Genomic DNA, 144179 nt, shown 5'->3' with positions numbered 1-144179 from the left:
AATCTCTAAATTCTTTGAAACTAAGCAATACATTTCTAAATAATCCATGGATCAAAGAGGAAGTTTCAAGGGAAGTTAAAAAAAAAAACAACAAAAAACATGTGGATCTCAAAATGGATTATAAACTTAACTATAAAATGTAAAACTATAAAACTTTTAAACATGAGTAAAAATCTTTGCAATGTGGGACTAGACAAAAAGTTATTAGAATTGATGCTAAAAGCACAACCCCTCACAGAGAAATTTCATAAACTGGACCTCATCACAATTTAAAAGTTTTGTTATGTGAAACAGTCTGTTAAAAGTATGAAAAGATGAGCTAGCAACTTGGAGAACATATTTGCAGACCACGTATATGACAAAGGACTAGTATCTAAAAAAATATAAAGAATTCTCAAAACTCAACAGTAAAAAAAAACAATCCAGTTAGAAAATAGGCAAAGATATGAAGACACATTTCACCAAATGATATATACAGATGGCGAATTAGCACATAAAAAGATGTTAAACATTATTAACCATCAGGGGAATGCAAATTAAAACCCAATGCGATACTACGACACACCTATCTGAATGACTAAACAAAACAACAAAAAATAGTGACAACACTAAATGCTGATGAAGATGTTAAAAAGGTGAATCACTTATACATTGCTGGTGGAAATGTAATGGCCAGTCTGGAAAACGGTTTGGCAATTTCTTTTAAAAAAATAAATAAGAAAGTACCATATGACCTAGACGTTGCCTTCCAGGCATTTATTCCAGAGAAATGAAAACATATATTCATACAAAAACCTGTTTACAAATGTTTATAGCAGTTTTATTTATAATAGTCCTGAACTGGAAAAAATGCAAATATCTTTTATTTTTTAATTTTTAATTAATTTTTATTGGAGTACAGTTGCCTTACAAGGTTGTGCTAGCTTCTACTGCACAGCAAAATGAATCAGCCATACATATACATATACATCTATCCCCTCCATTTAGGACACCACAGTGCATTAAGTAGAGTTCCCTGTGCTATACAGTATGTTTTCATCAGTTGTCTATTTTATACATAGTATCAATAATATATGTGTCAATCACAATCTCCCAATTCCTCCCACTGCACCCCTTTCCCCCTTGGTATCCATACTTTTGCTCTCTACGTCTGTGTCTCTGTTTCTGCTTGGCAATTAAGGTCATCTATACCATTTTTCTAGATTCCACATATATGCTTTAATATACGATATTTGTTTTTTTCTTTCTGACTTACTTCACTCTGTCTGACACTCTCTAGGTCCATCCACATCTCTACAAATGACCCAATTTCATTCCTTTGTATGGCTGAGTGATATTCCATTATATATATGTACCACATCTTCTTTATCCATTCCTCTGTAATGGGCAAATGTTTAAAACTGTAGTACACCTATACCATAGAATACTAATAAGCAATAAAAAGCAGCAAGCTATTGATAGTCAACTACCTAACTCAGTCTCCAGAGAATTATGCTGAGTGAAAAAATTCAATGCAAAAAGTTTACATACTGTATGATTTCATGTATGTACCATCCTTGAAATGACAAAATTATAGAAATTAAGAACTGATTAGTGATGGACAGGGATTAAAGAAGGTGTGGAAGTAAGAGGGAAATGAATGTGGCTATAAAAGTGCAACACGAGGGGTCCTGACTCCTTGAAAATGTTCCGCATCTTGACTGTATCAATATCAATATCCTGGTTGTGATAGAGTGCTATGTTTTGCAAGACATTATCATTGAGAGAAACTGATTAGAGTACATGGGGTTACTCTATATTATTTCTTACTACTACATGAGAATCTATAATTATCTCAAAAAATTTTTTAAAGTTTAATTTAAAAAAACTATGAGATGGGTATAATCATTATTCCCATTTTTAAATAAGGCAATCGAGGCAGAATGAGTTTAAGTAACTTGCTCATTGTGAGAGGATTATTAAGTGATAGAGCTGGGATTTGAACCACCTGGATTTTGAGACCAGCATCCTCACTTTTAACCATGAAGCTTTATTGCTTTTACTTTTTTCTGGCTGTATGTGGCCCACAACTAAGCAGGAATTTGCCTATGATTAAACAAATTATATTTCACAATATAATCCTGTAACATTCCAAGATAACCAAAATTGAACACAAAAAGCAAGCTTTCTTATCCATACTTCACTGTAAATTATTTTACATAACATAGTAAAGCCCAGTATTCAAAGGCTCATAAATAATGATTATGACCATAACAAATATACATGACCTAATATACACGTGCAAAAGTAAATTGTTTTATAAACTAAATTAAGGAGCTATTCTAATTTAAATTGTGTGTAATATCTTATAATGATTAATCACTTATTTATGAATGATTCAGGAAAAGCCCATGTTTTTCAAAGAACTGCTTAGAAATCAATAAAGTTCATACAGTTCTTATTAATTCGTGAAAGAAACTTTCTTAATTAAAAATTGTCACCATATGAAATCTATCTTAATTCTTAGATCTTTAACAGGATTTTTATGTTATTGTTTTAAGATAGCAGCCCTACATTAGAACTATTGTGACCTAACATGGTAAAAGACTGTGTAACTTTTCTGTGAGTTAAGATTTAAAGATATTCTGAATCTCTTCATTTTAATCTAATATAAATGATCATAATTATTTGAAGTTATTTTCTTCTCAACTGTTTCCCATTTTATTCTCATAGCCCTATGAGAAGAGAGAATATGATCAACTATACGTGAAAGATGCAGAAACTGAGGCAGAGGGAGGAAATTTAATTTGTCCATGCCCTTCTAATTAATAATCCAAGTGATTCTAACAATTTCATATGAAAGTAGTATTGCCAAAGAACAGTGACAAAATAATGATTCGATGATAAAATAATACTATAATCTAAGTAGAAAGTTATCAGTGTAAAAATCTGGTCCAGAACTTGTTTATTGAAGTATACCAAAAATCAGAAGTTTTGATCAGTGATAAACTGTGTATTTGTGGATTTAGGAAACAGATAATGTAGAGGGTAGACACACACCAGTCTTCTGTATCAGATTGTTACTCTGAATTCCAACATGATTATTTTCAGTAGGCAAGTTACGTAATCTTTCTCTGCCTCATTTTCCTAGAATATTGAGTGGAGAAAATGCTAGCAACCACCTATGGTTATTGTAAAAATGAAATAAGGTACTTTACATAAAACATCTAGTGGAATTCCTGGCTCAGTGCAAGTGCTCAAGCAGTGGTAGAGCAGTGAATGACGGATTCATGACCATCACTGAGCAAGAAGAGTTTTATTAATGAAAAGAGGGGAGGGAAACTATTATCAGTTGGAAACTCAATTGTGACAGGTGTTTATACTCATTATGTCATTAACGCCAGACAAGGACACACCTCAAGTTTACAAATGAAGAATGGGCATTTTGCCCAATTTTAGCAAGACATTGAATGAGTTAAAGCATGTAGAAGGTGTTTCCAGGAGCTCCTGACTTGCAGTAACTGCTCAGTAAGTGTTAGCTGTTGTTAACATCACTGTTATTATAAAGTAGTGAAGAAAGATTAGAACGTGTTCTGTCAGACACAAGAGCATCTTATACATCATAGGGTCATTATAAATCAGCAGTGCTTTTGTATTTAGGTTATAAACTATCTCCGAAGAATAATAAACATCTATACACAAGTGGAAGCTTCTGAGTAAAATGTAAGGCTCTTTAAGCTTTTTAAGTTTTCTTTAGTAAGTAGGATGAAAAAGACAGCATGAAAGACGTGCCTGCTGCTCAGTGGAAAGCAGCCCTGATGTGGCATTACTGGGGCACATTGCCAGCATGTGATGGATAAATGACCTGCTCTCCATGTGAGAGTGTGACTTTCTAGGTGACTGGAAAACAGGCATCCTTCAAGGAGACTGAGGGAAAAAGATTAAGTCTATACCACTAGTCTTAAATTTACCATCATTAAAAGAAGTCCAATTAACTTTACTAAGTTAAGGGCTGATGGAAGACATTTTCATATATTGAAGTATGGGGAAGTCACTCTACCTTATACATGATTTAACTTAAACTTTATGCTAACTAGGACAGCCTGTTTTGTGGCCTATTAAACATACATTGTACATCTGCTTTAAACTATTAAAGAAAAGCATACATTGCCCAGAAGTAAAAAATGTTCATTTTGAAGATAGAGATAAATGTCTCCCTTCCTGGGATGTAAGTGCTAGTATTCCTTTGAAGATGAGGCTCCCTTCCCAGGTGCCCAAGTGGGAGGCCATACTAACTCTCTTTGTACATGCTGATCTGCCTTTTTTGAAACCTTAAGGGAATATACCCGTCATGTTTGATGTTCTTTGTTCTGACAAGATATAAAACAGTGCTGAAAACCATGCTTCTTTGGAACAGTTCCTCAGAGCTATATGAGGGGCTGTCTCCCAGGCCATAGTCCTCAGTTTAGCTAGAATAAAATTCTCTTCTATTCTTATTATAGACTGGTTATTGGTCATTTCCATCAACAGGGCCACACCACAAATGGGTATGGAGATTCAGAGATTAATGTCTGCTCCCTCAAGAAGCTCATGGGTCCATAGGGGAAACCATCATATAAACAATCTAAAGCAATGCAGCAATTACATTAAAATAGGTATAAAGGATGACGAGATAGTATATAATTGATTAATTTTTCCAGAAATCAAAGAAGAAAAACTGCAAGGAAAATATTATAGTGAAAGGCATTTCCTTGCTTCTTTATTTATTCATTTTAAGTGTACTTGCAAGTCAGGCCATCACATTGTTAAGTAAAATAATTATTATGTATTATGTATATTATAAATATTTTATATTTTATATTATGTACATATAATACATAATATACATTATAAAATATATGTAGTAATTACTTTACTTGACCCAGGTGTTTATTTAGAAATCAAACCAAGTGAAATTTGATACAACCCAGAAATTAATCTCGGTCTTTCATATTGGGGTCATCTCTGACATATTTGTTACACTTAGAAAGATGAATAATATTCTTTAAGGTTAAAACACTGAATTTAACTGCAAAGCTTATATTAGAAAATTATCCATCATTCATCTTATCTCTATACAGTATTATTAATAAGAATTAGTCCATGAAAGCAGAAATGTCATTGTCTTAAGTTTCTTAAAGTTGACTCGTTACCTAGAATTAGACATAGTATAGTAATAAATGTATGAGAACATTTTCTACTGAGTGCTTTTAGTAGCATTATGTTTGAGATGTTTATATTTGTCTCTATAAAGTTTAATTTCTGAATATGTCAAAGAACTTTATTACAAGGCATTCTCATCCATAAAGTTGTACCATGGAAATTACTCCATTCCTTACAATGAAAGGAATGCCTTTTTTCAATCACTGTTACACTGAGTAGGTTTTAATATTTTTTCTCTTTACCTTCACACATCAAGTGCCATTGTAACAACTATGTGGTGTAATAATTTAAATAACTATATGGAAAAATTATGGGGCTTGAGATGGTAGAGTCTTCTAAGGCAATAGTTTTATCTGTGGAAGAAAAAATTTTAAATTGGACCTGACTCAGTGCATGAAAAAAATGAACATATTGTTCAACTCAATAAACAGAGACAAGGCAAAACATATATATATACTTTTAAATAATAACCAGTCAACTGAAAAAGATAAAGATGCAAAGTAAAGAGAGAGATAGAAGCTCTGTGCCCTTTCCCCATACTTTACCCTCTGCTTCTCTTCCATCTGACTGTTCTTGAGTTATATCCTTTAATAATAAACTGGTGATCTATTTAAAAAAAGATGCAAAGTAAATTCAAATGTTTGTTTACTGCTCCTTCACCACCACCATTTACCAAATTAAGGTGCATTCCATTGGCCCTCTAGTGGTGATATATTAGGGTTATAGATTCTTACACTCAAAAGGGTAAAAATGCTCTCTTCTTCCAGAACTACAAAAGTGAAACATGTTCCTGTAAATGCCAAATTCTAGGAATATATTTTTAAATCTCCGTGTGGGATGTAAGTAGAAAAATTTTCCTCAGCCAATGTGGGGTTTCTTCTTGTACCCCTCAATAAAAGATATGTCAAGTGAAGATGACAAATCAGGATACCACATGGTACATCATAATAATGCAGTACTTTTGCCACATCAAATTTTGCAAAATGTTGCAGATGAGTCATAGAACAAAGTTCTGCAAGAGCTGCCGCATCTCTGTCTATTGCACCTTAATTCTTTTCAGCAAGCCTCCTCTGACTGGAGCCCTGGCATTTTCTTCAAGAGGACTGACAATTGTTTTAATGTTTCTAAAATGTACAGAAATGACTCTGAAGTTTCAGACCGAAAAGCAAGTGCAGTCACCTCCTGCATTGCCTTCCTCCTAGCAAAGCTTCCTGATTTTTCCTACAGAATTGCTCCTGAAAAAGTCCTTCCTCCCAAAGCTGAATGTATTACAAAGAATACATTTTATATTATCTGACATTATTTGGTTCTTTTCCATAACAAACTGTGGTCCTTAAGGGGGAGGATGCTGCAGCCCCTTTGGCACAATGAGAGACTTGATGAACTTAGTTTTACAAGTTAATGCCCAAATGTCCAAAAATGAATCATCAGCATTTAGAAGCTTTACCATCCTTTGTCTTAAAAATCAAAAACAAAATCAAACAAACAAAAATCTTTGCTACAGCAGAAGAAATCTATGATCAGTATTTAATCAATTCAGCTTCCAGCTAAAAGATGGTCCCAGAGCTCTGGAATCAATGGTACTGAGAAGGAGTGAGAAGTTAGACATCGTGTGTGCTTATTCACTCCACAACTTCCTGCTGCACAAACCATGGCGGTTACTGTGGACAGTGTTGGTTCACAATAAACAAGTTAGTATTATTGAAAAGAAGGAAGAATGAGGGGATGAATGGAGAGAGGGTGAGAGGGAGGAAAGAGTCAATTGGTCCTGTTTACATGAAAACCTTATAGAGCACAATACTTCTTCAAGGCAAACAAGAAAAAACAAGTCACTTTCCTGTAATTTACTCTGAGGTGCTAAGATCTTTTCTTTTTTCTTCTTTTCTTTTTTAAGGTAAAAATCCAGATTGATAATCAAGGTTAAAACGCCATGAGATTGTAAAAGTCAAATATAAAATCAGATGATTTTTTTACAACTAAAATTTCCTTTACTGTATACAATTAAGAGAGTTGTGATAATTATTCTGCTTCACTGTAAAAACAATAAATATCACTCGATATCAGCAGTTAGGGACAAATTATGTTCACTTTAAATTCATGGTTCTAGCATCTTTCTTTCAATTTTGTTTTTTAGAATTTATTTTACTCTATTTTAACACCTAGGACTGTACTAAAGAATATTGATTTTCTAATTTTTATTTTTATAATATTTAATGCTTTTTTGCATTTAAAAAAATGTTCCTTAAAGAAAATATAATACTACATATATGCAATAGGTAGGTTTGTAAATGTGTATATACATTATTTATATGCATGCAATATGTATGTGTGAAAATATATGTACACATACTCATACACACACACATATGAATCTTGAGATATTTAAGTTTTTTCTCAGTATAAACTTTATTATATATTTTAGAAACGTGATGAAGTTTGAAGAGAGAAACTTGAAAGAGAGAAAATGCACATATCCCAAAGCTAACTAATAAAGATTTTTCTTGCTATCTAATGTAATATAATTGTACAATAAGATTATTTTTGTACTTAAAAATTTTAGTAAAATCATCAATGTCATGCATACAAATGGGGCTACAGTTAACCACACTCAGACTGATACAAAAAAATGCTTTGAATAGAAGAAAACTATGCATTCTTATAGGGTGTGAAATTTTAAGTTGGATATTTTGTCTAATTTTTTAGGTCCTTTGAGTCCTGAGTCTTCAGAGATGCCTTTTAGATTGGTGGTTAACCCCATGGAAGATGAAACAGACAGACCTACCTAAGCAGAATCCTAGCTCTGCTATTTAGTACATGTGCTTTTAATTCAGATATTTCAGTTTCTCTGAAACTCTTTTCCTAATTGTAAAATACTACCTAACTTCAGGGTTATTCAAAGGATTAGAAGAGACAAAATATGCCGAGTGCTTTATTTTGTAAGTTGAAGTACAGTTGATTTACAATGTTTCAGGTGTACAGCAATGTGATTCAGTTACACATACATATATATATATAATCTTTTTCAGATCCTTTTCCATTATAGGTTATTACAAGATATTGAATATAGTTTGAATATAGTTCCCTGTGCTATACAGTAGTTCCTTGTTGTTCATCTGTTTTATATATACTAGTGTGTATATGTTAATCCCAAATTCCCAATTTATCCCTCCCCGCCCTTTTCTCCTGTGGTAACCATAAGTTTGTTTTCTATGTCTGTGAGTCTATTTCTGTTTTGTAAATAAGTTTATTTGTATCATTTTTTTAGATTCCACATATAAGTTATATCATATGATGTTTGTCCTTCTCTGTCTGATTTACTTCACTTAGTATGGTAATCTCTAGGTCTGTCCATGTTGGTGCAAATGGCATTAGTTCATTCTTTTCATAGTATTCCATTATTGTGTATATATATATATATATATATATATATATGACACCTCCTTTATCCATTCATCTGTCAGTGGAAACATAGGTTGTTTCCATGTCTTGGTTCTTGTAAATAGTGCTGCTATAAACATTGGGGTGTATGTATCTTTTCAAAGTAATGTTTTTATCTTTTCCAAATATATGCCCAAGAGTGGGATTGCTTGATCATATGGTAACTCTTGTTTCAGTTTTTTAAGGACCCTCCTTACTGTTCTTCATAGTGGCTGCACCAATTTACATTCCCACCAACAGTGCAAGACGTTTCCCTTTTCTCCACACCCTCTCCAGTATTTATTATTTGTAGACTTTATGATGACGGCCATTCTGACCAGTGTGAGATGATACCTCATTGTAGTTTTGATTTGCATTTCTCTAATAATCAGCGATGTTGAGCATCTTTTCATGTGCCTGTTGGCTATCTGTATGTCTTCTTTGGAGAAACTTCTATTTAGGCCTTCTGCCCATTTTTTGATTGGGTTGTTTGCTTTTTTGCTATTGAGCTGTATGAGCTATTTTTATGTTTTGGAGATCAACCCCTTGTCGGTCTCATCTTTTGCAAAATGCCAAGTGCTTTTGCACAGAAGATTTTATATAATACGAGCTTGGTAGATGGTGATACATCATCATCATCATCATTACATCAGAAGAGTGAGTATGGCAACAAGATAATTTGGTGCAAAGATGGGGGAGGGAGACAGAAGGTCAGGGGAAAAGAGGGCAGGATGACTATCTGCTTTGTGAAGAAATGGTATATTTGGAGGGATTGAATTCATTGAATAATTTCTCAACTCCCCACTTCACTTTGTTATTTTTGGTCACAGCCTCTATGAGTTTTGTTTTGTTCATGGTCTGTTTAGTCTCAAAAGATTCTATGGTGAGGGAGGTATAAATGTAGGTAAAATGATTGAAAGGGCATTCAAAAATTGTTTGCAGTCTTATGCACTCGAACAAGAGAGATGTGGAATCTGATTTGAAAAGTAATGTACTATATTCATTAGCAAATTCAAGTGGTAAGTGTATGCATGCAAAATGAATTATAGTTATCAGCTTCTGGAATGAAGCAAACATTTGGTTCTAGAATGATTCTGCCAAAATGATACAAAAGATGAAAAGGCTCAGTTATCTCCCTGCTACTGCATCCCTTTAGCAATATCAACCTGCTTTTCAGTACACAAAGTAGAATTGATTTCTAAATATCTTTAAATTTCTCCACTTCATAGATCAAGCAGCTTCCAAAAATGAGCAGTATTGCAAGCTGATTTCATCAAACATAGGAAACCAGCTAAACAGCAACTTGGAATCCTGCAACCCAGGAATTGTCCACAATTCCCCCTCCCTGCTTCTATAGCATTTTGGCAATCAATTGAACTTCAAAAATTAAATTAAGATAGACGACTCCAGTCTAAACTGAGAAATAAAATATGCAATAATCATAAAATGATTTCCAAGGTGATAATGTTTTACCTTGAGAGTGTTAAATATATACTGAAAGCAAAACCTTAACTTTAGGATCACCATCAAGTTTGGGGGAAAGAAATAAATTCCAAGGCTTGATTGAGTCCACAACCTAAAGGTCAAAAGTGACATGAAGTGAATGTTTGCAACACTGCCTTCACTGAAATAATTATGCAGAGATTAACCTGCTAGTGATTTTCTAAAGATAAAATTATATTCAAATGCATTATTTCAGTAATAGTGCTAATTGATGGCTTATTCATGAGTTCTGTAGAAACTAGCTGTGTTACAAGATGAAATTTTGCAAGTGAATGTTGCTTTTAAGGGTTTAGTAAGGTTTTTTTCTTCTAATTTTTTGAGTTTCTGTGAAACTGTTATTTTCTGTCATTTCCTCTAACCTTAATTTACATTCATCTTATACTTTAATAATAACTTTTTTGCTCAGGTGCAATGAAGGACTATGTCAGAATAAGAAAAACATAAATTACATCATCTGTAGACAGAAATTTCGCTCTATTTGTTTTATTATCTGCATATGGACAAACAAAAACTGGGAAGAGAAAAATAGTAAAAGTTGTGTTACAACTACTGCCAATGGAAGAATTTCAGTGATCACATTAGAAAGGTCATAAATCATGCAAATCAATTAGAGATATTGGTAATCTCTAGCAACTGTACAAAATTGCCTTACACACAGCAGGAAATATGTAACAGATTAATTTCTTGGAAGATGGTAGTGGAGAATAGAGTTTAGGCTTGAACAGTTGGAGAACTGATATCCTAAGTGTCTTGCTTATCTTTACTACACTTTCCCCTATAATCAGTCACCAAGGCCTGACAATTCTACCTCCTAAACATGGCTTAAATTAATTTCCTTCTGTCTGTTCTCACTGACACTGCTCTGGTTCAGGCCATTATCTCCTTTTCCTTGCAATATTCATTCATTCACTCTTTCTTTCAGTCATTTATGTATTCAAGTATTCGAAAATACCACAGACCATTACTGAATACACATCATATGCTCTAGATAAGTGAGTGGAAATAAAATCAAAACACAGTTGTTACTCTCAATGAATCTTCAGTATAATGGAAAGAAAAAAATAGATACTGGAAATTACAATTCTAAAGTTGCCCCTAATGACAAATATAGGTATGCACAGGCAACTAGGGAAGCACCTCAGAGCACCAAAAGCCAACTTAGAGTCAGTGAGGGTATCTGGAAGAGGCGATGTCTGAAATGAAACCTATAGAACCAGTAGGCAAGGCAGGGAGTGATGTACTGTAGATAGCATTACTGGCCGCAGCACTCCTCCCTATATTCACACCTTTTGCCATATGACTTTGCCATTCCTTCCACAAAAGAGACAGAGTATATTTACCCTCCTCTTGACTCTGGATACCTACATGTAATTTGCTTTGGCCAATTATTAGGCAGAATTTATGGTAGTCCAGTTCTGAGACTGTGCTATAAGGGGTCTTACATGCTTCCACATTCCCTCTTGCACCTCTCCCATCACCATGGAAAGAACGTGCCCACAGGATAGCCCACAAGCCCCAAGAGGAGGAAGAGAGACACAGAGGAAAAAGCCCAGCCTAAATAAGCTAAATCCTAGCTGAATCCTAGATGTGTAAATAAATACCACTCAGATTTTGTGGTTGTCCAATAAATAGCGAAGCAAACTGATGCAGGAAGTTTGGTGGTAGAAATGGCATTTCAGATGCATAGAAGAATATGTGTAAAGGATTGAATGGCACTTGGAGAACTATAAGTTCTTTAAATTTATTGGCGCTTAACTAAAGTTGGAAGCTTAATTAAAATGATGGAAACATTAATACGGAGTAGATTATTAAGGGCACTATACACCACATAAAAGATGTAAGTATCCATCCTCAAGGACATAGGTGAACAAAAAAAGCTCTTTAAGTTAAGAGAGTGACAAGCTGAGATGTTCATTTCAAAAAAGTCATGCAGACTGCAGTACGGGGAACGGATTGGAGAAAGTGATTGATTAGACTAAGGATGACAAGTTAGGAGCTGATGATGTTGGTAAACACTGCATAAACAAACAAATAAACAAAAAATACTTAAATTAAGGAAATGGTAATGGCAATGGATCTGGAGAGGAGGGAAGAAATCCAAAAGATGCTAAGTATGTATATATATATATATATATATATATATATATATATATATATATATATATATATATATCTGTATGCTCTAGGGAAAAGACAAATATGGGTGAGAAAAATGTCAGAAATTATTTCTACACTTTTGACTTGGGCACCTGAGTATATATACCTTCAGTGGTACCATTCACTGTGTTTTGTTTTGTGTTTGTTTTTGAGGGGAAGGAGGAGGAGAAATTAATCCATATTAAGCTATGTTGAGTTTCAGTGCCTATGGACATTAAATGTAGGTATTCAGCAGAGAGTTGAAAATATGGATCTGCTACTTAGAAGGCTGGATTTAAACTAAACACATTTGTCAGATGGTTTAGAGAAAGATAAGAAAGTCAAAGAAAGATAGCATCAAGATTTAAGGTGGTGATTGGGACACAAAGAAAAAGGGACAGGGCTTAGAAGGAGCTGTCAGAGAGGAAGAAGGAGAAACAGATAAAATGGTATAACAGGATACAAATAGAAGACAGATATATAGTGATAATTATGTGACAGGCACTATTCTAAACATCTGATCTTTACAACAACCTTATGAAGTAGATACAATGATTATCACCATTTTACAGACTGGAAACCGAGGCACAGAGAGACTAAGTGAAGTGCCTGAGGTCTCGCAGTTCATCAGTAATAGAGATGGGACTTGAGTCTGAGTTCATTATCCACCACCCTGGCAAGGGAAGATACAGTTCTGAGAACAGGAATGGTCAGCAGGTTAAATACAGGGCTGAAAGAATCTCATTAGTTTCAGCAACAAGGATATCATTAATAACTTTTATCAGAACAGTGTCAATGAGGAGATGAAGACAGAAAAGCAGGCTTTGGTGTTGCCCATTGACATCCTCTGTGGCAAATTTTCTGACTTCAGATCCCCCAGTCCTTCTACACAGGTAGGGATTTTCCAGAATCAAACACTGAGACCATATTTAGGATGTAAGCTGTATATCACAGATCTGCTGTGCAAGAAAGAGGGAAGAAGCAATATAGGAAAAAATAAAAGAAGTCAAATTGTGATGCAGACCTGAAACAGTTTTAGCCAATCTGATAGGGAGATCTAGAGGAATTGTTGAGTATTAAAGTTGTTCTACATTAGGTTAAAATAGTTCAGCTTTATAACCACTCTTTTTAAAAAAAATTTAATTTTATATTGGAGCACAGTTGATTAACAATGTTGTGTTAGTTTCAGGTGTATAGCAAAGTGATTCAGTTATACATATACATGTATCTATTTTTTTCAAATTGTTTTCCTGTGTAGGTATAACCATTCTTGGCTCCGTCATCAGAGATGGCTGTTCCAGGAATAGCATGACCTTGGATGGGGGTGTGGGTCGTGCTCGAAACTGAAACAGCCCTTAAAATGACAGCCCGAAGCTGTTTGCCAACCCAAATATCTGCAGAACTTCTTTGAAGGAGAATGTCTACCACTCCTCCCAATAACTTTCTAAGCTTCTATTTCCTTATATTAAGTGTTCGTATTTGGGTAATTAAAAGTGGCTTTTTCCACTGACTGATACATAAACCTCAAGCAATTTTTGCATAATATTTTAATTATTTCCTTGATATCTGTCTCTTTAATAGAACAGTAGCATCTTAAGGTCAAGGAACTTATCTTTTCATCTTACTTTTTTCAACATCTAACACAGCAATATGACTCATAATAAAATGTGTTGACAGTTGAATAGGAGGGGCATTTGAGATGGGTCTTAAAGGATGACTAAGAGTTTGTTAGAGCACAGGACCAAAGGCTAGACAGCTTGCGTGCCAATTAAACTTGCAGTCACTATTCTATTTTTCTTTGTGTGTTTTTTAAATATATAAATGAATAGTTTCCATTTATTCACTTCATTGTAAAAGCTTACACACTTCCCTAAGCAGAAGTGTCTCCAAAAACAATTGGAAGAAAAAGTAAAACACACTTATTTTCAGTAATTTATTTAAATGTAATTGTTTCAGTGTGTGAACCATTCAGTGAATTTTTGAAATGTTTAAATTGCATTTGTAAATTTTATAGGTTTAAATTCAATATAAGATGAAAAAATTAAGGTGATTTTTTCAAAGACTTTTAAAAAATACAAAACCATTTTTCTGTTTGTATTATATAAGATGTACATTATTTTCTGCCTAATTTTGTGTGAGTTTTACTCTATGCTAGGTACTGTTTCAGTTCTTCTCCTATAAATAGGATAATAATTTATAGATTTTTATGAGAATTAAATTAAATAAGATCTAAGGTATCTTGGGTATAATAGATCATAAAAGATGCCTTATTTTTTGTACCTTAATTATCTCCTTATTTGGGGAAGCAATTGCCTTTCAGCTCCATATTTTCAGTATCTAGTACAATGTTTGATCTAGAGTATGTGCTAAATATTTCCTGAATCAATAGAAAACCAATGAAAGCAGGATCAAAATTATGAATAAGAATTTTAAACAATTATAAATCCAAGAAAAAACTAGTCTGAAGAATATAAAGTAAGCATTTAGAATTTATATTGCATTGTTCTTTCTTCAACTATTAGCTTACAAATAATGTTTCTGCATCACCCAAACAAATTTTCATTCATGAAGTCTGAATGATGACTCAGAAAGGAAATCTGAGATTACCTACCCCTCCTTTTCAGATGATAATATTAAGGTTGTACAACTGCATTTGTGGTAGACTGAGGGATGGAAATTCAGTCTCCAAACATACAATTCACAATCATTCTTTCTCAGTCAAAAATATTGATGGTAAGGCTATTAATGTTTCTGTCATCTACTCTTATAGGTTTGTAAAGGATAAAAGCACAAAGTAGGTTTCTTTGCATGGTCAAATTATCTTCATGTTGTAATCCAGCAAATATTTATTTGGTGGCTCTGCAATGTGTTAAAGTTCTTTTTTGCATCAGTAAAACTTTAAATCGGTAAAACTACTTGCATAATAGATCCATTGATGCAATACAATATAGTCAGTCCATAAAACACTTCTATTGACAGTTTACCCCACCGCTTACCTAAAATACTCATTCCTCTTGTCATCTAAAGCCTGCCCATCCTTCACTACCAAGATCAGTTTTGTTAGGTGCCTAGGATATTGAAAATTACGGTTCTCGTTCTGAGTCACTTCTAACTTAAGCTGCATTATGAGCTTGAACTCTCTTTGTGTATAAAACAAGGGTTTATGTAGATGATTTCTAAGTTCCTTTCCTGTTTAGAAATTGTGTGGGTCACAGAGCTCTTTGCCTTATCTTACCCTTTCTTTTCTGATTTCCTACAACATTCTAGACCTACTATCATATAACTTGGTGCTTGGAAGTTATATGTATGTATGTTTGTGTTTTTTTTAAAAAAAAGATTGCAAATTCTTCAAGAAGATGCTGTACTTAATCTCCTTTAGTCTCTCTCTCACTTACTGATTAGTAATACCAAGAACACACTTGATACTTTCTGGTTCCTTTAATAAAGCCAATGTTTAAACACTAAAGCTTGGGAAACAATTAGGTGATGATTATTACTATTATTGTATAAAAGGAACCCATTGCTTTACTTCATTCATTGCAAAGTTCATTGCAATATGATCCATTGCAAAGAATTGACATTTGAGAGATGTATGGAACTGTCAGAACTTTCCATAGCTTTTTCCAGGTAGGCAGACTTGACCAGAGAAGGTTCCTAAATATGTCCATCATGCTTCTCTGCCTTCTGTCTTTAAGAACTACATTTACCCACACCTACCCTCCAGGAAATGAATAAACAAAGTTTGGACTACCAGTGCCAACTCCTGCCAGAGGAAGAAAGAAGAAACCAGTTGGGAAAATGGCACTTTGATGACAAATGGTGTGTAAGAGTTCTTTTCTTTATACCATCTCTCCTTCCCGCACCGATTAATCTGGAACAGTCTCCTTGTTCTGAATATGTCTTTCTCTCCTATCTCTTCCTCCACCTGAGCATAAGGCTCAAGAAATGATTTTTCATGTGCAGTCTGAATGGCACTTCAGAGTTACGGTCTCATTTGATCTGCCTAAGAACCTTGTGAAGGTTCTATAGAATTCAGCATCTAAATGGTGCAGAGTGAAGAAATTGAGCATTGAGGTGAATGAAAATGATGGAGATGGGTTCAGAATCTAGACTTTCTGAAGCAAATTCCTTCGAGTAACTATATAAAACTAGGAGGCAAATAATAGTAACATATCCTATTTCTCTACTTTTTGTATCCTAATTTTCTTTCTTTTTAATTTTAGTCCTTAAATTTCCTTTCTACTACACTGAGGTTGTTTAAATATTAAGTAATAAACAAAAGACACTAAACACTCTGAAGATAAAAGCTGAGGCATAGAGCAGTTTTCTTTTTAAAAAAATCATTATGTCCTTCATTATGTGAATAAAATGAATAGACAGATTATATACTGTAATGTGAACAATATCTTAATATAAGATATATGTGAATTACATTAATTCAAACAGTTCTTAGATGGGTAAAATTCAGAGGGAGGGAGCTTATTTTTGAAATGTTAGGGCCAATTTTCTCTCTTACCTCTGTCTTGGTAAGTGGTTTTCATGGGGATTATCCAGGAACTAGTAGGAGAGTATGGTGAACTCTCATTTCTTCCATATTCTTGACTTTGGCTTCTTGGAGTATCAGATTTTCTTTTTAAGCACTCTGCAATAAATCAAGTATCACCAATTTAAATTTAAAGAATATATGCCAAATGTTTCCCATAAAAAATTTTGTGATGTTATTACTGTGATCTGCAAACTGATCAACTTTGCCCTTTTCTTTTTCTTGTGAAAGCCTGCAGGTAGGTACCAATCCATTCCAATTAATATCTAATGATGATGATAAACTAAAGACAAAATCCCAGCTAACAGCTTCCATCTGTGGTTATGCATAAAATATCTGCTTCTGGCAAGTGACGCTATATGCAAATTTAAAAATTTCAGTGCTGCAGTAGTTACATAATGTATTCATATACACCTAAAATAGAGATTTTCCCGCTTTTCACCACCTTTCCTTTCTTTAATGTTCAGGAACTCTATAAACACAGTTAGAAATACATTTTCATCTTTATTTCTTTTTGTTAGTATGTTTCTTTTAAAATATTCTCTTGTCATGGTTGCCAATACCAATGAATGCATAATATTTTGGCTCTCACATTAAAAAAATATTTTGTAAAATATGTTCAATTTAACTGGTATTAATATTAAAAAATTGGCATTGCTTTTGGCATCACTGTAACATTCTTAAGGCTGGTGGCCATATGTAACTAGTACTATGTTCCCCTAGGACCTAATATTTAGCATATACTTGCTGCCTTAAGGCCTCTCTGTATTTGCTACCAGCAAAATTGTCCATCCTTATGAGTTACCGTACTCAGACTTAAAAATGGATGTAAGCAATATATTCCATATGCAGCTATACAGAGTTTTAACTCCTGTAGTTCAGAAAGGAAATTGTCTAGTCCCCCTCATCTCTCTCCCTTTCTCTCTCTCTCTCTCTCTTTCTGTAGGAAGTTCCTGGTTGGTTTTAAGTTGTTCCAGTTTTGATGACCATATATTTATGTATTAGTCTAATATTAATTTCAAGACAGAATCAGCCTTAGGGAAACCTGTCCCTAAGAATAATTGTAAAATTAATAAATTAACGTGACATTAAATGGATGATTCTTGATGGTATCCGAGGGCTCAGAAGGAATGTTAGCAACTTGGGAAGTCTCAAGGACAAAACCTTTTAAAGCCTATGTGCTCTTTATGAATGTATTACTATGACTGTATGCCTGATATCAAGAAGCATGTGTGATTTAACAGTACAGCTCTGTTGTCTGCTAATAAGTATGCCATCTTACATGACTTGGAACCAGGTAAACTCTAGAAATTAAAGAAAGAATAGATGTAAAAAGTGAGGAGATCTCTTTTTAGGCGTATAAGAACACATTATATAACCTCTACAGCACTTGATTTTTTTTTTAAGTCAAGTGGGAGATAGGAAGATAAGATTCCAGTATCTTTTGATGGGCCAGAACAACGTAGTTTTGGTTTTTTTAAAATCTTCCTGTGGAAAAGTATGTGTTCCTCACATTTCATTAACTCCTGAAGTGGGTACTTTAACTTATAAACCATGCAGGCTAATTCTTCTCTCACATGCAGGATTCAATCACAAAACATAGTGAGAAAAGGAATTCTTAAGGTGTCTTTACATAGGTATTGTGCAGTGTTTGTGTTGACTTTTATTTTGTTCTTTTTAGATACTCACTGAGTTTAGCTGGGCTCTCTCCAAGGTATTAGAATGATGGCAATTTCATGATCAGTAAATGGTCTAGGAGTAGAACATCTTGAGTTTTGAGAAGCATGGAAAGGCAGGGATGTGTATCCTTTGGGATAAGACACATAATGAGGAATCACACCGAGCAATTTTTTTTAGTCTATGAGAACTCTGAGAGGAACAATTCTCACAGCCAGATAGATGCTTGGGAGTAGTGATTCTCTGAATGTGGAGAGGGTGGCCCTGGATATGACTAATCAAGAATGAATGAATATAATGTTACAGGGATTAAACAAAAAGATATTGGAAAAAATAACATACCAGAGAAATGGTTTAGGCAATATACCTACTAACCTTCAGAAGGTAGAAATCAACCAATCATTTTGACACAGGCAGAAGTGCTACTTTATTGGTGAACAGAACTCCATGTTCAATGTCTTATTAAGCTTTGTAGCAGTTGCTTTTGGAAATACCGCCCAGTTACAACCATAATTTCTTCATCCTGTTTCCTCCACAATGACCAACCTTGGCACCCATTTAGATCAGTACATCCCTTCTGCTTATAGTCTTGATTGATTAAAACAGAAGCCACTGAGAGTCTGACTGAGAATATATACATAGAAGAGACTGTTGTTTTGGGTAACTAACACAGTAAAGTACAAGTACAGGAAGCATAGAATGACCATATTTTATCAGACATATGAACTAGAGAAGCCAAGAGGGAAAAATAAAGAAGGTACACAGAGAAGAACAGAGATGTGAAACCAAAGTCAAGATGGCATGGCAGTCCCTTATTTCAGCATGTTTCTTCCTCCCTTGAGTTCCCATGAGACAGCCCTTATCCAAACCACTTCTGCCTTTATTTCCCCATGAGCTAGTTTATATAGGTCACTAATAGCTAAATCCTAAAGCTTAACTCAAGTATTTCTTCTGTTAGGCAGTGAACTACTCACATTTTTACATTTCCTAATGAATTACATTATTTCTATTAATAAGTAGAGTCTGCAGAAGCAGACAATATCACCTAATTACATTCAAAGTGAGAAGCCTATTACCTGTTATTAACAAACAGAGATGAAATGCAGCAAGCAAAGAACTTATTGTGGTTGTTGCTATGACTATTTACTTCCCTTTTATTACTGATTAATTTCAAAATTAAAGCTAATATAAATTACATTTAATTTTAATGCTTAGTATTAAATATTTAAAATACAAAAAAATCAAAATTATGATCCTTTTCAGAAGACATATTTTTAATCTTATAAAGGAAGAAAAAAGTCTGTATAATTAGATTCAGAAATTATTTATTCAATGTGGTTAACCCATCATCACTTTGATGTGTAGAAGCACTGGAAAAGCTTGCTAAAAAAATGTAGAGTGTGGGAGTACAGGTTAACAATTCTGATACTGCTATAAATGAATACTGGAGTTGAACAATTAAATAAATGGATGGTGGATGGTAGGATTCAGGTTTCTCACTGTTGAAGTGAGAATTTACAGGTAAGCAAGGAGAAAAAGAATGATTCATGTAGTGATGGAATCGAGTTGAAGACATCGGGAAAAGCTCATGTTTAGTTTGATATAGTTAGCTTAATAGCTTAAACACAGATGGTTACATACTGAAATACTTATAGATATGTGTATGTACACAGCTTAGTATAAACATATATATTTTCTTATTCTGTCAGCTGAGAGTACCTATAAAAAATGAGACCCCAGATGTAATGAGCACGCCTAGCACAGAGATCTTGGTGTCTAATGCCATTCTGCAATAAAATAAAACATGGCACCTCAGAGAAACGGCTGATTCTACACTTGGGACAGGAAACGTGAGCCCAGAGCATCTCATACTGCCAGAAAGTAAGAAAGTGCTAAAACCGAACCCATCTTAATAGAGACTATCAAAGGGGCTTAGAAGACAACTGAAAGAGCTCCCAATGGCCAATTCTGGAATAATTTGATCAAACAGAATAAAGTCATATAAGATTATAGCCCAAAGTATAAAATAAATATTCATGAATACATAGTGATATAAATAAATGGTTGAATAAGGTATTAAAATCGGAGAGAACAGACAAATCTCCCGTGTATAACAATTCCAGATAATTTATGTAGATACTCTGCCCTAAAAGGAGTTGTGGGCTTAAGTGTGGTGTGAGTATAGAAACTTCCTTCCAAAGAGTACAGTATGAAAAAGGGAAAAAAGAGTAACGTAACAGTGAAGAAACCTGATAAACACTGCCTCAGCCAGGTGATCAAGGTCAATATCAACAATCATAAAGCACGTTGATAGTACGTACCCTTGATCTGCGACGTAAATGGAAATTTATCTCTTCCATTTTCTTCCCCCAAACCCATAACCTTAATCTACTTATGGGAACAACATCAAATAAATCCCCAAACTGCCAATGTTGGTACACTGTACATAATACTTTACCAGTATGCCTTAAAATTGTGAAGGTCATCAAAAATAAAGAAAGTCTAAGAAACATTCAATGACAAGAGGAGCCTAAGGAGATGTGACTATTAAATGTAATAGGATCCTGGAACAGATGAAGGACATGAGGTTTGAAAAACTAAAGAAATCTGAATAAAGTATGGACTTAATAACAATGCATCAACATTGGTTCATTAGTAGTAACAAACATATCATACTAATGTAAGATGTTAATAATAGGGGAAAAATATGTGAGGTGTATACAGAGACTTTCTGTACTATCTTCCCAATTTTTCTGTATACCTGAATCAATTGTTAAAAGATAAAGTCCATTTTTAGGGGAAAAAAGTAGATTCTGAGACCTCCCCAAAAGATTCTTATGTAAGAGGGCTGAAGTGGATTACTGATGATTCTGATTCCTCATAACCACATTTGAAGGAACATTGCCCTAATGTGTGGTGTTTTTTCATGGTAGGAACAGTCTTGTTCATTGTTGTAGCTCCAGGCATCAGATGTAAGTATGTATTAGGCAACCAGTAAATATAGTGTCTGCCGACTGTTGATTTAACTTGTCATTAGTAAATATATTTCAGTTACATCTCTGTTTAAGACAAAAACAGATAACTACCTTCCTGTGATCATCACTGTTTTGCAAGCTTTATAGTTTTCTTATTGTTTTCTTTTCCTATATGGCCGTTCATTTCAGGTACATGTCTATAATGCTCATGTATATTAAATTTTAATTTCTTCCCATAAACATTCATGGAACTATTGATAACAGATTGATACAATTTGTCACATTTATAGTATATACATTAATATAAAAATAAGAATATTTAATAGAGATCTAAATATAAAAATTGCTATTCAAGGAATCTATATTCTCAGATTACTTCCCTTTCTTTTGAGGATACGTGTGGTCCAACATGTAATACAGGATAACTTCTCCATCTTGAGATGCTTAACTTAATTCTATCTGCAAAGTCATTTTTGCCTTATTAGGTAACATTCACAGGTTCCAGAGATTAGGACATGGATATATTTTGTAATGCTATTATTCAGCCGCAATCAGTTATGAATCTGAAATTCCCTCCATAGTCTTTCTCGCTGATATCATGACATTATATCCTATCTCTTAACTTCAGATATCGTATCTTGGTTGAGAGCACCAACATCTTCATATTTCCCCCTTTTCTCTCTTCCAAATTCTGCTCTCTGTACTCCAACTGCCTACTAATACATTGCTACAAAACTTATTTTACATCTTGTAAAATTCAACTAGCTGAAATCAAAGTCATCAATCATCCTTCAAATGTGCCCACCTACATAATTCAATGTTTTTCTTACTTTTATTATAATCAAAACCTACTTATGCTTCAAACCTTACCCATTTTTGGAATCACAATATATCCAATAAGGCATCCGTCAAGTATATCATTTCTGTAAATTCTATAATGTTCAATTTACATTATGTCCAGTCTCCTGGCTTTAAATACCATCTGTATGCAAATGACTGTGAAATGTACACTTTCATCTCTCATGTTTCTCCTGAACTCCAAACTAGTAATCTAACTGCCTAGGCAATATCTCCATTTGAATATCCAAGAAATGTGATGAGAAAACAGCTGTTCTGAGTTGCTGCCTAGGCATTTTACAGTATGACAACCCTGTTTTACCCAGAGTTTGGACAGTTAAATAAGGACCTGAGCTTAGGATTCCCACCACAAGTTCCTTTTTGTTTTTCCTGAGGCACCTTTTAAAATAACCTCTTAGAGGTGAGTCCACAAAAAGTGACCTCCACCCAAACATCTTATAAGTAATAGGTACTTGTTACCCTGCTCCCTCTCTCCTGCTTGATCGTGACCTGGGATGGAAGACTGCCCTCCACTAGCTCGTTGGATACCCCCAGCCCGTTTTCTGGAATCTCTAAGTAACAAATCTGGTGACTTGACTTCTTTTGTGTGGGTGTATTGAAACTGCACCTTCAATCAAAATGACCAAGGCGTTTTTACTTCCCAAAAGTGGGAGCTCAGAAGCTGAGGGAGCTGTCTGCCAGCCCTATGTGAGGGGCTTATGCCTCCTCATTTAAAAGGTATAATCTGCATAGTCTTAATTTAATACACAAGTTATGCCCTCTCCCCCTGCCCAACACACCAACTCAAAAGGAATTAAGATCTCACCACATTTTCATAAATGCTCTTCATCAGGTTAAGAAAGTTCAGGTTAAGGAAATCCTTTTTATTCCTAATTTGTTGAGTGTTTTTATCACGTGTTTTATCAAATACTCTTTTTGAATCTATTGAGTTAATCATGAAGTTTTTGTCCTTTATTATATTAATATTGTAACATTGAGTGATTTTAGGGTGTTAAATCAACTTTGTATTCCTCAGAAAAATCCCACTTGGTCATGGTATAAAAACATTGTTATATGCTAATGGATTTGGTTTGCTAGTATTTTGTTGAGGATATTGGTATCGATATTAATAAAGAATATTGGTCTATAACTTTCTTTTCTCTTGTATTTGTCCAGTTTTAGTGTCAGATTAATACTGGCCTCATAGAATGAGCTGAGATATCTTCTCTTTTCTTCCGTGCTTTAAAGGAGTTTGGGAAGGATTGATATTAATTCCTCTTTAAGGTTTTGGTAGAATTCACTGGTTAAACCATCAGGTCCCGAACTTTTCTTTGTGGGAAAATTTTTAAATTACTAACTCAACATTTTAAATTATTATTGGCCCATTTAGACATTCTATGTATTCTCGAGTCAGTTATGTTAGTTTGTGTCCTTCTAAAAATTTGCTCATTTCATCTACATCAACTAATTTCTCAGTTGTTCACAGTATTCCTTTATAAGTCCTTTTATTTCTATAAGATCAGTAGTAATGGATCCCTTTCCTTCTCATTTTAACTTATTTGAGTCTTCTCTTTTTTAATTGGTCAGTATTGCTTCAAATCTGTCAACTCTATTGTTTATTTTTTCAAAGAAATACATTTGATTTGATAGATTTTCTCTTCTGCATTCTCTTTATCTCCACTCTAAATTTTAGTATTTTCTTCTGTCTTCTTCTTTCAGGTTTAGTTTGTTCTTTACAATGAATTTTAAAATTCCAAACCCAGCAACATTTGACACTGCATAACACTCCATCCTTTTTACTATACTCTCTTTCTTAGCATCTCCCACCCAACGTATCATTTATCTTTTTAATTATCTGGCCTCCCCTCCCCTTCTAATTCTATTTTCCTGGCTTATCTTCACATCCTGGAACTTTAAAAGTTAGAGGTGTTCAAGGGTTGGTCGTAGCATCTTTTCTTTCACTTGTGGTGGATGCTTCTCAAATTCAGCATGGTAGGGCCCATTCTCTGGGAATATCTGTCAGAGAGCCCTTGTCTGTTAGAAGAGGATTCGTTCAATGACTGGTCAACAGGGGACTATAAAGGCCTGAAACCTTCCCTTAACTTTGGACAATTCTGAAATTCTGTTCTGGTTTCAGGTTCTCTGAGGCCTTTTATATTGCCTCATAGTGCAACTTCTCTCACTGCCCTATCCTGACTCTTTTTTTTTTTTCATATTTTTTTGATCCTAAGAATACTCTCTAATAAATGGCCTACATGCTAATTCACATCACAGAGTTTGTTTCCTGTGAAACTCAAAGTGCAACATTATTGTATACTCTCTCCACTGGTGACTTCATCTATATCAATAGTTTCCTTTCCTATCTAGAGGTCTCTATCCCAGACCTCCTCTAAAAGCCAGACAATATATCTCACAGATGTCTCAAAATATTCACTTTAATACCTCAGAGTCAGCTAAAAATAAACACACCACAAATGGAAGTCATGATTTCTGTTCTGAAACTTTATCCTCCTGCAGCCCTGCTTAGTTTAGCTGGAATATATTCTAAGAAAATCTTTGATTTAGACTTTTCCAAGATCTGGTGGCATGTATAGGACTCAATACAGTCACCACAACACTGAAAAGATAAGTAGAGACCAGTAATTCTAATGTAAGGCATTTTCCTAAGCACTTTACGTGTATTAACTCATTTACTTCTCACAACACCTCTATGAAATAAGTTTTGTTATATTTTTCTATTTTTATAGAAAAGTACCATACAAAGGGTATATAAATTATTCAAGGTCCTAATATCAAAACAAGGATTTGTATATCAATAATATGTGTCCTAAAATTCCCATGCTAATTATTTTCTTACACTGCCTCATTGATGCAACTGTTGGTTTGAGCTTTGAATGTATTTGGTTGAGATGGATGGGTAAAAGACACAGCTGTTCATATACATATGTGTTTGGTAAGAACCACAATGGGCAGCAACATGTGATTTGACAGTGCTATCATTTTTTACATCTTTTGGGATTGTTGAAAAGAATATCAGCTTCCCATGACCAGAAGGGAAGATTCCTGATCCCAGGGTGCCCAAAGTCTTCCTGAATAAGCTCATATTATGTTCCTTTCTGTTAGTATGTTTGGAGTAATACTACACAAAATATAAAGCCTATCTAACTATCTAGCGTTTATCTGTATATCCTCATGTGTGTATACCAGAGTCAAAGCTTTATCCACACATCAGCTGAGCAAGCTAGAAGCCAAAACTTGATGTTAACTGAAATCTCTATATCTCTCTCACTCCTCCAATGTAATCAATGGTCGAGTCATATTATATTATAAATGCTTCTAAGAGTTACTTGCTTCTCTGCATCCAAGGCATGACTCTTACCACTACCCCTACAAATGCCCTTAGGACAACCTTTACCTCTACCCTTGAAGTTCGCTTCTTACTCATGGGCCCTGCAAGGACTCCATCCCTCATCTCCCTCTATCTACTTTTGCCTTTCTAATCGCAGTAGCTTAGAGTAGTATTTTTTTTTTAATACAAGTCTGATCATGTCAATTTCCTGCTTAAAACCTTTCAGTAACTTTCTTTGCTCTTAAGAGAAAAACCAAAATCTATGATAAGACTTGCAAGGCTGCGTATGCTGGTGCTTCTTGCCTATCTTTCCAGTATCAACACTCAGTTATTACTCTTCTGCCCAACTTCTTTCAGGTCATGCGGTATGCACTATGCCTTTTCCCACACCAGGACCATGTACGTAATGCTTTTTCCCTGTAGGAAGTTCCCAACTCTGTGTCTGAGTTAACTCATATTTCAGATTTCCATTCAATCAACAATTCCTTGAGAAGGCTTGTGTAACTTCCAAAAGTAGATCAGTGATCCCTATTACAAACTCTCATAGCACTGTGCTTTTTTTCCTTCATAGCTAAGTTGTCCAGTAGTTGACCATTAAATACTTTTAAAATTATGGCCTAACCACATACAAGAACAACATGAGAAGCCACCCTTAAATATATTTTGGACATCTTTATGTATTATATTCACAAACAACTAAACCCTTTTTAAACTTTTATTTGATTTAATGACTTCCACTGGTTAAAACATTTTATTTCAACTACATTTGGCTGGGTTCAAGGGAAAAAGCTAGCATCTCAATCAGTTTACAAAGACACCTCTGGATCCAAGCTTCCTCTCCATAAAATCAGCCTTGTTAAAAATAAAGCATTAAGCATGTGAGAAATGTATTTCAGGCTTTAAAAATCTAAGAAAAAAACCCAACCAATGCATACATTGCCAAGATTCTGTTTGTTGATAGAATTGTTGGACATTTGATTTGTAAAGTATTTTATTTGTAACCAGCATACCTCCCTTACCTATGGAGGCGACTGTGGACTGAGACAGATGTATAAAATAATTATTAAAACCGAGGGAAAGGGACAAAGTGTTCATGGATCTGGGAACAGGAAAAGTCATTTAGCTGATATCCTAGATGAGGAGCATGAAAGTCAGGGAATCAGAAAGTAAGTGGGACAGGAGTGTAAAAAAAAAAAAATTGGTGAGACTGGCCTTTAAAAATGCCTGAGTCAGGACCTTTGTCCTAAATTGGCTATCCCATATTTCCTTCTGGGGACACATAAGAACCAGGTCATGACGCTAATGCCTGGGAGTAGGTTCTTTTTAAAGTGTCAGTCATATCATTCCCACCTGCCGTTTCCCGCATTGCTGTAGCGTGGCATATCTTGAGCAAAATGTGAAGATTTTAAGGTGTGATTACATCTTATTCTTCTCTACTTTCTAAACCATTTGTCTCCTCTTGAGAATAAAATATTCCTCAAATCCAGGAAAGAAAAAAGAAGTATTTTTCATTGAGCACCTGGAGTGCCCCAGGACAATATTGTCACATTTAATCCATGCGGCAACCCTGATGCTGGCGATAACAGTCTTCATTTCATAGGTTGGGAAACTGAGGGTCCAAAAGAATCAATGTCTCTTCTACATCATAAGATTTCAGAGTTGAATCCATGTCTCATCCTCATGTCCACTTTGTCCCCATTATATCACGTTGGTCATCTATTGCCTTCCAGGTCTCTTTACTGCCCCCTGCCCCCTGTCAAAATATAAGCCCATTTCTATTTATTTCACACAATCTACTTCATACTTTGACTAAAATTACTTCACAACAGTTGGTTGCCTAAAACAGGACATGTTTATTTTAAACGGGTCCTGCCTCCTTGTGATCTGAAAGAGTCAAAGAATTCCACTTTACTGAAAACAAGCAGATGAAAACTGCAGATGAGGGGTGAGGGATTGGAAAGCCCTATTAGGATCAGCTGGTTGGCTTTGAAGGTAAAGCTCACTTAACCTCTTTTGAGGGTGACTGCAGGCTGAAAGGAGGTTCCTGCTTCCCATCAGGCTGAGCTACTCTTTGGAGGAGAATGACCTGAGGGCAGGAGAGGCTGCAACTGCTCTAATTGCCTATTTCAGGCCACTGCTGGCTATTGGCTAGTTGGGGTTCCTTCTTTACTGGCTTCTTCCAAAGGGCTTTAGAGTAACATTTCTATAGTTACAGAGCAGATATTTTTTCAGAAACAAAATAATTCCTAAAGTTAGGGTCCAGATATCTGCCTTTTTATCAAGCCCTTAATTTCATTTTGGTAGTGGTGGCCCAAGAATCACGCTTTGAGAAACACGAACTTGCAGACTGTCCTTTCTGACTGTACACCTGCTGATGTGGGCTCTGTGCAGATTTCTCTGCATCTCTACCACTTTTTGCTAAACTTCCACCCACTTTCCTTTCCCCTCTTTCACCCACCCACTGACGTTATTTTAGTTAGTAATTTATCATTTATTTGTGAATTGTCATTTATGTTTTTCTGCTCTACAGATTACATATTTTTTTTCAGTCTCTGATGATACAGCTCTTGACAACAATGTAGTCGATAGGAGAGTAAATTTTCTTCATTAAAAGAAGTGTTACTCTTTTGGAAAAGCATATCCCCATGCTATTAATACTGAGAGGGGTTCTGAAGTTGATATCAGCTGTCATATTAGGATGGCAAAGAAACAGAAAGCAAGTATGTTGGCCAAGAGAAGAGAAAAACAAGTTTTGGGTGTGTGTGTGTGTGTGTGTGTGTGGTGGGGGGAAGTCAGGCTTGACCTTTATCAGGGTGATGGATTGAAATGACCCAAAATGTTGACAGGCTGCTTGTGCTGAGATGACCAGATACCACAGTCACCGAAGTAATTACAGCTCGGAAACAAGGCTAGTTGAAGTTAAGCCATTTGCCTAATAAAGGTGGAAAGGGAGGCAAGTTGTTGTATTTATTTTATCTTATATGGATCAATTTTGGCAGAATGGTTGAATTAGAGTTAAATTATAGGTCCCCTCTTTTTTTTTTTTAATAATAATTAATTATTTATTTATTTATTTATTTTTATATTTATTTTTGGCTGTGTTGGGTCTTCGTTTCTGTGCGAGGGCTTTCTCTAGTTGCCGCAAGCGGGGACCACTCTTCATCGCGGTGCGCGGGCCTCTCACTATCGCAGCCTCTCTTGTTGCGGGGCACAGGCTCAGTAGTTGTTGTTCACGGGCCTAGTTGCTCCATGGCATGTGGGATCTTCCCAGACCAGGGCTCGAACCCATGTCCCCTGTATTAGCAGGCAGATTCTCAACCACTGCGCCACCAGGGAAGCCCTATAGGTTCCCTCTTTTGTTAGTCAGATTCCCAAATAACAACATTACTGGACATGGCATTTTACGGATAATCTCTGAACAGATTCTCTCTCAAAACCTTTGGCTATAAACTCTGAGGAACATTACCTAATCTCATTTTTTCATGTATCACAATTATAAAAGTGTCTCTCAAACCTATATCTCAGGTCCTTATTCTTTTTTAGGATATAGCCCTGAATTCCCAACACAAATTCAAATGTCCCACAAAAACATTATCATCTCCTCACAATAGCTCTCTCCATGGATTTAATTCTACTTTCAAAAATGCTACTAGCATTCTCTGAGTAACTAATGCTTAAAATCTGAGAGGAGCCTTTAATTTGTCCCATATTCTTAATCACTCACAACCAACTTTTCATCCAGGCCTTTGAATTTTTACCTCAAAATATTTTTCTGATCTTCAGCATTATGACCCTTGACCAAGTCTTAACTTCACTTGGAGCTTTCAAACATATCTCCTAACTGGTTTGGGGTTTTTTGGTTTGTTTGCTTGTTTTTTTTTTTGTTTTGCTTTTTCTTCAAGTTTCTTCCCTACTCGGCAAATTCTGGACTCTACCACCAGATTAATATTCTAAATCATAGATCTCATCTTGTGACTCTATTTTCAGTGGTTTACCAATATCTATAAAATAAATTATTAACTTTGTGCCCAGGTATTGAAAGCCACTTCTTACTTTTCTAAGTCTATTATAAAGCTCCCCTTTATATACTTTTAAATTCCTATAAATAGTTGTATTAGCTTAAATGATGGCCCCCTAAAAGTTATGTCTACCTGGAACCTGTAAATGTGATCTTATTTGGAAAAGGTTATCCTAGATCAGGGTGGGCCCTAAATTCAGTTACATGTGTTCTTACAAGAGAAGAGAAGGAGAGAAGACATAGAGGAGAAGGTCATGTGAAGATGGAGGGAGAGATTGAAGTTATCTAAGCCAAGAAACACCAGGAGTCATCAGAGGCTGGAAGAAGTAAGGAAGGATTCTCCCCTAAAGCCTTTCCAGGGAGTGTGACCCTGCTGACACCTTGATTTCAGACTCATGGCCTCTAGAACTGTGAGAGGATAAATGTCTCTTGTTTTAAGCCACCCAGTTTGTGGTACTGAGTTGTCGCAGTCCTAGGAAACGAACACAGTAGACTTAATCAAGTCTTCCTGAAGATGTCTGTTCCTGTGGTTTCCCTTGATGCTCACCATACCTCTCCACCTACTAAAATGATAGGTAGGATTTTTCTTCTCATATAACATGAGAGACACTGTTTTAAGACTTTCCATATATTAAATTCTTTAAGTATTTTATCAGCTCTATAAAATAGGTATTATTATGTCTACACATAAGTAGGCATACATTCTAGATGAGCTGAAGTTTAACAGAAGTAGTCTTACTCTAGAATCCATGCTCTTAATGCCTTCAAAAATGTCAAGGTCAAAGCTCAAAACATATCCCCTCTGTGAAATCTTTCTCGATTACTTGACTAAAGGAGATCTTTATGATTTCCTATAGTTATTTTGGTAAGTACCACTCGTGAAACATAGCATACACTATCTCACATAGACTTTATTTATTCACTCAGCTAGACTGTAAAATAAGTGACTATACCATATATATACATACATATATATATACATATATATGTATGTATATATATAAATTTTCTTCTACAGAGGCTTGCATAACATTTTTTTCTAGGTTCAAAATAAATAAATTATTGAATGAGTACATCTGGTAGAAGACAAATCGAATGACCATATTTAAAACAAGTTAAACAGGGTGAAACCATTTGTCTGAGGTTATTTTTTAAAAAAACACAGAAAGAGGCTGACCTTCAGATTTCTGAATCACCAAGGCATTATTCTCTAACCACTGGGTCTCCTCTTACTTTATCTAACAAACATAGAATACAGAAATATGTTCAAAATATTTGGTTTTAGTAACCTTTATTAACAATAATCTCCATATAGAAGAAATATTTTAAAAAATTAAATCTGATAAAAATGAGATTTTCATAATCTTTTAAATAATGTAATAGATGAAATGAATATATTTGTTAATATAATTGGTTATTTGGTTTTATTTTCAAATTTAAATACAAGAAAAATCTAAGAAAATCAACACTTTGGGAAAACCAAATCAAGATGCTAAATTCAGTGACTTATTTATTCTGTGCAGGGATGGAAAAAAATGACTCACCTCCCTCTTTCCTTTCTAGACTCAGTCATCCTTCTTGAACAACAATTTGTGTGAAAGCAGAATCATCGCAAGAAAGATGAGAAACACAAAGTAAAGTATTATTTCATGAGTTCTAGAGAAAGGTTTTTCCCAGCTCCAATTTTATAATCTATAAAATTTTGAAAGATGATACAATTGTATGTTTCAGTTCTAAGCTAATCAATACTACACCTATGGAAAAATATCTAAAATAAGCATGATTCTTATTTTTTTTTCTTTTAGAAATAATGAACATGAAGGAAACATTTTAACAACACAATTTAAAAATCATCCATAACGAAACAGTATTAACCATAAAATCTGAGTATACATGAAAAGCATAAAGCTAAATATTTTTCCCTGAGCTTTAGTTCCCTGTCACTGAAGAAAAAAATTGATGGAAGTAAGGGCATAAGCAAGGAGGAATGAATAGAAGTCACAACAAAGTGACCAAGTGAACACACATGCTTGTATCAGTTAGCAATGTTTCAGCTGCTAGTAACAGAATATGCAAATAGTAACACTTTCAATAAAGGTTTATTTGTTTATGCATAATATGAAATCTGAAGGTTGACAGCCACTGGTGATGGTTCCTCAGCTTAGCAATATCCAGAATCTCCATGATCCTCTTGGTTTTTTCCCATGTTCCTCATCTTAAAGAACAGGAGGCTTTAGTTATCTGTCTAAAAGAGTACAGAACAGATGAGTAAAAGACACTTTATCAGAAAAGCACAAAGCTTCAAGGAAGCCCCATTCGATTTGCTCCCTTTGACGTTCTATTGGCCAGAGCTGTGTCAGATGGTCACCTCCGGGAAGGAGGCCAGGGAGGGTAGGAGTTGGATCATCCAAACATCCAAAATAGTATCTGCTACACAATCACAACGGGAAATGACAGTGATAGATTTTATTGAGAATTTTATAATCACAGCCTGAGGATATGTTTTTCTTGGAAGATAATTTGATTCTATATATTTACTTAAAGAATTTGGAAGCGTTTGATAGTTGAAACTTCCTCAGTGCAGTGATATCTGTAACTGCAGTCTGGGTAGTGCATCTTCCCTTTTTTGGAATCATTCTTCTTGGAATTATCCACATGACTGAATCCTTTTCAACATTTAGGTCCCATCATGGGATCCAAACACTTTGTGGCACAATGGTATTCTGAGATAATCCTGACCTACAGGAAAGGATGTCCAAGGCTCTCCTGAGAGCACAGACGCCTAGACTTACGATGCAGACTTAACCACCAAGGCCTGGATTATCTTGAGTGGGGCGGGACTTTGTCCTGGAAAAGTTTCTTGATGGACAGCTCTGCCCCAGTCCTCCCAATAGGGAATGGGAATGATACAGTGCTCTTTAAGGCAGTAACGAAGATAACTCAGTTCTTGGCCAGACATCTAGAGCGATGCTACTGGGCCAGAGTGGCAGGAGCAATGGCTGTGGGATGGTGACTCAGTAGAAGCTGAGACGGTCTTGCTGCAAGGGGCACACCTGATGACTAATGCTACCATGAGCCTGGAGTGGTGGAGCCAGGACAGAATCTTTCATGTGAGAAGCAGTGTGTCACACAGGCAAGAGAAGAGGTCACAGGATTAGCAGATGGAGTGCTCGCTGTACCGTCCATCTTGCAGTTGTGGCTTATTTTACCTCTAAGTGTGATTGTGATATCTGTTAGCCTTAGGTCAATGAATCTGAGACCTGGAGTTAATGTTGAGGCGGGAGGGGTTAAGACTGAAGTGTGAGTCTGAACACTGGGACTTGTAATTATCTTATGAAAGCTCCCTGAATGGTAGAAAACAAATCTGGTTCATAATATAGCCTATTAACTCTTAAATTAGGAATACTTTAATACTTGGATGATGTACATAATCACAAATCCAGTCAATGGGAACAACTATTTGATGCAAAATGCGGTGCCCTTTAAACAATCACTTACGGAAGGTTCAGTGGCGGAATGACTGTGCTGGGTCCTTGGGGCTGGGTGCTCTGTTTTCACGACAGTACTCAGTCTGCGCAGGCAAAAAGGTTTTTGGCTGTTCCTCAAACTCATGAGGGCACTCCTGCCCTAGGGCCTATTGTCTACACCTGAAGCACTCTGCCCCCGATAGATGGCTTTTGCTGGTCTTTGCTCTTGTGTCACCTTCTAAATGAGGTGAACTATCTCCCTGAACTTCCACTTTTAAAACTGCAATCTTCTCTCCCACACCCTGCTATTCCTTATTCACCCCTCTGTTGCATCACCTTTCTTCATATCACTTATCCCCTGATGTGCTGCTTAATTAATTAGTTTATTGAATGGACACCCCGACCCCATCAACAAGAATATAAACTCTATTACAGCAGAAATTTTTATATGTTTTGTTTACTGACATATGCGCAAAGCCTGGCAATAAACGTTAAATGAATATTGGCAGATGAATGAACAAATGATTACATGAATGAATGAAGGTGAGAATGGGGGAAAATCACTGTAGCATGAAACCTGAATGAATAGGAACCAGGAAGAAGATAAACTCTAAGTTATGGGGCTACAGCAGAGAAAGTGTGATTGTAACGCAGTAGTGAATTGTTGGGGAGGCATGACAGGGAAGGAAAATTCTGCGTTGGTCCACATAAGAGGAAGCGTTAGAAATGAGTAAATTGTTACATGTGTAGAAGCGAAGGATTGAGCTAAAGCACAGATGAACAGTTAGCTGGACATCTGGAGTCTTGATGTATCTAAAAATCAGGTGTATGGGATTGTGTAGTGAGAAGAGCTAGAAAAGGTACACGCATCAGCCAGATTGCTCTTGGCTGTGAGGACTAAAACCGTGAATGAAATTTTACCCTTAAAAACACTGGCATAAGCAGTTAGACATTTACTCCCTCTCACAACTGAAAACCCCTAGAAGGGATGCCTCCGACTGAGATGAGTCAGCAGCTCAGTGATATCACCCAGGACCCAGGTTCTTTCCATCTCTCCACGCCCTTCAATTGTTACATAGGCTTCCTCCTCAGGCTGATTCCAAAATGACTGCTACAGTTCCAGGCCTCACATTTTCAACATTAACACATCCAGAGGAAGAAGAGAGATTCTTGTCTCTTCCTGTGGGTCTAGCTTAGAAATAATCAACCTTCTCAGAAGACACTTAACACGCTTTCCCTCACATGTCATAGACCAGAGTTGGACCACATGCCCATTTCTGAGTAGCTTCTTCATTTAACAAATGCTTAGTGAGCCCATCTAATGTCACCAAGCACTGTCCTAGGCATCTTTAAATACTACAGCATTACAAAAAATAAAACCCTTGCCTCCGTGGAATTTATATTCTGGTTGGAGAAACCAAAAATGCACAAATTAACAAAACATACAATGTCAGGTTATAAATTCTGTGAACAAAAACACAGTAGTGTAATAGAGAAAGAAGAATAGATATACACCAGGGGAAGAGTTTGGGGTTGAGTGGGCAGAGAAAGAGTCTCTGAGGAAGTGGCTTTTAAGCAGAGACCTGAGTGAACTGAAGGAGGGAGCCATGTGAATATCTGAGAAAAGCTGTTTCTATACAGAGAGAACAGCAAGTCCAGAGCCCTGAGCCAAGAATGAGTTTGGCAAAGCTCAAGAAACACTGTGGAAGGTAAAGTGTCTAGAACGGAATAAGAAAACTAGAATATGTAAGGAATATGTGAGGTCAGAAAGTTAGCAATGGGGGAAGATCACAATGGGTCCTAGGCCTTGGTAAGGATGCTGGATTTTATTCTAAGGGGGATAGGAAGGCATTGAATGATTTTGAAGAGAAGAGTGGTGTGATCTGATTTACATTTTGAAAAGGATCACGCTGCCTACAGAGAATCGATTGTAGAGGGGCAAGTGCAGAATCAGAGATAGGAAACGAGAACAGAAGTACAGGTGAAAAGAACATTGTGGCTTGGAGAAGGATGATAGTGGTGAACATCAGAAGTGGTTGGATTGAGAATACATTGTGAAACTAGTGAAATGGCTAACCTCTAGCCAGCTGAGTGGACTACCCCTCATTGTTTAAACTGATCTTCTGGAAGGCATGCATATGGAGGAGTTGAGCATAATGTCCACCGCAGAGTATATTGACATCAGATTATGAAGAAACTTTAGCTATGTGCATCTCAACAAATGTTGGCTGAGTAGCTAGTAAACATGTAGCAGGTTGATTTGTCTGAGAGGCAGACACTAAGATAGAGCTGGGGTGCAGGATGATTATTAGGCCATCCCACAGACTCTACACCCAGAGCAGCTGGAGTTTCTGCAGTGCCTTTCACAGGTATTACCAATGGTCTATCAGGCTGCAGTTTCTGAGTGGTCTGGTATGTACTATAACTAATAGTTCCCATAGTTATAAGCCTACTCCCACTTCTCCTTTGATGTAAAGTGTATCATTCTGGTCTGATTTAATGATATGTGGGAACGTGTCCTGGTTTATCAAGTGTTCGATGATAAACTAGAGATATATTGTTTTTTTACTATCTTGGAGAGGGAAATTTTCAGAGGCCTTCCCTAATATGATAGCTCTTACCTCATAGGAGCAGGACTTGATGTGAGAGTTATCCCAATTACCAAGTATGCCTATTCCAATTATACGTTCAGAGAATGATAAAATAACCACCATCTGTGTCTGTAAACTCAGTGGATCCCTTGTGGGCTTGATATTGGCCAGAACTCCATTTATTACCTGGTCCCATATGTACACACTCAAACAGGAAGGCCATGGTTGGTAAGTTCAATAGCCCTCCAAATGTACAAGCATCACCCTTTCCTCAGTGCAGTTACCAGAATAAATGGCCATAGTTACCTCTGGGAATAAATGGGGAAGATTGTTACCATGTTCATTTGTCAAAGTATTGCAAGATATTTCCTGCTGGGAAAGATCAATAAGATTGGTTCTGAAAACTGATTCATATACAGGAACTAGACAAACATGAAAGATAGAATGGACCCCTAAAGATGTCCAAACCCTAATTCCTGGAGCCTGCGAATATGTTATGTTAAATGGCAAAGGGGACTTTGCCATTGTAATTAAGGTTACAGACCTGCACCTTAGAATTGGGAGATTGTCTTGCGTTATCTGGGTGGGCCCAATCTAATCACAAGAGCCTTTTCAAGTGGAGAACATTCTCAGGTGGAGTCAGAGAGATGTGCAAGAAGAGGAAGGAAAGGGAGGTACAGAAAAAGGGAATGTCCAAGAGAGTCTACAAGGGATGAGGATTCAGTGCTGGCTCTGGGATGTGGGAGCTCACATGCAAGGCTCCTGCAAGAAAATGCGAGAACAGAAAGTGACTTTGGGAGCTAGGAGCGACCCCCAGCTGACAGCCAGCAAATAAATGACAACTTCAACCATACAACCACAAAGAACTGCATCTGGCCAACAACTTGAATGACCTTGAGTGTAGAGTCTGTGGAAAGAAGTGGGGTGAAATGAAAGTCTGTAATTCTAGGCTAGCTCATGAAAGATCTGAGAAGACAGGCTTAGACTACTTACAAGCTCCTCAGAGCAAGACAGTCTTAAAGAGAAGACCATGCCAGGAGCCAGAAGCAAAGAGGGAAAGGAACTAAGAGATGTCCAGCTGAGAAATCACCAGTTAAGGGGGTCATCTTGCGAAAGGTCAACCAAATACTCCACCTCTGCAGTGAAGAGAGTTCTTCAGACTTCTACCAAGAGGCCATTTGACAAGGGTCATCAGCAGAGTGCTGGGAAGGTGGTGCTATTACCAGCAGTAAGACAGCAGGTCTAAAAGGCTTTAGCTCTAACTATAGAGAGAAGGCCTTTGGCATGATGAGGAAACTGATAAGACTCTGAATACTGTTAGGAACAAGAGGAACCTGGTAGAGAATGACCCAGAAAGGATCAATGACTATTTAAAATATATCAAAAAGAAGCTGAGTTTTTAAAATCAAAACTGGTTGAGAGTACATATCCTGTTATATAAAGAAAGATATGCATATACTGTAAGCGGAAAGTCATAAAAAGCTCATTATGGCGATCACCTATTTTCTCCTCCCTCGGGTTGTATCTGCTTCTCTGCACCACATCAGCTTTCTCATTATTTTATGCTCCTCATAATTTTAGTTTGTATATCAATTTGTTGGACCTTTTCTCTATATCATAACTTTTCACCTTAAACTCACACTGCTCACTGGAAAACATTTCATGTGTTTCTCATTCCAAATTTAAGTTTATAGAAGCAAGAAATAGACAGAACTGAGTCATCTTTTCAAGTCAGGCCATAGGGCTTGTTGTTGCCTGGCCAGCCTATAGTCAAGGGACCATTTGTTAGATACATGACAGCTCAAGCAGCCAATGTTGTCACAGAGGTAGGCTTGTTTAGAAGTGAGTGTGGTCAGGGAAGGTGCTACAGCCAATATCTATGTAGCACGCTGGCTGATGTTTTCATATAATGCACTCAGAACCCTTTGATAGTATATTCAGGCCATCCATGGCTTCCTTTGTTCACACACTGGGCATGGAAGGTAGAAAAGCCCATTGGTTAGATCTTAGGAATAAAGTATTTCTCCAAAGGGGGAGAAATATATTATTATATTTGGATTATTTATATTGAATCCATTCCCTACTCCTAAACACCCTCCTCACCTTTTCTGGAACTCTTTCTAGAATAAGCCATCTGAGTAAAGCCACCTGAGACCCTGACACTCTCCAAAGGATACCAAGCAACGGTCTTTAGGAAGATTGAGCTTTCACTGCCCTCTAGTGGGAGTGGAAGAAGTAGTTCCATTGCTAATAATTGGGGTGCAAGTTTGAATGGATGAGCAAGATCCATCTTATTGTCCAAAAAGAACCATTGTTTTTTACATGGAGGAGTAAAGAAGGAGGACGTATAAAATGCCAAAGCAGTCTGGGAAGGAAGGAAGAGCAAGGAGGAAAGCCTGAATGCCGGGAGGTCCAAGCTTGGAGAGCAAACATAAGTGAAGATGAGACCCAGAAGGTACTAACCAGGGAATGAAGAATTGTCTGAATGACAGGAGCTGTGTGGGAGCAAAGTCTTCATTAGAGGACTGCCTGCATAGCCTCACCTGAAGGGGATCATCTGTGCAGAAGTCATCCATTTTCAGCATTTTCAGGCTTTGAACCACCTGCACCCAAGTACGTGTCTAGAATAATGTCAAACCCAAGCCACCTCTGAACTCTCCCATGGGATGCTTCCCCACAATCTGCCTTCAGCTCTGAAATCAATGCCTGGAACATAATTAAGTGCTCAGAAGCTGGCTTCATGAGCTGTAACATCAACAGGGAAGACTAGACCCTAAGATGAATGTTGAAAGGAACTTCTGCGTAATTATGTGAATAATGCAATAAAAATAGCATGGCATCCCACCTAAGATATTGGAAAATGGATTCCTATGTTATACTTAAAACAAATATTTTTCTTGAAATCACTCAACTAAATATTATTTGTAACCGAAGTAGCTGGATGTAGGTAGACCTCTGTACAGACCCAGTGCAAATATGAGGCATACGTGTGTCCTTTACAGCAGAAAAGTATATACTGTTGAATAGCTTACCTGCAAATTGTCAAGCTATTAAGCTACTTAGGTGAGTAAGTATGGATTCATTCTTAAAACTAGAGAGTAAATGCATAATGATGTATAACTTTAACTGTTGTAACCAAGATAACCCTACATAAACCAAGAGGACCTATTTATCTTCCATGGGGCTTGTGGTATATTGATTCTAAGCTGAGTACACTGTGTCAATGGAAGACTGTAAGCTAGTTATTGTGGGTGATGATCTAGCTGGTTATTACAAAAACATCTACTTTAGATCATCTTATACCATCCACTAGGAGATGTCTAGCCTGTGAGAGTCAACCAAATATTTATGAATAATATGCTGGAGACATATTGTAGGAAAAATGATAAATTGTCCAGAGTAGTCACTAAAAATGACTCTCAATAACCTGTTCTACTGTTTGAATGTTTGCAGTTTACATGGGCCATGCAAAGAGACTCTGGGAACTTCACCCAGTGAGAAATCAAACTGCATCCCATTGAATTTATGGATAAAAAGAATCCCATTGAACTTATGGATCAGTCATCGAAGCAGACCATAACATTCCCCAAAGGGATAAACACCTATACCATAAACAAGACACGGGGAACATAGTATTGATGTCAAATTAGAGTGTTGTTGGCAAGCACAAAATAGCTAAGACAAGAAATATTTTCTCAATTTGGTGTTGAAGAGCTAGGCTTACCTTCTGTGTTTGGGAAGAGAATAATATGGGATTGATCGTGTTAAATATACGGCATAAATTTCTGTTTAATACTAATTAGTAAATGCAATCTCTTATCCCCTAGGCCAGGTAAGGAGGCCCTGCAAAAGAAAGAGTCCCTATACCCATGTTCTTGTCAGTGTACAGCAGCATTACCTGGAAGGCTTGTTCAAACACAGATTGCTGGGACCCCTTGTCCTGAGTTTCTGACGCAGCAGTCTGGGATGGAGCACGAGTATTTGCATTTCTAAGTGCCCAGGTAATGCTGATAATGCTGATCTGAGAAACCACATTTTGCAATCGTCCTTTGCAGCATGTTGGACTTAGTATTTTTGAAAACTTTAGGAACAAGAATGTGGAGGTGACACACATCAAGTTAGAAAATGAAAAAAAGGAATGCAGATGACTGATTCTTCCTCTCCCCATTTCTAACCTTATAAGAAAGGGAAAGAACCTATGCTAATTTTTTCTTATGTTCTATGTTCTTTACATACATTACATCATTTAATAGGCACAGTAGTCTTGAGCAAACATAATGTTATAAATTATATTATATATAAATAATAAAATGTATAAAGCCCAAGCATCCTGTGGCTCTTTTTGGCATTTTCCATTCAAAGAAACGTTAGTTTGATATCTAGAATAATTGGGGAAAAATGCAACTTTATGCTAAATTTCTTTTTCAAAATACCAAAAAGTGAACAATGCTCATAAGGCATACCAAAAGTCTTTTCTTCCCATCTCTTTTCCTTTCAGCATCTTTCAAAGGCATATGTAATATACAAATATTTTTCTGGAAGACCATGAAAGATTTGGGGCCATAAAAACTTCTATAACCAGACCAAAAGACCTTGTGTCAGCCCAATTAACTGAGAACCCAGGGAATGTGATTGGGTTTCTCTTTGCCTCTTAAAATTTGCGTTTGAATTACATTCACCAGAAAAAAGAAAAATCCCAGTGAATTGAGGTGAGTTTATTCCGCAGAGTCCTAAATTCTCATTTAGCCCAATCCACATTCTACTTTAAAGACTGCTATATTTAAAATTATAGGGCTATCCTAATATCTATCTTGAAGTGGTTTTTGTAGAATCGATTTTGATCAGTTAAAGTGTTGTCCCATGACTGAAACCCAGCCAATCACAGTACCACATTTTCCTTGGCTACAGTGACTGAGCTAGACTGATTAAATTCCCTCCTGGAGCTTTTCACCTGCAAGTAAAGTTTCTATCTTTCCATCAGGATTGCCAGTGGCCATTTTGGAATAAGGCAGATAGCATGTTAATCAAGCTAAGAAGAGACAAGCAGAGCTGGGAAATAGACAGAAATAGATGATCCTTAGAAGAGACATAGGAATGTATCCTTAGAAGCAAAAATCATGGGCAACACTGCTGTATTTGAATTCCAAATTTTCCACATACCTTGGGAAAGTTACTTAACCTTTTTGAACCTTAGGTTATTCATCTCAAAAACAGGTATCTTGTAGGGTTGTTGTGAGGAATGAATGAGTATATATGTATATATATATATATATATATATATATATATATATATATACACACATACATATATATATGTATATATAGTGCTTAAGATAGTGTCTGACACATAGGAAGTACTGTATACATGTTGGATATTTTTATGACATCCTTTGGTCTCCTGTTCTACCCAGTAAAGTGAGTAAATAGGTCAAAATACCTTATACTAGCCTCTATCATAATTAATAGGCACAAAAGATATCCACATTTCTCAAACTGGAACTTTAGTGCAACAGTTACTGGATGTATTAAATCCCAGATACCTTGAAAAAGAGTATAGTATTTGTACAACGGTATTCTACTGTATGTACTTAAAGAGCTGTACTTCATTTTCTTAAAAATAAGATATACAGATCCCTATTTAGTCCTTCACCTAGTATATACTGATGTTATGAATTGGGAAAGTATAAATCAGTGAAGAAAAACTATATTATTCAAGCATATACTATATCCTAAACAATAATTAATTTCTTCTTTGTAAAATGGGGAGTTAAACCAAGTTGTCTCTTTTATAGTTTTTGGTTCTAAAAATTCTCTAAAACTGTAGCTCTTTAAAAACGTATGTTTTCAGAATCATAAGACTTTGTTACAAGAAAACATTTAAGAATCATTAGCTAGACTTTTTTATATTAAAGAGAGAGGTCCACATGACTTAGTACAATTTCTTCAATATCGTTCTAACAATGGCAGGTGCTTGCCTTAAAAGCTTCCAGGAAAAAGAAAAGAGAGAGTTAAAATGAAAATACAGTCAAGTCGAAAAAAAATTTAATTTTTTATAAGGCAAAGAGTGGAGAAAATTGAAGGCAGGTCAGGAACCCATATGAGACTGCTAGAAAGAGCACTATAAGAATACGTTTCTAGAAGGAAGTAGAAAGAGATTGCTTTACAATCCAGGTGGAATGGTGACCTTTATTTTTTATTAGTAGAATATTATGGATTTTGCAAGTACTGGCTGTTGGGGCCCTCAGTTGTTAGAGACTCAGGAATCTCCTATAATTTTGTTCCTTTTTTTTTTTTTTTGCTATAAATTAACCTTCAAATATGCCTCTCTAGTTTTGCAGAGTGATTTCCATATTCTAATCCAAGTGAATGGTGTGAAGTATTAAAACTAAAACAAATAAAAAGAGAAACTCATATGAAACCACAGCTATTTATAGGATAAGAACTAGTCAGTGAATCTAAATTGAGACTATTGTTCACTCATCCTAGGTCAATAAAATGTTAATGTAATAATAAGTTCCTTGTTGTCTTCTTCTTTATCATATGGCCCTTAACCATGCATGGATTACTAAAATCATGAGTCTGTGCTGGTGTAAAACACAGCTTTTAAGTAGAGAATATTAAAATATTTCAAGAAATCCTCCATGGACTCTTCAAGATCAAATGCCCTGTCTGCAAGAAAAAAAAAAAAAAACAACAACAGTTAAATATCTATCTTTGGAGAAATTTTCTCTTGTGAATCTGAAAAAAAAGTTTTAAAAAGATATAAATATATGTTGATGCCAAGACATGAGGGAAGAGGGATGAAAGAACCTATGCCAAGATGCTGTTTGGCTCATTCTCTTCACTTCTTCATTCTTATCCTCATTCCTCTTCCCTCCCACCATAGGATTATTTCTACTCTTAGTGGATCCAGTTTACCGCCTGCCTCCTAGGACTGGTTTAGCTCTAGGCTCCTGACCTCATAAGACATTATTTGGCATCAAGATCATTCTTGCTCCTGGGCTCTACATCTACTGCTCAGGCTGTGCTTAATAATGCTCCCACTTTCTTTGGATCTGAGTGGTGAGAGTTCTTTTCCTTTGTCCCTATCCCAGGTTCCCAGCCTATATTTTAGATCCTATGTTATGGCTTTTCAGATATTCACCAAGTCCCTCAAGGAGGATCTGTTTTACCACCCTAAACCTCCTTCCGTATACTGATGGCCTAGAATACTACATACTCTTATTCCTCAAGTGGAAAGTTCTCAAGCTCCTTGCCTTTATGGACTGCATGCCAATCATCATCCCTTTTGTATACCCTCTGATCATGTGTTAGAATCATCTGGTACAGTAATTGTTCTCCAGTCCTAGCGTCCTTCAGTTTCATGCTGTAGCATCCGAAGCCCTAGTGTTGATTGTTTGTGACAAATAGTCTCAACTCTATAAAATAAATCTAAATGTCAACTATAAGGATTGAAGGAATCATGAGAGTGAGGACTTCCAGTAACACTTCAGCAGACAAAGAATGGCAAGTATGGAGAATTCACTGGGGAATTAATAAGACATGAATAGGAAGAGTACAAGGCAATGGCAAAAGCCAGTTGAAAATGGAGAGCAAGAATCTCTAATTGTTTAATTCTTCATGATTTTGAATATTCCCTAAGGATTACTAAGTGAGCTTGTTCGGGGAGCTTGGGCAGTGGTTACTAGGAAGGAATTCTCATTTGGGATTAACAGAGATGGCTTGAAAAGTTTCTGGCGGGTGAGGGCATTGATTGTATTAGGTCTGACGTAATTGAGCCAAAAGTTTAGAAGAGGCAAGGGGTTAATGCTACAGAAACCTCTGTTGTTCTGTGATTCTAAATGCTTTAATTATATTTTTGATGATTAGGTTCCAAAGTTGCTGTATGGGAGTATTAATTGAGAGTAACACGTGGTGGAAGAGACTAGGTACTGAGGTGGAGATTGAAGAGAAGATACAACAACTTTTAATGTTTTCTTTCCGGTATAATGAGCCGTGAGAAGGCAGTTCTGTGGGGGGTTAATCTGTCTTAAGGAACTGGGGAGCTAAAATGGATACAACTGACTCAATGAACAGGATGAAGGAGAAACATGTAAATGGACGGATAGTGCCAACAGTGAATCTAAAAGAATAATACAAAAAAATGTGATGAATTTGTGTATATATATTTAAAGTAGCACTTTAAATGTCCTTAAAAATGGCAATAAGAAGCAAAGAAAACGTTGACCCCACTAGATCCTCCAGTTTGGTGATAAATAAAAAATAATGACATGGCATAACAGAACAATTAACCTATCTGCAGAGTAGAAAAAGATGACAAAGGGAGAGGGTTAAAAAAGTTTTGGGAGAAGTGAGTTTTTTATCATAATGGAGAGGGGGGAAAAGGAGTGAGGTGAGATGAACCACTGCAGAATGGGTTATTTAAGTAAGTAGCAAGGCTATAATTGGAGTTGCTTATCTTCCTACCAGAAATGACAAAAGAATTGAGGAGGACACACAAATTATGAGACAAAAGCAATAGTTATCATGGGGTTGACTGGAAACACTTTTACACAAAGTAGAGGGTGGGAGGGTTTGAATATGGGTAAGAACAAAAGATGAAATAGAATTTCTATTAAGGTCCAAAGTTGTGACCTTTTCCTAATGCTTATTAAAATTTCTTCAGTGTTCACTAGTATTTTAATTGACTTGTTTTTTGCAAAGTTTATTTCCCCAAACCATAATGTTTTTTAATATTTCCCAGTTCTGTAACAACAACAACAATAAAACTCTCTTGGAAAAATTCTTAGAAAGTGCAACATGCAAATTATCTTCAGTAGATTAACTTTTTAAAATACACATTTGCATTACAGTTTAGCTAGCACACAAAACTCTTGCTTTATAGTGGAGCTTAGAAAGTTGTGTTGACTCTGATGTGACATGGTATATGCTGGAGCTCATATACCATTTTGCCCATTTTAAAAAGGACAAAAGTGAAATGTAATGTTAATGGCTTGAAGCTCTGAAAATTTCTCTTGCCTCTGCTGTGTCTTCATCAATGTAACATTCTTTTATCCACTTTGAGAATTCAATTCATAGGCAGTTAGACCACTGATTTTAGGATCACACCCACTGAGTAATATTTAGAAGTTGAATATGGGCTTCCTGCCTATTGAGTCATGTCCCAAAGGAATCAAACTAAACATTTTTATTATTTTATAAATCATACCCTTACAGTTGTGATCAAAATTCAAATATAACCTTGTGGACAATGTTTATAATCTGACTGTGTATGTAATGAAGAGGGTCTGACTGAAAGACCATACAATCTTTTCCAAAACAGACAGACATTAAAGCAGACCCTGGTTTGCAGCAAATATTTGCTGAAGTTGCCATTTATCATGACACTCCTCATGTCTGAGCAGGTGTATGTTGTGCAAAATGCAAAGAAAACTGGTTGCACTTGGATTTCATATACACCCAGTGCCAGTTTCAATTAAATCTATTCTGATAATATTAACATAGGTATAGCTTCAGATTTGCAAGTGTCCTAATACTTTTGCTAAAAGCAAAGAAACAAACAAACCTAGAGTTATACCATGTCTGTTTGCTAAATTTTATGCAATAAAGTACCCTCAAAGGACTCAGTCCTGACAGGCTTTTATGAGCACAGAGATTTAGCTCAAGTTGTTAATCCAACATCAGCCTGGTCTGGCTACTTGGGCAACACAGGACTAAACATTTGCTTGGGGTATGGACATCAGAAAATGGTCTCAGGGTATTACATTTGATCTAGAACTTGTAGGCTAAGTAAGATTTTGCTAGGAGTATCTGGGAGGAAGGAGGTTTGTGGGCAGAAATAGCAACACCAGAAAAGTGTCACAGATCTGAACGTACATGGCTGGGTCTGGGAAATGCTGAGTGCCCCAGAGTGAGCTTGGACCTAAGGATGGTGGGAATGAGATGGGAGGGGATTTTAATGTTGTAATAAAACAGAAGAGCCCACTGGAGGTGTTTAAGCAGAGGGACAAAGGATTATAGCCGAAATTTTAAAGATTAGCCTGGCAGATGAAGGGAGCATGAATGAATTATAAGGCAGGAAAACCCAGTAAGAATCCTTTCCTAACATTCCAGATGAGAGGTAATAGGCACCTGGAGTAAGACAAAAGCAAGGAAAGGTCTTTGACAAATAAAAGCCATTTCTACCACCCTCCAGCCTCATTTTCATCCTTCTCATTCTTTTTTGGTGGGTAGCGGGGAGGCGGTGGCAGCATTTAAAAAATTTTTTTTCTCGATTTCTAAATGAAAGACTTTTCCCCCTCCTTTTCATTCTGTAACAACTGTCCCACAGAATTACACTGAGGATTCAATAAAACAGCACATCTGAACACATAAATAACAACATACATATGCTGTGTATTTTGCGTACATGTCTCTGCATTTATAACATACATTGATTGCTTTCACTTTATAGCACAAGGATTTTTACTTTAAATGACTTAAGATTGTTTCTTTAAGATGTCTTCCAAATAATCAACCCTATTCCAATTTCTTGCACGATCCATACCCAATTTACCAACTTCCCACTCTTACATTTCCACTTAAATGTCTGTTGGCACATATACCTGGTATGAAAAGGAATTCAGTTGGTTGCTTCTCCTGAATTTCCTATGACCATGAATGGCTCACATGTTTTTTTAGTAACTCAGGCTGTAAGGCTTAGCTTTCTAGGTGTGAAACCTCTGCAAAGCTTCACGTGCCTGTCCTCCTTTCTGTTTCTCCTGCTCCCACCCTTTCATAGGCCTCAAAATTGCTCAGGAACTATATCCAAATCCGCGGACCTGCTCCGTGGGCTTCCTCCAGCACACTGCTGTAGGATGGCCCTTCCTAAAGTGGAGGCTTCTCATAATATTCCTCTGATCAAAAACCTCCAATTACATTTACAAGCACAGCCTGGTTTTCAGTCACATTTCCTGTTTCTTACCTTCACAAAGTCTTAATATGCCTCATATTTTTCGGACTTGGAATGTGTTCTTTCCAGGAACATCATTTCCCTTATGAAGCTTTTCTCTGATATCTTTTTCCCCATTACCAAGTATGGTCTCGATCACCATTAAAACTCCATAGCATTTTTTTCTTTTTTAAGAAAAATTATTTAACTTGATAAAATGTATCTTTGGTTCTTCTTTTTTTTTTTTTTTAACATCTTTATTAGAGTATGATTGCTTTACAATGGTGTGTTAGTTTCTGCTTTATAACAAAGTGAATCAGTTATACATATACATATGTCCCCATATCTCTTCCCTCTTGCCTCTCCCTTCCTCCCACCCTCCCTATCCCACCCCTCTAGGTGGTCACAAAGCACTGAGCTGATCTCCCTGTGCTATGCGGCTGCTTCCCACTAGCTATCTATTTTACATTTGGTAGTGTATATATGCCCATGCCACTCTCTCACTTCGTCCCAGCTTACCCTTCCCCCTCCCCGTGTCCTCAAGTCCATTCTCTAGTTAGGTCTGCATCTTTATTCCCGTCTTGCCCCTAGGTTCTTCTGACCATTTTCTTTTTTTTTTTTTTTCTTTTTAGATTCCATATATATGTGTTAGCATACGGTATTTGTTTTTCTCTTTCTGACTTACTTCACTCTGTATGACAGTCTCTAGGTCCATCCACCTCACTACAAATAACTCAGTTTCCTTCCTTTTTATGGCTGAGTAATATTCCATTGTATATATGTGCCACATCTTCTTTATCCATTCATCTGTTGATGGACACTTAGGTTGCTCCCATGTCCTGGCTATTGTAAATAGAGCTGCAATGAACATTGTGGTACATGACTCTTTTTGAATTATGGTTTTCTCAGGGTATATGCCCAGTAGTGGGATTGCTGGGTTGTATGGTAGTTCTATTTTTAAAACTTCATAGCATTTTAATCCCTTCTTTCTATGCGTCTTTAATGTACATTATAGTAAATAATTGTCTTAACCTCAGAAATGCACTAGATTTTAAACTTCTTGTGGGCACAGCCTATGCTGTCCACACCTGATGCTACTGCAGAGTCATGCATGCAGAAGCAGTTCACTAAGCGTCAGATTTATTTCATTTTATTGAACGTACCCTCAAAGCATGTATTTTCCTAATGTGGGTACAGCTGTTCCATTTTGGGTGAATGTGAAGGATTTTCTCAGGCACCTTTCTGCTTTCGGTTATCAACATCACCACCAGTACATTCATTATCAAGAAAGAGCCATTGAGTGTCTGCAATTTCAAGGCATGCTCAGTTTGGTAGAACTGAGTGTGGTCAGCACAGACCCAATGCAGATTTTACTCCCTGATTTCATTGGTGGTGATGGTCAAAGTTAAGCAAGTCTTGGTGACAATGTCAATGCATTTAAATAATGAAACGAGATAGCTACGGCTACTCTTCACATTGATGAAATGCAGATGTTTAGGCACTGCCATGATTTTGTTGGGAGATGGAGCTCACTTCTTGTTAATTAAGCCTTATTAACTGTGAAGCTTATCAAACACACATATCTTCACCATAAAGCACATCACATCCTTCTTTCACTTTAGAAACTCTAGATAGCACTTCAGCACTATGCTTTGGGGCCATTTTAAGTAGCGAAACCACTAACACAAAGCACATGGCAAAAACACATGGCACTAAGTAGACCTCGAAAAGGATACTTGTTTACGGTATGAGAGCTGAAAGAAGAAGACGGAGGAGTTGCCTTGTTTGACCTCAGCTGGGAATGTGCAGGTTGGGTGACTTAAACTTGTCATCACTCTGCACATGTCTAGGTAAAAGCACCCAGGTGTTGATATGGGAGTTTCAGATACATTTTAGCATGTAGAGGAATTCACAAATATGGAATCTGCAAATTATGAGGTTCATTTGAACTAAGGACAATTCAACCACCAGGCAGCCAAAGATTATATAATCTTTTTTTAGTTCTTACTGAAGTTGAAATGATGTTTATTAAGTTTCTTACAGTTCCTCAGCTCACATTTTATACTAAAGGTAAGGAGCTGTTTATAGTTGCCACATATATTCACTGTTATAAGCCTCTAAACTTTTAATTATATAGTTCCCTCTGCCTGCAATGCTGTACTCTTTTCTTCATTACTTAATTCCCATTTAATCCTAACAGCTCAAGTTAGTATATCTCCACCAGGAAGCCTACTAAGTGATCTCCTGAAAGTATGCATTCCTCTATCTTGGCACATGGAATTTAATACATTTTCTGTCTCCTCTATATTGAGAACTTCTTAATAAGGCTTACATTTACCCATTTTGTAGCCTTAATATCTAGCACAATGCCTGGCACATAATAGGTGCCAAATGTTGCATTGAATTGAACTGAACTAGGAAGGGTGTAGGAAGAATTGCTAATTTTAAAAACGATGAGAATGTAACTTGAATATGTAGAAAAACAACTTTAAAAAATAGGACTGAATTTATTCAGTTTGAGTGAAAGATAGTACAGTGAGGAACAAAAAAACAAACTCAACTGGTTTAAGAAAGACTTTGTGTGCTCAAGTACTGTGGAGGTGGGGGGATGGCTTAATCCTCATCATATAACACAAATTGATGACTCAGCAGCATAAAGCAATTATTTAAAAAGCTAACATTATGCTGGAATATATTTTAATAGGAGTATGACAAGCTTATCATGAGTAGTAGTCTTTCTCCCATATTTGGCAATAATCAAGGCTTTCCTGAAGTATTTATGAGTTATAGAGAAATTGGAGCTCATTCAAAGAAGATCAACAAAAATGAAAATGAGACCATTAGAAACGATGAAAGGGACTCTGGGGACTCCAAGGAGGTCAGAGAACAGCTGAGAGGATCATGAATTAGAACTTGTTGTTAAGCTCAGCCCCATACTTGGCACAAGGCTCAGTAAATAGCTCATTGATTAATTAAAGTACTCAAGTTGAGGCTCAAAGGACAGATACCAGTGGTCCTGCATTAGTATACTAGCCAAAACTGGGTAAAATAGATTAAAATTCTAGAAATAGATGAAAAGTTATTTGAAGGAGAATCTGATGATCCAGTGATTAAACACTGGAACAAACTTCAGCAAAAGCTCTTGAAATATTCTTTCATACCTATCTATTAGAATCATTTAGATGACAAACCGCTTTGAACGACTTCTAAGTCCAGCCTAGGAACAGTGGGATGGACTCATTGCCCTTTCAACCACTATAACAGAATTATAATACTTACTGGTATATTACATTATTTTTCTGATGTAGAAATCTGTGACTATAGTTTTATTTAATCTATTTAACCTGTGTCCATCATGACTATTTTCATATTTCTCACTTTCACTCTCACACATATTTTCCTAGGGAAGATGAAGAAAAGTGTCTCCATTTATTTCCTTCTTAATATTCTCACCTGGTAATAGATCTGAACCAAGCTATGGGAAGAAAGACTCTTGATTTAGAAAGTTGACTACATCTCTTTCATAAATAGTAACAGTAATAATTATTTTTATAGTATCTACTAAGAACGTAAATGTTCCAGGGACCAGGATGGGGTTTACATGCTTTATCTCATTTAATCCTAACAAAAATTCTCTGAGGAAGGTACTATTATAATCCCTTTTACGGATGAGGACTGGTATACAAACAGTGTAAAGATACGTAAGACTACCTACCCTCATGGTGCTTATTTAGTGGATAAATGGGAGAAACTGTCAACGTAATATTTTTTTTCCCTATGGCAGATGGTGATATGCTGTAAGAAAAAAAAGTAAAGCAAGGGAGAGGGAGTTCAAGGGGGAGGGTTGGGTATGAGGCAATTTAGGTGAAGCTTCATTAAGCTTTTGAGACATTTGAGCAAAGGTTGGAAAGAGATGAGGAGGAGATACATGAGGACAGCTGGGGAAAGAGAATTTATGTTGGAGAAAACAGTCCTGTGCAAAAGCCTCAAGTAGGGGCATGACTGCAATGTTTGAGGAATTGCCAGGTGAGGGGAGGGCGTGGAGCTGGCCAGTGTGGCCGAATCACAGCCTGCAAAGAACAGAATGGTAAGAGATCAAAGCCAAAGAAATAATAGGATATTGGAGCCCAGATAATGCAGGAGCTCTGTGACTCATTAAGGACTTTGGCATTTATTCTGAATGAGTTTGGAAGTTATTTGAGGGTTTTGAGCAGAGGTGTGAATGATCTGACAAAATTTAAAAGGCTCCCTCTTATGTGTTAAGAACAGACTGTAGGGAGACAGAGACAAAAATAGGATAAGAGTTAAGCTATTGCAATCGTCCGGAAGAGAATTGGTGATAGCTTGGACCACGGTGGTAAGAGTGAAGGTGGTGAGAGGTGGTTGGATTCTTGATACATTTGGAAGGTGGAACGAAAAGAATTTGCTAATCAAGGTTCCACAACTTACTATTTGGCCTTAAGCAAACTACTTAATTTCTTAGAGCCTTAGTATTCTTTCCTTAAAATATGGGCCAATGTGTCTACTCCAGTGAGCAGATTGTGAGAATTAAATGAAAAAAATATATGTGATGTGCTTGGCATAATGCTTAGAACACAATGGACACCTAATAAACACTATTTCTTCTCCCGTATCTTGTCTCCTATCTTTATCAATGGGCTTTTACTTTCATCACTTCATTTGGTCTTAAAAAATGTACTCTAAGGTAACACAGCAAACATTATTATCTTTAATTTATAGGTGAAGACATATAATACCATTAATCTAAATGTTTTATATGAAACTGAAGCAAAAGTTAAAATATCTCTGGACTTAACTTCTATTACAGTGTACCTTCAAGTGTAGAGTGAAGCTTCTCACATGTTGATGTTTGAATCCTTCCAGACATCTCATGTCTCATAAGAAGGAAAATTCACCCTACTTTTGGTGGCTTTTAAAAGTGTGCTCTCCAAATTTTAATTTTAAAGGTTTCTTTTAAAGAAACATATGCTATCCCAGCTGTCTACATCTAATAAAGCAGCCACTGACATAAGGGGAAAAAAAGGAATGGAATATAACATTTCAGGGGTTCTTCAGATACACTGCAGACTTTTGAACAAAGTGAATGCAGTTAAATCAGGTTGACATGCAAGTGTAGGGGTTGTGGAAGAGTGAAACTCCCTATAATGCACATAGAATCCCAGACTTTCAAAGCCAATACTCTTTATTACACATACATTATTAACAACAACAACAACAAAATCACAGGTTATTAAAGAAAAACAAAATGCTGGATGTTTCTGCTATTGATGTATTTAAAATCACGACATGTTTATCTGTAGGATGTTTATGTAAAACTTCATTATAATAATATTTATAACGTTTCTCTAACTCATAGCACTATGCAAATAATTATACAGAGAAGTCAGTGCACACCTCCACGTGTTTTACTTTCTCATGGTCAGAACAAGAAGTACTGCAACAGTTTATGGATACTGTTGAAAAATTTTTTAAAGTCACAATAGAAAAAAACAGTTTTAAAAAAAGGAAAAAACATTATAGTTACTAATAAATAATGCTGCAATTTCAAGTTGAGTCAATAATTTAAATAAAATTATTTTTCATATGATTGGTAGTGAGAGCTGATATTTTATGTTATTCATTGCATGATTTATTTTTCAAAGTCAATTTGGTTTTGGACACAGATCATTCTAATCTCACTTTGCTCTCAAGAGGGCAATAGTAATAGGACAGCCACGGTCCAAAAGTAAAAATGAGGGCTCCCCAAGCTGCCATCCCCCTCTGGATAAGTCTCCCCTTCACCAAAAATGTCCAAACAAACAACTACAGAAAAGATAGTTATGGAAGTCCAAAGTGAGTGTCACAGTCAGAGTCATTGGAGGAGCTTATGAAACATGCAGAATTCCCATACCACGTGCAAACTTTCCCAAATGAGAATTTCCATGGCAGGACCCAGAAACCCTACTTAACAAGAACTCGGGATGATATTTTCATATACTGAAGTTTGAGAACCACAAATTCTAACTTTAGAAATAACATGAATAAGTTATTGTGCCTCACTGATCCTTAGTTTCTTTATCTGTAAATTGGGGATAATTATATTCACCTCATTCAATCATTGTGAAGATTAAATTAGATAAAATCAAGACAAAACATGTAAAGCATGTGATGTTTTGTACTATTTTTGATCATTGTTGACCTAGGGTTCAACCAGTTTTCTGGGCTGGTTCAATGGAAAAGCAAAGGATTTGAGGATGTTTTCAAGAAAGCAGTTCAAGTAATAGATTGTGAAATTTAGACGTATTACTGATGAACGTGAAGCCAGAAAAGACTTGGCAGAGTGAAAGAAAAATGAGTGTTGGAGGGTCTGAGAGTCTCAAAGAAGTCAAAGAAAAATGTGTAGTGAGCCTACATGGAGAGTTGGCAGGATGGAGAGTGGAGAAGAAAGTGTGTTCCCTTTCCTCTAATTTCTGGAATGGAAGTGTGTGTGTGTGTGTGTGTGTGTCTATAATAGTTGGAAGTGTGATAACATTATCAAAAGTACATGATATCAACTACAAAAGTTGTGAAATATATGACACAGGATAATTTGATATGGGACAATTTAAAACCCTCAAGACAAAACCAAAAGCTCATTTCGACTGCATCCAAAGAATCGGCTCCTCTCACTCTTTATGAGCGTAAGGGGTTAGAGAACAGAATAAGAGAAGAAAGTGGCCAAAGTACAGGAGGTTAAAATTTCAGATTTCATTGGCCTGGTGGCTCTCAACTTTGGCAAGTCTGAGGATATGACGACAAATGAAGTGACTATGTGGAGCTGAAGGACAATGGGGTTGAGGCCAAGAGGCCATGAAACAGGGACTGGTGTACGGTTTCTAACCGGCTAGGAAGATGGCAGCGTTTGGGGTGGAGAGGAAGGCTGTGCTCTAGAGGCAGTAAATGATCCATGGAAGATGGACAGCATACAGGAGGCTGGTGGATGAAGAGAAAGTGTACGATGGCTACCATCATGCTGTGCACCTCGTTTACATTAGGTTGGAAGAGTTATGGTTTCTGAGTGAGGCAGCATTATGGAGCTGGGAGCTGTGTCTCCCACCCCCACCCCAGTTCCCATGGGCATGTGAGAGTAAGCAGTGCATGCTCAGGCAGCTTCAAAAGACGCCAAGTTCCTCGAGGGAGCACCAGATTTCAGGAGGACAGAAGGCTCTGTCTGAGAAAACGCTGGGAATGCTGGGAAAGCTGCTCACCATGGCGGGGTCCACTGGGCTTCCTATGTGCGCTCCTAGGGCCCACAAACAGGGTCTCGCCCTCAAAAGGGACTCAGCACTCTGGGTATCACCTTGAAGTTCTTCTCAATTTTATTCCTGAATTTGTGTTTTGCAAGTGAAATCTGATCTGGTGGGATGACGGAGAATGCATAGGGGGCTTAGAAGCTCAGCTCACCTGTTATCTTGCCTCCCTGGGCAAGACCTCAGCCACCTGCTCCCACCCCATTGTCCCGTGATGCTGCCGCCTCCAGGGGACCTAGCAAGGGGCTTGTGGAGGGATGGGGATTAGCAATACAAGCCCCGCACTCAGACTTGTGCCAGGCTCCTGGGCAAGTCTATACTCACCCCGCACCTGAGGGAGCTCGACACAGAATGATAATAATAAAAACCACCAGAACGGGTTTAGAGAGAGATCACAAAAAAAAGGAAAAAAAATAGGTTTTTTTCCCCTTGTTCTTTTGCACAAGGAGACCTACATTTTCATTTGCACTGGGTCCTGCAAATTACGTAGCAGGTCCTGACTGGAGGTCTCCAAACGTAACGGGAAAGATGATAGGAGAGCAATAGTGAGAAGAGGGATTGGTGAGAAGGGGCATCAGCGAGACCTTAGGAGAGGAGGAGGATGGACTGATAAACTGAGACAACAGGGGATGGTGGACGTTGTATTTTGAGCAGTGGCTGAGGAACAGAAAGACATGGGAGTTACCCTGTCACAGATCTAAATGGAACTCTGGGGCAAGTCTAGCGTAAGCGGACTGAACTCTAATGCTCAGCTTGATTGCTGCTGGCTTCCGCTCAGGGTACCAAACAGGAAGTTGAGAGGTTCTTACAAGCTCGTTCAATAAAGCCTTTCCCAGGGGTCATTTAGCTTAGAAACTGCACTTCATATTGGAAACAGCTCCTCGAGTGGAATATAACAGCAAACTCATGGTATGTGTGGGGTAGGTAGAGGCCAGGGGAAGGCAGTGGGGACAGAATTTGGGTCTCATTGTAAAGAGCTGGCTACAACCCAAACCACTGAGCTTACAAAGGAGAAAAGAACAGGCTTTGAGTGCTAAAAAAAACCCAATTTTTAACTCTGATTACAGACCTTAATTTCTTTGAAGTTTATCTGTAAAATGGGGATAGTGATAATTCCTGCCTTCTGACTGCTCAGGATTGTTTAAGCGTTAAAGTATTTAATAAATGTGAAATTGCCTTGCAAACAGCTACATAAATATTAATCGGTACTTTAATTCTATATTTTTTCTTTTTCTTTTGAAGGATTATGGGATACTTCAAATTACTCTGTAACAGCATTTAGGAGAGAGATGCTGGAGTCATGCTTCATGATTGCCAGCCCTATGTCTCTTGAAGGTTAAACCTCTAGATGAAGAAATGAAACATTTAAACACAAACCAAGCAAAAACAAAAGGTAAGTTCCAAAGCAGATGAAAGCTAAGTTTATATATATACATGAATGTCAATTGTGAATGAGTGACTGTCCTAGAAGATATATATCAGGGTAAAAAGAATGCGGGAAGAGGAAAAACGGTTGTATCTTTGTGAATTTTAGAATATTTTTCACTCCATATCATGTTCTTACATCTAAGTAGTCTCTCTTTTTCTGTGTTATTCTCTCTCTCTCTCTCTCTCTCTTTTTCAATATAGTATGGAAGAGTCTAAAATGCAAGGGGGCTTAGCCCTACTTACTCACCTTCTCTCACTCACCAGTGGTATACCCACAAAAGAGCAACTGTGGACAGTGTAAAAGAAAAAATAAATTTACCAATCTAAAGAGATCGATGAACATTTCATTAACTAATAATGTCAGGATTTTAGAAAAGGAGTTTTAGACAGTTCAGAAACTAAAATTTGAGTAAAATGCTTCAGTCACCGCCTTAGTTAATTAAAACCCCAGCTTAATTCAAACTAATGTTTTTGAAACATCTTTTCTCAAACATGCATTTAAACTTTAAAGTAGATAACATTCATCTCTTCAATCTATTCAGATTTTGGAGACAAAATTCAAAATCATATTGTGTCCCCAGATTGTATCTTTTTTTTCTCCCGGTGGAGATGAAAATAGCAACTAGATTCGGGTATAAATATTAGGTGCTGATACCAGCTCAGTTCTTTTAGGTGCAGGTGCAGGCAACGCTTCTTTGAAAAGATCGCCACCTAGGGGAAATTATGAGTCAAAGCAACATCTGCAATGCACCACACATGCTGCATAATACCTGGTGACATACTTAAGAATAAAAACATGTAAAATGTTCTCATATTTCAGTAAATGAGGTGAACCACCTACGAAACCCATACTAACTGGTGGCCCTAGAATGTTTGTGTCTAATTTTATGTTTATTCGTAAGTAACATTAGAACTGCATATAGTTTTTGCTTATGCATTAGGTCTTGACTTCTAATTTTTTAAAAGTAGAAATACTTTTAGAAAATAGGTATCCTGACATTTGAGTACAGGGATAAAAGTTACATTGGGAGCGAATTCTTCAATTTAAAAATAAGCAGAAATTTTAATTAGGACCCTGAAAATGTTTGAGCCTAACATGTCAAAGATTTCTATCTCAATTTAGTCTTAGAAATTAACAAAAACATGTTCTCCTTAAACTCATTTGCTTCTGAGCATTTCTGCCTAAGTCCCAAATCAGAACAAGTAGAGTGAGAGATAATTTAGTTGGTTGATTCAGGTAAATATAGGCTATTTTTCTTTGCTTCAGTTTCTGTTTTTGAATCACTGCATTTTCTGAAAGCAATTCAACATGAAATATGGTCCATGTAGTAATCTTTACATGCTATGCTATGAATAAGGGAACTTGAAAGCAAAAAATCTTTAAGGTAGTTTTGAATGGATGATTTAGCAGCTGTGAGAAATTTATGTCCTGTTTAAGGAAAAAAAAAGCTGCTACCTTCAAAAGTTAACTCTCTCAAAAAAACCTCTTAAAAGTAATTTCGAATTAAATCACATGTTCTGAAGATAATTTTTTGTTAATTAGATGCCTCAGGATTGTGAATTTTTAATGCATCAAGTATTATAGAATAGGCAAAAGTATAAATAGGGAGAAAACAACTTTATGGATTATTTGAAGAAGTTTTATTGTCCTGTGTTTACCCTCATTAGAGCAGTTGTCATACTGTTTAGTGACTGGCTATTAACTCCTCAATCTTCCCCATTAAATGGTAAGCTCCTTGGAGGCAGAGACTCTGTTTTGTATGCAGTCATTTCCAGGGTGGTATTGAGCCAGTGTCTGCTCTGATTATTTGATACCCATAGTAAATACCAGTGGTTAAATATTTTGAATATAACCCATACATGTATCTATACCACTTAGAATGTATATAGTGCCTGACATTTAGGAGGGATACAAAGCATAATGGGTGAGTGAATGGCCTCCAAAATTGGACCTACCCACTGCCTCGTGTATGTTTACTGAATGTACCACTTTCCCACAAAAAAGAGAAGAACATAATTAAGAAGTTAATCTACTGTAGAAGGCATAATTAACATTTGTAAAGGCAAAGGCAAATATAAATTATTCTCATCCCTTTTTAGGTTATCACTATACTAAGCATCTTTATAGGTAATCAAAAGATAATGGTCACCAAAGGGAACTATTTTATCATACAAAATTGTATTTATATGTAAACATGTATAATCATATAATGATATGTATGTATATAAATAATCATATAATTATATATATATATATATACAAATAAATATAATCTTAGGAATGAGTAGTAACTTTGGTAATAGAATAGAAAAGATTCTTAAATATATTAAGGTGGATTATAAATTTATCTACCTAGATAACTAAACTTGACATTTGATCACTGCCTAGTAAAATTATTTAAATTACTTGGCAGTTCACATGTAACACCCCTAAGATATGTTAAATCCATCTAGTACTGATTAACTTCTGTCTGCAGAGTAGATGTGTTATGAGTCTAAACTTTAGTGTGCTATAGTTTTTTTGTAAAAATGGCTAATAGTAATGAACACCCTAAATGCTGAAAAATTCTGCATCCTAAAACATACTTGACTTCCAGGATTTTATCAAAATCCTGTGGCTCTGTCTTGTATATGTAATCTAGACCAATCGGCTTTCTCCTCCTATCCTTCAACAATGCATCACCACATTTGAATCCCCATCAGATCTTATTCTCTTCTACTCCCTACGGTCTCTCTTTCCCTCAAAGCAACAACTTTTCCAAACTGAATAAACAAATCCATACTAATATATTCACCAGGAATTATTAATTGCCAGCTCTCTCCTGATATATACAGAATATAATAGTTGACTTATAAGGATAAAATTTGTCTTAAGCTAAAGGAGTGGTGACACTTAAGGTGAGATGTTTAAGCTGGAGAGAATATGAATATGCCAGTGACCAGTAGAAACTATTTTAAAGAAAATAGAGTTTTAAAGTACAACAAGACGTAAACACCCTGTCTTTTGCCTATACTTATGGCTGGGTCTGTTGGTAATCTTAGGGACATAGGAGTTGTAATACCTTACATGGCGTTATTCCTAGATAAATTCTTATTTCTTTTTATGTTTCATTCACATCTCCTATTTAGATTCTTACTCTAATTCCTGATACTTTCCTTATGGCGAAACTATCTCAGCTTTTACACTTGGATTCTTCATTAGACCCAGATGCTTTCAACTGACTTCCTGATATTGGTGACTGCTTTTACTTTTTATACTGTATTTAATTTTTTCCCCTAACTGTGACTGCCATGTGTCAGCCCTTAGGCTCTTCTCCTGCCAGTAGCTAGCAACTTTTCATTTCCACCCACTTCCATTAGTGACAGCCGATTCCTAATTTAGAGAATTAAGAATTCTGCAATAAGAGTGAGTTTTATACTTTCACCTTAGAAGAAAGAGGAAAGGGGCCAGGAAACCTCTCGAATGATGTGAATATTCCAGCAGTTTTGCACTCTGCTTCTTTTCTCTCTTTGAAATCTCTCATCTCATAAATAATTTATCACAGAACATTTGGACATCAGTTACTGAGACTCAGCATTTTTCCAGGACAGTATTACGATATGCAGTATGACTGCAAAAGTTTGACTTTGAATATTGACTCAGAATTATATCCTTGAATAATCTGAGCTGAATTTAAAATTTCATCATACTCCCATCCATTTCACAGAGCAGAGTTAATGATATAAGGAAACAGACTGTGTGGCTTCCAGCCTCTGTCACCTATTAGCTGTGTGACTTTAGGTAAGTTGCTCAATAGCTGTTAGCATCGGCTTTCTCATTGGTAAACTACGCACATGTGCTTAGCCCAGGCCCTGGTACAGGGTAAGGGCTCAGCATATGCTGGTTTAAACATGGAATAAAATGTGTTGGCTGTTTTCAATTTCCAAGCCAGGTACTTTAAACTGTAGAATACATTTTATTATAATATGCACCTAAGAGAAGAATCGTTGTTGCGGGCATTATCAAGGAGGTTCATACTCATGAATCTGTGGCCCAGCAAGTCGGAGCCAAGAGCTTCCCTATTACACCAAAGGGTTTTGTGTTCCGTTCCTATAAGGATCTGTCTGTCCATGAGGACCAGTCTGTTGTATAACAGAATTCAGGCTGCAAGAGATGTGGTCGGGTACCTGCTCCTCTAACAGCTCCTTCCTTGCTCACTCTTCTTTATGCTTTCCTACTGAAAGTGGTTTTAGTACACACATCATGAGTAAGTCACTATGCTTCCCTGTTAGAACTACCTGATAATCATAGTTCATTGCATATGATTTAGTTATACCTATTTTTTCATAATATTAAAAATGTTTATTGAGGGCTTCTTATATGCAAGACTCTGCACTGGAAGTAGAAAATCAGTTCCTTGCCCTATAGGATTTTCTAGGCAGAAAAGAGCCACAGTCAACTGTAATTGTAAAAGGATAATGGAATTATTAATGGAGTGAGTGTGAAGGAAGTACAAAGCAGGAGTACCTACTCTGGGACAATTGATGAATGCATTATTAAGAAAGTTGTAAATGTGGAAACTAACTGTCTAAAGCAGAGCCAGTCCTTAGCACTGATTTATGCTTCCAATAGAAGTGGTTAAGCAGCTGGAAAGAGCTGGAAATAGGGCAGTAATACAAATATAAATTATCCTCTGGGTACCAGACCAACAAATAAACAGGTTTGTCTTTTTCCTTAACAAATTGTGCTCTAATAAGTGGCTGTGATCATTAATAAATTAAATGATGCTCAAGTCCTAGGAAGTAATTGACTTTCACAAGTCTTGCATTTAAAACTAGGCCAAGGGACATATACTCTCATTTTATTTATCAGGATTCAAGTATTAAGCTTTATTTAGTTTAGGAGTTTGGACTTAAAATGTAAACATATAAATTCCAGATTTGTTAATTTTCTTCTCTGTTGTCAGTATTAAAAGCAAAACACATATAATTGCAGATTGCTAATGTTAATTAATGGAGTTAATGTCAAAGGGAATCTAAAATAGATTTTTTTTGTAGTAATGCCTTTAAACTCTTATTAACAGTGAAATTTATTATAAGTATAAAAATAATAATCCATGGAAATCCAAAGCCTCTTGTGGGTCTATGTTTTCCCTCTTTCCTTTACAAACTTTGATAATTTATTTTTGTGGCTTAGTCTCATCGGGCAAAAAGATACTATTATTAACACAATGTATGGCAACACATTCAAATAAACAATATAAATATTTTAATATGACCCTTTGTGCCAACACATTTGCAATACTCCGTTTATATGTGTCAATGTATTATGTGTCAACAAAAATGCATCTGTAAATACGACAGGAACACCATGACCATTAATATTTTTATTTAAAGGTTTTATTAGGTTGACCACAAAGTTCGTTCAGGTTTTTCTGTAAGATGTTACAAAAACCCGAATGAACTTTTTGGCCAATCCAATACCTTTGCCACTAGGTGGCACCTAAATATTAATAGTTGGTGAGCATATGTTAAGAAGGCAAAATAGAAAGTAAATGAGAGAAAGGAAAGTTAGTTTTTATTAACTTTGTTTTGTATCTAAATATTTGTGCTAGTGTATATTTTGAGGTCATGGGTTTATTGCAGGAGATAGTGTGGCATTCATAAAACATTTTTTTAAGAAAAAGAAAAACATAAACTATTTTAAGGAAAAATAAAAAATCAAGCTTGACTTTGGAAAATTCCCTGGGAGCAAGGGAAAATGTATAGCTATTTAGTCTTGACCTCAGCTTGTTATTTTATATTATAATCTCTCAGTTCAAGGGAATGTTACAATCAATAGAAAATCACAAATAACACAATTATATATAGCAGCATTCTATATTCCATTTGCATCTGGTAGTGCTATTTAATGATAAATGCCGTATGAATAATCAAATCTACTAGTGATTTTTGTGAGAATTGATAAATTAACATCAGTTAAAAGTCTTAAATTACTAGAACTAAAAGTAACATGCTAAAATCTAAATATATTCATAGGAGGGAATATTCAAATATTTCATGATAACATAGTATCAATCATAAAAAGTTCAAATGCCATATGAAAACATCAGAAGATGCTAATATCAATGGTTTATCTTTAGGTGTAGCACAAGACAGAACCTTCAATAATGTGGTTATATTATGAACGTTAACCAGTTATCTTATACACATAAAATTACCTACAAATTTTATGAATATTTTCCTACAGTAAAATTTTGATTTTACTTTAATTATAGATGAACAGCACCACAACAGTATCTTAGGCTAATTTATTCCACTCAGGTATTTTTTTCCCACCAAATATGTGTATGTTGGTACACATATACATAAAAATATTAATCAACAATTTGTTAGATGGTCATTATATGAATTATATAAGCTATTAAACTACTACTAACAATTATAATTGTGACGGAGATATCAGTATTTCTTCCTTAGGTACTGTTGTTACCGACCGCACACTGAAGAGACTATATTTTTTTCTACCCTCTTTGGAACTCAGGTTAAGCTTATTAAAGGAAATTTTGTTCCTAGAAAGATTGTTTTAAATAAGACAAGAGGGAGATATGTTCCAATAATACTGTACAGTGGACCCACAACTTTGAACTCAGAATAGAGGACTTTAAGTCCCGAAACAATTTACTTCTTTAAATTGCAGGTCCTTGATCTGTAAAAGGAAAATAAAGCATTAGTTCATAGTGTGGTTATATGTGATAATGCATGTTAAAATCTTGCATATACTTAAATGTTTTCTGAATTCTTAGATCTCTGTTCTGAATAGCTTTTGTGTTCTGCATAAGTGGCTTATAGTAGGTATTTAATATTTATTGAAATTTTCACTATCTTCAGGTATAGCATAAGACAGAACCTTCCTCTTTAAGCATTATGATACATGCATTTTGATTTTGAAAAGATACATTGCCTGTATGGGAAGGAATGATCTTGACTTGAGTGGTTAATTCTTAGCTCTAGCTATTAGAGTATTAATGTCAGCCATAAAAAGAAAGGAAACATCATGACCTGGTAGTAAGGGGAGGAGATAAAGGACAGAAAGTGTACTTGGGGAATGAGTTCAGCTCTAGAGATTTAAGTGGTTTTCACAGTCCTGCACAATGAAATGTGCAGCTCAAAGTAATGTATCTGACTACAGTTATCCAAGAGAAAACAAGACAGTTAGTGAATCGTTTTGTTAGTTATCTTGTTAGATATTACATTTATACTTGCTCTAATTACTAACAGGTGACTTTTAGATACCAGATGTCAGTGGTATCATCTGTGCATGTATTAAATACTTATTATAACTGGTAGATATTGAATATATCACTGTTCTGAGTGTGTGGTAAGCACTGACCCATTTAATCATCATAATCTCATTTACTACCATGAGGTAGATACTATAGATGAGGAAAATGAGAAGCTGAAATTTCAAGAATATGCCTTAGGTCACACAAGTAGTAAATAACAGAAGTTTTGAACCCATAAGCCACAGTCTCAATCATTAAATTCCCAAGAGGGCTCTACGATGGATCAAAACCCCACAGAGCTTCTAGGTTTTTAAGGTGTATGCACATCACTTAGACGTCTTTATACAAAGCAGATTCTAATTCAGTAGGTCTGAGCGATTGGCATTTCTAACAAGCTGTCAGGTGATGCCCCTAATGCTGGTCCATGGACCGCAGCTTCAATATCAAGGCGCCAGGGCACTGCATTTGCAAATTTTTTTTTTAACCAGAAATCAAAACCGAATTTCCAGGACAAGCTGGTTCGTGCTTAGTTCAGTTAGTAACAACTATAATATCTAGATATCTCAGTCCAACAAAACTACAGTGAGATGAGGTTTCCTGAGCCTTGTTAATGGATCGAGACTGACCTAATGTTCAGAAATTGAGATGATGTAAATTTTGGAGACTAAACCCTTGTCGGTCACATCATTAGCAAATATTTTCTCCCATTCTGTGGGTTGTCTTTTCATTTTGTTTATGGTTTCTTTTGCTGTACAAAAGCTTTTGAGTCCCATTTGTTTATTTTTCTTTCCATTACTCCGGGAGATGGATCGAAAAAAATATTGCTGCGAATAATGCCATTTGCAGCAACATGGATGGACCTAGAGATTGTCATACTGAGTGAAGTAAGTCAGAGAAAGAGAAATATCTTATATCACTTATATGTGGAATCTGAAAAAAAGTTATACAAATGAACTTATTTACGAAAAAGAAACAGACTCACAGACTTAGAGAACCAATTTATGGCTACTGGAGGCGGGGGGGAAGGATGGGGGGGAGGGATAGTTAGGGAGTTTGGGATTGACATGTACACACTGCTCTATTTAAAATGGATAACCAACAAGGGCCTACTGTATAGCACAGGGAATTCTACTCAATATTATGTAACAACCTAAATGGGAAAAGAATTTGAAAAAGAATAGATACATGTATATGTATAACTGAATCACTTTGCTGTACACCTGAAACTAACACAACATTGTTAATCAACTAGACTCCGATATAAAATAGAACGATTTAAAAAAGGAAAAAATAAAATAAATACATAAATAAAAGAAATTGAGATGGTGGCTTTGACGATAAAATGTAGTTTTGTGTACAGTAACAGTGATTTAACAGTATATAATGAAGTCTTTCCTAAATATTTGGTTATTTGGTCTTCACAATCGTTGTGAGTGGTAATAAGGTAGGACAACTACGTCTGAGGAAACAGAGACCCAAGACTACCACCACCGCTCTCAGGCAGCAGTGACAACATACAGATGCCCAAACTCTTCTCTTCCATCAGCTGACCCTGAGGTCGAGCTATGTTCCATTAACTGGCTGAAAGTTAAATAGAGGTAGAAAAATGTTAATACTGAAACAGCTAAGATACAGCCATATTCTGATTTTGCTTTAAATACACAGATAATCAAGGCCAAAATGATTCAGAAGCATTAATATTAAGAGTAATTTTCAATTGTGATTATGTTAATTTGAACCTGTAAAAATACAAACAATTTAGCCACATATATCATTTTATTATGCTGTTAAAATCAGAATTAAACTGAAGAAGCTATTTTCTCATCCTATTTACTCCCTCACCCCAAGACCACCTAAGGGGTGATATCATATTCTTCCCAGACTCTGTGGGTTTGGTATAGCTGGGTTATTTAACCTCTTGTGTTTATTTTCATGGAACTAAATATGTTGGAATAACTCTTGTCCTCGTATGCAGATGTTATAAAATTTTATGAAACCATACTCAGAATTCAGAGTTGATCTCTAAATGTCAAGTGTATTTACCATCCTTAGAAGACTAATATTTTCACAGAAAAAAAAAAAAATCCCTTTAAGTTACTGTGGAGTCAAAGTAATGAAGATAAATCAAGAAACGCTGTCAGTCACGGGAAAGGAAAATACCAGAATCTCTCATGTAAAAACACCTGAGAAGAGACGGCAAACCTAGGCCTTCTAAATATATTTATGATTTATTAAGTTATTTTTCCGACAGTTGACAAAGGAAATAATACTTCCATTCTTGAAAGACATGGCTAAGTGGCACCTCATTAGCATTGTGTCCACTCAAGTTTGAAATGATTTTGAGAATGAGAATTTTTTAAAAATTGTGAATTTTCTTCAAGCATACTTACCTCTGAAACTAAAGACGGGGTTTATTCTGAGCCATGGTAACACTGATACTCCTGAATCATCATCAGGCGGTGTGGAGCATCTCCAGGGAGCCCCAGTCATGCTGAGCAGCAATGCCTAGGACCCTGTCACTACATGGTAGTGGGTGGGTAGGTCTCTGAAAAGTGTAATAGGTGTACTGGGATGTCTAACCCTCCCATGCCCCGACTTGATTTAATCACTTCACATCAGCCTTCAGGGTTAGTAAGGGGACCATCACAGTATGTGGCTAATAAAAAAAAATGAGTTCATCAATGACTAATTGTTTTCTCCTTTCATTAATTTTTTTGCTGGTGTCTATTCAGAAGATATGGATAGTGCAGAAATGAGCAGGTAATATGGCTTCTGCCTACCGCTCTCACTTCTCATTGGCCACTCCTTCAGGACGCTGTTGTCCTTCTGTCCTCAGTTCCTCAAAGGCACCAAGCTCCTCCCAGCTCTCAGCGGCCTTTAGCCTCAAGGCTCCCTCTGCCCACAGTAAACATCCCCAGCTTCACTCTTGGGTTCCCTTGTCATATATCCTTTCATAATAGTGTGTTTCCTTTAGAATTCTTGCAATGACTAATTTGTCTAACTTCATTTAGTGTCTGTCCTTTCAACTAAACTACAAGCAGCATGAGAGTGGGGATTTTGCTTACTCACCACTGTATCCTTATCACTATTCACTGTGCTTGGCCCCTAGTAGTTCCATAATTATTTGTTAAATAATGGTTCCTGAACGAAACCCTTGAGGCACTGCTCATATTTGCATCCCTTCCAATGACTACTGGGTAATGTCTTGCGTATGTGGAGGCAGTTAGTGTGTGCTGAATTTTGTAATGTAAAAGTGGAATCTTTTATAAGAATAGCTTGAGGATTGTCCTGATATGACTGTGAAGAAATTCAGTCCTGAATGAAAGTGTTTCTTTAATGAGAACTTAGTGATTGAGGATCATGGGTGAAGTATTTTGGGACTATGGCTTGTAAGGATTTATTGATCAATATCAGCAGCAGGATTCTTGGTTTCCCCCTGTGCATTAGAAATGCATAATGAGTGGTCAGTTTTATACTACTTTTATAGGTCACTCAAAAATTGCATCTTGTAGCAAATAGTGATTTCTTAAGAGTATAATAAATGTTTGGTTATTCACTGCTGTAGTTTGGAGGGTTTGGTGTGATTTTAAAAATCCCACAATGTTTGTGTGAGTTTTTCTTCTTATGTTCATCCTGTTGGCCACTGAAGTATTGCTGAATAAGAGGTATGATATTTAAAAAATAAGAAGTGAGAAGCAGTTTCATTCAACACTTTAATTATTTTATTATTTATTTTTTAACAGTTTAAGCTTATCACCCCTGAAAGCTGCAATAAAATCAGCATCCAGGCAAGATATCACCCTAGAGTGTTCTCTTCACTAAATACTAAATTATGGTTCAAACTATACTTAGAAGTATAGTTTGTCAAAAGATGTAATTTTTGAGAAGTGGGGCTCAATTTTTTCATCTAAGGATATTCTGGAAATATGCTATGGCTGGAACCTTTATTAAGTTATGAGTATTAAGGGTCCAAGAAGAATGGTATTACTTCCTAAAAATGTTTGAATAAAAGCTGTTTTTTTGAGTGATGAATTCTCCGTAGGTAATTGTTTAGACATTAGAAACTAGCTCACGCAGGCTTGCGCTTAAACATATTGGTTTTACTCTCCTTTATAAGGAAGACAACTGGGAAAGAAATTTAAAAAAAAGATATTCCACCCCCAAAAGGCCAATCATCTTTAAAAAAAAAAAATCCATTCTGCAAAAACTATTTTTATTATTCCTGTGAACTTATGACAAGGAATATATCCAGGAAGAAGGCTTCAAAATCTATGTTCCACTGTTTGCAGTTTCCTTGGATTTTAACTAGGTGTGCAAGTTGACTTCCGACCACGGGGAATCCTCTCCATTCGTGGATTTATGGATTGCTGAGGCCATGGCAGATAACCAGCTCCACAGAAGCAACTTCACGTTCTTCTGAGGAAGAGCCATAGCACTGTGGAACAAGGAATATAAATGAGCGATGCCACAAGAGACTGCAAATGGGGTTACCAAGATACAACCCTCAAAAATGGGCTCTGAAGGTGGAAAAAGTACAAGAAAAAAAAATTAAAATAGGCGTTTTAAAAAGGTTTCAGCTATCATGTTAAGAGCACTGATGGACATTCAATAGACACGGCACATGCTTCTTAGGCATGGAATGTATAAATCTGTTATAAAAAGAAACATTTTCAGCATTGCCAGAATTTAAAAACAAAAGCCAAAAACCTCAAGCATCTAGAGGGGAAAACACCAAATGAAACTATTCAAACTGTAGTAATGAATATTTGGCCTTTAATCGTTTCCAGTTAAATTATATTTGAAAGCTCCCCCTCCCTCACTCATAGTCATACACAAACACACCAATTTCTAAACGTTTTATAATGGCCAAAGAAGGGGTTTACATAGATATGTTTATTAATGGAACTCTTTTTTTAATTAGTTTTTAATAAGTTGCTAATTCATTTTAGCCTCACATCAGTTCCATCTCATTCCTCAGTCCCTTTCCTGATGTCTAACAGTTAATGTCCTGTACCATGAGGAGAGCTTCCTGTGGCACTTTGGGAATTATCTGTTTTGGGTTTAAATTAGTACAGTTTATAAAGTTCTCTCTCTCTTCTTCCGCCCCCACGAGGATCGATAAAGGCATTTCCAGAGGCAAACGATTCTCTTCCTCCCTCCGCTCATCCTCCTGCAGCCCCTCCTCTTCCTCTTGCAGCCCCTCCTCTTCCTCCTCCTCCCCCTCCTCCGCAGAGTCAGACTCTTCGACCTCCTCTTCACCCTTGGCCTCTGCTTCTGCATCCTCCTCCTCGCTCTCCAACCCCTTGCCATCACACTCCTCCTCGTCACACCCCTCCTCCTCATCGTCATCGTTTTTCTCCTCTTCCTCTACCAGCTGTGGGTTTGGAGACTGGTTTTCCCCATCCGGGTCAGGACTGAAGGCTAGAGAAGGATTCTGCCCAAAGCTGTACAAAGTTTCCCGCAGCTCCGCGTCTTCCTCGCCACCGCTGGGGGGCGCATCGTTTCCGAAGGAGCCGGCCGGGGACGCGGTGCCGCCCGCCTGGGCCTGCTGCGCGCGCAGCGCCTCCTGCTGCCGCATATCCTCGTAGATCTGGTTCATGATGAACTGGGTGGTGTTCCGCGGCGCCCGCAGGCCGGGTACCCGCCACCTGGACAGGTTGACCGGCCGCAGCAGCGTGCTCAGATCCTCTGAAGGGCTCCTCTGGAAGGAGCGGCGAGGGTCGCGGTGCAGGCCGCGGCCCCGGCGGCCCCAGTGCTTCTTCCTGCCCGGGGGCCTCGCCCAGCCGGGGTTCCAGGGCCCGCGCCAGCAGGAGCAGCAGCAAAGGCAGAATGGGTGCAGGCCGTACACCTGGATCACTTGCGCCCGGCCAGGGGGCTTCCGGAATCCCTCCGGAGGTGGGTGCCAGGGTCCTCCCCAGCGCCCCCAATTAGAATACACGGCCCAAGAGGGACGTCTGGGTGGCTGGAACCAAGGTCCTGAGCCGTGCTGTTGCTTCGGCTGTTTCCTCGGGGGCTCATACTCGGCCTTGGGACCATAGCGATGCCACCACCTATAAACTGGAGCGCCCCTGCGCCTTCGATGGCAGGAAGACCAGGTGCTTAATGGGGCAGAGGACGCCCCCCCGCGGCCCAGGTTAAGAGGATCCTCTTTGCTATCGAGGGGCTGGGTCATGATTCAGGGAGCTCCGAGAGGTCTAAACGGAAGCGTCCTAGAAGCTGCCGTCAAGTTTGGCCAGATCTGACGGTCGGAAGAGCCTCGTGTCTCTCTCTCTCTCTGCGCAGCACCACGTGCCTGCCGCTGGGATCACGCCTTTCTCTCCAAAAGGACCCCTCTTCTCTGCTCGCTCGATCGTTCTTCCACGTAATCTCTGGCCCTTGGCACCCAGGTTGTCTCGTCCAGGTGAGTTTGGGTGGGACTGGGACTGGGTAAGGATGGTGGGGGAGGAAGCTGCTGGTGGGCGACGCGCAGTGAGACCCGCTCCCGGGTCCCACACACCCCCGCCTCACTGGAGGCTCGGGCTGGGGACGGGAGAGGCAGGGGTTGCGCGTTACCTTGCTGCTCCCTCTCAACCCAGGTGCTTCACCGTCACCGTCTCGGCTAGACTGAGGCAGGGTGGGCAACGGCAGCCTTTAAATACCGGCCAGGGGCCCCGCGCGCCACCGCATCCTTGGTTGCCCCGGGAGACAGCCAATTGGGCTTGAGGTCGTTCTCCCTGGGCGTGGAGTTGGGGTTACGCCCAGAACGAGGTTGCCCATGAACATTCGCAGGGGGCTTGTGACGCAGTTCTTGAGGGAGGTGGCGAGGGGCGGGAGGCTGGGTTTGTGCTGCCCACATTAGGAAACGGTTGAGGCAGTTTATTTGATCCCTTAAACCACCTGGAGGTGCGAGGTTGTAGAAGATGGACCTTCGGCTGAACCCAGAGGCGGGGGTTGGGGAAGAATTTGTGTATCGAAAAACAATATCCTACACCTTTGGGGCGACCCAGGGGGTAAAGAGAAAGCCCTCGGAGTCAGAAAACTGGGCCCCACTCCTTACCTTGTGGTCTGTGCCCACTCTTCTAAATCCTAGGAGCTCTGTGTCAACGTACCTGAAACAAGACGGCAAACGTTTATTGCGTGTGCTTACTGCGCGCAGGTGGGCTCATGGCACATAATCCTCACACCTACTCAGGGAGGTAGGCATTGTTACCACATCTCATAGATTAGGAAACGAAATTAATCTACCTAAGACAGTGGGACTGATGAATTTCAGGGCTAGTATTTAAAGCTGAGCCTGTTTGACCTCAGAGTCCAAATTGTCAATGAGATTACTATACTACACGGCCCAAGCACCTTAAATAGCACTCTGGTGATGAGTACAAGGAATCTGTATGGACAAGCAGTTTACTAATTGTAACATATGCAAAACATATGTCCGTTGATTAAACATTACCAGGGTGTATACCGTGGGTTTCTACCTAAGAATGCTAGTATGCCAATTACATTTTTCCTTTTGTTAACCAGACAGTGTGGTACCTTGGGAGCCTTTATAGTATTAAGGTTAAGAATATGGGCTTTGATTTAAATAGACAAAAGCCTACCCTGAATGATACTATATGGGTACAAGTCATTATACGTTTATCCGAATCTGTAGAATGTACAACATCAAGAGTGACCCCTAATGTAAACTATGGACTTTTGGTGATAATGATGTGTCAATGTAGGTTCATTATTAACAAAGGTACCACTCTGGTGGAGGATGTTTATAATGGAGGAGGCTCTGTATGAGTCGGGGGAGAGAGTGTATGAGGAATCTCTGAACCTTCTTCTCAGTTTTGCTGTGAATCTAAAACTGCTCTAAAAAACAAGGTCTATTTAAAAGTAGAGGTGTTTCAACTTCAACTCACCAGTTCACCTCTGGAAGCCTCCAGTTCCTTACCCATACCATGAGTACAGTTAGAGTGCCTGCTCCAAAGAGTTATGTTAAGGATTAAGTAAGGTATTGATTAAAGCACTTAGCACAGGTACCCTGTGAGCACTCAGTAAATGTGAAGTATCATCATTATCATATTTACATGCTTTAGGACTTGTAAAGAAATTGATACAGTATACGTAAAGATAACTCACCCTGTGCCTGATGCAAAAATAGACATCCCCATCCTTGTGTCCTTTTCTTGTCCCACTTTTGAGAGACATCAAGGAAGTGCTACCAGCCTTGATCCTACAGAAAACCACTGAGTATATCTCCTTATCACCTTCCTGTGTTGAGTGGAATTGTGCAAAAATGGAACACTGCCCACTGGGAACCTGAGTCCATACAAGCTTCCATTGAATGATAGAGAAGCAAAATTAGGGGAAGTTCTGATGCTTGCAAAGGTCATTTATGCCTTCCTGCTTGAAAATTGAGAACAGTACATGGATTCTTGGTTCAGCCCTCCACCCTTTGCTGTGGGACCTATAGATTCCACAGGCATCATTCAAGTTCATTTGCTCTGTGGTTTGCTGAGGAGACAAGCCTGCTTGACTCAAAGTGCAGAATGCTGACATTTTTAGCCTCCAATGTCTCTTTTTGGATGGAGACTCACACACTTGGCCTCAGCCTCTGATCTGCTTAACTTGAAACGGAATGGTGATAATTCAGATTTATTTTTCTAAGAATATACTTGGTATATGATATTGAGTTTGAATTAAGAGCTTTAGAAATTGAACATGTTGCTTAGTGGAATTCCCATCAATTTCTTCTTTTTTTTAAAAAAGATTAACTCACAGGTAATTAAGGACATCATTTTTTTGAACAGTTGATGTGAACTTTATACCAATAATACTGGCTTTATACACTTTTTTCATGGTGAGATATATATCTTTCATATTCATCCTCCCTATTAAAAAACATTAACGCAGGATTGTCTTGTGCTACTCTTTCTTAAGAGAAGCAGCAAATTACAATTTATGTTTATTGGTTTTTTCAATAGATTGACATTATAATACAGATTGTTCATGTACTGGTAAATCACCCAAGAAAATTAGCACCAGAACATGTTAAACACCACCGTCAGAAATGCAACTAAGAAATTTTAAAGACTTTTAAAATTGACCCATACTCTTTAAGTACTGCAAAATGAATTATTTTGATTCAACATTAAAATATAACACACCGTGTTTTTATGTATTGTATTCATTTATATTGCTACATAAAAAGTTCCCACAAACTTAGTTACTTAAAACAACTTACATTTGTTATCTCAGAGTTTCCAAGGATCCTGGAACAGCTTAGTTGTGTCCTCTGCTCAGGGTCTCACCAGGGCTGTGGTCAAAGCATTTGGCCGTTTGGGTTCTCATCCTGCAGCTCAATTCGGGAAAATCTGCTCCCAAGATTATTCATGTTCTTGGCAGATTTGTTTCCTTGTGGCTGTATAGCTGAGGGCCACACCCTTTAGCTGTGTGTTGGCTGAAGGAAGCCTTCAGGTTTCGAGGCAACCTGCAGGTCCTCGAGGACAGCAGTGGTTCTAGTGGCTGCCCACAGTTCCCTTCCATGGGCTTCCTCAGCATGGCTGCTCACCCCATCAAGCCAGCCGAGAGCATCTCCTTAGTGCTTCCTAGCACAATGAATACACACACACACCCACACACACACACACGTGTGTATCATAATCACGGAGCTTGACTTTTGTGACATCCATCACCTTTGCCATATCCTATTGGTTAGAAGCAAGGCCCAGGTCCTACCAGCACTCAAGGAGAGAGGGTTACACAAAAGCATGAACACCAAGAGGCAGGAAATCATTGGGGATCAACCTAGAGTCTGTTTGCCACATGTTTCAAGTCAATGCAGTAAAATATGTCCTTCATATTAACTAGTTACAACTTTATTTGGGAGATTTTAATGATATTGTTGCATTTTGAAATTCTGGTAAGTGCCATGTGACAGCATTGGTTTTGCTATGCTTTATGTTATTCAGAGCATTATGTTGTTAAGTTGAAAACACTGCAATCTTGGTGTTGATTTTTGTGCATTTGGGTGACTTGAAAAGAATGAATCCTAACACTTGATGGCAGTAGTAACTCGTTCAAAATTCAGTCAGTGAAAGTCCTTATTTGAAAGAAACTATGTGAAGTTAGACCCTTTATAAATATATTTGATCACGAATACCTTATTTAAATTACTCCAGGTTGCCAATATTAATTATTATTTATTCTAGTGTGGTGGCATTGGGTATATTTATTAGAGTTTAGTATTTTTTGACTGGCTTTTGGAACTCAAACCTCAGCTAATTAAACTTGTAAATAAAATTCTTTAGAGAAAAGTTGGATATACCTGATACATTTGTCAGAGAAATGAAATACAACAAGTATTTCAGATTTATCTTTGTAACCAATGCATTGCTATGTTGTACGAAAAATAATGTCAATAGAACTCATTTTATGCACTCTCAAAAACCTGCCTTTTTCCACTGTGAATATAATCATTTAATTTAAAACCATCTAGCAGTTCCAGAGGCTAAATACAAGGTATTAAGCCTTTCTGACTTTTTGAAAGTGAGAAAAAAGGGATTTAAAATTACTCATTGCTTTCTCTTCATAATTTGGGAAGTTGTGGGGTTAGTTTGCAAATTGGTGAGGCATGTTGTGCATCAGGGAATACCACTGCAGTATTTTTGAAACATTTATGAATTCTCATATTATTTAAGTAAATTAGGAAGAGAAAATTAACTTTGTAATGAGATAACTACAAAGACAATGTTGCTACAGATTTAAAGAGAAGTAAGGATGTGAATTTTACACTCATAATAGTACTATGTGTAGGTATTATTTGCTATCGTCCTTTGAAAATATTACTAACCCTATAATAACTCAGGGTTTTCAGAGGATTAACACAACACATTTTAGGCCTGTCATCTGAAAAACCTGTGTATTCAGTAAGAATTACTTAGGAATTTTAAATGGAAATGTTTGCTTATAAATAGTTTTAAAGTACACTGTAATACGGGGCAATAAAATGCAGTGTCCTCCCTTTTGGAAAATAACCTGTAATATTTAGAGAAAAGTAAATGTGTGTAGCAAATTCATAAAGAAAAAAACGTTGTCATTAAAAAAAAGGATTGTATTTAATCAGGGATCAGTTTTAGAGTTTTGGAGGCTAGGATGTCCAAGATCAAAGTCTCAGCTGATTTGGTTTCTAATGGGAGCTCTCTCCCTGGCTTGCACATGGCTGACTTCTCATTATGTCCTCACATGGCTTTTCCTTAGTGCATGTGCACGTACATAAACACGCACACACACACACACACACACAGAGTAATCTCTTTTCCTTCCTCTTCTTATAAGAGCACAAATCCCATCATGAGGGCCCTATCTCATGACCTCATCTAACCCTAATTAAACTTCCAAAGGCCCCATCTCCAAGCACCATCACGTTGAGGGTTAGAGCTTCCACGTATGAATTCTGGGGGTAAACATTCAGTTCATAACAACTTCTCTGTCCAGCCTGTACACCACTTTCTTGTATTATAAAACAGGGAAAAGTCACATTCATAGTATTTGAGGCGGGACAGTGGGGTGGAATAGGATAGGCCTTTGGAGTCAGCCCTTAATCCAGGGCAAATTATTTAAGCTCTGTCTCTGATCTGTGACTTGGAATAGTCATTACTATCTCCAGCTCCTAAGATGTTGTGAATTAATACATGCAGAACACCTTAGTAGATGCCTGGTATGTATTTTGTGTCCGAGAATTGGCTCCTATTATAACAATGTACCTCCATGTAATGGGCTGATATGTGTTGTTCAGAATCAGTAGAGCTGTATGTGCTGATCTGACAAAAATCACCAAGAAATATTTTTAAGTGAAACAAGCAAGGTGCAGAATAGTGATTATCTTTTGTGCTTAAAAATCCATGTTTACATGTACTGATACATACATATTGGTGGTATATATATACATGTAGCAAGCGCATACACTTTTCTGTAAAAAAGGGGGAATTATTTATGTGCAAGTTTTTGTTTCTTATGGAAAACTTGATAAAAGTATGCAAGAAACCATTGACTACTTCTAAGGAGTGGAGCTTAGGGTTTGCTGCTGGAAGGAAACTCACATTTCATTGTATACTCTTTTGTTATCTTTCAATTTTTAAGCAAGTGCCTGTATTATTATCATACATTTCAGAAAGATCAACTTTTTCTAGAAGGTACTCCTCAACTTCTTCCCTACTGTGATTTTCATATCATTGTTTATGTTTTCCATTTTGTATATTTTATTTTCTTCACAGGCACAGAAATATGCCAAGTAACTAGTCAGTTTAGGAAAGGTCTAAAATGAGTTGGCAGGTCTTTAAGATGATAAAATATTTTTCAAATACTGAAGCTATGTGTATTATTGTGGTTATTTGCACGTTGTGATTATAATGAATATTTTTCCACAAAGCCATTATAATTTTCAAATATTTTTATTCTTTTCTTCATTTTCTTTAATGAATTTGAAAAAAGAAACATGCTTTAGTGAAAAAAAAAGAGAAAACTTTAATTAAAAACATTTAAATCTTGGCAATATACCTAAAATGTTAATTTTTAATTTTTATTATATGATTAATTTAAAATTATAGAGAATATGAGTCCCTAAAACTTGCAAATTACATGTGATATATAAGAATATCTGTGAAATATTTTCTTTTAGTTTTCCTCTTTCTGTACATCTTTTAGTTTATTCCTGATTCATCTCCTGTTTTCTTAGATTACTAAGTTGCTATCATATATTAAAACTTTTAGCCGTTTTTTATGTAATTAATCTTTCAGAACACATTTTGAAATTATCATGCTGAGTTTTCTTTTGGAAGAGAGCGGTAAGAATTGTTTTGTTATAGCAGGCATCATAACGCTGACCATTATCTGAAATTAGACAAGACTCCCAATAGGCAAACGAGGTAGGCACATGTATGCTTGAGGAGTTTTGCTGAGATTGATAGGGTTTCCATCCAATCGAATATCCTCTAGTGCCTTACGAATGTAAGTCAAATTTTTAACATTGCAGAAGGTATCTTCATGCATCTCCAGAATGTTGTTATTCTAAAAAAGATTAAAATAAATGATTAGACATGATATAACATATTCTTAGTATTGATTAATAAATAGTCCATTTTGCTTCACCCTTGTTTTTACTCTTTCATTCCTTCTGTCATCCAAAACTGCACGTTATGTGTTTATTATACATCAAGCACTTTCTAAGCAGTGGGGATAAATCAATTAACACAATACACAAGTACGGAGCTTGTACTTCAGTAATGGGAATATACAATAAGGAGGTGAAAAAACAAATTTAAAGAAAACAAGTTATTTCCGAAAACGATGTGAACTCAGAAGAAAGGATGGTAACTGTGACAAGTTATCTTAAGAGGCAACAGTGGAGCTGAGCATGGAGTGACAAGGAGACATGGGCATGGAGAGAGCTGAGGCAAGAATATCCCAGGCAGAGAGAACACCAAGTTCCAATTCTGAGTAATTAGTATGGAAAGTTTAAGAATGGGAAAAAAGGGGCTTCCCTGGTGGCACAGTGGTTGAGAATCTGCCTGCCAATGCAGGGGACACGGGTTCGAGCCCTGGTCCGGGAAGATCCCACATGCCGCGGAGCAACTGGGCCCGTGAGCCACAATTACTGAGCCTGCGCGTCTGGAGCCTGTGCTCCGCAACAAGAGAGGCCGCGACAGTGCCTCGCGCACCACGGTGAGGAGTGGCCCCCACTTGCTGCAACTAGAGAAAGCCCTCGAACAGAAACGAAGACCCAAAACAGCCATAAATAAATAAATAAATAAATTAATTAATTAATTAATTTAAAAAAAAGAAATCAAAGCCTGAGTTAAAAAAAAAAAAAAAGAATGGGAAAAAAGTCAACATAGCTGAAGTGAAGTGAGGGAGAGAGTGAGCAAATATCAGAAAGATATAGATCTGGGCAGGGCCCAGAACTAGATTTTTTAAAATAGCTTTATTGAATACACTTCACATACCATAAAATTCTCCCATGTTAAGTGTACAATTCAGTGGTTTTCAGTATAGTCACAGACTTGTGTAAGGATCACAACAGTTTAATTTCAGAGTGTTTTAAACATCCCCCAAAGAAACCCCATAGATATTAGAAATAACTCCCCATTTTCCCCAACCTCTAGCCCCTGACAATTTCTAAACTACTTTCTGTTTCTATGGATTTTCCTATTCTAGACATTTCACAAAGGGAATCAAACAATGTATCATCTTTTGTGACTGGGTTCTTCCTCTCAGAATTGTATTTTCAAGATTCATACATGCTGCAGCATGTATCAGTACTTTTTCTTTTATTGTTCAATAATATTCTGCTCTATGGATATGCCACATTTTTGTTTATCCATTTATCAGATAATGGGAATTTGGATTGTTTCCACTTTTTGGCTCTCATGCATAATGCTTCTATGAACGTTTGTGTACAAATTTTGTGTGGACATATGTTTTCAGTTCTCTTTCATATGTACGTAGGAGTTGAATTGCTGGGTGATATGATAACTCTATGTTTAATATTCTGAGGAAGTATTAAATTGCTTTTTAAAATAGCTGCACTCTTTTACACCTCTACCAGCAATGTATGAGGGTTCCATTTTTCTCTGCATCCTAAGCAACACTTGAAATTGTCTGTCTCTTTTATTTTAGCCAACCAAGTGGGTGTGAAGTGGTATCCCATTGTGGTTTAGTTCATTGCTAGCATAGAAATACAATTGATATTTTATGTTGATTTTATAACCTTCTACATTGCTGAACTCATTTATTAGTTCAAATAATTTAATAAATTACTTGTGAGTTTCTATATAAAACATTTGTAGATCAATTTGGGGGGTATTTCCATCTTAATATTAAGACTTCCAAACCATGAATATGGGGATATCTTTCCTTTATTTAGCTCTCTTTCTCCCCAGGTTTATTGAGGTATCTTTGACAAATAAAACTGTAGATATTTAAGGTGTACAGCATTATGTTTTGATTTATGTATACATTGTGAAATGGTTACCACAATCAAGCTAATTAACATTTCCATCACCTTACATAGTTACCTTTTGTGTATGTGTCTGGTGAGAACACTAGAGATCTACTCTTAACAAATTTCAAGTATACAGTATAGTGTTATTAACTACAGTCACCATGCTGTATGTTACACCTCCAGAACTTATTTATCGTGAATAACTAAAACTTTATACCCTTTGACCAATGTCTCCCTATATCCCCCACTCCCCAGTCCCTGGTAACCACCATTCTATGAGCTTGACTTTTTTAGATTTTACACATGGGAGAGATCATATAATATTTTTCTTTCTATAGCTGACTTATTTCACTTATTTCTCCAGATTCATCCATGTTATTGCAAATGGCAGGATTTCCTTCTTTTCTAAGGCTTAATAATATTCCATTGTATACATAGACCACAATTTCTTTATCCATTCATCCATTGACAGACATTTAGGTTGTTTCCATATCTTGGCTATTGTGAAAAGTGACACCATGGACATGGAAGTGCAGATAACTTCAAGATACTTATTTCTTTTCCCTTGGACATATACCCAGAAGTGGGATTGTTGAATCATATGGTAGTTCTGTTTTTAATTTTTTTTGAAGAAACATCATACTGTTTCCTGTATCTGTATCACCTTACATTCCCACCAACAGTGTACAAAGGTTACCTTTTCTCCACATCCTTGCCAACACTTAACTTTGGTCTTTTTGATAATAATAGCCCTTCTAACAGGTGTGAGGTGACATCTCTTTGTGGTTTTGATTTGCATTTTCCTGATGATTAGTTTTGTTGAGCTCCTTTTCACATATTTATTGGCCATTTGTACGTCTTCTTTAGAGAAATGTCTAATCAACTCCTTTGCCAATATTTTAATTAGCTTATTTGTTTTTTCCTATTGAGTTGTTTGAGTTCTGTATATATTTTGGATATTAACCCCTTCTCAAATGTATGATTTGCAAATATTTTCTCCCATTCCGTAGGTTATCTCTTCTCCCTGTTAATTGTTTCCTTTGCTGTGCAGAAGTCTTTCAACAATATGTCGTAGTTTTCAGTATACAAATTTTGCATTCTTTTATTAATATTATTCTTAGGTAATTTATTATTTTGTGACTGTTATAAATAAGCTTGTTTTCTTAATTTTATTTTCAGATTTTTCATTTCTAGTACATACATATACATTAGTATTTATATATTGATTTTGTAAACTGTCGTATTGCTGAACTAATTTATTAGATTTCTACTCTGATCCATGGCTTATTAATGAAGGTGTTGTTTAATATCTACATATTTGTGAATTTCTTGTTTTCTTTGTTGTTGATTTTTATTTTAATTTCATTGTAATCAGAAAAATACTTTGTATGATTTCAATTCTTTTCAGTTTGTTGAGGCCTGTTTTGTGGCTTAGTATATTGTATATCCTGGAGATGTTCCTTGTCACTTGAGAAGAATGTATATTTGCTGTTGTTGGGTTGAATGTTATATAGATGACTGTTAGGGCTAGTTGGTATATAATGTTGCTCAAGTCTTGTATTTCTTAGTTGATCTTATGGCTAGTTGTTCTATCCACTATTAAAAGTGGAGCATTGAGGAATCCAATTATTACTGTTGAATTGTCTATTTCCCCCTTTAATTCCGAGAGTGTAGTCTTTACAACTTCTGAGGCTCTGTTGTTAGGTGCATATGTGTTTATAAGCATTACATCTTTCTGATGGATTGACTCTCTATTATTACAAAGTGCCCATGAGGAATAATACAGATTTAGTGCCTATGCACTGTACTATTTTCTTTGCTAGGTAGTAGATACACATTGTTAATAATTATCATGCCTCACCTTTAAGTGATACTTATCATGTATCAGTAAATGCAGTACCCACTTTATAAACTAAAACTGAGATGCAGGCAGGTTTAGATATTTGTCCAATCATTAAATAGTGTCAAGTAGAATTTCAGCCCAGGGAATCTGATTTTGCCAGAGTTGTCATTCTTAATTACTATACCATATGTTGAAAAACATTTTTCAAATGAATCAAAAAAGGAGATTTCTATATGAGCATTAAAAATGAATATAAAATGAAGATAATTTAAATTAAAAACAGCTTTATACTGGATATTGGTGAGGTGATTGTGAAAGAGAAATATTTTAAAAGGTTCACTTAAGGCCTTTTTAAACCTTAGAATAGGGACTGTAAAGCCAATTACTTCAAAAAAATCTTATATTGTATATACAAGCACATTCAGTTTAAATATAACATCAGAGACCTGGTTACTCTGTAGAGGTCAATATCATCAAAGACAATAATAATAAAATTTAATTCAGAATTGGAAAAAAAATTCCAAAATTTCCCTGAGGATGCCCTTGAAAATCCTCTTCCAATCCTAAACAAGGCAAGAAATCCTCATATTTATAGAAATTCACCCCCAGAAAAAGAGAGACCAAGAGAGAGCCATAGAGAAACAGGATGAGCACCAGAAAGGGAATACACATTAAGGAAGTTAACACAGCCAGAAAAACTCTCAAAAGTGACAGACTCGTAGACAAGACTCATAGACAGATATTCACAAAAAGACACCAAAAAGAAGTATGGAAAGATATAAATAGGAATAAAAGAAAATTCACAGAGGTAAATAATTACAGGATCCACAGAGAAAAAAAGAATCAGACTTGCTCTCACATAGCAAAATCACTTCTTGTGATGGTCTATACTTTTTTTTTTGCTAAAAGATTGTAATATTACACCATGATATCGTGTCTTTGAGCACATAATGGTTGTGTTCCCTACAGATTTATTCCACAGATGAAATTATTACATTGATTACAGCTGTAGAACAAAAGTTACTCATATCTGAAATAAATAATTTATCTTTCTTTTTTTCAACAACCAAAACCATTTGTTTTAATTGATCATATTTTTAATATATTTAGAAAATATTAAATCATAACATTTTGAAAATGTGTTTTCACTCATTATTTCAGAGATAAAATGTAGCTTAAAGGGATTTAAAATAATGCAAGCTTTCAAATATGTTGGTTTAGAAAAAACTGCATTTTCTTAATCCAGAGAGATGGAAGTCTGTCATCTCTCAGCAGATAGGAATGCCCTAGGATTGAATCTTCCTCCGTACATGGAACCTAAAATCAAGAGCTAAAACTGACTTTTTTTTTCCCCCTGAAAGCTAGAAATCAAATTAGATTTTTCTTTCCCTCTTTCTTCTCTTCCATTTCTAATCTTTACACATTTCTTCAGCAGATGAAGCTCTCATTTTTTTTAAAGAAGCTTTGTATGTCAAAAAGATGCATTATGACTTGGCAAAGAATGAAAATAAAGACTAAAGTTATCAGAAATAAATCAGTAGAGATAAGAGTCATGAATGTATAATTACCTTGTACTCAGATTGAGAGAGAGAATGAATTAAAGACAGGAGAAAAATAAAAGAAAAATTGTCACAATGTATCAACATGCCATTATAAACAGCTTTTGCATCCCATCCTGTTTGCTTCTGTTTTCCATGGAGGTGTTGGGGATAACTTACTAGTAGAAGCCTACCTGGAGGTGAAGGGCCCGTAGATTTTCTGGGAGTGGCAGAGGGATGTGTTCCAAGTTGTTATCGGAGAGGTAGAGATGATGGAGATCATACATATCCTGTAAACATTCCAAATGTAGGGTCTTAATAAAAATTAGTGGTGCTACAGTTGTATTTTTCATTCCCTGTCTGTGAAACTATTTGTGAAATAATACATGCCTGTTCAGGTCTTGTTTTGTAAAACTGAGGCAAATTAGTTTTCTATGTTACTGGACAATTCAAATGAGTTTTGGAAGAACTGAAAGCAAACAAATATCTCTCGATGCAAATGAAACGTGTTTCTCAATCTCTAGGCAGAAGCTTTCTTTGCCCACTCTAACTTTCTCTATTTAAGCAAGGCAGCGACTTCCCACATAAGACACTCTGCAATAGGATTTTGAGGATTTTGGTGAGACATAGCAAGAATTTCCTTCATGTTACAGGAATGGAGAAATGAAAAGTTCTCCCCAACAAAATCCTGCTCGCTCCAGCCCAAGTACCAGGTAAAGGGCAGCCTAGCAAGACAGAATAAGTTTAGACAATAACAGGTCTACTCTAGCCAAACATCACAGGACAAACTGTGACTCACTACCGCCCATGCCAACAAAATCTGAGTGGAGAGACTAGATTTCGACCTTTGCCAGGCTCTAATGAGGTGCCCTAACTTCCTTGCCCACCAGGGTGGTGTCACAGGAGGGCTAGTGGAGAGACAGGGTTTCCACCATTGCTCAGGGCTAACGGGTCCACACAACCCCCTGTAGCCACCATGGAAGTAATGTGATGTCCCTTCAAACAGTAGTTTAAATTTATTTGTTCAACATATATTTAGAGGAGCAGCTTGAATGGAGAAAGAGTGGGTAAGAAAGCCAATCTGGTTACTATTCTCAGACTCTGTGCTGTTATTCCAAGCAAGTCACTCTAACCCCAAACTTGTTTCCTTCACTTAAAAAACAAAATGCATAAGATTAACTAAATCCATTCTCCTTACAAAATAATTTAGAAGGCTTCTACCCTCAAAGGCAACACCCACAGTCTGTACAAGTAGTTGTCCTTCCAACTACATAAGATACTCTTGTTAAGTGGCGTTTTTGGTAAATACAATTCATCCAGCTTACAGCATTTCCAGGTGCAATTTATAGACTGGTGCTCCAGATAGCCACGCACTTCTTATTCCAGCTCTGCTTTCTGTTCTTGGTGTTTGAGCAGCCTCAGAATGTACCAGAACACAGTATTTCCCCAAAGCATGATACATAGTGTTGTAAAGTTTATTTTAGGAGTTAAAAGTCTCATCAAATTGAATCCCTTTTGTGGAAATAAAAAGGCTAGTCATTGATAGCAAAGGGAATGGGAAGATGAAAGTCTTTCATATTCAAACTTAAAACTCACTTTAAATGCTTCTTGCTTTATTCCTTTCCTTCCAAGTCTATTGTTGCTAATATCAATATATGTCAAAGTGGTTGGCAATTCTGGGAGCTGCCTTATCTTGTTGTCACGCAGGACAAGCTCTCGGAGTTGAGGCAGCTTTCTGAATGCATCTTCATCAATCTCAGATATTAAATTTGATGTCAGATCAATCCTTCTTAGATCATCTGGAAAAAAGAATGAGGGAAGTAGTTAAATATTCTTGAATATGTTTTGCTCACATAAAAATAGGAATATAAATTTTCCCATATACAAGCAAATATAAAAATGAATTTAATTAGCAATGGACAATTAATGAAACAATTATTTCTAACAACTTTATAAAAATTTAATTGTTTTCCCCAAATACTATTCATATTTATGCACTTGTAAGAAAGTGTAAATTTAGCAAAGAAACTGACTCATTATATTTAACTGGTCTTTTCCCTATATTCTTCATAAACTTTGTCTGGATTTTCTATTTAAAACATTTTTCTCATTGATGGCAGATTGTTGTATTTTCTAATAGTAATAGATGCATTAGCATTAAAATACAAAGGCATTAAAAAGAAACTTTCGAATGATTAAAACACTTAATGAAGACATGTACCAAAATTCTTCAAAGTTGACAACAATTATAAAGTCAGATTTAGGTTTGCATTCATCAACCATAAAGCAATTGTGCTTTACTGGAAGTCTATTCAGACAAGCCAGATCCTAGTAAATATATGACCATGACTTTCTACTCTTATTGTTACAACATGATAATGAGTTTTAACCTATAAAATAGAATTATTTGTGATTTTTCTTTAGTTGAAAATAGTTTGAGAATATCAACAACTATATAGTTTCATAACAACCTTTAATTATTCATCATTTTTTCTTATAAAACAAACCTTCAAACGTAAAAATAATTGATTTGAGTCATATTTGGATATTCAAGTTTCATTTTCAGTACCAACATTTCACAGTGCAAACATTTTAGGAAAAGTCTGTAAAGAGAAGGATATTAGTGCCATCATCCTTACTTAGGCTTGCAAAATCATTTCTGTTGATCTTTTTAATTCTGTTAAAGCGGGAATAGAAATAAGCAGTGTTCTTGGGCAGCGGAGGAATAGCATCAAGTTCATGGTCATCACAGTATACAGTGGTACTTATACAAGTACACAGAAGGCAGGTTGGAAAGTCTAAAAGAAAGAGGCAAACAATATATGTAAGCAACAAAAGCAATTTCTAACAAATTATGTGATTACGAATATTTATTAAACAAGATTCGAGTCTCATACAGACTATTCTGGCATATTTAATATTTTCTCATATAGTTTTCTTTAAATGGAATATTAAAGTCAAATATACCAACTAAGGCTACCCCAATAATTAATATATTCTTTGTAATGCTTTAAAATTTTATTTTAAATTACTGAGTGAATATTGCATGGTTATTGCTCTTATATTTACTGGAAATTCTATTTTCAAATGTAAATATTAAGATTGTGGTTTTTATAAATTTAAAACATCACATATAATATTTTTATTAGGTCTTTCATTCAATATTTAAACAACCCACTGAAACAAAATCAAGAAGAAGATAGGGCAATAATCATTAATGTTAATTCACTCAATGTGCATTTATTAAATCTTTTCTTTGTAAGTGGCACTGTGCTAGCTGATGAAACAGTGGTGAGCCAAAGAGACAGTTCTGTTTTATAATCTGCTATGTAAGACAAATGTTAATCACACAAATAAATAAAATGATGACTGTGGTAAATGTCAAGAAATACCATAGGAGCATAAACTACAGGAATTTGATTCAGTCTGAGAGTCATCGTTTTCTGAGGAGGTGATAATTGAGTTGAAATCTGCAGGAAGAGCAAGACTTGATTATGCAGGTGAGAGGGAAGAGCATTCAGGCAGAGGAAGCAGCAGGTGCCAAGTCCCTTCACTTTGGAGGAACCAGAAGGTGGTCCCTGTAGCTACAGCACAGCGAGCATTGCAGTGTTTAAGACATAACACACATGGGCCTTATAGGCTGTGTTACAGGTTTTGTTCCTTATCCTAAGGATGGGCAGGGGTATTACATGATCAGATTTGCATGTTAAGATGTCACGCTGATTGAAGGTAAGCTGGAAGACTGAGGGAGGGCCAGCAGGCAGAGAGGAGATGAGTTATCTAGATAAAAGATGATGGTTGCTTGGCTAGGGTAATGGTGATAGAAAAGACAACAGATCCAAAAGAGTTGTCAGGCTGGATTATATCTCCATTTATTAATCTAATTGTTTTCTATCACCCCCGTACATACACACTCCTACCCGTCCTTCACTCTCTGTTTATTGGTCATGTAGAGGACAGTGAGCTTCAAGGGAGATAGAGAAGCAATGGCCAGAAGAAAAGAAGGACAATAGGATGGACGATGGAGGCCAAGTGGAGAGATAGTTTGAAGGAATAGGGAATAGAAAATAATCTAAGCCTCCTGAGGTGTCAGTTAAGGACTGAAAAATGTCTCTTGGATTAGTTACTGTGGGGATTATAGGAAACTTCAGTAAACACTGTGGAGTGATGAGGCTGGAAGCTGGATTACAGCCACTGAAGGAGGAAGTTAGAGGTGAGGAAATAGTTACAGCACATACAAACAATGCTATTGAGATGTTTGACTGTAAAGAAAAAGGAAAGAAAGATGGTGATAACTGTAAGAAGACATATTTGTGGTGTGTATGATGAGGAAATGGACTAAAGTGGGAGAGATTTGAAGAAAAGAATCCAGAGGAAGAGAGACTGAATATAAAAAGGATCCTGAGAGGGCAGCAGGAAATGGGACTAAAAAAAAAATGGGAAGAATGAAGATTTCAGTTTAATTTAAAATCTGTGGTGTGAAGGACGCATCTGTGAAACCAAGGTTCCTAGCTCAATCCCTGTATGTATCATTTAGTTCATTGAGAGAAAGTTTGTTCTATAATTTGTCAGTTTTCCTAGTTGTTTCTGGTCACTAGTCATACCCTGGAAAAATTATGAATTAACTTAATGTAATTCTACCACCGTTACTGGAAAAGGAGTGCAAAATTCTGATAATAAATCATAGGTGTAGTAGGGGAAAAAAAACACAATCGGAAGAATTTACATCCCACATGTGGGAGGACAGACTGTTCCTCTGTTGTAATAGGAGGAGGTGCATGGATGTAGATGTAGGTAAATTATACGTCTGCAAACAGAAAGACCAAAGAGCTGCTGACCGGAAGACAGCATTTTCTTTGTGAAGGAGGCGGCTAAGCTCTCTGATGAGTTTGAGGAGTTTAGGGAGGAGGAGAAAAAAGTTGTGAGACATGAGATGGATGGGGAAAGTGAACTAGCCATGAGAGATAGAAGAAGAAAGTGATGGAAGACTTTCTTGGGATTGCTCAGTGTCAATTCATCCCCATTTAGCTGAGACTGCTAGTTTTAGCACTGGAAGCCCCCGGTCTTGGGATCCCTTCACTCCCAGGCAAATCGGGACATTTGGTTGCCTTCGTTGAAGGAGCCATTCGTGGTTTGAAATCAAGAACTAGTAATGCACCTGCTAAGGTCTTATTACTGTTGTTAAATAGAAAAATCACTTATAGTAACAGCTTCAGGAATGAAAACTATTTTAGGAATGTAAATCTAGGAAAAAATTTTAAGAGAGAGCTATGAAATATTTAATACTTGCTAATTTCTCTAATCACTGTTAATGAATATTTGCTACTTATCACAGTTTTTAGAAAGTAAAGCATTTTGTTCTTCTATATATTCATGGTCATGCTAGTTTAATAATCACTTAGGGTAATTATATATAGTCACACCAGTTATTATTTAATTCTAGTTTTTTCCACTCATAACTCAAGCCTACTTTATGTGGCTTCAGAATACTCTTTCTAGAAATTGGTATTCATAGTAACAAATAATATTTTGATTTTTAATGTTTTAAATATTTCCAAACTATTTGCCTTTGATAAATTTATAGGATTTAAATTTAATTTTAAGGTTTAGAATTTCGAGAGATGCTTCCTCTTTGGAAAGTAAAATGTGAATTAAAATTTTAACTTCATTGCTTATTCTCAGACTCCTTTAGAGACAAAAATTTTTTTGTCATACTTTTTCTTATATTGTTTCAAAACTGACATTATTGAGCCATAAGTTTTACTAAAGCTTTTAAAAAGATTGGACATTCTGCTCTTCTATTGTTCCTGGCTCATCAGGTAGTGATGCCAGATCAGTCAACTTTTGAAAGATCTGAAATTACTTAAAAGTAAGTAATGTTCTAGAGATATTTAATTTCCGTATTTTGAGGACTTTCTGCTGGATACGTACATTTCCTTCTCTCTGTGTGTGTATCTACCTGGTTCTGCCTGTAGCATGTTCTGCTACCTCATAGAAAGTTGACTATGTGGAAAGAATATGGTATCTTCATTAAAGACAGGATTTAGTGGCCTCTATTTTCATTCCAGCACCCCTACGTACCACTTCCATGACCTTGGACAACTTTTATAGTATTTTGGAATTTTAGTTTTCCTATTTATAAAGTGAAGATAATAGTAACTAGTACTTACTTAGTATTGTTATATCTCTTCAAAGAGCTAATGTACATAAAACACTTTAGTGGCTGGCGTATAAGCAGCATTTCACAAAAGACAACTTTTTTACACTACTTATTGGTGAACAGTTAAAAACTCACAGAAGCAGAGGGTAGATCGGTGGTTACCAGGGACTGCAAGGAGGAGGAAAGAGAGCTGTTCAACAGGTGTAAAGTTTCAGTTATGTAAGATGAATTAAGTTCTAGACATTTGCTTATAACACAGTGCCTATAGTTAACAATGCTGTATTGCACACTGAAAAGTTTGTTGAGAGTAAACAAAAAAGATATACTCTCCTATCAAGAATAGAGTATTGAGAATAACTAACATTTATGATGTTTACTGTGGGCCAGGCACTAACTTCACTCAATTAATCCTTACAACAACTCTATGAGGTAAGATCTATTATCTATTATCCCATTTTTTAGATGTGGAAACAAAGGCAAAAAAACATTGAATGCTTTGCTCAAGACTGTATATCTAGCAAAGTCTCAAAGCTGGGATTTGAATGCTCTCTCCTCTCTTCTGTTCTCTCAGTGTGTTCTGTACAAACTTTTCTTATATTACCTATAACACATTACTGTCTCTAAGTTGGTTTACATATCTGTCTCTCTGTACTAGACACAAATATCTGTGAAAACAGTAGTCATTTTAAGATAAGTCTTGTGTCTCCAGAATTTATAGTACAGAGACTCTTGATACTAACTAAACCTTTGCAATGGGAACTCTATACCCCCTCACAACACCATTCTCCGTGTGTGTAAAAGTGTTCTGGTGTGAGCCCACTTGAACAGCCCCCAGGGTTGACACTGACAAATTCTAACATGAAATACCGACAAATCATAGAATCAGGTTCAGCACCAGGAATTCCTTCTCATGACCTAAATAAAAGGCCATGGTTTACATCAACTTCAGGCCCTACGAGATGGAGTCCAATGTTATGAAATACTTTCTTCTCTTTTCCTTTTCCTGCTGCTTCCCAGGACTGAGTGAAAAGAAGCCTGTTTTCCAATAAGTACACAGACAAGAATCAGAACAGGCTTGCTTCAAACCCAGTGTGTGAACCTAATATCTATGTGATCTCTGGAAAGTTCCTACGCTTTCTGAGCTAGTTTCCTGGGTAATAATGAAAAAAAATTAATACTAATACCTTCACAAGGAGGTTGCAATAGTCAAACGAGGTAATGTGAAGTGCTGAGCATTATGGCCCACAGAAAGCATGTGCTCAATCAATGTAAAATATCATTACTATCATCACCATCATCATCATCGGCATCCATCATCACTTGATCTCCTTGAACTGCTGGGGCCTGATCTCTCAGACACAGATTCTGATCTTGCTGATAGTGTATAATTTGTTCTAGAAATGCATTCCACTACAAAGCTTTCTGAGTAATGATGCCAGACAAGTATTTTGACCCCAAATCTTTGGTTATTTGATCATGTCCATCATGCCAAAGCGGAATTATTAAAACAGCTTTATATTTTAATACAAAATACATGTATATCTCCTGCTTCAAACCTAGCCTATAACAAAGTTTTCTCCTTGGGTCATGGGGGCTCCCTGCAGAGTTGGAGCTTGGCAGTTTTGAGGAATGAACAAGTGGACTTCATTACAATCCAGCTTTGATGGACCTGACCTTCATTGGTGTGTGGGCCCAGAACCCCAGGGAATTCAGGCTCCTGTGGAGAAGAGCCATCAATCAGCCTGGGGGTGGACTCCTCTTCCTCTTCCTCTTCAGCCTCCTTTGGCTGTGGTGGCGGGGTGAGGAGCTCTCTGTTCCCCGAAGGTATCACTGTCGCTATTTCAATCTGAAAAAGCAGCAGAATTTCATCAGGCAACCTTCTCAATCACCCTCTGTGGCAGTTACACAAATTTAAAATGTATCCATATTTGCCGCAAGAGGTCGCTGGTGTTCTGAAGTTGAACAGGGTGGGACGCCTGCTTGCCTGGGAAGGTACATGCGGTTCCAGTTACTGTTATTGTTTTCAATTAATTTTGTTTCTCAAATCTTAGTAATAGTTTCCAATGCCTTTTTAATTTTGGTCTTACTGCTCTTCACAAGATTAAAAATAACCTCGTTTATTGTTTTCTAAATACCTAGCATTCCAAGAATACGTTATTGTTGTGAAAGATTCAAATTAATCCAGAAGTGTACAGAGTAAAATCCAAAGTCCCCTTCATCCTGCAGCCCCAGTTCTACTCCTCTTGTAGACAATAACCAATAAGAAATCGATGTGTATTTTCAAGTCCTTTTAATCCTTGGTTTTCTAGATTCAAATATTCTGTTCCTTTACAATGACTTACACTTCCGCCAATTGCATTTTTAGTGAAAAGTATCCTTTGTACTAACATAAAATATATGGACACAAGAAAACTACATGATTTGATTATGGAATGCTATTTCTCATATATTTTCACTATTATTTGAATAACAAATATTACCAATAATATTTGGGTATTAAAATTGACCTTTTTGAGAGCTTTGACAATAGGAGGCACTTTTATAAAATTTAAAAAGCTTCTCAAAGATTTTTTTCATGGCTTCTATTTTAGATTACACTTGCACTTACACTCTTCTTACTTGCGTATTTTATGTAGTGAGTTGTTGCTTCTAAGAACACTGTTTGCATTAAAACAACCCGTTACTCTCAACTTTCTTCCCTTATCTCAATGTCTGTTCCTTTGTATCCCTTAGTAAATCCCTACCTCCCTACCCTACATTCCTGCCGACCTTGTAACTTTGGGCAGGAAATCTGTTCAAGACAATTGGTTATCAACATGTAGGAACCACTCTTTGAGGCCTAGTTTTTTCATGGCATCCCAGAAATTCCAAATTCTCCCTGCCTCCTGATTCTTTCCATCCTTCTTTATTTGCTTTCATTAAAAAAGAAAAACACACAAATTACTTTCTAACTTATTTAATGTCAAAATGGTATGCAAGCTATTACTTTCATGTGTAAAATAAGTACATAATTAGGCTAGATATTTTCTGAATATTTTAGGTAGATGTTTCAGTTAACCATAAAATTTTAAGATAGTCTTATGATTTAATGTCACTTTTATACACTTGAATACATTCCTTCACAAATGAAAATTATCCTTTTAAGGAACGCTAAACTTTTTTTGTCAGTTTACTTTTCTGGATGTGTCTCCTTCTATGTTTCTGTAGTTTCTCCTTTTCAGCCCTTCCTACATTGTATGGGATTGGGTCCATCAGGTTTCTGCCAACCCAAGCCTACTTGATGGTACGCTTTGAGTTATGTCTTTTATCTTTGTACCTCAAGGCTGTAGCATAGTAGGTGATCAACAAGTACTTACTGAATATAATAAAAAAATTTTGCTTGTCCAAAATAAATCTAATTCACAGCTCTATGCTTAATTTTAGAGATTTTGCTGAGAAAAAATCAACGAATGTATGAATGCGTTGAAAGCAAACCAAAAGCAAATTACAGTGTATTTGGTGCATTAGGAAGCCATACATGAAGATATTATAAAACGTGTCTAGAAATCTCTGCTTGAGAAGATTGGGCACACTTCCCTAAACAGAGAAACATACGGTTTCCATCTGCAGGGTCGGAAGGAGGCAGATTCAGAAGGAATGGATTTGCAGAGAGACCAAAAGGAGGCTCTGGGAAGAGCGGAAATTGAGACAGATCTTTCATGGAATGGAGGCAGCCTAAAGGGAGAAACACATTCCAGACACGTTGCCTTGAATCTTTAGCTTTGTAGAAAAATGTTTGCACATACTTTTTACAGATAATTGTTTTTCCACTGATTTGATGTGAAGCTGTAAGGTCTCACTTGTCATTCAGTATAATGAGGCAAAATAACTTTTGTGTTTATCAAAAACTGTTTTGTTCATGCTTACTTGCTAATAAAATGTGAATGTTGAATAAATTTTAAGACCAAAGAAAAGGAATGTTTTTTCAGTTCAGCAAAGTTACAGAACTATAGCCTCAAAGTACTGTGTCTGGAGAGCCTTTTGCATTGCAGACACCATTTATTCTCACCATTGAATAGAAGTGAGTTAGATTTCTGTCGTCTTTTCCTCTTTAACGATTTTCATACCGTGATGTGAAGCTGTGAGGCAATGCACACAGAGAAATGAGGCCAGGGAAACGTGACCACCTGGCTCTCTGTGTGGCAGACTTTATGCTTATGCTGCAGAAACCTAAATTTGGGAATAAACACAAATGGCCAGAAAATATCCCTGCCCCCCTTTCACAGGCTGCAATTGGTAACACTCAAATGCAAACATATTTGAGCCTCTGATATAAATATTCATTCTTTTGGAGTTTTTCTCCACTCTTTTTCATTTTGCCTCCTTATTTTACTCTGACTTGCTCCCTACTGAATTGACTTTTTGATCTAATCATTATATTTCCCTAAAGTTTAAAAACACAATACAAGGTCACTCCCACATGTGACCTTGAGCTTAGTTATCACTGCACTTGCTTATCTTCTTGACCCAGTACCAGCAGGGTACATCTTTGAGTTGATTGTCGTCTCATTCTATTCTCTTGTTTACTGTCCTTTAGATGACTGATGCCATGGTAGACTGTGTTTAGAAGCACCTTCCGTGCCCACGAGAGAGGTATATCTCTACCAGGGATGGCAAATGCATAGCCCATAGACAGTGACCTGGGTAGAGTGACGTCTCAGCAGACGTCAGGCTGCAGAGATAATAGTGCCAAGGGGAGTCCTCCACCCTGCCTCAGCCTCCACACCCAGCACAGACTTGACTCCACAGAAGCAACCCAGCACCTCAGTGCAATCTCAGGAAAATCAGGGCTGAAATGACCCCGAGGTGTCTTAGAAGAAGTTTCTGCTCCTGGAGAAATAAGGAATCTCAGTAGAAAGTGAGTCAGTTACAGTTTTTTGTCCCAGATGATGTGTACTCAGACTTCTACCGGCAATATTTATATTGTTATTAATAATACTGCAAAAGATTTGAGACTTTTACTCCGCAATAGTCAGCAACGTTGCCCATAGAAGAATCTTCCTATAAAAGTACTCAGCACCATTTTAAGTGACAATAACATAAAGGGGGGAGGGATAAATTGGGAGATGGGGATTGACATATACACACTATATATAATAGATAACTAATAAGGACCTACTATATAGCACAGGGAACTCTACTCGATACTCTGTAATGACCTATATGGGAAAAGAATCTAAAAAAGAGTAGAGAGATGTATATGTATAACTGATTCACTTTGCTGGACACCTGAAACGAACACAACATTGTAAATCAACTCTACTCCAATAAAAATTAACTTAAAAAAACAAAAAACAAATTTCAATCAAATCTCCATTTGTCCCTTAGCAAAAAGCACATATAAATGATCCATACAGCCATATTAACCATATTACTACCATTAAGCCTACTTATTTATATTAATTTCAGAGGAAAAATATGAAAAATTAGTACGTTCAGAAACAGCAGTCACGCTTCTTCCTGATTGTCTCATTCACCGCTGATTCCTTCAGTAGAGACCGCTTGTTGACCATGCCACTCACACCTGTTCAGAACACTCACAAACCACTTGCTGCTGTTAAGCATTGTGTTTGAATTAATAAAAACTAATGTATTTTGTTTTTTGATATTTTAATTTTTTTTCATCTCTGCGCTTAATCTGCACTAAGTTTCCAATGAAGAACTCAATGAAAATGTAATATATGTGTGATGGAAAGAATGCTATGAAAGAATTTGTTACTCAGATTTGACTCCTATATTTATGAATGAGTGAAAGGATCACTAAATGAATAAGTGAATTTGTAAATGATGGAAGGTTCACCAGTCTTTATAATTGTCTAATCAACCAGACTGAATGTTTGTGCCAAACATTACACTTGTTATGATCAACTGTCCATTTTACCCATCATTAATATTTTCTAAACATCTATAAATACCATTGTTTTTTTCTCCCTGTCTATTACCATCACCATAATCTAAGTTACTTTGTTCTCTTGCCTGAAATACAGTCATAGGCTACTTACAGGAAGTTGGGATCTCCTCTACTATATATTCAACCTTCAGTGAGAATGAACTCTTAAAAATACAAAATTGATCATGTCTACCCCTGTTTGAAAGCCTTCAGTGGCTTTTTATTGCTCTTGATAACCGACAGAACAATGGCCTTGAAGAAGCACTGCAACATATTGATTATGAGGAAGGATCCGGACTAGATGAGTTTGAATCTAGCCTCGCTGTTTAGGCAGTTACTTTACCTCCCTGAACTTCAGTTTCTTTATTTGTAAAATCCTGATATAAATATTACAGCTGTGTTAGGATGAAAACGTTAATACACATAAAACACTTAGAATAATGTCAGACACATAGTAAGTGCCATGGAAAGGTTTGCTATTATTATTAAAATACATTTAAAACTCTTTGATTCACAGAGTCCTGCATGGTTTGCCCTTCAAGTGTCCTCTGCCTTCATCTCCTGCCAATTGTCCTCTTTTGCTGCACTGGCCATCTTTTGTTTCTTATACTCTCCACATTCCTTCTTCTATAGGACATTTGGACATTTGCATGCACTAGTCATCTGCTTGGAACTCCCTCCACTCCCCAGCTTTTTTTCCCTTATTTTATTTTTAACAGCTTTATTGAAAGTATAATTGCTATACAAAGAACTTCACATATTTAATGTGTACAGTGTGATGAGTTTGGATATGTGCAAACATCTGTGATGCCATCATCACAATCAAGATATTGGATAATATCCACCACCTCCCAAAGTTGCCTTGTAATTGCTTATTTGCCCCTCATATCTAGTTCAGGTCTTACTTCCTCAAGGAAACATCTCATGATCTTTGTGACTTAGACAAACATGTTTGATGAGTGGCTCTCAGAGCTTTGTGTACTTCTTTTGGCACATCCACCATTGATTTCATGGTAGATTTGCGTGGTTTTTTTTGGATTGTTGCAATTATTCCTTTTCTAAGATCCTTTGTAACATGACTTTTCAACTCCTGCAATCAAGAAGTAGAGGGTAATTTCTCATCCCTTGAAGTTTGAATTTAGACTGGCCTTCTGATTTGCTTTAGTCAACAGAATGTATTGTTGTGTCAGTTCTGAGGGTAGTTCTCCAGAAATATTGCATGTTTTCATTTGCTCTCTAGGAACCCTGCCCAGTCATCATATGAACAAGCTGGCTCCAGCCTGTTGGAAAATGACAGAGCACATGGAGTACAGGAAAGCCATGTAAGCTGAGGCCAACCTAGTCCATCCATCCCTGAACCAACCCAACAGCTGGTTGGAGATATATGAGTGAGCCCAGTGCAAACTAGAAGCATAGCACAGCCCAAATTGCTGAACTACAAAATTGTGAGCTAAATAAATGGTTGTTTTAAGCCACCAAATATAATGATGAAAAAACAACAATAATGTATATAACATTAACCCTCATGGGGACATAGATATTAGTTAAATAGTCACATATACAACACAAAAATCTGTACCAATAATTGTGCACATTTAATAGATTTGTAAACTGAGGATGGAAGGAGGGAGGGTTAAATAAACTGCCTGAGGTCACATAGCTTCTATGTAGTAAGGCCAGGATTTGAACCTGATTATCATTGCCACAGAACTGCACAACGTCCTTAATATTTACTGATTCTGTACTCAGCCAAAAAAAAAAAAATCATGCTGAATAATCTAACTTCTTAAATATCTTCATTCTGAAGAAGAGGAGCTCTGGATAGGAAAAGTGAGCATTGTCATCGCTGGGAATGACTTCATATTATAAATTCATAAATGGACTTTCTTGTACATATTTTAAGCCTCACATGATTTTTTTTCTTGGTGTCATTTATCAGCCTACCATCAGCTCTGATGGTGACTGATTATGTTAGTCAGTTGCTGAACCTGAAGACTGAACACCCTACCAAGGCCATGTTGCCCTGTGGGAGCACTTGGCAGCCAGTCGTTCCCTGAAATTGACAAGTATAAAAAAAAATCACATAACAGTGATGTAGGTAGAGTGTAAAATTCAAGCCGCATTTATCATAATTTTCTCTCACTTTCGTGAGAAATAAGTATTATGTAGAATGAAACTATAGTCTGGTTAAGCATGATGGCTAAGACAATTTCATATATTCACCAAATCATTTCGTTTTCCTCCTGGGCATTCAGCTAAAATAAATTTTCCAATTTATTTGACTCTAGCTTGGGTCATGTGGCTAGTTCTAGCCAACTGATGGGGAGAGAAGGTCATGTGCAACATCTGGTCAAATTCAGTGAAGAGTAAGCATACTTTCTTCAGATTCTTTCGCTTCCCTTAATCTGTCAACAGAAGATCCACTGTGACAAAGGTGAGCATGGTGACGTTATAGCATGAAAGATGTTCGAATCCCTGAATAACTACTTGGAAGACTAAACTCATTGACCTGCATTGGGTAGTCATGTCAGCAAGATATAAATTTTTATTGTGTTAAGCCATTGGGATTTTGAATTGTTTGTTACAGCTGCTAATGTAACTTGCCCTAATACAGACCTTTTCAATTTTTGTTTTCTTATGTGTTTCCTAATTAAACTGATGGAACAGTTTCTAATATTTTGGGGGTTGAGCTATCTAGCACATATCATTGACATTAGAAAAAATAAATGCACATTTTTTTGTCTCTCTATCCTCTCTGATTTCTCTTTTACAAACAACTGTTCTTTGATCTGGTTATTTGGTATAGTACTTACTGAAATATTATATCACTTAATTTTAGTGAATTCACCATTGTTTCAATTTATCTTTAAATCTCAGTATTTTATTAAGTCAAAATTAATAAATCTGTATAATGAATCAATATCTGCAAGTCAAAATTAGTTAATGGCTTTTTGTTTAATCAAAATAGCATATAATAATCATAACATTTGATATTGACTTGCTAAGATATGTATGTATTGACGAAACCATGTAAATGCTTCCTTTTCTTTTAATCTATCCTAATGTATGGTTACTCTTCATAGATAACTCTACATGGTAATGCTTCTTTGTATTCAGTGCAATGTTTAAGTGAAAAATTTAATGCAAAAGAAACAAAGCTAATGATTTAAAGGTTCCATTTAATCATACCCTCCCTAGTCTGTGTCTCTTCTGGGACCTCAGCATTTTTTTCTTTGTTCACATGTTTATTTTCTCATTTCCTTTCCTTGTTGTCAGAACATGGCAATATTTCATTTTTACTTGCCAGAAAGATTTTTTACTTCAGTTTTATCCCAGTTTATTCAGGACTCTGTTCACCATCATCCCCTTAGACTCCAGAAACTTAATAGGTTTCCAATATCTTAGTTCTCACAAAATATATCATCTAGTTCTAATTGAATGTCTCCAAATAATATTGGTAGGGAACTTTGGCAAAGGCTGTAGAAACATTATTTAATAGCAAAGTCAGTTCATGTTCCCTTTCCCCTTACTGCCCTTGTTCCCCAAGTAAGGATGCCAGGACAATTTAGTGTAGGCTGAAATCAGTAATCTCATGAGGATGGGGGGGTAGGGAGAGACAGTCAATCACAGTAATTGAAAACAAAGAAGTTGGACTGAAAACCAAGATATTTAGAAACTTTCAAATGCTAGCTCTTTATTTTATGATGAAGTAATTTAGTATTTTTTTAAGTTTCAATCTTTCCCATCCTAACACAAAGCAAATTGTTCCTTCTAACACAGGCTTTATTGAGGCACAAACTATAACAAGCTGTGCCTTTTAATATGTAGAACTTCTCTGCATACAACTGCTATTCATTGATGATGATGTTGATGATGTATATATTATCAGATATAATTATAGACATTTTGAATAAGAAAATGTGCATTTTGGAGGATGTCCCAGGGAGGAGCAGCTAGTAGCCAGTTGCCTTCAAAATAGATAGTTATTACATTAATTTTTTTCCTAATGTACAGGATCAGTGGTAAAGGCTTGAAAATTTTACAAATTTAGAAACCTGACTTTATCTCTCAGGGGAAGAATTACTTTAAACAAATTCCAAAGACTGTACTAAGCCAGGATGCTAGCGTGAACCCTGTTATTGCCACCAATATGTTCTCTGTAGTCTCTGTAGCTTCACTTGGGGGCCTGATTATAATCAAAAGTTTGTAGGAGCAGAACAAAGGACCCTGGGCATATCAGCTCTATAATAGCATAATGTAAAGGAAGGGCTGTCTTTCAAGGGTTCAAAATCCTTAGATTTGCTGACTATCATTAAGTTTTTGCAGGCATTAACATGATAGAAATCCTCCTGCCAGTAGGAGAAGGCTGCTGAATAACAGTTAATTGGCTTTGGCAATATTTCACTCTATGATCGTACTTTTTAATCTCAGTACCAAAATGTATGAATCCCCTTCAATATCCATTCTATGTATGTTATAGATTCAATATAGTTATTGTGAAGGATTTTTATCTTAAATGTTCTGTATTTGATTTCTTTCATGTTTATGTCTTTGATCAGAGTTTTGATATCATAACTCCAGAGAAAACACACTTTAAAAAGAGTTGATCAATCCTCAATATCTTTTAGATAGATTTTATTTGCTTTTTTCCTTGTATGCATTAAGAAATGGAGTGTTTAATATATTTACATATATACCATTTACCTCTTTAAAGCCCATATTGAATGTTAACAAAGATATTGATATGCTGTCACTGTGATTATCCTTTGGGGCCCACCTATCTGCATCTTATGTGGAGTACACTGACATCACAAGCCAATAATTGTACGACCTGATGGATGACGACATTACCAAGTAGTAATTCTTGAATTATTTCAATGCCTGTGTGTGCGTGTACCTTAACAGTGTAAGCCTCTCTGTTCCTAGCAAACTCAAGACAAGGTTTACCATAACTTGGCCTAGGAGTGTTAGAATGAGAAATTTGTGGAATTAGGGAGGGTCTAATGAAAATCAGGCATTTAAGAAAAAGGCTATGTAGGGCAATAAGAAGTCAGGTCCCATCTGGGGTTAGAAATTAGTATGGTAGGAGAACATGTCCAGGATAAGATTATCCAACTCAGAAATGTGAAGATTTCCAAAGATTTTTTGAACAGTGTTACTTTTGGCAGATTTGTAATTTACTGATTTTTTAATGTCTCTGTGGAAGATGCCACAAGACAAAATCTGGAGAACTGTGTCAGAAAAACAAAAATCTGGACCAGAAAGAAAAGAGAAAAAGGCTCTCATTTAGCACACAATACTAGAGAAGTAAAGGGACCAAATTAAAAAGCATATTAAACTGGTTAAAAAGATAGTACCTGACACACTAAAAGAATAGCTGTGGGACGTCAAATACCCTACCTGGGTCCTACCCCCAGAGATTCTGATGTTAATAGTCTAGGGTGTGGTCTAGGCCTTGAAATGTTTTAAAACTCTAGAGGTGATTCAAACATATGGCCGAGGTTGAGAACCACTACACTAGAGGGGAAATTAATTTCGCAGAATAGGACGTGGGAGACAGAAATGCTAATTAAGTCCTGGAACTTTGAAATGTTGAGTAAAGTCTTGATGGGAATATGGTAGAAGGATTGTTTTTTACTAGCCTCCCAAGGACCACAGGCATCAGAAACATCAACAGCAGTTTCAGTTCAGGAATCTGCTGAGGCTGATTCTCCAGCTGAAAAACAAAACAAAACAAAACAAAAACATGGGGAAGAAGTGGAAACTCTCTGGGAGGCAGATTTCTTGAATTCCACAGCCTGAAGCAAGAGTAAAAGCCCCTGCCCTGGGGCACATAGCTTCCAGACTGAAGAAACCCCTGGCTGAAGATCCTTGCTTACAACAGAATCTGTCACTTGACAGAACACATACTCAGTGCAACACCAGGGACCAGAATACCAGGGCTTAGCAGGAAAATGGGAATTCAAAGGCAGTATGCAGAAAGAAAGAGAAGCCTAAGATGGACCTGGTAATTGGGCCTGCCGTCACTCACCTGTGCTAGTAAAACAGGATGTATAAAAACTGTGCTAAGAAACAGGAATATCTCCAATAATACTCTGAGAGAAGAGCCATTGTGTTTGGGGATGTTGTGCTGCTCATACCGTAGGTGCATCAGAATGACCTGGAGGGTTTGTTAAATCATTGATCACTGGGCCCCCCTCTCGAGTTTCTGATTCGTTAGGTCTGGAGTGGGACCTGAGAATTAGCATTCCTGACCAGCTCCCAGGAGATGCTGACGCTTTGAGAACAGCTGCTCTAATAATGGTAACACAGTGCCATAATTTAACTCCTGGTGGGAGATTTCTCCCAATTGTACTTGAGCTCACACTATGCAGACTAGAGACAATGAACATACGCTGACCAATATCTGGATGAGGTCAAACCAAGATTTCTTCCATCTTCCAACTTCTCAGGTACCATCAACTCTCTTCTTGGTCTCTGGTAACAGTATGTACTGGTTTGGGGAATATACTTTTGCTTAGAATAACTATTTTAGGGACTCAGGATTACCTGGTTTTTAAAAATTTGATGGGGGTTAAGGTCAATAATGTGACAATATTGTATGTGCAATTAATGCTTCATTCTCTTTAAATATCAAGGTCATGGGAGACTTGGTAATGAACAGATAGCAATTTATGTGCCTCTGAAGAACTACATCTGTATGTAGTAGAGGCTACTCAGGTTGTAGTTACTGAAAGAAGCCAGCTTGACCCAAGCAAAAAGAATTCATCTAGCTGGGATGAAGCAAAAGAAATTGAGAAAGGGGAGTTTTGGACTGCATATTCTTTGGACTTTTAAATCACAAGGCAAGTAATTCTGACTTTGTACAGCAATATCTTTGGATTTAAACAAGTTTAGACTTTAATATGCGAGAGACATTAATGTGCAGTTTTTAATTTTTCCTCAAAAACTTTATAGAGGTAGGAGAGCTATATGTTAATCTGTGTCCTCTATGTTTCTGGAATTGTCTTATTGGAGTGTATTTACTTAGCATTTCATTTCATTGCAGAAACTCTCATAAACTCTGATATTAGATAATGTGGCTTGATATAATTTGAGGTAGCACACAGAACTGAGAGTGAAATTTCAATCTTAGGTGCAGAGAGGCCTTTGAGATAAATTCACTGATGTTCTTGGATCCACTTCAGAGTTTTCTGGGGCCAAAATCTACAGACTTGCAGAGGACATCTAAGAGTGCCAGTTGGCATGAGGGCAGGCCTCACGAAGGTAGGAGTGACTGTCCTAAGAAATGGGCTGCTTTTCTCTCTTGACATGGAAAGCTATATTGAACCTAATGGGCAAGGCTGATGGCTTGAGAGGCCACCGTGTTGGGGAGTGGGTATATCCTCTGTGGGCCCCTTTACTCACTCCTCCTATGAGAGGAAGAAAGACCAGGGTAATTGGTGAGTGAGAGAAGGAGCTTGGCCTGAGTGGTTCATCTTCTTTTTTAGGGGAAGTTGCCTGCCTGGCAGGAGCACAAGTTCTGGTTTGCCCCTCTGTGCATGCACTAAGGTTTACTGTATTCTGAGGCCTGTGGTTGACCAGCATTGCCTGTGACCGATGACCTAGTCTGTTTCTGAAGTGTTGTATTAAGAAGCCCATAGTTGCTTCACACCTAAGTCATATATTACAACCTAGCCTTTATCAGTAATAAAGGGGATATTTTGAATGTTATTTGTCTGAGTCCCATTTCTGTCCCTCAGTTGATTCTAAAGTTAGGTAGGGCATAGCAGAAGCACGTATGAGGTTCCTTAAAACCTAACACTATTGCCCAGAAAACTTCAATATTATATGTATCTATATGTATCATAATACAAAATGGTATGCATTTTCAAATATGTACTTGGCCCCTGGCTTCGTATTATTTTCTCAACTCTTATTTTTTCTTTGCCTCACTCTCCTAATTTATATTTTTATACTATAATGTAATATAACACATAATTAATAATATACAATATAAGATGTGATATTATAGACAATATAATATACTCTATATTATATATATAATAAACTATTTTATGAGATAATATTATTGCGTGTAGCTTATATTTAATCTAATTTTATCTATATTTTATTATATATATTTATATATCTATTTCTGTATTCATTATAGCTTTTATTCATGTAAGTAGACTTACATACTGTTCAAAAAAGGTGGTGGATAAACATACAAGTAAAATAATGGCAGGTTTGGAGACATAATTTCTCAGCATATGTATATATTTTGTGACTGAACTCATAGAAACCTTATGTCGCAATAACTACTGATCTTGTTTATTCTTATTTTTTCACTTCCTTTATTGTGTTGAAATTGTGTGTTTATAAGATAACTAGACTGAGAGATACTGAGGGACAGGGAGGGACTTGGTCTGATTTACCTGCTTCCGTTCCTGGCTCTCAGCAAGAGATTGGGAAGTGGATGCAAGGTGAACCCATGCCCAGTAGAGTTAGTCTTCATTATAGCGCAAATCCCATCCCTTCCCTCCTCTGATCACCAGTGCATAAGCTTCCGTGGCTCTTGATTCAGTGACTGATTCCATGGTAAAAGTAACATTTATTGAACATTTGCTATGTGCCAGGCTCTAAGTTAAACCATTAAGTTTTTAATTTAATTCTCACGAGTTATCTTATAAATAGGAAGCTGAGGCTCAGAGAGGTTGTATGACTGTCCAAGGCCACACAGTTGGTGTGATGGACTTGGGACTCACACATGAGGAGACTGACTCCATAGCCCGTGTCACTCAACACTGTGAAAAACGGGCTCTCAAGGATGAATGGGGTGTGCGCGTGAGCAACACCCAAAGCTAGTGGTTTCTCCCCCCATACTTTGTAGTGTGTGTGGTAATGATTTCAGTGCCCAGGCAAAGCCAGAGTGAGAAGCAAAAGTCCTCATCTGTTTATTTGCTGAGTTTAGGGTCGCCACTCTGCCAGTCTATACCTAACCAATAAGCTCAGTTCCTCAGCACATAATATTTAAAGTATAGGCCCATCTCCCTTTTTGTTAAAGTCTTCGAAATCCAGAATGCTATTTGGATTTTTACTCTAACACTAAGTAAGATATTTGTAAAACAAAACAGAATTTTAAATTTATCTTTCTCCCAAATTATCCCACCGCTTGCTACTCAGTCTTGAAAGTGTTCTTTGTTGTTACCATTATATCAGAAATTGGTTTCTGAGCATGTTAAAAGGCCCTGGGCCGTTCGGCCTGAGTTACTAAAGAATATTCTTGTGGGTTCCACATGCTGGCATGTAGGTATGCTAAGTGCAGTGAAATTCTGCTCTAAGCGTGTCTGGTACTCAAACTGATTTAAATGATTCATGTTAATTATCTAAAAGAATGTGACCATGAACATTGGCAGTGAAAGCTGTATCTTATTTTCTACTTTATCTTGAAAATGAATGAGGAAGAAATGTGTTTGGCAAAGATTGCTCAGTCCCCATATTTTTGACAAAGCTGCTTTCAGTTCAGAAGGATCATCTGTCCTGTCTCTCCCTTAAATACTTTGACAACTAAGAGAGATGCTTAGATAGTGTGTTAATTGCAATCACTTGAAAATCTTTTTCTGATTCCTAATAATCAAATTACTTAATTTCAGAGAAAATAAACCTCAATATTGGACACAGCTAAAAGAAGTAAAGATGAAAGAGAAGGAACAGGAAAATAATGGAGGTTTTAGTGCCAGGGTCTCTCTAGTTTGATGTTAAAAGAACCTGGTTTAAATTTTACTCTGAAACTTACTAGTTGAATAACCTTGGGCAACATTCTGATCCTTAGTTATTTTTAATAATAATAATATTAATAACAAGACTTATTTCAAGGGACAGTTATGATAATTAACTTATATTTGTGGTCTCATAAATAATGTATAATACAGATACAAACACAAACAAATCACTGGCAAATACTATGAATAATTTTTTGTTTCCTGTGAGCCTGCATGATTGTACATTTTTGTTGCTTCAGTTTTTTAAGGTTTTCAAATAGCTTACACTAAGAATCAAATGGCTTAAGGCTGCTTTTGAAAGAAGCATATGGAAAGTCAGTCAGACAATCGTATTAAAAGATCATCAGCAAAATTCTTTCCTCTCATCCTCCAGAGGATCTTCAGTGAAAAGGGAGGGTAAAGAGAAAGATTAGCTTTTATTTTTTGCCATATCCTGAAAAAGAATATTTACTTCAGGCTGACTGACACTTTAACAAGTTACTTCTTCCAATAAGAGGTATTTTATATGCCAACCATATATTTGAAACTTTAAAACATATTGTATAAATTGGCCAAAGTGAGACATAATTCCAAATATAAAGATAAAATTATTGCATGCCTTTTTCACCAGAGGAACTAAATTGTAGAAATATTTGTAATTTAATTACTTTTTGTTCAGAAAGTATAAAGATGAGTTTTGAGACCAACTATCCTCTAGCATTAGCAAAGTTCTATACCAATTTATTATACTTAGATAACCTAATTTTAAGATCCTTCTTATACATCATTATCTAAAGTGGATGTTGCTTTCTATAAGTAGTCCTAAATTAGTTTGATTCTACTTAAGTAATTTCAGGTGTTACAGACCATCAATATGTATTCTAAAAGAATAATAATATGTGTTGCATAACACCCTGTTATGACAAGAGAAAAGAAATCATTGCTCCATTGTTAATTGATACAACTGCCTTCACTGAGTTCTCTCACATTCCTATAACTTAACTAAATTTAATTTTCATCCCTTTGATGAGCTTATAGCTTCTTCATCCATAAATGCTATTTTTGAAGCTGAGTGTGTTTATTTCAATGGGAGTTTTCTTTATAGGGTTAATTTTAAACAATCTAGCCACTTGTTCTTTCTGTGAAAGAGAAAAACTGGCCTTCATTTTAAGATCAATGGAGAGTAATAGCAAGAAAAGCATTCCTCATTCAAGAAATTTCCTATTGGCCAATTGTTACTGATGTGTTTTTTTTTTATTAGTTGTTAATGTTATTTACTTATGAATGCATACCTTATCTCATTCCAGAAAGTATATAAGGCAGCTTTTAAAGCATGTAGGGTAATACTTCAAAAAAATCTCCATGAGGAGATTAGGATGATAGGAAAATAAAGGTGTGGGAAATAATATGACACCAGGGAAGAATGAGGCAACAATTAAGAGCCATTTTTCTGAGCAAAATGATAAGCACACTTAGTTACAAGATGTATGGCCCAGAAAATAAACAGATTTCTCAAAAATTGCAACCTGTTCCTCCATGTTCTCATGAAAGAGCATTGTGTGGCATTGTAAATGCCCTCACGCCACCCTACAGCAAATACAACCAAGTGCTTCTTGGGACCACAGGGTATAACATTCCTGGTATTTATTGAAGATTCAGGAACAGTGCAGGCTCACTTAAGTAGAGGTAATTATGTAAGACTAAATAATGTGATATAGGTGAGGAGAAGTCTAATTATCTGGTTGGAGCCAAGGAGAATTTCTTGGAGGAATGGAAGTTCATATCTTTCAGCAGAACTTCCATAAATATTAACATAGTCACTGAGTACTTTTCTGGGCAAAATAAATTACTCATGGTCAGGACCAATGTTTTTTTAGACCCAAGAGGAATGGAAAATCAATAACCCAAAAACTATAGCATGAAAATGGAAACAAATACCTGCCTTGGTCAAAAACGCAGTCTCAACTTAAGCCACATATATATATATATATGTATATATGTATATATTCAGGTTATTACTCATAACTTAGATATATGTTGGCAAATACATATTCACAATTATTCTTTGAAGTATAGACTAAGTAGTTAGTCTAACTAAGTAGTTAGTCTAAGCCATTTTTTCCTTACAGTAATTAGATAACAGTCAGTTGTCTATAAATGTTACTTCTAGTTCACATTATTCACCCATAGAAGAATGCTTTTCTTTCTAAGAGTGCAGTATAGAATGCACCTGGCATTCAGCTCAACCAAAACCATTTCAAGTTAAAAGGACAATTAGAAAGTGGTAAAAAACGGAGGGAGGATAATATAATCTTTCATTAGTCTGTTGGAAATTATTTTCTGATATGAGAACATCACTATGATTACCCATTATGATTAACTGTAATCTTAGTCAAGTTACTTAACTGCTCTGTGTCTCAATATCCTCATCTATATTCAATGGGAATAATAATGGCACTTCATTGTTTTTTGGGAGGAATAAATGAGATAATACATGTGATATTCCTAGAACGCTACTGCCACATAATAAGTGCTCAGGGTTAGCTAGTATTCATCAGTAAGCAACACGTCTGCATTTTGGTCTTGTGGCTTATAACCAGTTCCCATCCATATCGTTAAAGTAAAATGAAAGCTCAGTAAAAACTGCAACAACTTGATGTTATACCAACAAATGTATCCACTGGCTAATATAGAACATTATGATGGAATTGCTGGGCCTAAAATCTTTTTCTAACATAGTATCCAGTGGATCCTGGATATTCTAGATCATCAGAAATCACATAAGTCATGAGTCTGAAATACTATTGCTGCATATAATTTTCAAAACAGAAATACTTTCAATTACCCTTTTCCAACCACTGAGGAGGTAATGAATATACTACCACCAATAGAAATCAATAAAGCTCTATTGAGATTCTAACCCTGGGAATCAGGGGTGGTTTGGTTCACTGACTAGATAAATTGTTGGACTCATAAATGGAAGCCTTGCAGCCTTATAGTAATTCAAATCTGGCTTTCAGAAAAAAAAGTTTAAATCATTACACTGTAGTAGTTTTCTGTTGCTGCATTGCAAATTGCTATAAACTTAGCAGTTTAAAGCTATACCCATTTTTAAACCCATAGTTTCTGTGGATCCGAAGTCCAAGGATGGCTTGACTGGGTTCTCTGCTTAGGGTCTCACAAGGCCAAAATAAAGGGAGGGCCAGGGCTGTAACCTCATGTAGTACTTGAAGTACTTGAAGTTTCTTGTATCTTTAGGACTGAGTTTCTTGTATCCTTATATGCTTGCTGACTGTCAGCTTCTCCTCAGCGTCTAGAGAATTCCTGCATTCTTGTTATGAACATAGACCCAACTATTGATATCTTTAAAGCCAGAAATAGTTTCCCCTGCATTGAATTTCTCTCATGCTTCAAATTTTGTCCCTAACCTCAAGACACTGATTTAAGGGGCTCATGACTTTAGGTCAGGCTGACCAAGATAATCTCCCTTTTTAAATTTCAACTGTGCCGTATAACATAACCTATTACAGGAGTGATATCCCAATATATTCATGATGTTAACAATTACAAAGAGCATGGACACATCAGGGGATGGGCCACTTAGGGCACATCTTAGAATTCTACCTACCACATATATCAAAGGCCTTAAGTATTAATCATTGCAAGTTTAGACCAAAGGGTCTACTCTATTGGCATAAGATGCCAAGTCTTCGACTTTAAAAGAAAGAAATTGGCATTTGGAAGCAGTTATCCTATAAATTTACAACTTTAGAATATAAAGTTGTCTTTTGTACAGATGAAATAAATTCTAGGCTAAATTATGCAGAACCCTACTCTTGGCATCAAGGACAAAAAACTGAAGAATCTGATCCCATCGTTCCCTATATCTATCATTTACTATGAACTTTTTCATCAACTGGACCTTATATGGGTGTGTTATCAGTGTTCACTCAAAAAGTGTCACATAAGATCAAGAACATGTGCAACCACTGCCTTTAATTTATAAAGACGAGATAAATAAGTTTATTTGACCTTCCAGAATCTGAACTTACAAGACTGCATTCAAGAAATTCATGCCGTGTTAACCAAATTCTAGAATGCATTCACATGACTGGAAGTATTGGCTTTATTTCATATTTTCCCATAGGGAATTATATGCTAGTTGTTTGTTTGTAAAGAATTTATAGTAATAAGTTATTGAGATCTGAGTTAAAGTTCTGAATTTTGTTCCTTATGTCATCTAATTTTCTTTATCATATTGATTTTGTTTGTTTTGGGATTTTTTTCCAATAGGTGGTGGGTGAGTAGGTTGGTTGACTGATTTTTGCTGTTGGAACAACTTCATAAATGTCTTTAAAAAATTATGTATAGTTGATGTTTTCAAATGTGTTATAGTTTTATTATAGCACATGTATATATCTATATCTATATCTGTATCTGTATCTATATCTATCATCTACCTAAAACCAGTTTTCTGATGATGACTTCACCACAAAGGATTGTTAAATCAGGGCTGACTTGTATATTTCAGTCAACTACAAGGGATTATCAGTGGCTTTCTGGAACCCTCAGTTGTTAGGGTTTCTGAGTCTGGCTTAGCCAGTATGAAAATTAGAAATGTTTGCATGAAGTAAGGGCTAGGGTGTGTAAGGATACAATGCCACATATTCAGTACCTTACAGGAAGGTTGTTATTCCAGAATAAGCAAATACTGAGGAAAGGTTGTATAATAAATCATCTTTATATATATATACATATATATACATATATATATAAAATTAAGCTAATATATAATATATATAATTATATATATATTATATATATATAATTAAGCTAATTAAGCTAATATGTATATATATATTAGCTTAATTTTCCTTGATGGTAGGAAGAACTTCAGACTCTCATGAGAATGTCTAGGGCCTCCTGGGCAACAAAAAGGATCCTGACAGCAAGGAATAGCTTAAAAACAGTCTGCAGATAAAATTCACGTCCTTCACAGTTTTGCCTAGGGTAGGCTTGGTCTCAAATGGTAGTCCCTCTATTATGCATGTGGTCTTCGGAAGTGAATAAATAAACCCTTGAATCCAAATTCCCCAGCCCTACTTAAGATAAAGAATTCACTATGGTACTCACCGATCCAATGAAATATTTTTTTGAAGAATGACAAATAAGTTTAAATTAAAATATTTAATTTGGTAGATAACTGCGGATATGCACTGAGTTTTTGTTTTTTTTTAAATATTTCTGCAAGATGGAAAAAGGAACAGGGCAGATGAGTTGAGCACTGAAAAACTTTCTTCTTATACTCTACATTGATGCATTAGATTAGAGATACAGAGATCACATATAGCAAGACTGGTATTAATGACTATAAATTCTCAACAGAAAATCCCCTTCACATAATAGAAGCCACACAGTGAAATGAATCAAGCACTGAATGTTGATAAAGACTTAAAAACAGTCATAACTAAATGTTCAGAAGAAAAGCGGCCTGCTGTCAAGCCTGAAACTTTACTAAAAAGAAGGGAAGAGAAATATAGACAGAGAGAGAGAGAGACAGATGGCAAAAGAGAGAAAGACAGGAAAAGAATAGTGCAGGGGGAGAATACATAAAAACTACTGTACTGTGAAAATCTAATTCTTGTATTTTAGAAGGCAACATAAACAATAATGAGAATGTTTACTATCTTAATAAAGATGTATCTAAGTCCCATACAATTTAAATACATGCTTTTGTCTAAATATTTCATTTCCCTAGTTATCAAAAGTAGTTATTCTAAGAAAATTTACACTTGAATGACTGCCCCAAATATGTTCTGATCTTGTAAAGGTGATGTAATTTCCCTTTCGGTTTATTTGTACTTAATTAGTTTTTGTCAATGTTGTACATTCATTAGACTCCAGCATTTCAAGGTCTGCTTGTTTTCTGATTCAGAAAAATTAGTCTGTATCCTTTAGTTATGTAAAAAGCCTACCATTTAATTAGGAACATGTCATATCAGATTTAGGTAATGGTCTGTAACTTTGCCAATGCCTACATTACTGCTGAGGGTAATCAGTCATTTAGGGAAGCGTATTTGCGCTTGGAATACAGTAAAGTTTCAAATCATTGTCCTTTTTCTGCATTCTTTTAGTTTTCTTCTATTACATTTTAATCTCATGTCTTTTTTTCTTTACTTCAAACTTCCCAAACTTCCTTATCATTTTATGTGTACTATTTGAATTCACCTTTTCCTCATTGATTGCCTCTTCCCCTAATTTTCTCTGTTCTAACTTGATAGAAACTCTTTTATTTTTCAATTTTATGAGGAAATATAAAGAAAATAAAGTGAAGTATAAAGAAAGCAAAAGGGTTTCCCAATGTTAACCTCCATCACATTGAACATGTTCTGGAGAAAAAGTTAATATGAAATTATTAAGATGGAACATCTCCACTTACAAGTAAACAAAAATCTATTTAAAGAGAAGAAACCCTAATAATTCCTCATACAATGCTTTAAAAAGTCTCAGGAGTGGGAAGAATCAGTTACCTCAGCTTGACCCATTGGTATGTTTTCATAGTTGTATAGATTATCCAGGTCTTCTAAGGTGGCGTCATAGGTTTCTGAGTCATAGCTGATGGATTCTAGAGTCGGGGCACTCACAGCAGCATCCAAGACGACAAGTCCCAGCACGAGTCTTGCTAATGTTTTCATTTTTCAAACTTTCCTAATCATAAAATATTAAAACACATACATATTTAATTGATAATAACTTATGAATAGTTTGCACTAAATAGGAATGATAAATCACTGTCAATACTGAGAAACTCAAGCTGGTAGCTTTCTTTCCATGGATAATTTATAACATAGCACATGAAATTGTGTGGCTTCCGAGGACTATTGATGCCAGATACTCAAATGAATTCACAAACCTATCCACATTTTTACGGTAGATATTGGAATTATGGTGAAATTGATTTTATTTTATAGAGAAACATGGAGAAAATGAGATGCAGAAAGATTGTGGTATACTTATTCACAAAAGCCTTCACATTATCTAAGAGTTTTACCACTTACTAAGCATTAAGATTCTTTCATCAACTCTGGGATGTAGGGATGATGATGATGATGGTGATAATCACTGTTAACTGTCACACCACTTTACAAATGAGGAAACCAAGACAGAGCTGGCTAGTAATACAGCTAGGACTGTTTCTTGTACATTTAAGTCTAGGGCTTTTTCCACACAAAATAATGAAGGTTTGGTTTTTTTTTCTTCTTCTTTGTTGCCTCTGGGTGTCATTAATACATACATAATTTAATATTTACACACATAAAATTAATATTTCATGCAATATTTTCAAAACTTGTCTTAAATAAATGGAGCAGACAAGAAAATTATTTTTTTCCTTTATTCCTTAGTGTTTTATTTCAATCCTTAATGGCTATCTAAAGTTTAAACTCAGAATCAATAGGAATACATGTCTAAAAGTCACCATTTAGCAAGATTTCCTTAGAGGAGGATTTGCACACACATGGGATTAGAGCAATCTTTTGTTTTGTAATTCTTTAATAAATGCTATTCTTAGTTTCCATGATAACATCATGCTTTTGGGAGATTCAGTCAAGATCTTATCATTTTAATTATTTTAATTCTGTATGTACTCCTTTGCATACATTTTAGTTTAGAAAAAAATCTCTTATGTTTAATTTTAAACATTTAAATTAGGCCTATGAAAAGTGTTACCTAGTGATCATTCATTGAGGAAGCAAGGTATTTGTAAAATTTTTATCAAGCATGTCTAGTTTTAAAGGTTTTGTATTTTGGATACACTTCTTGGGTTTACTTTAAGAACAGTACATGTGGTGTTGTACCTATGCACACATACAAAAAGGAATTCATGATAAATACTACTTTTAAACTTGAATGCACTGGCAGACAAACTGACCTTCAGTTACTTGAAAGAAAGTCTTTATGAAGCAGGTTTAGGCAGAAGGATATGAAATTCCTCTGAGAATAAGAAGTAGTACAAGGAGCTCCTTTTTATCCTTTCCTATGCTTTCTTCAAATAAATTTTTTATTCATACTGGATAAACTAAGCCTCTATTTTACTTGCCTTTGCAGAGGTCTTTGCAGGATCTCAGATTTGGAACAGTTTTATGCAATTATCAACAAAGTCCTACTTAATAAAACAGTGTGATTTGCAAATCTTTCAGAAACCACTCTCCCATATTCAGATGGGAAGCATTAACAGTGGCCACCACTAACCTAAAAAATATATATTTTCCTTGTACAGTTCTGGCAACTTTCATTGTTCAAAAAAATTATGCACTTGCTTATTCTTTTTCTCACTTCATACTCTGTTTGATTATATATATCTGCATATTAGAGTTTACTTACATTTGACATATCCCCTAAAGCTATCATCAATAAGGCAGTCTGTGAACCTTAGAAATATGAAGAACACATATCCATGTGTAGTTTAAAAAAGCATGTTCCTTCCTTCGAATACTTACTTTAGTATTTAATGTAATGTCTTTGTTGAAACTTTAAACATATTGTCCGCTCTATACCATTTAATGACATTTTAATACATATACTTATATAAAAATTTAAAATATATAGCTTAAAAAGACATTGTAAATGGTAAATTATAATCATCAGTATATTTTAAACACCTGAAATCTTATCATTTTCTTCTTTTGCATAATATTTCAATCAATAACAATCAATAGTGCCTGTCAATACTGGCAAAGAATGTGTTCCATGTCAAGGCACCTGACTTAAGGAATATATTGGAAACTACTATAATTTTATTGGCATCTAATTTTATTGTCATGGCTATTAAGATCAACTATTTTTCTGTATGTTATGAATTCCTAAGCTAATTCAGAATTTTGGATTTTCCAAGAATAATATAAATATAAAAAAAGTAAAATTAAACCCAACTGATTGAATCAAAGTTCACCACAAAATATTAAAGCAAGTTGAATTATTTTTTTAAAGGTTATTATAGTAGGGAAAAAAGTGTATAACCTGAGAAGAAAGCAAGTGTAAAAACTTACCTTTGGCTCCTACTTGGTGAAATGGCACACAGTGACTGAGGACGCAGAGCCAGTGGTGTTTGCCCCTGACCAATAGTTGTGAATTCTGGTCTGTGGGAGGTGGAATTTATAATACTCAATTTTCTGTTTGGAAAAGCTAACCTTGGGAAATGCTTCTCAGTCTCTAAAAACTCCAAATTATTTTATAATCACTCAAATTAAGCAGTAGAATCCAAACTACAGAGTATATGAAGCTCTTGAAATTATGTTAAAGGAGGTATAATTGCAAATGTGTCACCTTAAAAATTTTAAATGGAAAAAGTTGGTTTTAACATATCTCATCTATAACCAATTCACCAATTAAGACATTAATGTAAACAGTGATACTATAGATGGATATTTCAGAAATGTTCTAATAAGAAATAATTTTCCCAAACCTTGCATATCTTGAATTGTTTTCTTCAATTTTCACTAATGTTAACTGAAGTTTAGTAAATGTTGCAAAAACCTTACCTGTATAATGTTGGGTAAGTAAAAGCAAAAAATAAAACAAAACAAAACAATTATTTTGATTGCTTGGAATGCTTTGAGAGCAATCAAACCATGAACCTCTTGCATGAATATTTATGAAAAATTATGCCCAGAAATAATGCATAAATATGATCTGAGTGTTTTGAAAAGAAGGCTCCTTTTCTTCTCTTTTATCTGTCAGAGCCAAACAGATCAAATTACATTAAAAAAAATTTTCTCCCAGAGTACAAGATTTGTTTTAGGCTTTTGGTACCTGACATGGTTTGTGAAACTGAGTTTTAATACAGGTATGGAGAGAAAATATATTTGTATTAAATCTCTGTTCTTCACTTCCACTCACACTGCAAAAGTTCTAGAGAAAGATAAAACTTGCATTTTGTATTCTGGTATGTGTTATGTAAATCTAGCTCTCACCTGTGCATCAGGAATCTTTCCTTGTGACCAGAGGTGAATAGCTTTACGTACTAGACTTTGGAAATAGGGTTGGTCCTGGACAAACTGATGGAGGAGATGGCGTGTCTTCAGAACTCTCTTCCCCTTTCTGCTTCCCTCCCATCTTTCCTCCCTCAGACTGCTTTGCCCGTCTGTTCAGGGCACTCTCAGTCATTACTCCCATCATCTATACCTGCTTCCAAATAATTTGTTCTCAGTGTGAATTATTTTTCTTGGGACCAGCTGTACTTGTAATGGAAGCAGTGATACAAGGTAAAGTATGAAATCTACCAAGACCTCTCAAGCAGTAGAGAGGCCATCTTGGAGGCAGTGATTTCCTCCTGGCAGTCCTGCATGCTGGCAGTCTTAACCACATCATGTAGAGGCTGCTTTCAGAAGCATTTCTGGAAAGAGACCTGAATCTGAATTCCTACCCTGGCGCTGTTCAGCAGCAATGTCCCACACTGTGTGTTAGATGATTTTATATGTTGTTAATTTTTTTTAACACATTCTCAATCAGAGTGATCATCACTCTTTACAGAGGTTAAATTATCCAGTGTCACATGTGACACAAACAAAGAGAAAATCAATTGGGACAAGTTCCCAGATGTTACTGGGCCCATCTACGGGATATCGGTGAACGTAAAAAGGCAGATATCTCTCAGTTACTTAGATTCGAAAGCTGCTTACCTGCCACTAGTTTTTCAGCTCTTTCAAATGCTTTAGAATAAAAATAGATGAATAAAATATCCATGAAAATATCTAATATTTCTTCCTCTTCCTGCATTATTTAATCTAGTACTTTGCACACATTGTCAGGTGACGGTGAGGTGGGATCTACCTAGTTCCTTGCTTTCTGGAAGGCTCTGGCTGACTTTGTAAGACTATTTCCAGAAATAACATTTGCACACTATCCTTTAACTATTGGTGTTTAAGTGATGTCTTCTATAGGCCTCAGAACACTCTGCACAAATGCAGTTTTTTCATGATAATTTAATAACCAAATTACTTGTCTTATATATAGAAGTAATACTATATACAGAATTAACATTAGATTAAGACAAGTACGAGTCTTAATATAGAATTGAAAGCAGAAATGATCATTTGTCAGTATTCTCTTCTTCCAAATTCTCTTTCCTTATAAAAATGGAGATTGTCATACTGAGTGAAGTAAGTCAGACACAGAAAGACAAATATCATATGATATCGCTTATATGTGGAATCTAAAAAAACAAAAAGGGTACAAATAAACTTATTTACAAAACAGAAGTAGAGTCACAGATGTAGAAGACAAACTTATGGTTAGCAGGGGATAAGGGGGAAGGGGAGGGATAAATTGAGAGATCGGGACTGACATATACACGCTACTGTATATAAAATAGATAACTGATAGGAACTTGCTGTATAGCATAGGGAACGCTACTCATTACTCTGCAATGGCCTATATGGGAAAAGAATCTAAAAAAAAAAAAGTTTGGATATATGTGTAGGTATAACTGATTCACTTTGTTGTACACCTGAAACTAACAGAACTTTGTAAATCAACTATACTCAATAAAAATTTTTTTAAAAATGGACAATTTAAAAAATAATTTCTCTTATTCTTATTTGGACTCTCTCCAATATTTCAAAATCTGTTTTGAACGGTGGGAGCTCAAATTTGTAACCACCTCATGAGGCTCTAATCTCCGTTGAACAGTGAGGGAGGATTAATTACCAGTTCTAGCCTTTCATATCCCTGGTAAATGTCTTCTAGTTTCATGATAATTTTCTTAATAGAGCCTGAACTTTGTTATCAGACACCCTCGGGAGATCAGTTATTATGACTAGTTGTATTATCTAGTAACAGAGGCCTTATGCCTTTATCCCTTTAAGTCCCCAAACATTTTACAAATCCTTTTGGCTACAACTCTCTACAAAATTAATTAAATGCCATCCTACTTGCTGAGACAGAATTAATTTTAAACAGAATGGTCTTCTGCTAATGAGTGCCTTCTCTCTGTTCTGTAACAGTGGTGAGCAGAGAGGAGCAGTCACTCTGAGGACAGTCCACTGCGCTCTGCCCTTGTCCCCAGCCCCCAAAGGCCACATCAGTAAGACCTGCAGGACGGTATAGATATCCCACTCCACTGATTATAAGGAATAAAACCATTGCCTGAAATGATTAGCTACCCCACTATGAAGAATTCCCTTGTTGCCTCAGATACCTAATTATCAACAGAAGTCCAAAGCTCCAAGTCTTCCAGCATCACCATAAACTCACATACCATGTGCTGCTTGTATTCCCTAATCTTACCCAGTCTCCTCTTCCAGAAACTTTCAAGCCTGATCCGCAACCCAGAAACTCTCCTTTGTCCTCAGTTTCTCTTGGAAAATTTCCCTTTACTTTTCTTAATCTTAAAAGTATCTGGCTGTCTCCTGACAAAGGTTATGCACTGCAGTCCTTTAAAGTAGTGGCTGTGTTTTCTTCTTCACTCACATAACTCAAAGAACACTCTACTGTTCTTGCTCTACATTTTCTCTTCCAAACAATTTCTTCTTTTTACTCTTTCAAAATATCTCCATCCATTCTGAAACTCATGACATCTGGTTTAATTACCTACAACCTCTTCCCTGTCCCCAACTGCTGGACCTCCTAGTCGAGCCTCTCCTTGTCAATGACTTTTGCTCCTGGCTCACTCATACTCTCTACTGATACCTGCTCATCATGTCCGGTGACGTGCTTCCATGTGCATAATCCACATACCGTGGTGGCCTAGGAGTTGCCTTATCTCCTGATGTGTAGTAAAGTTACCCACTATTATTGTCATACCCTCCAGCTTATTATCACCAGGCATTATATAACCCTACTACTAGGGTATTGTTATCATTTTTCCTTTCGCCTCGTGAGAACTTCATTCCACAGACTCCATCTCTTTTTCACTGTTTATTAAATCTCCTATCTTCAGATCCTTCCTTAACTTTAGTTTTGATGGACCATTATCATAATTACTCCCTTTCAAGCACTTTCTGCTTTCCTTCTTTTTTTCCTTTTATCATACTCATTTATGAAGACTTAAATTTCGGTTGAACACAACACCCAACTCTTCTCTCCTGCATCTGAGCAGCTGTATATTCCTAGTAAAAATCATGTACAACAATTGGTGTTACTTTAAATTCTCAAAGATAAGCGTCAACCCTAGCCAGCAGATCTGCTGTGTTTCTGATGTTGATTCCCTTTCCGACACTCTAAGATGACTACATTATAACATTTTGTTTGTCCTTAAAGTCTTATATTGCTTTTCTCCTCACGGAACATCAACAGAGTGATGGTAGAAGTCATCAGAGAAGTGTTCAATTAACTTTCCACTATAAAATCCACCTGCACTTGTATGTGTCTTCTTTGTTTTCCCTTCTGTGACAGTGCAAGAATTTAAAAGTAAATTCCCCCAATTATGCCCAGGATCTAATTCCCTTTCCTCTTCTCAAGGTCTACACTTCTTTAATTATCTCCTCCCCCTCAGTATCTCCCCTCCTTACTAGGTCAATTCTATGTACAGACATACATGGTCTGTGCACAGTCAGGCAGGCATTCTACGTAACACAAGTGAACTGAATGAAACTACAAAAATGGGTACAGTAGTAGCTGTGAGAACACATGCCATTTCTAAAATAAAATTCAAAATCAAATTATTTTAAAACACTCCAGAGTCCAAAAATGTATCCACAGACTTGAGTCATCCTATAAATTCTTCAGTTATGACTTCAGATATTATGTCTTATCTTTAAAAAATAATGTCTCTTAGACTCCACATTTTCCTCCTCCTACTATCCCATTTTATGACCCCTTTTACAGAAAAAATTCTCAAAAAATACGGTATACATTTTCTATTTCTTCTTGCTCTGTTCCCATTCACTCTTCATTGTACTGCAGTTTGGGGTTCTGTATGGGTAGTTTTCTGGCTTTGCCTTTACTGCTGTCCTGGCAGCCCACCTTGGCTTCCATACATCATTGGCTATACCTTCTCAATTCCTTTCTCAGCCGTCTCTTTCTCTACCAGGCCTATAAATGTTGGAGTACCTCAGGTTTTAGTCTTTGGGTGACTTCGTCTGTTTCCACTCTAAAATTACAACAAAAACAAAAGTAATTTTAATAACTACCATTTTGAATGCTCACTATGTGCCTGGCATTTTTTTATCATCCTCACTTATTGGAGAGGTAACCAAGGTCCAGGGAGATTAAATGACTTCAGCTAGTAAGAGGCAGAGCCAAAATCAGAGCTGAAGCCATCTGGCAGCAAAGCCCAAGTTCTTAACCACAACACTGAACCACCGCCTTATGTTTAAATTTCCTAGCATTACATCTCCAGTCTGCACAGTTCACTCTGAGCTGCTGACTCTTTTATGCCATTGACTACTTAGAACTTGACATCTTCACTTGGATGTCTAATTGGAAAATCACAATATGCCTGAAATAATGACCTTTGGATCCCCCCTAAACTGTGTTCCTCTACTCTGCATCTTATTAAATGATATCACATCTCTCTAGTTGACTCCAGCCTAAAGCTTACAATTATTGTAGATTTCTTCCATTTCCTTACTGTGTCTCTCCCATCCAATCTATCGAAGAGATCAGTTCTACTTAAAATATATTTTATTCCACCATCCTCTCTCCCATGGACTACCAAAAAAGCATACTTCTGGGTCTCCTTGCTTCCTCTTTTGTGCTTCTATCATTTACTCTCCAAAGACCAGCAAGAGGTCATTTACAATGTAAATACATAAAACTCCATGTTTTTTCATTGAAAACATTCAGTAGCTTTATATTTCTCTTTGAACAAAATCTAAACTCCTGAGCCATGTCCTGGAAAGCTCCCCATCAGCTGGGGCCTACCTACTTCTCTAAGCTTAGATCAAACACCTCTCCCTCAGTCACTCTGCTGCAGTCATATGGATGACCTTTCTGTTCTTGAATCACGCCCAATCATTGTTTCTTCCAAGTACTGCATTTAATATCGTTGCCCCTTATTTTAGAATGACTGGCTCACTTTTTAAATAGTGTACATTTCTGCATAAATGTCACTTCAAAGGGCCTTTCCCTGTCCCCCTCACCATCGAAACAGAGCCACTTCCTTCATGGGAAAAGAAGGTGATCCCTCACCACAGTTGTTTTTCATAGCACTTGCTACAACCTGTTATTATATTTTTCTGTTCTTATATATGTCTCTCTCAGGTGAATACAAACTCCACATTGCATTATCTTTACTGGTCATATTCACAGTTGCATCCTTAATGTCTAAAGTAGTCCTTGGCCCACAATTTTTGTGCAGTATTTTTTGAATGAATCAATCAATTAATGATTGACTGTATGAATCAAGTGCAAAGTAATTCAAAATAATAAACAATCACTTAATAAACTGTAATGATTTCCTTGGGCTAGTCTAAGATATATAGGATTACTTCCACTTATGATAACTGGTTCTTGGTTAACATGCTAAATTCATTTCTTTCTCTTTTTTTTTTTTTAATTGCATTTTTCTGTTCTAGCTAACTGCCAATCTGTCTGGTTGGTGACACTTTTCAAGCCGTTGCTCATGGGCCTCATGCAGCAAGGCTTTATGTTTATTTGCTAAAGACTTTCTTGTGTTACATACGAAGATATATAGTACAGACTTTTGATGAGAATCTGAGAGAGTTCCATACCACTTAAGACTGCTGGATAGAAGTATAGACAACTCCAAATCAAACTGACTTAGAAAAAAGGTAACTGGGGACGTCCATGGTGGCACAGTGGTTAAGAATCCGCCTGCCAGTGAAGGGGACACGGTTCAAGCGCTGGTCTGGGAAGATCCCACATGCCATGGAGCAACTAAGCCGCGTGCCACAACTACTGAAGCCTGCGCGCCTAGAGCCCATGCTCTGCAACAGGAGAAGCCACCGCAATGAGAAGCCCACGCACCGCAGCACAGAGTAGCCCCTGCTCGCTGCAACTAGAGAAAGCCTGCGAGCAGCAATGAAGACAGAACGCAGCCAAAAATAAATAAATAAATAAATTTATTTTAAAAAAAAGAAAAAAGGTAATTGACCCAAGTAACTGAAAAGTACAAGTTTCTCTCTTTCCAGAGAACTTCCTTTTGGTTGATGTCATAATTGGTGGTCTTCCACATGGAGGTGTTGGCTACATCTGCTCCATATCTTATATCTTTTTAGGTGAAAATCAAATGAGAAAGTGGCAATTTTTTATTCTCATAACCCAAGAAAATATTTCCATTTGTGCTATTGATTCTGATCAAATCATAGGCTCATCACTTAAAAAACAAACACCAAAAAAATAACAATAGATTTGGGAGAATTTGGTGTCTCTTTGGTTGAATCTGTACCTCATTTGAGGCTCTGCTTAAATGTTACCTTTCAGTTACTCCTTTCCTGACCACTCCATATAAAAGAGCACCAAATTCTTCATAACGCTTACAACTATATGACAATGCATAAATTATTTATTTATTTTCTCCACCAGAATGTTATCTCCACAAAACATGGTTTATCTGTTATGTTTATTGCTGTACTTCTAGTACATTGCACATATTAGGCATTCAATAAATATTTGTTGAATAAATCAATGAACTGACTTGGACCTTTGGCCAAATGCTTTCTCCTTGAGCTTGCAACAGACTGAAAAGGGAGTGAAGAGTAGTTCCCAGGAAAAACTAGTGAAAGAAGGGTGAATTAGTCATGAGTCGCAAAGTCTTTTAACTTTTGTGCATTGACTTTCTGAAATCTATTTTGGCTGTTTCTTTTGCTAAATTTCTGATTCTTATCTGTCTTGCAAATGAATTGGATGTAAGATATATACAAATCATTGATGAACAAGATGTTATGGTAATATCATTAAATCTCTGCTTCATGCATAGTTTATGGTATACTATATTTTCCTTGTCATTTTCACATTACTCATGCTTAATCAGTAAAAATTAAAATAACAATTTTAGATACTGTTAATGCTTATTTTATCATAATTGAGACTCTGAATTGTTACATTTTACTTGTCTTTTTTATGTTGAATTTTTATAAAAAGCTTATTATTTTGGTAGAAATTATACATATTCATCATTATGAAAATTCAAGGACTATAAGTTTTGAGAAAAAGGCAAAATAATCATCCACATGCTTACCACCCAAAATGTTATTATCTCTGCATATTTACAGATAAAAAGGGATGAAAGAGGTAGGTGTAAATAATATTACAAGATATAATACTATGATATAATATATTTTATTTAAAATATTTACTTATATTTAATATGAGAAAAATTTACTGAACTTTAATTTAAGGAATTGGTAAAAGTTTGATAGACATTTTATCCAGAAAATATCCAAAATTATCCATTTAAAGATTAAAAATTATGAAAGTTATTGGGTTAAATCTTTTAAAAATATTTCTAGTTTATATGCACTCATTTACATTTGTACTTTTCACTTTCCAATTTTGTTATATTTTACTTATCAGAGATTGATAATTTTTCTTTTTGTCTGAATACACGTTTGCTTGCTTTAGCTAACATATTTTGAGGGGTTCTAATGTCTCCTTCACTTTTATTTACATATTATAACACATTTAATCTTCACAACGGTCTCCTGAAATCTTTCTTATTATTAATTTGCCCAAGATTATACACCTAAAATGCATCAGTGTTGAAACTATAATATAAGAATCTGGATCCAGACCAATTATTTGTCCCATTATACAATTATGTGTCTTATGTTTGACCTTAGATATATACCCAGTAGTATTTAATACCAATGACCTATTCTTTTTTTTTTTACATCTGCTTTAGTTTTGAATGTACAATTTTGATACAACTCTTTTTAAGCTATATTCCTTTCCATCCCTTGTGTGCTATGTTCCCTGAGTCCTTGTGCTTTTTAAAATGTCTGTGAACTTTTTACTCTAAGGACAAATAGTTTGGTGGGATATTCTTAGGTAACATTTTTCTTAGAACATTGAGACATTGCTTCATTGTCTTCTTGCACTAAAGGTTGCAGTGGAAAAGTCTGAAACCAGCCTAATTATTTTCCACTGCTTAGGTCACTTACTTTTCCTCTCTGGAGGCTCACAAGATGTTTTCTAAACTTTGAACCTGGTAACATCACAAATGATGGTTTGCCCTTTACAGTTTCATATCAATCTTTCCAGAAGAAGAAGGTCCATTTTTCACTTGCAGGTTAACTACTATTGTTAATTTCAGGACAAATCTCTTCTTGTGTACCTTTGAATTTTTATTTCTGTTTAATTCACTGTAATCATTTTTCTGGATTAATAATTATGTTGTATTGAAACTCATTTTGCTTTGTTCCATCACCATCATTTTTCACTCAGTCAATTTGTTTATTATTTCACTCTTTTTGTATATTTTCTTAACTCTGCCACTATTCTACAGATTTTAGTAAATATTTAAAAGTATGCCCAAAGGAAACTTAACAACACCCTCCGTAGGAAGGTACTCTACCCTACCTGACTTGAGAAAAGGGCAATCAAACAAATCCAGGCCCTGCTAGACTTGTCTCTCATAAAGAATGAGAAAAAAAGGCTAAGGAATGTTCTGAAGATCACATCCCAGGGACTATTAAAAATCTGATATTTAATTATAAGAATATAGAATTCTTACCCTTCCCATCACCTTACTGCCACACCAACAGGGCATCAATATAAAAACAGATTACAAGTGAGAGTCGCAGACTCTATTTAAGAAGTTCCAAGGGAAACCCAAAGGCAACAGGAGGAAAACAGTCTGACAAGGAAACTAGAGAAAATTGAAGCTTCTGGCGCCTACAGTTACGTCAAACTTTAAACACAACCCAACTCTTAGCCAGATTAACATAAAGCCTCACACTAAAAGCTTAATTACCTCAATGCCTATTAACCAATCCATCGTGTCCAGCTTTCAACAAAAAATTACAAGGCATTCTAAAGACAAAACAAACAGTCTGAAGAGACAAAGCAAACAAAGTAACAACACAACTAAGATATGGCATGAATTTTGAAATTATCAGATAGAGAATTTAACACAATTATGTTTAAGATGTTAAAGACTCTATTGGAAAAAGTAGACAACTTTCAAGAACAGATGGGTAATGTAAGCAGAGGGATAGAAACTCCAAGAAAGTCAAAAGGAAATTCTGGAAATCACAGACACTGTAATAGAAATGAAGAATGCTTTTGATGGCCTCATCAGTAGACTAAACATGGCAAAGGAAATAATAAGTGAGCCTGAAGATATGCCAATAGAAACTGCCAAAAGTGAAATGCAAAAAGTAAAAAAAAAGAAAAAAAAAATTAAAGAAATGGAATATCCAAGAAATGTGGGAAAATGACAAAATGTGTACCATGTGTATAATAGAAACGTGAGAAAGAAAAGGACGACGGGCAGGAGCAGAAGAAATATTTGAAGTACTAATAATAGAATTTTCCAAAATTATTTATAGACACCAAAGTATAGATTCAGAAAACTTAGAGAACAACAAGCAGGATAAATACCAAAACAACTACACCTAGGCATATCATATGCAAACACCAGAAAACCAAAGACAAAGAGGAAATCTTGAAAAAATTATTATGTGGTAGAGGAAACTTATCTTTAGAGGAATAAGAATAAGAATTACATTGGACTTCTAGTCAGAAACAATGCAAGCAAGAAGAGAATGGAGTGAAATGTTTAAAGTGTTGAGGGGAAAAAAACTCCCAAATCCTAATGTATTATGTATTCGTTTAACATACTTTCAAAAGTGAAGGAGAAATACTCTTAGACAAATGTAAACTGAGGAAATCTGTTGCCAGCAGATCTTCCTTGCAAGAAATGTTAAAAGAAGTCTAGAGAGAAGAATGATATAGGTCAGAAACTTAGATCTACATCAAGAAAGGAAGAGCATAAGGGAAGGAATAAATGATGATAAAATAAAACCTTTTCTCTTATTCTAATAATTGTTTAAATAATCATAGCAATAATGTTTTAGGTGATTATAGCATATGGACAAATAAATAACAGCAATGTTATAAAGGATGGAAGGAAGAGGTTGGGAATACTCTGTTTATAGCAGTTTTATTTATGATCACCAAAAACTGGACGGAATCAAGGTATCCTTCAAAGGTGAATGAATATACAGTGGTATGTCCACACAATGGAGCATTCCTAAAAGAATTTTTTTAAATGAGCTATCAAACCATAAAACAACTTGTAAGAAATTTGAATACATGTTACTAAGTGAAAGAAGCCAATCTTAAAAGTCTACATATTGTATGATTCCAACCATATGACATTCTGGAAAAGGGAAACTATGGAGACAGTAAAAAGATCTGTGGTTGCCAGGGGTGTAGAGGGAGTGAGTAGGGATTAAGAGGTGAGGCAGAGTGAATTATTAGGGCAGGGAAAGTAATCTGTATGATACTGTAATGGTAGATACCTGACATTATGCATTTGTCAAAACCTATAGCACTGTACATCACAAGTGGCAAACCTTAATATAAACTATGGAATTTAGTTAATAATAGTGTATTAATATTGGTTCATTTATTATAACAAATGTTCCACGTTAACACAAGATATTAATAATAGAGGAAATGTGTGCAGGGGATGGGAGAGAGTAACATGAAAATCTCTGTACCATCTGTTCAATTTTTCTGTAAATCCAAAACTCTTCTAAAAAAATTAAATATCCAGTCTTTTCATTTCACACCAATAAAAAGATTAATATATTAATGTACTCCCTAATTTGCCTTATTTTTTATGTGCCTATTATATATCAGGCACAGTACTTGGGGTATATGGCTTTACAGAATTCTCCTACTGTAGAAAGAACCTAGACTAAATATACATATTATACCAGATTAAAGATTGACCACGTTTCATAATGAGGTGAATATTATTATGGGTACTACCTCTCCCACTGTTGCTACCTTAATTATGGATGTGTTCCTACATTAATCTTCAGGGATAACCCACACACTGTGTACATTATATACCTATTTGAGAAATTTTGTCTCCTTTAGCAAATATTTGCTAAAGGAAAACATTTGAAATCAAAAGAGGCTTTTATCAGAGCAGGAAACTGTATCACACAGTACATTTATGATGTTCTTACTAGAAAATATTTTCTGACGTCTAACTTTTAAGGTCTGCACAGCCATATAAATGCCAGCAATCTTAACACTTCATTCCCAAGTTTTCTAAGTCTGATGTTTGTTGGCTCTGTTACAATTAATATCTAGTATTCTCTTGGCTGAAGTTACTTTGTGTTGTCTAACTTGGTTAAATCACTTCTTCTGGATTGAATAAGTTAATTCATGTACTTGTTTACAAGATATTATGTTTTTCATCTTGGCCTTCACGGCGGGTGTAGGTGAGTAGGCTTTTTGCTTCAAGCTTGATTCTGATCCCAAAATATCATCCAATTTTCACTCTTTCTGTTTCAAACGTTGATTTTACTCTGGTGTTTGCTGCTTCAGATAGCATTCAATACAGGTTTTATAAGTTGCTACTAAGATTTTCTCTCCTATTCTCACAGGTTCCCCAGTTATATTCATTCTTTAGACTTTGTTTTTTAATTATTTAATACCAAAATCATTAACAAAAAGATAGATAATAAAAAAGAAAACAAATATACCTAAGAAAGAGAGCTAGAATGGGGTTTTAGGAAGTTTATTAATAATTGATGAAAAATTTTAAAAGCAACTGTATAGTATACTAGGTGGTATGGACACCAAACCTAAAGATTTAATTCTACTTAGTCGTTTTTATTATGATTTAAAGTACCAAGTAAATGCCTCAAAGAATCATAAATGCTTCTCTTTACAAGAGAAAGTATAGACAAACTGTTTACAACAACTAAGGAACTTTTCCATTTGAAGGACTACTAAATTTATATTTCTAATTAATGCATTGGTCTGAGTTTCTTTAAGTTGTCTACAGTGCATTGTTTTACACCGGAGTTACTAAGATAACCCTCTGATAATACGGTTGATATCCAAAATGAAGCAATGACTCTTTCTTATGCTTAGAATTAAATAGAAAAACACAAATATAGCTGAAATGTGTTTTCTGATATGGTCTAGTGCCTTTCCAACTTGATCTTATCCTGCTGTGTTCCTTGCTCATCAAAGATTCAGCCACATCAGTCCTCTGCCTCCAGTACACCAAGTTCATTCCCATTTCAAGTGCGTCTTCTTCTTCTCCATAGCATCCTGCTCTATTTTACCATATTTCTTACCAAATATTTTGTGTTTATGTACTATCAAATTTAACAAAACTGAAATGAGGTAAATATTGTTATGGGTACTAACTACCTCTCCCACTGTTACTACTTTAATGGGGGCAAAAATTATTTTCCCACCTTTGGATACCCATTATCTAGCTCTTTCTCTGGAACAAAGGAGGGCTCCAATCAATGTTTGTTGAATCAATAAGATATAATTTCAAAATTTAAATTGTAAGGCTCTTCAGGCCATTCAGCTTTATTGAGTCGAATTAGTATAGAAATACAATACTAATACAAATTAGTACAGAAATACATAGGATCCAAGTAAAGACCACCGGGATCACTGTTTCCTCATATGGTCAAAGTGTCTATTTTGGAAACAGTACTTGGTACTGGTGATTATTCAGTACATCTTGTGTCAGTCCTTGAGCTGACACTTGGTTGAAAGACGCACCATTCTAGCCACTCAGTGGGTAATTACTGTTGGGTTTTCCTAGCTTTTCTTCTACTCACTGTTTCATAAGAGCCCTTTTTCATTCAAGAAGTCTTTATTCAGTCATGATATGCCAGTCACCCAAAAGTCATAGGGAATAAAAATTAATAAACATGATAAACTTTAGAGCTGGAGAGGTTGACAGGAGGCAGTAGAGAGACTATGATACCAATTCTTCACTCTGCCTATGCACATCTAGACCACATTCTGTGTAAATACTCATACACACATGCACACACACACATACACACACACACACACACACGCACACACACAAAGACTGGAGGGAAATATACCAAGTTATAGATGTTTATCTATATGGTTTAAAATTACAGACAATACCATTTTTTCTTCATCTTTTATACAACTTTCATTTTTCAAAATTATCATTTAAGTTGAGGAAGTGTTATCTGTTGTTAACCTCCATCAGCTCTGAGCAAAATGTCAATTGAACTATGCTATCTGGAAAAGTCAAAGCTCTTTAATCTGTTTTTATGATTATAATTTGTTATAGTATTCTTATAAAAGTTAAAGTAAAATCTCTGGCAATAATTAATTATTTTGCCAATATTACTGATTATTATATCAATAGCAAATGTTACGTTTTACTCTCCTGTTTGGTTAACTCTGTAATTATATCTCTCAACTACTAGTGAGTGTTGCCAGATCTAGGAAATAAAAATACAGCAAACACAGTGAAATTTGAACTTCAAGTGAGTGACATGTTTTAAAGGTATAAGTATGTCTTGTGCAATATTTTAGACATATTTATACTCAAAAAGTCATTTATTATTTACTTGAAATTTAAATTAACTGAGTGTCCTGTATTTTATGGTCAACTCTAATTAGTTCAGAACTTGGGCGAGAAAAAGTAAGAGTGGATCTCTTCAAACCCAGCAAGTCATTGCAAAGATCCCACATAGAACCTCAAAATCTCTAAAATGACAGGGAATTTAAAGGTCTTCTAGGAATGTAAAATGTACAATATGTAAATGCCTCTCGTGGGGTATTCAAATGAGGTTTCATTGAAGGCAATCAAGAAGAATTTGGGAGCAAGTGTGTGGAGCCTGGGGGCAGTGGGAATGGGCCAAGGGAGGTTTATTTATCGTTTGAAATCTAAGGTGATATCCTTGAAGTTGCCTGAAATCTTAAAGTCATGTAGAGTTTCAAAGCAGCGTGTAGGATTTCTGAAAGTATGCATGAAAAAATGCCTTTGATTTATAATGACCAGCATGAGTCAGCATGTAACATAAGATGGTGCCATTTATGGGTTCTGTTATAACAGTCTAATTTAAGCAGGTTTTTAACCAACACCTTTCCTTGTCAGCGATGTACATGATGCAAGTTAGGGGAGGTGCAAATGCCCTCTATATCAGTCAGGATTCTCCAGAGAAGCAGAACCAATAGAATCTATGTATATTCTATAGGGATTCATTTTAAGGGATTAGCTGAAACAATTGTGAGGGCTTGGCAAGCCCAGAATTCCTAGGGCAGGCCAGCAAGCTGGAAATTCAGGCAGTAGTTAAGGCAGCCTTGAATCTGAAATTTATAGGGGAGAATGAAAGTTGAAATCTGAGGCAGGATTTCTATATTAGAATCTTGAAGCCAAATTTCTTCTTCCCCTCAAAACCTTAGTTTTTCCTCTACAGGCCTTCAACTGACTGGGGAGCCTGTCCACATAATCAAGGGTAATCTCTTTGACTTAAAGTCAACTGACTATCGATCTTAATCACATCTACAAAATACCTTCACAGCAACATCTAGACTAGTGTTTGACCAAACAGCTGGGCACATTGGCCTAGACAAGTTGACACACAAAATTAACTATCACACTACTTTATAACTGATATTTATTTACAGGTTTCAGAGCATTTTGTTCCTAATACAAGGTAAAGAACCTTGGCTCTGGAGTTAGATAGCCTGGTAATGTCATGCTTAAATATATGAATCAATACGGTATTTTCCAAACTTCCCTTATTCTCAGACTACTCAAATGAATTTTGTCATATCCCTATGAATCCATTAAGTTTTAAATATAAAAACTTAATATTTTTTCAAATCAAATGCAACTTGATTTTTTTAAAAGTTTAGCCTCATACTATCTCATGATTTCTGTGAAATCATGTTTTTGTTATTGTTGTGTGCATATCACATTAAAAATAAATTTTAAAACTCCCTATATAAACTGCCAAAATATGTATTTCATAAACCACTTGAAAGTGTATCATGCTTTGGGGAAAAATTAGTTTTATGTAGGTAAAAATATAGCTTTTAAAAAGATATTTATGTTTGGGATTGACATGTACACACTGCTATATTTAAAATGGATAACCAACGAGGACCTACTATACAGCACAGGGAACGAGAACCTACTGTGTAGCACAGGGGACTCTGCTCAATATTATGTAACAACCTAAATGGGAAAATGTATAACTGAATCACTTTGCTGTACACCTGAAACTATCTCAATGTTGTTAATCAACTGTACTCCAATATAAAATAAAAACTTGAATGAAAAGATGTTTCCTGGACTCCTATTGCTTCAACAAATATTTATGAATTATGATGTCAGGAGTTGTTCTACGCACTGCAGATACAGAAACAATCTAGGCAGTCAAAACTGCTGCTTTTGTTGAGTCTACTGTCAGGTGGCGGTGACAAACAAATAAAAAGAAAAAATAAATAAATTTTAAATAATGATATGTGTTACAAAGGAAATAAAACAGGTTAAAAGAGGAAAGTTCCTGGGAAGGTGAAACTTTTATTTTACTATGGACAAGTATAGTCAACACCCCCCCTCTTCTTCTTGGCAATCATCCAGAGGCAATGAGGAGGATAAGAAATAGAAACATGAGGTCCATTAGAAACTAAATAAAAATATATGAGTAAAATCTCAGATGTATCAACAAGCAGCACTGAATTACTAAATAGGAGAGAGGACTGTCCAAACCATGAAGACCAACAGGGTTATACAGAGAGGATCCTTGTGGTTGCAGAACTCAATGAAAAAGCCGTAAACACTCTTTATTCTTAAGTAAGTGGTACAAGCTTGAGATTCAACAGCAACAGTTTCTTGTTTGCAAAAATGGCAACAGGGTGCCTGAAGCACCTGGGGAGCTTCCTTGGAACTGGCTGTGTTTTGAGGAAAAGAAGATGGAAAAGGATGAGCGTGAAATCACACAGACAACCTACATTGCAGGTCAGTCCAAGGATAGATGAGAGGCACTTCACATCATTGTGAGTTGCCTGCCAGTTGCTAACCTTAATATTTTTGGATCAGTAAAAGCTAATAAACTTCTCACACACACCAACCTAGAGCATGAAAATATTTCTCACCAGCCTGGAATATAATACTGGCCCATCCTTCAGGAAAACCTCCTTCAAATAATCAGGCTAGAAAAAAATCATTTTATTCAAACATGAGTTATCAGAATGGAACCAGCAACAATACAAAATCTAAATAGACTAAGAACATTCCAGGATGCATATTCTAATCCTAAAGTAATTCTAAAAATATAACAAAAAGGGATATATACAACTGAAAAGTAAATATATAAGTTAAATTAAAAAACATACTCAAATAATCAAAAAAAGAAAAAGGGAATAAAGGATCAAAACAAAAAGAGAGTATAAACAGAAAACAAATAGTAAGATAATAGACCCAAAACTATAATATCAATAATTCCATTAAAGGTTAGTAAACTAAACAAATAAAAGCAAAGGCAAAGGTTATCAAAATAGGTAAAATACAAAAGAATACTATATAGTAATTAAAAGGAATGGACTATAGATAAACACACAATGTAAAGGAATTTCAAAAACATTACTATGAGTGAAAGAAGATTTATACAAAGTGTGCATACACTTTAATATCAAATTCGAAAACAGGCAAATGAATCTATAATGGAAAAAAATTAGAACAGTTGCCACTTCAGAATTAAAAAATAAGATATTGGATACATGAAGGAATCACCCAACATTTTATGTATTTACTCATCAGAGTTGAGTACTATTCTGGCCTTTGGATACAACAAATTCTTCAAATCAAGACTCTTTGCCTTAAACACATCATTGAAGTTACAAAAACTCAAAGATTTTTACAAATTATAACAACAGGACAGGACAGAGTTGGAATGCTGGAGCTCAGGGTATAAAACATACCCCCCACCCACCCACCATCAGCATTTATACTGATCTTTCAGTCCTAATTAAAATAAAATCTATGGTCCTTATTTGTGCACTGTTAAATCATTAATGCAGTATAAGTTGTCTGGTAAATGTGTGTTTGCTCTTTCATGGAGGGATTTTTTTTTCATTTAGAACAAATTCACCTCTTTAGTAAAAGTCACTGTTTGCAATACATTTCTTTGAAAAGTGTTGATGGTTTTTGATTAAAAAACAAAAAAGCTAATAATCCAAGAATTCGGCAGCTTAAAATATCAGCTGTTTATTCCGGTGGATCTGAGGTTGCCTGAGGTAAGAGATTGCTGTAAGTGCAATTGTTCTGCTCCACCTGGGACCAGTAGGTTAACTGGGGCCTGTTCATCTAAAGAATGGATATTGGTTGGGTAACTAACACTACCACAGGGGTTAAGTTTATGATTGAATTTAGCAACAAGTATTACCCCGGTGACACTGGTAAAAAACTGCTTCAGTGATGTTAGTTGGATCAGGAGACAAATTAGAGTTACTGGAGGTAAAGAGAAATGAAAAAGTAGGAAAAGAATGTGAGGACGAAATTTTCATGAAATTTGACTCTAAAAAAAAGAATAGCTAAAGAAAGAAAGTATAGGGTGAGCTTTAAACACTACACAATTGTATCAATGTGCAATGCTTTATTTTTATTAATTTTCTTTAGGTTTACAAAATTTTGAATTAAAATTTATATCAAATTCTTAAAATATGTTTACATATATATTCCCAAGTATGAAAATGAATATGAATATAAATGTTTATATGTATAGACATTCATGACTCAAGTTGTAAGATCTCATATTTCTTAAATTGCACAATTAGAGGAAGAGTCTCATAAAATGATATGAATAGAAGATCATGGTTTAATTGAAAACCAATTTACCACAAATATTACATTGGAGAACTCCAATTCCACAGTGGTCACTGGCCTACCTGTGGACTTGGAGGAACGTGGTCCATCCTGGAATCACTTTTTATTTCTCATTTGTGGAAGCCTAGTTCAGTACTTTGCAAATATTATACCCAAGAGACCAAATGATAAATTTGGCACTACTGCTGTTGTTTTAAAAGACTTGTATTGAATACAGCAAAGTTAAAAAACACTGTGAGGAAAGTTTGTAGTGACAGATTTGTCTGTTGCTATTTCTCAAAGAAGGTAAGGGTTGTGGAATATTTCAGACATGTGGAGTTGGGAAGTACGGTGAACTTGTTTTCAACTTTATGGAAAAATTGTATTTATACAAGTGTTTATGATAGGTGAGTAGTTAAGTAAAATCATATCTCTTCCTGTGAGGAATGCAGGAGGAATTTTTAGTTGAGGAAAGAGAATTTCCTTTTAATTTCATTGAGAAAGCTTTAGAATTATTGAATACCAAATTTAGAATTTGCATTTCAAAGTTAAGCCTTTTCCTAGGTTGAGAGATAAAAAGGAAAGGAACATTGATTCTCTTTTGTGTTTTGTTTTCCGAATGAAATATTACTTTTTATTCAGTTTGGTATTCAAATCATGTATGCCCCAATTGTTTTACTGAAAATATTTAAAGATATGAAACATATTTGAGCCCAGTTGGTATCCTTCTTTATATTAAAACCAGACAATTTTATAAGGTGATTTGTCTCCTTCTTTAATTTTTCTATACATTTTTTTCTAGACACAGTGTGCTTTGAATACTAAAACATTAAGTTATGAGAACATTCAGAATTTAAGCACATACTAGAGTTTAGTACAAATAATAACATAGACATCATTCTGTGTGAAATTTGTTCTACCCCTTTCCATGTCTAAATGTTCATTTTTGCATAAACATTATCTTTGGCTTCAATAAAGATTTATAACCCCTGGAATTGTTTAACTTTATGAAATGAAACACAGTCAAACCAGGGCTTCAAATAGTTCCTTTATAAGAGACAATTTTCTGGTTATAACTCTATTCTTGCCTCTCTAGTCAACCTAAATATTAAACTTAATCAAAAATGGTATATGCCAGTATATCTACAAAAATATCGGGATTTTATAATATTTGTCATTTAATAAGAGTTAAGGCATAGATTTATAGACATATTAGATGGAAATTATGAGAGAATAATAATGAATCTTGGTGTTTTTAAAAGTAATGTAACCAACTGACTTCCTTCATCTGAAATAATAGTTAAATGACGATTACGATGTCTTCCAAACCCACAAACACTTCTAAGGGAAAACAATTCCACTCAGAGCTTTTATCACAGGATTGCTCTGTACACCTAGTTTTGTACCGTGTGATACTACTCAAAAGCATCTCTGACTAGACAATGACTGAATCCAAGAAGTGTATCCATGCCAGACTAAGAGAGTGGCCAGTGGAAAATGCTCTGAATGGCAACATAATCATTGTCGGAAATCTGAACTAGGAACTATTTAGTATGCTAGCCTTCTTTGCGTTTATGTCCAATAATTCTTTTCATATTTCTTCTAGGAATATAATAATTTTACCTATTAGAAACTTACTGGATGTGGTTTGGGAGGGGCTGGCATTCTCCCTGCTTCTACTGCCATAGGTATGAAACAAAGATTGGTTCAGAGATGGGCACATAATATGTTATGCTAATTAGAGTCAATCAGAATACTCCTTGTGGATATTATGTTAAAGCTCTCTTTCATCCAGGTCACTAAGAAGACACGATGTAACTCTAGGACTGGTAATGTCAATATGGCCATCATATGGAGCAATCTGGTCTAATATATATGTATATATCTTTATCTCTATTTCTCTATCTATCTATCTACCTACCTATCTAGAGAGAGAGAGAAAAAGAGATTGAGAGAGAGAAAAAGAGATTGAGAGAGAGAAATATTATTCAGTCCCTGCATCAACCATTCCTGAATGCAATGGTAAACCTTTACTTATCTGTTATACACAACAATAAATTGTTTTACATTAATGGTAATTTGCTTTGCATTTTTATTAATTGCTATTGAAAGTATCCCAATTAATATAGAGAAAATTTATGCATAGGCAAAGAAATCTGAAGCTAAAAAAGAAACAGAGATAGAGGTCACCCATAAGGCAGAGAAAAGGAATCATAAAAAAAATCAAAGTTATGAGGAAGCAAAAGCTATAAGGAAATAGATTGGTTTGGGGAAAAGAATGAAAAGCAGATGTTTGTAAAAATTCATTAAAGGTTAGTCACTACTGCATTACTTAGAGCTGCTTAGAATCCAGTTTCAGCCTTTGTGATACCAGGCACTGCTATGGTTTCCATTATACCTCAGATCTGATTGCATACCTGAGTGTCATACTTCTGTATATCCGCTTGTATCCTTACAGTAAGCCTCCCATTATTTGGTGATAACTTGAATAATTCTGTTTTACTTGCATCCACAAGGGACTAAATAAAGTAAATTACTTTAAACTTTTTGATGAAATAGTGGAGGGCTTCCCTGGTGGCGCAGTGGTTGAGAATCTGCCTGCTAATGCAGGGGGCACGGGTTCGTGCCCTGGTCTAGGAAGATCCCACATGCCGCGGAGCAACTAGGCCCGTGAGCCACAACTAGTGAACCTGCGCGTCTGGAGCCTGTGCTCCACAACAAGAGAGGCCGCGATAGTGAGAAGCCCGCGCACCGCGATGAGGAGTGGCCCCCGCTTGCCACAACTAGAGAAAGCCCTCACACAGAAACGAAGACCCAACACAGCCATAAATAAATAAATAAATTAATTAATTAAAATGAATAATGCTTTAAAAAAAAAAAAGAAATAGTGGAAATTTTCACACTCCTCTTGTACTACCACAGATTGATGCCAGTTATGGGACCATTTGAAATTGAAATGAGGAAATTATCATTTTCATCTGGAAGATTTTATATGATGGCAATATATAAAGTGAATTTTTAATGTGAAAAATTCTGGATCTTGACTAATTGATATCAGTACTTACTAAATTCTTACTCTTTAGTCAAGATGCTTTCAGATAAAAAAATCTGAATCAAATTTATGATATTATAAGGTAATATTACATAATCAACAACTCAAAATCCAGAGGCAAAGTAAGCACCAGACTCTATGGTGTATCACTCAATAATATAACTAAGAAACCCGGGATCTCTGCCAATAAATTTCACAAAACTATATGAAATAAACAATTACATACAAAAGACAAATTATTAAAGATGACCAAAAGGGGGGGGGGGAGAGAGAGAGAGCAAAGAAAGAAAAATCTGATGTGTCCAATAGCTATTTTAAAAATGTAAACTATTACTAAAAACCTTCCTATAAATTCTTATCCCCATAATGGTAGAGTAGATGGTACATTACTAATCCTAATTCAGATAAAAATTATAAACACTGGGTAAAATATTTGAAGAAATAGTGAACAAAGTAGACAGAAACTGGAAGGAGTTGACCCATGAAAGGAGGAAACTACACTAGCTTTTCTCTTGAGGGCACTCTCAAGTTAGTATACAAGCCGTATTTTCACTGGGTTGAGGAGAGTAAGGAAGAAGATTCAATAAAGGAGGGACTAACAGAGGAGAGAGCCCGCATCTGTCTATAAACTTTATCCAAATTATTTGCTAACCACTGAACCTCACATGGGCGGAGAGTTCAGATTTCTCAGTGAAAAACACAACCAGAAGACTGAGATAAATGAGTCATTTCATTGATGCCCACTTCAGGGGAGACAAAACTTTGAGTTTGTGTCAAATCAATTTAATTAACTACTAGAATAATAATCATCTTTAGAACAAGGTAACAGAATCCAGTTTCTACAGTGGTCATCCACAATGTCCACTATGCAATGAACAATTAGTAGACAATGAGAAGGAACAAGAAATTATGACCAACACTCAAGAGGAAAAGCAGTCAACAGAAAACAATCATAAAATACTATGAACATGGAAATTAGAATACAAGGACTTTAAATAAACGATTATAAATAAGTTTGGGAACTTGAAGTAAAATATGATGATGATGAATAGGCAGATAGGGGATCTCAGAAGAGAAATGGAAACTCTAGAAAGTAACCCAGTGGAAATTCTACAACTGAGCAAAACAATGTGTAGTATTAAGAATGTTAGATATGGTAAAATAAGTGGTTACTAAGCTTGAGGAAAGATCAATAGAAAATATCCAATTTTAATAGAGAACAGAGAGAAGAAAGGTTGAAAATAAATCAGTAGATTCTTAGTGATCTGTGAGATTATATCAAAAGGTCTAAGGTATGTGTAATTGGAGTCCATGAAGGAGAGGAGAGAAAGAAAGGGAAATAAGAAATATTTGGAAGATATTTTAGTCTTCTTGGGCTGACCTAATAGAATATCACAGACTGTATGGCTTAAAGAGCAGAAATTTATTTTCTCATAAATTTTGGAGACAAGTCCAAGGTCAAGGTGCCATTAGGGTCAGTTTCTTATGAGTCTTCTCTGTCTGTCTTGTGGACTGATGACTTTTCACTGTGTCCCCACCTGGCCTTTCCTCTGTGGGCATGCAGAGAGAGAGAGAGCTAGTGTCTCGTTCTCTTCTACAAGGACACCAGTTCTAATGAATTAAGGCCTCATCCTGATGACCTCATTTAAGCTCTACTACCTCCTGATAGGTGCTATCTCCAAACACAGTCAAGTAGGGCATTAGGACTTCAACATACAAATTTCGCAGGGACTTAATTCAGTCCATAACAGAGGAATAATGGCTAAAATTTTCTCAAATGTGGTAACAAATACCTACTAACAGACCCACGCAAGATAAATATAAAGAAAACACTCCTAGTTTTATAATGATAAAACTTGAAAATCAAAAATAAGGAGACTATTTTAAAAGTAGGCAGAGAGAAACACATTACCTATAGGGCATTATGGAGGGCAGATGACAGTGAAGCGACATCTTTAAAATGCTGAAAGGATGTCTACCATGAAGTTTATATTCAGAAAAAAAAAATGTTCAAAAATAAAATTTAAAAGAGAGTAAAATAAAGACATTGTCAATAAATGAAAACTAAGAGTATTTGCATCCAGTAGAACTGGATAAACTCTTATGGGAACTATGACATATGTAGATGTTATATATATATGTATATGTAGATATATATACATACACAAAAATAGCAATACAAAGGATGAGGGATAAATGGAATTATACTTTTTGAAATATGAATCTAAATTTTAGGCATGCTATCATTTTTTTATTTCCCTCTCCTTTTTGACTTGGGTTATGCTGTACCACTGCCTTTCTGTGTACCCTGGAAAATTTTACTCAACATTCAAAATTCAACTGATTCTCTCTGAGGAAACTTCTTGACAATTACAGAGTAAAGAAGTGCTTAGGACTTCATTAATAGCAACTATAGGATTACTCCATTTTATTATAACTATCCTGTATGATACAGCCCTGGTAGACCCCTCAAGAGCAGTCTGTATTTTATTGTTCTTTATATCTGCCTTAGCTTCTGCCAACATATCAATCCCTTGTTTGTTGAGTGAAGAGATAATAAATAAATGAAGTAATGCTTGAATGAATGAACTCGAATGAAAAGGAAATCAGCCTGAGGAAAGAACTTTTAGAGAAAAGAAGTTTGGACATACTAAGGGATCAAACACTATGGGGTCTCTATGGTGCTAAAGCAGTAATCAGGTAAAGATGTTACAAAAGCTGTGAAATGTGGATTTGGACTATAAGAGAAAGGCAGGATTTGGAGACATAGCTAGTGACCATAAATGAGACTCTAAACTCATCGTAGAAAAACAAAATACAAAAAAAGGGAAAAGGTCCCCCAAATCTCTCAAATGTAACTTTTTGTGCATTTGTCACATAGCCACTAACCTCCACAAGTCTAAGACTTTTATCCAAAAAAATTATGTATTTTGTCCTGTAAAAAAGATGTTGACTACCCAAACTATGGTTCATTTAAATAAGTTACAGAGGCTTATTGGCTAATCTGACTTATCCTGACTCATTACTTTCATAAATTAATGTCCTACTGTTTAAAATGGAAATTTCTCTCTGCATAAGTTCTTTATCTTGTTTTCATGCTTAACATCTGGCATCAATAATATGGTAGTTTAGGAAACAATTTTAATCATAAATGTTTTTTTTTTGAAGATTTGGTTTGTTTGGGATTCTAGCTTTATTACTAACACCTGGTAACATTCTCTTTAAAATTCAAAATTAAACATTGACTAATTTCAAGTCTTGAGGTAACATTGCTTGTACTACATGGACTATTATGAAAATTTGTGTGAGCTATTAACAGATAATTTGGTTTCTCCTGAAAAGAGATTTTGTTTTAGCCATGTTAATTTATTCACAATACAGAGGGCTTTCTGACATTGGAAAGGCATTCTATTTTCTATTTAGTAAAAAACGTTTGTGCGGCAATGAAAATTTTTAGGGTCTGACAAAGAAAAGAGTAAACTTATTCTAAACATCATAAAAATGCATTTAATCAAAGATTCTTGGGACTTAGAACTGGCAAAACAATTAGTTTCATCAGCAATCCAACCTTATCATTTCTCAGATAACAAAACTCTAAGGCCCAGTCAGAGAGGCTACTCCATTTTGTTATCAGCTAGTGGCAAAGCCAGAACCAGATAAAACCCAGGTCTCTGATCAAATTCTGTACTCTTTCTACTACCAAGACAAATTTGTAATACTGCACAGCACATATTTTTAATATAACTTTTTTTTTGTTTTTTTTTTAAAGAGCTATTCTTTTTTTTTTAAGTTAATTAATTTTTTTTTTTTTGGTTGTGTTGGGTCTTCGTTTCTGTGCGAGGGCTTTCTCTAGTTGCGGCAAGCGGGGGCCACTCTTCATCGCGGTGCGCGGGCCTCTTACTCTCGCGGCCTCTCTTGTTGCGGAGCACAGGCTCCAGACGCGCAGGCTCAGTAGTTGTGGCTCACGGGCCTAGTTGCTCCGCGGCATGTGGGATCTTCCCAGACCAGGGCTCAAACCCGTGTCCCCTGCATTGGCAGGCAGATTCTCAACCACTGCACCACCAGGGAAGCCCTTTAATATAACTTTTAAAAACTATGCCTATGTGTCCAATTACTCACGGTGCAGTCATGTTCAGTTGTCCATTTTACAGAGGTGGAAAGTTGAATTGGTAAGAAGGGGAGTAGTTATACAAGAACCCCCAGCTTCCTCATCTCTCACTGGATAATTTTGGGAGATCTTCTCCATAGTTTCTCAGCGTCCCCATAGTGTTGGATCCCTAGTTGCCTCCATGGTGGTTGCTTATTAATGCATCCTTTATTGGCTTTCCTATTTCACTTCCTTCTAAATTATTTTCTTTTCTTTCACATCCAGATCTTTGTCTCAGAATGTGCTTTGGGGACAACTGAAATTAGGACAAAGGGAGAATTGGAAAGTAAGTGTTTAGCCTTTCCAATGTCTATAGAGAAGTGGAAAATAGAAAATGGGAATCAGCAGAGGCTGTTGACATAACCGACCAACCATTTTGCTGTAGCACCTATTATTAATCTCATTAACAATTAAGAAAATCAAAGTCTAGATAGGTTGTAGTTGCCTGAAATCATACAAGAAGTCAGTGGTGTGATGAACAAGTATAATCTGTTGTTTACATGCCACCAATTACAGGATGTGAGAGCATGTTCCCTGTGGCTGGAGTCAACCAGAAATAGAAGTGAGCTGAGCTTCTTTTGCTTTAGTTGATTCTGCAATCTCCTTGCTTTCCAGACTGAGAGATAACATCTTTGATTTTTGATTTGCTATAAATTTTGTTGATTTGTTTGTGCAGTTGAAACTTCTACTATTTATTGCTCAATACATATTAGATATTGTATATTCATAACACTATAAATATATATAGCAATTTACTTTTGGTGGTTAAAAACAGCAGCCATTTGTTTCTTTATGTGTATTTTTCGTCTTAATCTCAGCCATAACCTCATGGACTAAATTATCTTCTCTTAGCTGATGGGCTAATAGATTACAGGAAACTGATTCTATCAGGACCTAGGACTCTGCTAGGACTTCAAATTCTACTTTCTAATTAAAATAAAATCTCATATAGACATAGCATAATATTTTGGCACATTATCTTCCACTCAAATTGGACTGATTAGTTTCTTTGCTGTGTAAGAGTTCTTAGTTTTTGTTTGTTTGATTGTTTGTTTGCTTTTGCACTTTAGCTACTCTACTGCAGAGCCCTTCAGACTTCCCTAGACAAAGTACATAGCTTAAGAAATGCTTATTAAAAGAATCATGACTAAAGGCGAACTTTTCACTTAGAATAGTTCGTGGTATCTGAATCTTTGTTGCTTTTCAAAGGTACTGTTAGGTGTCACACTCCCAGAAATTAATACTGCTGTCTCTTGCAAAAAATGGGAGGGGAGAAAGAAATAGAAACAACAACCAAAAAAGAAAGGAACTGTGGAGCAGTTACTTTCTTGCAAAAGGGCCTTCTGTGCTTGGAATCACACAGCTTTCAATGAATGATATTGTGTAATATGTACCATCTGGAATTAAAATACTTATCATTTAGTAAAGTAGATAAGGAAAGAACATTTGGACATTTTTACAATATGTTCATAGAATAAGCAATCTATGCAACAAAAGATATATAGAAACCATTTTTTTGCCGTCATTTATTTTTTCATATTTCTTGCATGAAATATGAGAAATTAAATGTAAAACTAGTTTTCTTGTGAACTTTTCCTTTGGGTTTGCCAGTAAAGAGATGATATAATTATTTCCAGATTTGCATTGGTTTAAGTCTGTTGTGCATGTGTATGTGTCTGTGTGTGTGAAAATGTTAAATGAGCTATCATTTTGGAATGTTTATTCTCATTTACCACTATGCACACTTTAAATTTAGTAGAATTACAACATACTTTTGGCATGAAGTCCCTGAACTAATTATGTGGTATTTAATTGCAAAGTGGATCAGTATATATTTACATAGCATCTGTAAAGATCATTTCAAATGGGTGTGGGCTTATTTTATTTTCTTGAGAACATGTTCAAATTCATAATTCCAATTCAGAAAGATAACTTGGAATATTAATTCAGTGCCCTCAGTCACAGCTGTTTTCTATTATAAACACAGAAGCTTTGACTTGGCAATTCTCATTTTATTCTGTTGAGATCTTTTTCCAAATATTTGGAGAAATATTGGAATATTTGGAATTATTATTTAGGACCAAAAGATTCTGTCAGATAACTTAGGAATTGTTGAACTATCTTGGCCATTTAGTATTGCTAATGATTTAGATTGAGTATTCATTCTTCATAAGGTTTATTTGCTTAGATTCTGAGAATACCAATTTTCATCTTCCTAAGCAATGAACTGCTTTCAGAGAACACTAATTAGTTTTATTTCTATCAGAAATTATGCATGTCTATATTTAAAGTTTGATGTATTTTGTAGGGCTGATAACTGAGGGTCGAATCTAGTAGTGATTGATGCGTTTTCCTTTTTCTGGGCTCTCTTGTATGCAAAGATTTTTATAGCAATAGCTACTAATGCAGTCAGATTTTCCTTTAAGCACTAAGCACCTAGCAGATATACCTGTGTATATTAGTGTACAGTAACAGTTAGTCTGATAAAATGTGGGAAAAACACTCACACAATCTATTATTGTGTACCTTTACTAGTTGTTCAGTAAAATACTTAGTCAAGAAAAGAAAATATTAAATTTTCTGAGGACTACTGTTATAGAATGATTTGTGTCCCCAAAATTTATACGTTAAAGCCATAATCCCCAGTACCTCAGAATGGACTGTATTTGGAGATAAAGTCTTTAAAAAGGTGAGTTTTTAAAGGTAAATTCTTATTTAATCTGACTGGTGTACTTCTATGAAGAGGAAATTTGAACACCCTGAGTGATACCAGGATTTCATGTGCACAGAGAAAGGACCATGTGAGGACACAGGGACAAAACGGCCACCTGCAAGCCAAGGGGAGAGGCCTTGGGAGAAACCAAACCTGCCAACACCTTGATCTTGGACTTCTAGCTTTCAAAACGGTGAGAAAAGAAATTTTTGTTGTCTAAGCTACCCTATCTGTGTTATTTCGTTTTGGTAGCCCTAGCAAACTAATACAATCATAAGAATATAAAGATTTTAATGTTTTAAAAAGAGAAGCACATTTAACTGAAAATTTAGAAAGAATGATAATCAACTATAAGTTGTTTGGAGTTCCATAAATGAGAAAAAGAAAGAGAGAGGAGGAAGCTACATGGTAATTTCAGTATTTAACTGAAGAACAAAATCTTGTAATTAGAGAAAACAGGAATCCTACTAATATCAGGCATACAGGGAGTGAAAGTGTATGGAGACGAGGTGTTGTTGGATTATTAACAGTGGAACATTTGAGCAAAGTTATTTATATAAGCCTAATAGAGCAATGCAATTTTACTAAAAGCATACACAATATTTACTCTCAAAATGAAATAAGTGCCTACCTCTACATTTGAAAGCCTAAATGTTGTCAAAGGTCATTCAGATTCAGTCACCGCAGTCACGTAACCCAGGGGACCATGCATATGATTCCTTTCCCTTCCTGGTGTGGCTCCTTTATGACACCCTATTCTAGACACCTTTACCTTTAACTCCCCACTTCCTGACACTTTCCCTAAAACTTCTCCTTCCTGCTTCAAACATTTATCTCATCCCAAGACTCGTGTACACACTCCAGGTAGAAGATTTCAAACAGCTACATGACATTAAATCTTTAGTAGCATAATGATGGACAGGGGAGATGCTGTCTAAGCACATTTGTCTCATGTTTTCCCAGGATCCCACTGAAATCACTGCACAGAATTTTTAAAAGGACTAAATTTATTACAGCAAAGAGGATTCAGGAGGAGGTCAACTGTGGATGGCAGATTTCAACATCTCTTTGGATGATAGTGGAAAGAAAATGAACATGTGTCAACTGGTGTGTCAGAGAGGACAAAGTTACATTTCAGTATTTGCTGAAGGATGGATACAGAAAAGGAGAAGCCCATCTCTTACCCTAACCTTGGAAAAAAAGATATTTATATGCTCACTATACACTAAACTGTCTTTTTTAAACTTTCACATTTTAGAATCAGTTTATAGGCAATGCATGGAAAACGTAATGTTTAAGAAAAGGTAAACTTGAACAACTTTGACCATGAAATTAAAGGAATATTTCACAGAAGATGATGGAAGAATAGAGGAAGGGTTCTCTTTTCACATAGAGAAAATTTGAGATAGTTTTCTAGAGTTGTTGAAACTAGAAATAGAACTGTAAGGTTTTATTTAAGTTTATTGCCTAAGTTAAGAAATACAGATAATAAGATAGCTATCAAAATCTAGGAATAAGGGAGTGGATAGGTGTGAGTATGCTAAATGGTCCTCTATATCAGAGTCAATAAAGCATGCATAAACTTGCTAAATCAAGAAAGATAAAAACATGGTATCAGCAGTATGGAGAAAACTACAAAAAATTAAACCAGTAAACATTTAAAATGTCACTTCTAGAGAACTGGACTGGGTTGAAAGGGTGGGGCAGGAAATCACTGGTTTTTTTATTGGAAGCTTTTCTTCGCTATTTGATTTTTTACTAAGCTCATGTATCATTTAGTTATAAATAACTTAAATTGAAAATATTAAACTGATTATATAGCACTGTTTTCAAACTTTATCAGTTTACATCACTGAAAAGATATGCAAAATATGAATGAATTATTAAGGATAGGCTGTAATGCCATAATAACAAATAACCACAAATTCCAACGGCTTAATGCCCCCCCCCCAAGTTACTTTCCCTCAAATGCTATCTGTCCCTATAGCAGTTAGCAGAGCAACTCTGTCCCATATAATCCACCACAGAGCTACAGAGAGAGCTGACAGAGTGGCAGACAAGACTCACTACCACGGGACCCTGGAGCAAGTGTACATTTCTCTCCCTCGCAACAGTGGAATGGAAAAGAGGATTGCACCTCAGCAATGAAATCCTTTGACCTGGAAGTGATACCTATCACTTCCACTCATTGCCCAGTGGCCAGAACTTATCATATGGCTTCTCTTCTTTCTTTCAAGGAGACGGGAAAGTTTAATCCTTCAGTGTGCCAAGAAAGAGAAGAATATAGTGTGGGTGAACACTGGATTTCTCCAATACAATAAAGAAATATGCATTTAAAGATTTTGATAGGTTCAATATTATAATTAGTATTTTGGAGCCTCTACAAACCATTAGATTATGAGTGAAAAAAGCCTAACACACTTTCAAGCCCTTTTTCTACCTCTAGGTATTTTCTTCTAAAATTTTATGATAAAAATTTTCAAGCAACAGTACTGAAAGAATTTTACAGTGAGCACCTATATTCTAAGCCTCTAGACTTTATCATTATCACTTTGCTATATTTCCTTTACCACGTATTTCTTCCCGATATATTACTGTCTAAAACTTCTTTAGCATAACTTTGCTTAAGAACTTCAAATAATAATAATACCAATAATACTAATGATAATATTTATTGAATAATCAACAAGGACCTACTGTATAGCATAGGGAACTATACTCAATATTTTCTAGTAACCTATAAGGGAAGAGAATCTGAAGAATATATATATGTACATATATATATACACACACACATATATATACACATATATATGTGTGTGTGTGTGTGTGTATATATATATATATATATATATAACTGAATTGCTGTGCTGTACACCTGAAACTAACATGATATTGTAAACAACTATACTTCAATTAAAAAGATATTTACCGGGCTTCCCTGGTGGCGCAGTGGTTGAGAATCTGCCTGCTAATGCAGGGGACACGGGTTCGAGCCCTGGTCTGGGAAGATCCCACATGCCGCGGAGCAACTGGGCCCGTATGCCACAACTACTGAGCCTGCGCGTCTGGAGCCTATGCTCCGCAACAAGAGAGGCCGCGATAGTGAGAGGCCCGCGCACCGCGATGAAGAGTGACCCCCGCTTGCCACAACTAGAGAAAGCCCTCGCACAGAAACGAAGACCCAACACAGCCAAAAATAAAAATAAAATAAATAAATTAAAAGTTAAGTGGAAGTAATGTTAATTCCGATTATCTGAGTGGAGTGATTATGGATGAAATTTTAAAAAAAAAGAATTTGCCTCTAAAAAAAAAAAAAAAAAAAAAGATATTTACCAAGCACCTACTATAGTCTAGGCATCTTAAATACACTATTTCTTATCCTCAGAGGACTATCATGTAAAGTACATATTATTCTCTGCCTACTTTAATTAAAGAACCAATGATCAAAGAGTTTGAGTAACTTGCTCACGTTCCCTTAGCAGATCTAGGATTCAAATCATTTGTATCTGACTCTACATCCTTAATGCTCTTACTACTGTATCTCACCAGCCTTGATTTTAATACATCAGAAACTACTGTCACCTAAATCACTTTCTGTCTCTTTCCTCCTAAACAAACAGTGTATAAAAGCTGTGTGTTTGATCTAAATTTGCTAATCTTGTATAGAAAATATGTTTGCTCCATCTCTCTTTCCATCTCTCTGAAGTCAATGTTTCTACTTCT

The 144179-nt window shown here is 36.0% G+C and overlaps 2 protein-coding genes across 2 annotated transcripts; both read right to left on the bottom strand.

The window, feature by feature from the left end:
• Positions 1-65287: 65287 nt before the first annotated feature.
• Positions 65288-69262, bottom strand: CCER1 (coiled-coil glutamate rich protein 1). The gene has a single exon (XM_082419037.1). The coding sequence runs from the start codon at positions 68776-68778 to the stop codon at positions 67600-67602; it is 1179 nt and encodes a 392-aa protein (XP_082275163.1). The 5' UTR covers positions 68779-69262; the 3' UTR covers positions 65288-67599.
• A 110-nt stretch (positions 69263-69372) lies between these two features.
• Positions 69373-143299, bottom strand: EPYC (epiphycan). The gene is made up of 6 exons (XM_082419183.1): positions 109318-143299; positions 88790-88961; positions 83595-83753; positions 82552-82754; positions 81150-81245; positions 69373-75641 (listed from the first exon to the last, which is right to left on the bottom strand). The coding sequence occupies exons 1-6, from the start codon at positions 109480-109482 to the stop codon at positions 75471-75473; spliced, it is 966 nt and encodes a 321-aa protein (XP_082275309.1). The 5' UTR covers positions 109483-143299; the 3' UTR covers positions 69373-75470.
• Between the last annotated feature and the right edge of the window lie 880 nt (positions 143300-144179).

Source organism: Balaenoptera physalus (assembly GCF_965194825.1).
Source record: "Balaenoptera physalus genome assembly, chromosome: 13".
NCBI lineage: Eukaryota > Metazoa > Chordata > Mammalia > Artiodactyla > Balaenopteridae > Balaenoptera > Balaenoptera physalus.
Note: the sequence above shows the minus strand (reverse complement) of the source record. Positions and strands in the feature narration are given on the sequence as shown.

Bases quoted from the DNA above. Each gene is read 5' to 3' on its own strand.
- CCER1 (XM_082419037.1), bottom strand. From the start codon at position 68,778: ATGACCCAGCCCCTCGATAGCAAAGAGGATCCTCTTAACCTGGGCCGC.
- EPYC (XM_082419183.1), bottom strand. From the start codon at position 109,482: ATGAAAACATTAGCAAGACTCGTGCTGGGACTTGTCGTCTTGGATGCT. The intron at 88,962-109,317 runs GTAACTGATTCT...CTGCTTTTTCAG, and splicing joins TACCAATGGGTCAAGCTGAG to ATTGAAATAGCGACAGTGAT. The intron at 82,755-83,594 runs GTAAGGATGATG...TCTTTTTTCCAG, and splicing joins AAATGATTTTGCAAGCCTAA to ATGATCTAAGAAGGATTGAT.